Source organism: Vigna umbellata, chromosome 10, assembly GCF_029865625.1.
Source record: "Vigna umbellata cultivar VRB3 chromosome 10, Vumbellata_1.0, whole genome shotgun sequence".
Lineage (NCBI taxonomy): Eukaryota > Viridiplantae > Streptophyta > Magnoliopsida > Fabales > Fabaceae > Vigna > Vigna umbellata.
In genome coordinates this window covers 15,963,587-16,075,083 of record NC_142174.1, presented here as the reverse complement: position 1 = coordinate 16,075,083, position 111,497 = coordinate 15,963,587, and the positions used below count along the sequence as shown (strand labels likewise).

At 35.2% G+C, this 111,497-nt stretch overlaps 14 protein-coding genes and 1 pseudogene across 17 annotated transcripts; 8 read left to right on the top strand and 7 right to left on the bottom strand.

The window, feature by feature from the left end:
• Positions 1 to 4,658: 4,658 nt before the first annotated feature.
• Positions 4,659 to 5,576, top strand: LOC148192031 (isoflavone reductase-like; annotated as a pseudogene). Its single transcript, XR_015782503.1, has 4 exons — positions 4,659 to 4,923; positions 5,006 to 5,140; positions 5,216 to 5,450; positions 5,555 to 5,576. The product of XR_015782503.1 is annotated as an isoflavone reductase-like (transcript).
• Positions 5,577 to 13,331: 7,755 nt separating this feature from the next.
• On the bottom strand, positions 13,332 to 14,731 carry LOC148192030 (eugenol synthase 1-like). Its single transcript, XM_088100368.1, has 5 exons — positions 14,534 to 14,731; positions 14,316 to 14,450; positions 14,007 to 14,244; positions 13,706 to 13,909; positions 13,332 to 13,610 (listed from the first exon to the last, which is right to left on the bottom strand). The coding sequence occupies exons 1-5, from the start codon at positions 14,714 to 14,716 to the stop codon at positions 13,444 to 13,446; spliced, it is 927 nt and encodes a 308-aa protein (XP_087956494.1). The 5' UTR covers positions 14,717 to 14,731; the 3' UTR covers positions 13,332 to 13,443.
• A 6,121-nt stretch (positions 14,732 to 20,852) lies between these two features.
• On the top strand, positions 20,853 to 23,609 carry LOC124830900 (uncharacterized). The gene is made up of 4 exons (XM_047304765.2): positions 20,853 to 21,662; positions 21,766 to 21,868; positions 22,521 to 22,726; positions 22,860 to 23,609. The coding sequence occupies exons 1-4, from the start codon at positions 21,046 to 21,048 to the stop codon at positions 23,131 to 23,133; spliced, it is 1,200 nt and encodes a 399-aa protein (XP_047160721.1). The 5' UTR covers positions 20,853 to 21,045; the 3' UTR covers positions 23,134 to 23,609.
• LOC148192029 (uncharacterized) lies at positions 23,212 to 25,734 on the top strand. The gene is made up of 6 exons (XM_088099991.1): positions 23,212 to 23,271; positions 23,655 to 23,762; positions 23,865 to 24,353; positions 24,444 to 24,543; positions 24,636 to 24,880; positions 25,255 to 25,734. The coding sequence occupies exons 1-6, from the start codon at positions 23,212 to 23,214 to the stop codon at positions 25,732 to 25,734; spliced, it is 1,482 nt and encodes a 493-aa protein (XP_087956117.1).
• Positions 25,735 to 35,423: 9,689 nt separating this feature from the next.
• Positions 35,424 to 42,328, bottom strand: LOC148192028 (uncharacterized). The gene is made up of 2 exons (XM_088099990.1): positions 42,161 to 42,328; positions 35,424 to 40,826 (listed from the first exon to the last, which is right to left on the bottom strand). The coding sequence occupies exons 1-2, from the start codon at positions 42,326 to 42,328 to the stop codon at positions 35,424 to 35,426; spliced, it is 5,571 nt and encodes a 1,856-aa protein (XP_087956116.1).
• Positions 42,235 to 46,447, top strand: LOC124830898 (phosphopantetheine adenylyltransferase). The gene is made up of 7 exons (XM_047304763.2): positions 42,235 to 42,392; positions 44,045 to 44,198; positions 44,291 to 44,362; positions 44,950 to 45,009; positions 45,453 to 45,547; positions 45,866 to 45,935; positions 46,046 to 46,447. Exons 2-7 carry the CDS (start codon positions 44,070 to 44,072, stop codon positions 46,160 to 46,162), a joined length of 543 nt encoding a protein of 180 aa, XP_047160719.2. The 5' UTR covers positions 42,235 to 42,392; positions 44,045 to 44,069; the 3' UTR covers positions 46,163 to 46,447.
• A 2,251-nt stretch (positions 46,448 to 48,698) lies between these two features.
• On the top strand, positions 48,699 to 50,129 carry LOC148192027 (syntaxin-112-like). The gene is made up of 2 exons (XM_047304762.2): positions 48,699 to 48,873; positions 48,979 to 50,129. The coding sequence occupies exon 2, from the start codon at positions 49,005 to 49,007 to the stop codon at positions 49,899 to 49,901; it is 897 nt and encodes a 298-aa protein (XP_047160718.1). The 5' UTR covers positions 48,699 to 48,873; positions 48,979 to 49,004; the 3' UTR covers positions 49,902 to 50,129.
• Positions 50,130 to 50,197: 68 nt separating this feature from the next.
• Positions 50,198 to 52,166, top strand: LOC148192026 (pentatricopeptide repeat-containing protein At5g66520-like). Its single transcript, XM_088100379.1, has one exon. The coding sequence runs from the start codon at positions 50,436 to 50,438 to the stop codon at positions 51,993 to 51,995; it is 1,560 nt and encodes a 519-aa protein (XP_087956505.1). The 5' UTR covers positions 50,198 to 50,435; the 3' UTR covers positions 51,996 to 52,166.
• On the bottom strand, positions 52,088 to 55,296 carry LOC148192025 (putative glucose-6-phosphate 1-epimerase). Of its 2 annotated transcripts, none has more exons than XM_088100381.1 (10): positions 55,143 to 55,296; positions 54,945 to 55,061; positions 54,739 to 54,861; positions 54,524 to 54,575; positions 54,065 to 54,202; positions 53,654 to 53,752; positions 53,297 to 53,394; positions 52,741 to 52,848; positions 52,579 to 52,660; positions 52,088 to 52,352 (listed from the first exon to the last, which is right to left on the bottom strand). In XM_088100381.1, exons 1-10 carry the CDS (start codon positions 55,208 to 55,210, stop codon positions 52,287 to 52,289), a joined length of 951 nt encoding a protein of 316 aa, XP_087956507.1. In that variant the 5' UTR covers positions 55,211 to 55,296; the 3' UTR covers positions 52,088 to 52,286. The 2 variants fall into 2 exon arrangements, with proteins under 2 accessions (XP_087956507.1, XP_087956508.1); XM_088100382.1 differs by having other exon boundaries at positions 54,739 to 54,852; positions 55,143 to 55,295.
• A 64-nt stretch (positions 55,297 to 55,360) lies between these two features.
• LOC148192024 (ultraviolet-B receptor UVR8-like) lies at positions 55,361 to 57,258 on the top strand. Its single transcript, XM_088100380.1, has 4 exons — positions 55,361 to 55,693; positions 55,779 to 55,995; positions 56,083 to 56,392; positions 56,492 to 57,258. Exons 1-4 carry the CDS (start codon positions 55,401 to 55,403, stop codon positions 56,974 to 56,976), a joined length of 1,305 nt encoding a protein of 434 aa, XP_087956506.1. The 5' UTR covers positions 55,361 to 55,400; the 3' UTR covers positions 56,977 to 57,258.
• Positions 57,259 to 57,435: 177 nt separating this feature from the next.
• LOC148192023 (laccase-11-like) lies at positions 57,436 to 60,073 on the bottom strand. Its single transcript, XM_088100378.1, has 6 exons — positions 59,731 to 60,073; positions 59,502 to 59,653; positions 59,137 to 59,381; positions 58,922 to 59,050; positions 57,915 to 58,838; positions 57,436 to 57,781 (listed from the first exon to the last, which is right to left on the bottom strand). The coding sequence occupies exons 1-6, from the start codon at positions 59,836 to 59,838 to the stop codon at positions 57,651 to 57,653; spliced, it is 1,689 nt and encodes a 562-aa protein (XP_087956504.1). The 5' UTR covers positions 59,839 to 60,073; the 3' UTR covers positions 57,436 to 57,650.
• A 1,864-nt stretch (positions 60,074 to 61,937) lies between these two features.
• LOC148192022 (laccase-11-like) lies at positions 61,938 to 64,594 on the bottom strand. Its single transcript, XM_088100576.1, has 6 exons — positions 64,455 to 64,594; positions 64,210 to 64,361; positions 63,855 to 64,099; positions 63,591 to 63,719; positions 62,562 to 63,485; positions 61,938 to 62,292 (listed from the first exon to the last, which is right to left on the bottom strand). The coding sequence occupies exons 1-6, from the start codon at positions 64,566 to 64,568 to the stop codon at positions 62,162 to 62,164; spliced, it is 1,695 nt and encodes a 564-aa protein (XP_087956702.1). The 5' UTR covers positions 64,569 to 64,594; the 3' UTR covers positions 61,938 to 62,161.
• Positions 64,595 to 74,018: 9,424 nt separating this feature from the next.
• LOC124830892 (tubby-like F-box protein 2) lies at positions 74,019 to 76,912 on the top strand. Of its 2 annotated transcripts, none has more exons than XM_047304754.2 (5): positions 74,019 to 74,349; positions 74,815 to 75,187; positions 75,272 to 75,359; positions 75,744 to 75,873; positions 75,961 to 76,912. In XM_047304754.2, the coding sequence occupies exons 2-5, from the start codon at positions 74,834 to 74,836 to the stop codon at positions 76,631 to 76,633; spliced, it is 1,245 nt and encodes a 414-aa protein (XP_047160710.1). In that variant the 5' UTR covers positions 74,019 to 74,349; positions 74,815 to 74,833; the 3' UTR covers positions 76,634 to 76,912. The 2 variants fall into 2 exon arrangements, with proteins under 2 accessions (XP_047160710.1, XP_087957012.1); XM_088100886.1 differs by having other exon boundaries at positions 74,758 to 75,187.
• Positions 76,913 to 84,213: 7,301 nt separating this feature from the next.
• On the bottom strand, positions 84,214 to 89,353 carry LOC148192021 (U-box domain-containing protein 5-like). The gene is made up of 6 exons (XM_088100806.1): positions 88,732 to 89,353; positions 88,074 to 88,145; positions 87,587 to 87,772; positions 87,057 to 87,164; positions 85,691 to 86,844; positions 84,214 to 85,354 (listed from the first exon to the last, which is right to left on the bottom strand). The coding sequence occupies exons 2-6, from the start codon at positions 88,125 to 88,127 to the stop codon at positions 84,583 to 84,585; spliced, it is 2,274 nt and encodes a 757-aa protein (XP_087956932.1). The 5' UTR covers positions 88,128 to 88,145; positions 88,732 to 89,353; the 3' UTR covers positions 84,214 to 84,582.
• Positions 89,354 to 102,264: 12,911 nt separating this feature from the next.
• On the bottom strand, positions 102,265 to 104,328 carry LOC148192020 (uncharacterized). The gene is made up of 5 exons (XM_088100967.1): positions 103,814 to 104,328; positions 103,615 to 103,741; positions 103,258 to 103,536; positions 103,062 to 103,166; positions 102,265 to 102,982 (listed from the first exon to the last, which is right to left on the bottom strand). The coding sequence occupies exons 1-5, from the start codon at positions 104,311 to 104,313 to the stop codon at positions 102,449 to 102,451; spliced, it is 1,545 nt and encodes a 514-aa protein (XP_087957093.1). The 5' UTR covers positions 104,314 to 104,328; the 3' UTR covers positions 102,265 to 102,448.
• Between the last annotated feature and the right edge of the window lie 7,169 nt (positions 104,329 to 111,497).

Below are 111,497 nucleotides of genomic sequence, written 5' to 3'. Positions count from 1 at the left end.
ATGAAAGAACAATTATCCCATTTTGGGAGATTAAAGGTAAAATTGTTTGAGGGTAAAATTGTTGATTAATTGGATCTTCTCGCGAATATTCTGACGACGCTTGTGATAGGAAAAAGTATGAATATTTACTTCTTCTTTTTTGTAATGATTATTTTAACCTGTAATAAGTATTGTGTCAAATTAATATAAATATTTGTTTAGATGTGTTTCTCACACACTTGTATTAAGACACAGAAACTCCATTTTTAAGAATACTTTTTAAATTTTTAAAAAGTTAATTTTTATATTTATAAAAAAGAAATTAAAGAGTAAAATAATAAAATTAAAGTAAATATAAAAATTTGCTGAGTAAAATAATAGTACCCTTCATCAAATTGAAATGGTCAGGTAATAAATAATTTTGTTACAATAATTATAGTTAATAACAACCTCTAGATTTAATAACTTAATAATGGATCACGATAGCTTTTGTATATGTCCTGTTGTTCTATATCCAAGAGGACACACACTAGATGCTAATCTATTGAAGAATAACTACTCAATAATATAACTTCACTTTCAATTCAAACTCACTCACGAAATATTACTGAAAACTTATTTATTTTTACATGTATGACTTTATAACTTATTCTTAAACATAAAACACCTCTCATTAAATGTGTTCATATAAGTATGTGAAAAGATTCATCATCCAATTAAACATATTTGTCTAAATCAACTATCATAGGGTGAACATTGATTTTGATATCACTTCTCAGGCAATCCAAGAAAAACAAACATTATGATATACACCAATAAACCATATAAAATAACATAACTGTTTTGGTTATGATGTCGAGTTACTACCTACACCATTTCTCTTGGAATGTCATCTGGTAACCGTTCTTCTTGCTCCTGTTTTCACTCCTCCATCCGGATATGTACCTGCCAAAGGTTATACGATGTTTAAGTCAGTGAACTGTTCATACGAGGTTCAGTATAAGTATTAAATACACAGTAAATGCGATCACTTACCTCTTACCTTTGACCTATATTTATATTTTTCAACGTGAGTTTGAGATTAGTGAAACCTTAATCACGACCCAATCTCAGCCCAATACCTCTAAATATTGTTTACCTTAACCATTGTAGGAAAATCCTACCTTTTTCCTTATAATGGACCTTCTGCTCCTGCCAGTCTGGTTTCGTTCGCTAATTATGCCACGTTCGATAACTATTTAGTCGTGTCCTGTTCTTCAGGACTGTCCGGATGGCTTGATTATGGGGTGATTGTATTTCGTTCATGAAAAAAAATTATATAAAATATTACATAATTCCACATCAAAAAATTCATGACAACCAAAATATTTATTAATTTTATAAACATTAATGAAATAAAGTTGATAAAATTAAAAAATATTTTTTAAATTATTAAAATAAATAAATATATTTAAGTTTAAAAATATTTTAAATGTGTTTTTTAATTCCTTTATCCAAATTTTAATGATTCTTTAGATATTAATAAAAATTATAATTTGGGATGACAAAAATACTTACCTATATATATTTATTATCCGTAGGTAGTGAATAACAGATATCATACTATCCATATTCGCAGGTATATATTACTCGAAAAAATTAAAATTAAAATTTAATTTATATTTTATTAAGTTAAATTTAAATTAAAATCAATTTATATTTTATTAGGTTAAGTTTAATTAAAATTAAAATTTAATTTATATTATATTTTATATTTTTTTTTGTAATTTTATTTATATTTTATTTTAAAAATTTATAGAATATATCCATGGGTATTTTTTAAACTAATAACAAATGAAATTTTTTGTTACAGGTTGAGTAATAGATAAACACTCACTCTATTCAACCTGACTCGTTGTAATCTTATTTATAATACACCTTTGAATCAAATTATTAAGAAAAATAAGATTAAACTATAGATCATTCCTCTTTTAAACTTCAATTTATATTTAATAATGACATATGATTCATGTTAATGGTTGTTGAATTATTATATTATAATAAATAAAACATCCTTATACATTTGCAATGATAAAATTACTTAAAAAATAAGTTAAAAAATAAAAATAATTATATAAAAGTTCATCAAAAAAATATATAATGGCAATAAACAACAAAACAAATAAACATATTAAAAACATGTAAAATTATCAAAGAAGAAAACAAATGTATAAATAAAGATAATATTAATAAAATGGGAAGTGTAACTTAGAGATCGAAGAAAATTTTCCAAATATCAAACTAATAAAATCGTTGAGAGATAATAAAAATTGTTGTAACAAAACAAAATTTATTCAAATAAAAAAGATTAAAAATTAAAAAGAATAAAGAAGATATAAGTTTTTATATTTAAATGAAAGTTTACACAATTGCCCACATGAACTTAAAAAATATTAATTCCTCTTTTTCATGTGATAAAAATATTAAAAAATATATTGCCACCTTTCAACCAATTTATTAAAAAAATAAAAAAGTCAAGTAAAGAAATTCAACGATGAAATATGTTTGATCGCCATTTTAGAACTTTAGATAATAATATTTTCCGATTGCCGCCGGGTTTAGTATAGTGACATGTAGCTTGGATTATTTCGGCTGAACCTTTTCAGCCATATTTCTAGGATATAACTTTTTTGACATGTCTCTTGTGTATGTGATTATAAAGCTTTTGTTTCATAAATTTATCGTATCATTCAAAGTTGATTTTGTACTAATTCTTCATTGAGTAAATGTATTATTTCAGGTGAAAAGTATTTAAAAACCAGATATTAATTAAAAACTAAAATATATAACGTTAAATTGTTTTTATCATTTTAATAAATTCCTGCAGTCAAGACTCATTTGTTTAAATTATGTAAGGCGGTTGCATAAAAAAAAAATTGAGCCAATAATAATATAATTAAAGTTCAAATACTTTGTGACACAAGCCAGAGTTTATTAATGAACCCTATTGTTAGACATAAATATTTGGTCGCTCCTATTTTCATTGGCTGACTTTGTCTATATAGTAGTATTTTGGACAAAATTGACCGTTTTTCTTCTTTCTACATAGACAATCAAAATTAATATTTCCATTGACTGACTTCTTTAATTGAATATTAGGGAATTTTTTGTAGTTAAAATTGATAATTTTTGCCAATATACCAAATCGTTCCAAGTCATACTCTAACACATGAGAATTCTTTTTTTATAACTCAATTAGACATCAAAATGCACAAAACAATTTTTTTTGGTATTTTATTAAACAGTTGGTGTGCAAGGAATTATATTTAAAAGAAACTTGGTTGAAATTGGTTCATATGAAGATAAAACTTTGTACAATATATCATTATGTCATTCAAACATTCACATCAACGCATACTAGTCTAATCCCTTAGCAAACTAGTTCTAAATTAATATATCAAACTGTTAATCCTTTAGTCAATTTAACCTACAATTTGCATTAAGTCTAATGCTAAGAATGACCAAGTTATTGAGTTTATCCCTAGATCCCAAATCACTTAGATGTTCTTTCTATGTCTATGTTCAAAGTTACTTTCCGGTAATCAGAAACATTCAAATAACATTATATTTTCATACAATGATAGTAAATTCAAGAAAGATCATATGAATGAACAACTATATAACAGGAAAATTACGTCAAAATGAGTTCATTATATCCAATTCAACGAAAGAAAAATTTAACTACTCCTAGACATCTATAACGTACACATTTGAAGCAATCCCTTGCAACAACAATGGTGTCTTGATGCCTTGAAGTAGTCTCTAGAAGTTGCTGAGATATTTTCGTTTTTTTTTGTCGGAAATTCTATCTGGAGTTCTTTCCGTCTATTCCCCAGTTTAAAAGTCAATTGAAAAAAATAACTATTTCGCTAAGCGCACAACTCTTTATGTGCTAAGCAAATATTCAACTGTAGCCTATCTTTAATTGTCCTATATTCGCTCAACGAGTTATTTAGCTGAGCAATTTAATGCTGACTTATCCAAAAACATATGATAGCACTCTACTTTGATGTATAAATTCTTGTACATTTATACACACTTTCCTACTTTTAGTTATAACTTTTCAATACGTAATTTTCGTACTTATCAAAAATATAACTATTTTAAATTTGTTTTATTTTTTCGCTTGCATAATGTTCCAGACTATTAAGTGAAAATATGCTCTAATGAGTTTTAAACATTGTTTGTTTGGTACGTTGGGAGAGGTTTTTACGGTGGATAGTTTCTCTCTTGTTTGTTAGCAATCATGTTTCTGTGCTCGATAAAAATAACCAAACGAAAGTCAAATTACTGGTTGTTTATGGACTTGAGAATTGATGGAGTCATGTGATGCCGACGGCCGCTGGTGAGGAAATACAAATTTCTTTTTTTTGGGCGTCAAACATGGAGATCAACATTATAGATATATGTTTACAAGACATTTTACGAACATGAAATACCAAACTAAAATATTCGTTGGTTTTCAACGTCTGAATTCATGGCGCAGCCTCCCCTTCTGTGAGAAAATACATATTTCTTTATTAAGAGAGTCAATCTTTCAGAGATATTAAGCCAACTGGGTTGCCCTATAAATACCACCCAAGTGTTCCTGTCTATGCACCACAAAGTCATTCCTGCTTCAATCAGTTGCCTACCAAAACAAGAAAACCTCACACTACTAAGTGTTTGTTTTCAGTGTCATCTCTTCTCATGGCCGGAAAAGACAGAATCCTCGTATTGGGACCGACAGGGGCCATTGGAAGACACATAGTGTGGGCAAGTGTGAAGGCGGGGAATCCAACGTATGTGTTGGTCAGGGACACTCCAGCCAATGTTAACAAACCAAGGCTCGTCACAGCTGCAAATCCTGAAACCAGGGATGAACTCCTTCAGAACTTCCAAAATTCTGGAGTTTTTCTAATCCAAGTACCTTCCTTCCTCTCTTCATTTCTTTCTTACCATTTTCTCTTTTCACACCATTAATCATACCACTCCTTTCTCTCTCCAGGGAGACATGAACGATCATCAGAGTCTCGTCAACGCCATCAAACAGGTTGACGTCGTCATCTGCTCCTTCGGGAGACTACTCATAGAAGATCAGGTCAAGATCATTGCAGCAATCAAAGAAGCTGGAAACGTCAAGGTATGCCTCTCTTGCTCATCAAAATAAAATCTTCTAAATAACCACATTTTCCATACTAATTTCATTCCTCGACAGAGATTCTTCCCATCTGAATTTGGACTGGATGTGGATCGTCACGATGCAGTTGAACCAGTGAGAGAAGTTTTTGAGGAAAAAGCAAAAATCCGGAGAGTAATCGAAGCCGAGGGAGTCCCTTACACTACCTATGCTGTCATGCTTTTACCGGTTACTTCTTACGTAACCTGGCACAGATTGATATCACTGTTCCTCCTCGGGACAAGATATTCATTCAAGGAGATGGAAACGAAAGGTAGTCATAGTGTAAACTTCAATTTTAGTTATAAACAAAACAGTTATAGACAAAGTGAATTGTTCAAGGAGTACATATATACATAATATTGTTAATGGTTTCAGGTGCATATGTGACCGAGGCTGATGTGGGAACTTACACAGTGGAAGCAGTGAATGACCCTAACACATTGAACAAAGCCGTGCATATAAGACTTCCTGCAATTATTTGACCTTAAATGAGATTGTGTCTTTGTGGGAGAAAAAGATTGGAAAGAGTCTTGAGAAAATCTATGTTCCAGAGGAAAAGGTTCTGAAGGATATTCAAGGTAAGTAATTTAACAAATTCATTTTCTGTAGGGTAGGATATGAGTATATCCTTTGATATGCTGGTTTGTGAGATAAAGCATGTAATTGTTTTATTTTTCTTTTGGTTGAGTGCAGAGTTGTCTTTCCCAAATAATTACCTGTTAGCATTATATCACTCACAGCAGATAAGGGGAGATGCAGTGTATGAGATTGATCCCACCAGAGACGTCGAGGCTTCTGAGCCTATCCTCATGTCAAGTACACCACCGTAGATGAATATTTGAACCAGTTTCTCTGATTTCTCAAATTTGAGGAACAAATGCAATCTTATGATGCCTATGCAAAATGCCCAATAAGACTAATGATGTCGTTTTCCCTTTTTTATTATTCTCTCCAAATTCCTTCGTTTATCTAATTATTCAGCCATTTATATTAATGCATCTTCTTTTGGCCAAAAGAATAGCAAAACTGTAATCAGGAGTCAAAAGTTACTGTTTTCAAATACTTTACATCATTCTTGGATGATTGCGTGTTATTTTATGCTTCGTTTGGTGAGTGGCTCTCAAAAGGATTTCAAGCCCATAAAACAACACTTTGGTTCTACGAGATTGATAAGGAAAAATAAAAAATAGTACAAAAATATACACTTCATTAGAAAGAAATATGTCAAAATATAACTGACTGAAAAGCATCATATGTGATTTAAGTTGAATTAAGTTTCTGTAATTGGACGAATCTTACCCCTAATAAGTATTCTATTAGCTTATCTCTTCCCTACAATTTTTTATGTGGACTATTACTCACCATCATTGGCAATAATATTTCTAGCAACTGAACTTTTAACCTTTATTATAAACGTACAAATATAGGGAAATTAAATTTGATAACTTAATTTCTTTTATAATTTTTGGAAACGTAATAAATATATTCAAATAATATTAATTTAAATTATTCCTGTTAGAGTGTAAATTAATGATAAAAATGTACAAACATGCCAGACATTATCCAAAGTACGTAGGGGAAAATATCAAATATGGTTTAAGGCGAAATTTGACTTATAGTTACTGTAGGAATCTTACTCTAATAAGTTATTTTGATAGCTTAGATTGTCTTAATATTCTTGGGAATTTCTTGCAACTTAATTTTCTTATCCTTTATTATTGAGATGGCATACAAACATCATGTGCGATTCTTTCTTACTCTACTTTTTGTGTGCAAATGTTGCAGGGATAAATTTATTTTGTTGTTTATTAAGAAAAACAATGTCGTAAAATAAAACTCATCAAGCCAAATGCAACATATTAAATAACTTTGATTCAGAGTAGAATTGACAAATGAAACTGACACTAGTGCACAGTTAAACGAATTGGCACCGGTTATTTTTGGCCATAGACGTCGGTTTGGAAACCGAGGCATATGTAGACAAGATAAAAAGTCATTGCGTTTCGCCTCGGTTTTCTTTAACAGAAGCAATACCTAGGATTCGACTCGGTTCTCTTTGAATCGAGTCATATCAGTTCTTCCTGGTTTCAGATTGGGTTCTCTTTGAACGCCGTCACCGACCCCACCAAACTCAGTCAAACAGAAAACCACCAGCCGCAGCTTCGACGGCGGTTGCACCGGAACACCACCCAGCACCAGAAAGTCGTTGATCGTGTTCCTCTGTCAGAAGAAAAGTGAGGCCAGCGCCGCCACCCACAGGAACGCCAAGAGGGTCTTGTGAGAAGCGAAAGGTGGCGTTTTGGGGTTGAGGAGGAACCACCCGAGTACCCGAGGAGGAGCCCTTGCGCCCTTGCGCCTCCGCCTCCGCCTCCGCCGCAAGAACAAGAACGGCCACCGCGCCCTTTGCCCCCGTTGCGTCTCCAACGCACCTCCCTCTCTACGACGCAAAAGAGAAATCCCTCTTTGTGCTGATACAAACGCCCCCCTTAATTTGGGTTATCTAATACAAAAATCAGAAAATAAAAAAAGAAATTAAAAGCTTTTTGTGCTGTGGAGGATGAAGAAAGGTCGTGGAGAAGGAAGAAGAAAGCTATCGATGCTCGAGAAGGAAGAAAAAACCTTATTCGTGTGGCGTGAGAAGATGAAGATGGTGGTCGCGACGTCCATGGAGTTTGGACGAGAACGAAGGCGCTGTGGTGGCGGCTTGCGGGTTTGCGCGTGGTGGCCGGCGGCGTGGTTGAACGGCGGTGCTTGCGACGACCGTAATGGCTGGTGATGGTGGCGGCCTGATGATGCGGTTTGGTGGAGAGGAGAAATCGTGACGGAGGGAGGCAAAGATGAGAGCGAGAGTGCGAGAGATGAGAGCGAGAGTGCGAGAGTGTGAGAGAGGTTTTTTTATTTTAACCTAAGGGTACTGCCTCGGTTATATTTAAAACCGGTGCCTAAACCCTTTAAGTGCATCAGTTACACAGCGAACCGGTGCCTAAACCATTTAAAATTTATATTATATGCCTCGGTTGGCCTTCTACTCGAGACAGTAACATCTATAGGCATCGGTTCAAATATAACTGAGGCATATAACTGCTCAATATTTACCGAAATGCCACCGCACTTTTATACGCTTCGGTTTCAGTAGAACGGAGACGTATATAGCGCGTTAAAAAAGCTTTTTTTTACTAGTGTGAATTAAAATTCACTCAAACACCCATACACTTTTTATGCTTTTTGTGAAGCATGGTTTGTTTAAAAAAATAAGTTTTTATATTTCTTAGTTGTAGCCATCATTTACAAGTATGTGTATTATTTCGAAGCTTATGTCCTATAGTTAAATCTTAACATCTCGCCACACAATCTTTCTACAATCGAGTAATTATTGGTATTATCACCTGCACAACTTATTTATGCTTATAAACAGAATGAATAACTTTGATATTATACTACAATACCAGTTACTATAGTTTTAGAACTCAAAAATCTCATAAATTGCATACTAATATATTATACCTCTAATGTAAAACTAATCATATCCTGCAATTGAATCTTAACCCGATCTACTAAAAGAAACAGTGACAGAACATTAATGTTACTTTATTGAAAAATAATTTTTTGACATACCTACATATTTACATTTATTTGACACTATCTTTATTTATTTTTTTAAATTATAAAATTTTATATTTTTATGATTATTTTATCTTTAATTCTGTGTCAAATGTAAAAGTGTGTCATTTGCTCTATTTTAGTCGAAGAACTTTTACCAAGTTGAAATATACAGTAAAAGTGCTCCTTTTGTAGAAAACACAAAGCACAAGTAACTAACCAACAGAAAGACAACACAAATGCTGCTTTTATTGAATCGGGTGCAGTAGTTTATTGGCAGCTACGCATTTCCATAGATTTCAGACGAACGCATTCAAATAGTTGTCGGCGGTATTGTATTTGACCTTCGGGATAAATTTCCGAAGCTTCCACGCTGAAAGAAGGGTCAAGCTCATAGTTGGAAGTAACTTCCCTAACCAGCATTGCATGGCATATTGCTAAAATGAAATTGGAAGGGAAAAGAGACTCTGCACAGAAAAATAAGATCACAACAAAAGTGTAAAAGCATTGCATTGAATTCACTGGACAATTTAAATATTGATCAAGTAACTTGATTCATTATGGTCACAGAGAGTATATACACTGACCCTGGATGTTCTTAAGAAGTTGGTCTTCTGTCTTGACAAGAAAAATCTTTCTGAGAAATAAATTCTGTAATATGACTTGTAGTTTATATATATTAAGCAATACAAGAATTATTTATCATTTGACATGACCTTCAACTATGTTCATTAATTATATTATTACATATGTTTTAATCATTATTATTAGAAACATTGACAACTTCTACAATTAATTTTCTAAGACAATTAATTTAACAACTTGACACTACTCATATTTAAGTTTACACAACAAAATCCTTTTTTTCCTTAAACTTAAACGTTTCTGAGTTCTTTTTTGTCGTTGTGGCCAACTTGTTTCACACACGAATTTTTTTGTTGGACTTTTCTTTCTCTTTTTCCTTTCCACGACTTCTACCACCAAGATCGCTTATACTTCTTTGGTATCAACTTATGCTTTGAGTGTTCTGAGTTTCTCCCTTTATTTGGAGTAGTTTATCAAGTAACTTTTGCTTCTTTTTTTAGCTGCTCATGAGCCTCAAGTGACCCAACAAGCTCTTTAATTAAGAGCATTGACAAACCATTGGATTGTTCAATGACATATACTATATTCTCACAGTTGTTAGTTAACGACCTTAAAATTTTCTCCACCACTCAGCAATTGGGAAGTGTTTCACCATTCCTTCCAAGTTGATTCATCATGGTCTCAAAATGAGAGACGGACTTGGTAACTCCTTCAACTTCTTTCATCCTCATGCTTTCAATCTTGTTTTTTAGAGTTCGAAGTCTGATCTACTTTACATGATTGTCTCCTTTTATAGGTTTTCTCCAATATATCTCATGCTTCTTTTGAAAATTTAACATTTGTTATCTTCTCCAAATTGGACTCATCGATAACTTGATACAACGAGTGTATATATGGTTGGTTTGTCCTTCACTTTTGTGATGCTCTCAACACAACAAGTTAAGCAATTGTCTAATCTTCAATGTTTGATGGTTTTTGGTGTCATTTTCAACTACTTCCCATACTTTTTGGAAACCGATGAGAGTTTTATAAACAAACTCCAATCAACAAAATTAGTTTTCTTCGTCAATTGTGACAAGAACGTGTGAAATGTAATAGAAAATGTGTTAGATATGGATAATGTACTATATATATTCTATTCAAAAAAAATATATTCATTCTATTATCGGTTCGATATCTATAAAAAAATATTTATGAATTTTTTTATACTATTCATGTAAACTATATATATATATATATTCAAATATTTGTCCGTCTATTATCAAATAAATATTTTTATTTATCATTCGTAAATATTCATGGATTTTATGTGCATGTACATATTTTTTTTCCACTCCAGACCTGAACTATGAGCTCTGTTTTAGACTAAGCTTTCACGGATTTACTTTTGGTACTACTCCAAAAGACCTCTTACTAATTGAGGTATCTTATGTGTATATAAACTCGTATTAATCTCTTATTTTATCTCGTGAAACTTTGTACTCAAAAGAATCCGTATATTAGATGAGAAAGAAAATATTATAATAAAATATATGTGATGTATTGGATCGACGATGCGGTTTTTTTTATTGTCCTCTTCATTTATTCATTATATTATTATTGTTGACATTATTTTAGTAATGATAATTGAGTTGCTTACATAAGGAGAGGTTTTATTTTTTCTCGTTCAAACTTGACTTTGATTTGGTCGAGGTAAAAAATAACCTCAATTATTCCCTTTCAAAAAAGTAAGAATAAATTGCTAATAAAGTTAGAGCTTTCTCTTTTCAATTAGAATAAATTTTAAAACAACTCTGATAAATTTTATTTGGAAAATTTGTTAAAAATTTCATTTATAATTTACTTAGTCAAAATGAACTCCTTTTATATACTTAATAGTTTTGTTTGGAACATCTGCTGACTATGTTTTTAATGGTTACAAGGAAACTGCCAAAAATTGTTAGGACTAATGCAAAACTTTTAACCTGTCGTTCTTTGATGGTTTAATCTATGTGTATTAGTATAAGTTTTTTTACTCTGTTAATTAATCAGAAATAATCTTTAAAATGAATTACAACTTAACAAATATTCATCATGATATTCTTCTATTAGATAATGGGGTATATTTGTTTAAAATAGTCAACAAATAAATTATTTTCTTTACTTATATCATCTTCAAATCGCAAAGTTGGTAATTCATAACAGCCAACAATTCAGTTGTATATATTCTTTTCTTTATTTCTAATAATAAAATAACTAATTATTTGAATATAAAAATAATAATTAAATAATTAATTAAGTATTTGAGATACAGGTAGTTTGTGAGTTACGGGACAACTATGAGTTGCTTAATTAATGATTTTTTTTTTATGTTAGAATAAATTATAAATATTAGAATGTATGTAAAGGAATTTAATGACTGCATGATTATAAAAAGAAAAGTGACTTTATATGTAGTTATTCCATTGGTATGTGGAGAAGGGAACTGTTTAACTGGGGAAGGTGGGGAAGGTAGAAAGTAGAAGATGAAGATGAATGAATAGATGGGTTAATTAATTCTGCATATTAAATTTTAATGAATACTTAGATGCATGGCTGGTGATTATTTAATAGAAAGTGGCGCATGAAGAAATTACCAGCAAAAGTATTATTTTTGGGTGGTCAACTGCTCATATTATATAATATATCATTTGGAATAGCAGCATTTATACTCTGTTACTATTATAAACCCGCTAAATTTGACATAATGGGAGGTTACAATAGCTTGCACAAACTTCTAACCTCTAAATTTATTTTTATTATTATTTACGTTCAGGCCAGGCCTTGTTTTATTGAAAAAAAAAGTTACAGCCTTAAAGAAAACGAAATAAAACTAATTTATGTAATTGTTAGGATTGAAGATGTAAGTTCTTCATCAAAGAAGTTGGTGATTTGATGATAGGGAGCTCATAACCGAAGTTTTCAAATTTTAAATTTAGTACAGTATTGTCTTTCAAGGTGTCTTCTTTGGGAAAATTTGAGTAATGGAAATTTGGTCTTTTTTTTAAAAAATGAAAACGAAATTATGACCAAATAACATAGGATTTATGAGAAATGAAATACGTAATGTTTATCCTTAAAAAGTTATTGAAAGAGAAGGGTGCACACCATTCGCACCAAAGTAAATGTACATAGTTCAACCAACCACGTCGTAACATAAAAAGTAAAGTAGTATACGTAAATCAGTTTATTGTTGTCCTTTTAATAATTTATGTATGATTTTATTTTCTAAATTTTCATATAGAATTGGAATTTATTTATATTCTAAATTTTGATATTTTGATTTTTAAATATTAAAAATAATAAATATAATTATTTTAATTTAAAAATGTTAATTTTATTTTTTTTATTTGTTAAAGTCTATTTTAGATTGACTTTTAAATTAGAATGTGTGTAAAGAATTCGAAGACTATACTAAAATATATTTAATATGTTAAAAAAAATAATTTAACTAATTTAAAAAATTATATTTATTAATTTTTAAGATTTGAAGACTAAACAATATGTTTAAAATATGTTTAGAATATAGATGAATTTTAATTTTACATTAAAGTTTAAGAATTTTTAAGTAATTTAATTATATTTTTGAACGAATGAAATTATTTTTAAAACTACACCTCATATGCTCCGTATATATTTGATGATTAGATATATCATATTTTGAGTTTAGGTTTTTAATACATCTTTCTAGATGGTTTTTAATAAAAAAAATTTACTTTTTTACAAATGAAAAGGTAAATAATTTAATGTTTTAGAATTATAAAATGCATTCAATTGCAGTAGAGTTATTTAAAATAAAATTAGTAGAAATATAATAGAGGACACAATAAGAGGATTTAAAATTATTGCAAGCAATATCACAGTAAAAAACGAATGGTAATGATAGATAGAACATTATATTATGAGAAGTTTAAAACAGAGCCAAGCCAAGCGAACAATAACAGAGTCATAATAGAGGGACTCTTGTGACAACAACATAAGATTAAGTAACTAATTACTTGAAAGACAAAGTACAAATTCTTGAATAATTCACAGAATGTTCTGATTTTATTCCCTGGATTTCAGACAAACGCGTTCAAATAATCATCCACCGTGGTGTAGTTAACCTCAGGATAAAGTTTAGAACCTTCCACTCCAAAAGAAGGCTCTATCTCAAAGTTTGAACAATCTCCCTTTACCCACAATGAGTGGCCTAATGCTAACGTAAAGTTAGAAGGAAAAGGAGACTCTGCATATATAAACAAAATCATTAAGGTTAATTAAATGTAAATGTATTTAATTGCCTTCACATAACATTGATTAAGTTAATTATAACACACTGACCCTGGATGAGCTTAAGAAGTTGTTCTTCCAGGATGTAGTCTTTTTCAAGGGTACTCTTAATCTTGTTCTCCCACAAGGACACCAACTGGTTGAAGGTCAGAAAATTTGCAGGGGGTCTGAGGTAAAGATTTTTGTTCAAGGTTCTTGGATCCTCCACTGCTTTAATGGTGTAAGTTCCAACGTCTTCCTCAGTCACAAAAACACCTTAAACAAACATTTCAAACGCACAACTCAGACAATTCTATTGCATATCTGTTATCTTTTACTTGTACGAAAAACTGTAATGGATAATTTAGCTCACCTTCGACGTTTCCATTTCCTAGAATGACAACCTTGTCCCGAGGAGGGGCTGTGATATTTTCTTGTCCCAGTGTAGACACCCAGTAACCAGCAAAGGCATTTGAACAGACATACGTGTAAGGGATTTCTTCAGCTTCAATTGCCCTTCTGATTTTCGCTTTTCCCTCAAGATAGCTAATCACTGGCTCAACTGCATTGTGACGGTCCGGATCAAGCCCGAATTCCGATGGGAGGAACCTCTGATGACAGAACAAACAGAGATCAATATGTCTGATTCAATGTTTTGTGACAAACGATATTATGCATGTACCTTGATGTTTCCAGCTTGTTTAATTGCTGCAATGAGCTTCACTTGATCATCTATCTGCTCTCCACCCACTGCAGATATTACAACATCAACTTCCTTCAATGCCTTAACAAGGCTTTCGTGATCACTTAGATCACCCTGCAAAATCACCCACAGGGACTTTTATCAAAATTTGAAACACTATCCGAATTTTTCACCTAGATGAAAAGAAAAGAACATACATAAAGCAGAGTGGCTCCAGAGGTCTTGAAGGTCTCAATAAGTTTAGACTTTTCAGGATTTGAAACAGTGTTCTCTCTGACCAACACAAACGTGGGATGCCCTGCTTCTGTGCTCGCCTTAACTATGAATTTTCCTAGGTATCCTGTTCCTCCAAGAACCAGGATTTTGCTCTTCGCTGCCATTCAACAATAATAACTTTAGCGTATAGTTCAGATCAAAATAGAAGCACTGAGTTTGAGGATATGATGAATTTAGGGATGAATTCGCCTCCTATTAGGACAGTTTCGGTCTCAATATAAGCCAAGTGAAGTGTGAATAATAATGAAAGATACGAATCTGATGTTTATTTTATTTTATTTTATTTTATTTTATTTTATTTTATTATTTGACTGTGATGTTATGTCTTAAAGTAGCTCGCATTTATTAAAATAAATTAAAATCTTGAACCACTTATACTTTTATTGGCCAAATTTTCCACTGAGTAGTAACGTGTTTAGAATCAAAATTAACTATCTAGTTTTTGGTAGTGGGCTCCAAATTAACTATCTCAATTCATTCGATGAATATAACATAATGTATCTTTTATGTGTACGAAAATTATACAAGTGTTGGAGTGGCTGATGGAGGTTTGATTTTGTTGCCTTCGATTTTTTTTAACATAATTTGTCGTCCTTATAAATTTTTTAAAATAATAACATGTCTCCCAGAAAAAGAAAATTCATAATGTTTTTAGTTTTTAAATTTAAATACAAAACTTTATTTTCTTCAAAATTTTAAATATCTTTTAAGCCTTCCTCAATAATAGTTATAAACTTAAAACTTACGTAATAGATATGAACATAGTATTAGTTATAAATCTAATTAAATTTACTCGATTCACCCGTTAAAACGTATATATATCTACGTCAAAAAATGTTAGTAACTAAAAATATATTTAAATTTTGAAAGGATTTTTTTTAAAAAGTATTTAATATATTTAAAACTTAATAAAAGTGAAATCACATTTTACTCCATTTTATATTATTGTTTAATAATTGTAGTTAGGTGGCCTGGAACAATATTTTATTCTACTTGTTTAAGTTTGTTTAATTTATTCTTCCCATATGACAACAAGTAGGATAAAACACATTCATTTCTAAACCGTTAAAAAAATTAATTTATTACTCAATTCATTGTTTGTCTATTCATTTAAAAAATATCCATACATGTTTAAAAAAGATGTTTTGTAAATTTTTAATGTAAAATCTAAATAAAATTATATAGAAATATGAACTATAATATAAATTAAATTTTAATTTTAATTAAATTTAATGTAATAAAATATAAATTCAATATTAGTTTTAATTAAATTAAATTTAATAAAATATAAATTTTATTTTTATTTTTTTCCATGTATCAAATACTTAGGAATACGAATAGTATCATACTCGAATTTGACTCGTTTATAAAAGAGTATTAAAATATTTGCTACTTATAAGTAATAAATATTACAAATATTAAGTATACGTCATGAATATTATTCGTAAATACCTACAACACGAATATTTTTGTATTCTAAAAAATAAGTATTTCCCTTTACATAAAAAAATCTTATATTCCATAACTTAAAATAACAAATAAGGATATTTCCTACAAAAAAAAAGTAATTAATTTTGTAGTGTATACGATTGAAAAGACTTATCAATCCTGCTAATCACAATCTACAACTTAGGTATATTGGAGGTCGGTTATCGAGAACTTGATATTGGATGTCGAATACCAATGTCTATTAACACATGCTAAGGACACTCCACTATCACGTGATTTAGAAGAAGAAAAAAACAAGACTTGCTTCATATGTAAGTTGGTCATTGGATCTTAGGACCTATGGACCCATCAGACCTGGTCATTCAAGTGGGGTCCATGGTCAACAAAGTAATCTTATAAATAGTATATATCAATGATTATTTGATTTTTACTTTTCGCATTTAATCCACATTTGACCTAAACTCTTCTATCAAGTGTTGACTTAAGTTTTGAATAATCTTTTGCAAGCATAAATGTTAGAAGAAAGTTCCTCTCTGTACCTCACTTATTTCAACTTGCACCTCTCAATTGACAATTATACCTTTCATTTAATAAAATCTAAAAAAATGTAATGATGGTTTAGATTCACATGTTAAAACATATATATATCTACGTCAAAAAATGTTAGTAACAACTAAAATTATATTTAAATTTTGAAAGGATGTTTTTAAAAAGTATTTAATATATTTAAAAATTAATAAAAATGAAATCACATTTTACTCCATTTTATTATTGCTTAATAATTGTAGTTAGGTGGCTTGGAGCAATATTTTATTCTAATAGTTGAAGTTTGACTTTAATTTATTCTTCTTAGACAACAAGTATGGTAAAACACAATCTATCCGTTATCTAAACCGTAAGAAAATTAATTTGTTATTGTTGTTTATCTATTTATTTAAAAAATATTTAAAACTATATATAAATATTTTAAAAAATGTTTTATACATTTTTAAAATAAAATATAAATAAAATTACAAGAAAAATATAAACTATAATACAAAATAAATATGAATTTTAATTAAATTTAACATAATAAAATATAAATTAAATATTAATTTTAATTAAATTTAATTTAATAAAACATAAATTAAAATTTAATTTTAATTTTAATTTTTTTCAGGTAACAAATATCCGTTACGAATAGTACGATACTTGAATTTGACTCGTTTATGAAAAAGGTATTAAAATATCCACTACTTATAAGTAATAAATACTACAAATACCAAGTATATGTCATGAATTTTATTTATAGATACCTACAAACAACGATGTTTTTTTCATTCCAAGTTTAAAAAAATAATAAGTATTTCGCTTTACATAAAATAGCTTATATTCCATCATTACTCAAAATAAAAAATAAGGATATTTCCTAAAGAAAAAGTAATTAATTTTGTACTGTATATGGCTACTAAAGACCTATCGATCCTGCTAATCACGATCTACAACTTAGATATATTGGAGGTCAGTTATCGAAAACATGGTATTGGGTAGTCTGCAATCAACGTAAGAACCTTAAGATGCTTTAAGAAAGACCAAGGCGAATGTGGAATACCGATATCTATTAACACATGCTAGGATACTCCATTATCACATGACTTAGAAAAAAACAAAACTTGTTCCACAAATATATTGGTCATTGGGTCATAGGACCTATAAACCCATAAACTCTAACCCATTCCAGTGAGGTCCATGGTCAATAAGGTAATCCTATAAATAGTACATTAATGATAATTTGACTTTTACCTTTTGTATTTAATCAAAATTTGACCTAAACTCTCCGATCAAGTGATGACTTGAGCTTTGAATAATCGTTTGCAAACATTCCCTTTCAATCAGGAACACAAAATGTTAGGTAAACGAATATCGTGTGAAAAAGTCGTGAAGAAAAAACATCTTTACCGCATACATTCAGTAAGAACAATTATAAAAAATGTTATAAAAAATGTGATGCTACTTTTTATGAAAAGATAAGGGTAAAATTGAAATTATTTTTGAAAAAAGAAATTTTGAATGTTAGACTAAATTACTATTATTTTTATATATATACAGTACTTTTGTGATAAGTTTTGTTTCATTCTCTTATTTTATTTTTCTAAAGTGTAAGCATGAATTATGAATTTGGAATAACATAAATTTGATTTTTGTGATCCTTTTCTTTCATTCTCTTTTTTATTTTTCTTACCCTTCCTTTTCTAAGCTTAATATTCTCTTGGACTAAAAGAAAACATAAGAAATTAAGGGTTTAAACATTTCAGTATGGAAACTCTAATTATGATTAAAATAAACGTAATGGTGGTAATGGAATTCAACTGAAAATTTCTAGGCCTTAACGTCAGCCTTTTTTTTTTAATAATAGCGACAATGAAATTCAAACAAAAGGTTTTATGTAAACTAAAGTTAGTCGTTGTAATGGTTTGTTATGCTTCGCCGCCTGATAATAATGTATAATTAAAAATTGAATAATAATATTATTAATTTTATGTTTGTTAACGTGGACATTTGGTAAAGGAAAATGATACTTGAACAACTATTTTTGACAACATTTAGACACGCGCACACGTGTCAAAATCTGAGTGGTCCAGTTGGAAAAATTAAATGAAAATGGACCACTCAGATTTTGACACGTGTGCGCGTGTCTAAATGTTGTCAAAAATGGTTGTTCAAGTGTCATTTTCCTTTGGTAAAATAAGAAAGAAAAAGCACACTATTCCCTCTCAAAACTAGTACCAAAAACGATAACAGTATATTCAACATATTCTTCAATTAAAAATTATCTATGCGATAACAGCACCTACCAATTTTTAAATCATTACAAAAAAATTTAAGATGAATTGAATGTTTTTTAATTTTATGGAAGTATTTTTGTAAAAGAAAAGAAAATATTCTCAAACATATCGCAACATGGTATTTTAAAACTTATAAACCATATTGATTTCAAAAGGAATGAGTTTATTGAAAAACTTGTATTGGTAGAACAAATATTAACAATAAATTATTTGGCACATTTTTTTACCATTGAGTAAATTTATATATAATTCATTAAATATAAAGCGAAATTTGTCTCTCTCTTTTTAGTTAAAGATTGTATAAAAAATTGTGTGTTTACCTTTTATGCTAATGATGCCTAAGCCTAGGTAAGAGAAGAGTTATGCATGTATTATTTTGAACTATTTCCTTTTAATATTTAGAAATCATAGTTTTTTCTTAAATTTTACGTCTTATAATATTTTCTTTAACTTTTAGTAACAAATTAAAATCTCCAAATTAGTCAAATATTTATTAAACTATATTGGGTTAAATATGTTTTTAGTCCCTAAACTATTGGTCGTTTCTGGTTTTCGTCCCTCTTTCAAAGTAAGGAACAATTTGGTCTCATTCTTTTTGAAACGTTCGTTTTAGTCCTCAGAATTTTGGTTTTAGTCCTCATTTGCTGTTGAGGACCAAATTTTTAACCAGTGTTTAGTTTTCGAGGACTAAAACGAACGTTTCGAAAAGAATGAGGACCAAATTGTACCTTACTTTGAAACAGGGACGAAAACCAGAAACGACCAATAGTTTAGGGACTAAAAACATATTTAACCCAACTATATTGGAGATTATCTTGGTAGTGCTCTTCCTTTAATTTAATCAATATCGTCATTAACTTTTTCTAAATTGTAACTATAATACACCCGTTTCCTCCACTATTTTGTAATATTAAACTATCAGTTGGACAATTGGTATTTAAACTCTAAAATTTATTAAGATATCTCTTTTTTTTACACGAATTTTTAAAATATTTTTCGTAAAGCATTTTTTGAAATAGATTTCAATAGAAGAGAGATATACACCAAATGAATCTTAAACCGCCTCAATAATATATTATAATTCTACTTTCAACTCAAAAATTATAAAAAATATATTCGTGAGTTTTTTTATTTATATATTATTCATTTTATTTAAAAATATTATTTTTATATAATGTTTGAAAGTGACAGAAGAAAATGGAGAAACCGTGGTTTATTAAGCTAAAGTAAATAGAAGCATTTTGTATAATAATTAGCTGGGTTACTATTAAAAAATGTAATTTGTACGACAAGTAATTCAATTGCATTATTAATTACAAATTCTAGCGTAATTACTTCATTTTCAATGAAAAGGTTACTTTTATCATACTTAATTAAGCTGCTTTTAAAAAGATAAAGCGTGTCATAACTAATTTAATTTCATTTAAAAAAGATTATCGATACAATCATTAATCTGATTGCTTTTAAAAAATAAATTATACACATAATGAATTATACAATATGAATAAATTTATATTTTATAATATTTTCATAAAAGAAAAAACTAAAATAACGAAAATGCCTTCCCATTTGATATTGTGATTAAACACAAAATAAAAACACATTGACAGTGAATATTGTTTTGATACACGCCCTTGAAACTAAATGAAAAAAATGATTTTTTTCATACATGATGAAAACATGTTTCTACCGTTTATTGAATAATGGAAATGTATTTGTCAAGAGATCTTTTTTGCAAAAAAACTTACATGTAATGATGTAGGTGAACTTAGGAAAAACACAGGGTGGAAATAGCTTAGGAGTGGCCAGCCTTATCCATTTAACTGGGTCTACACATGATTCAGCGTGGGGGCTTCTTCCTACACCACATTGTTTTCTTCTTGCACCTCCAAATTTTTCCTTCATTTCATTTGCCCCCTCCAAACTAGAAGAGGAGTGTTCTTGCAGATTTTTTGAAACTCGGTTGTAACTATGTCTATTGGATTATATAAATTGTATTCTGTAATTCAATTTTTTCCTAATATTGTCTCATTTATATGATACTCTTAACAAGAGTTCACTGTCCACGTTAGCGCACGTTGGAGAAGAAAACAAAGCCTCAGGAATTGGCATTGGATCTGAATTCTGATAATCCTGTTGTGTTTGTGTTGTTTTGTACGATGATGATGGTCACCCAAGCTGAGCTCATGTTAAGACCCTCCACTCTGGGTCGACACTTTTTCTGCAAATCGAACTCATTCTCACGCTCTAGCGCTTGTCTTTCCTTACAACGCGCCGTTTCCACCACGGCAATCTCCTCCTCTCTCACGCGCCGCCCCATTCCTCCAGATTCCAATCCCCGTAACTTCTTCTTCTCCTCTCTCACCTCTTTCCAATCCCTAAACTCTTCCTCCCACCTCCCTAATGCTCCCAACAACCCCTTCCTCTCTCAACCACAAGGTGGTGGTGCCTTCGTCTGGAATCCCGCTTCCCACACTCCAAGCGCCACACTTTACGGAGCCAAAGACCGCGTGGCCACGGTGGTCCTGCTGGGGTGGCTCGGAGCGAGGACCAAGCACCTCAAGAGGTACGTGGAGTGGTACAATTCGCGTGGCTTCAACGCGGTTACCTTCGTCGTCGATGTCGAGGAGCTATTTCGAATTGACCTCGGCCACGTCCTCGAGACCCGAATCTCTCATCTTGCCGACCACCTCGTTTCTTGGTTGTCTCTTGAGGAACAAGATGGAAGGGAACGAAGCTTGGTTTTTCACACTTTCAGCAACACGGGTTGGTTTGTGTATGTGCACTTGTTGTTAATCGTTCTGCTATTTCCAAACGACCCCTCCTAGTGACCAGTCCTTGTTTCACATTTGTGTATGTAACTTTCTTTTTCTTTGCAGTTATGGCTACATTCTGGCTCGAATTCTGGGTAGTGATGATCTCATGGAGAAGATTAAGGGTTGCATTGTTGATTCGGGAGGAGGAGAACCTTTCAATCCACAGGTTTTTAAACACGAACATTCTAATTTATTATTGTTTACTAGGAGTATCCCGTTGCTTAAGCCTTGAAATAGGGGATCCACCATTTGTTTAAAAAAATTGGCATTTCTAAACTCTGCTGTTACTGCAGTGCTATGGTTTGGAGTATATTTGTGAACTTTGGCTGGCGAAACTGTGTTTTACTTTGCTTTGTTTTCTCTTGATTTTGTTACCTCCCCTTACTCTCTGGTCTACCCTGCACCTTTTTGATTGAAAAGAAAACTGTGACATCGTGTGCCGTGTTTAAAATAATGCAGGGATTAGCAGTTTAGAATCTGTTATTCAAGGCTTACATTTCTTATGTTACTTTTGAATTGATAGAATAGAATGGAGTGGATTGGAATCAAATGATATTTTGATGGTAATAATCATTAAATTTTACAGTTTACAGGAAATAATCATTAATGCTCAATTACATGTCATGTAAAGATTAATGGGTAACATGTAATCCTGCAATCCTTTTGTTAAATATTCCTCTAAATATCCAAACATAGCCTCTTTAATCCTTTCGTAAACTACCATGATTTGCTGTTCATTCTTCTTGGCTGGTAATTCCTCGGATTATGAATTCTCAAATTGTTTTACCTCCATGTTTTCTCTGTAAACATGACTGTAGGTCTGGGCTGCTGGCTTTTCTGCTGCTATACTCAAGAAGCGCAGCTCTTTAGGACCTGTAGTCGATGTAGAAGGCAAACAGAAATCAGAGACTGAAGCTAGCTTGTCAAATATTCAGCAAAACCAACCTTCCAAGATGGAAACAGTGGTCTTGACACTATTAGAGAAGTTATTCTCATTTGTTTTGCAGTTGCCAGATGTGAATCAGTAATTTTCTTCCCTGCAATCCTATACGGATCATACCCTTATCTAAGTTTGTTAATATGCCCTCACATATTTAATATACTTGAAAATGCTTGGTGGTAACTGATAAGGGCATTTTTTTATCTCTTGAAAACAGGAGATTAACAAGGATTGTGAATGTGCTCAAGAAACACCAGCCTTGCCCTCAGCTTTACCTGTATAGTACAGCTGACAAAGTAGTTCCATTTGAATCAGTAGAAGCGTTAATTGAAGAGCAGAGAAAAATGGCAAAGAGGGTTAGCTCCTTTAACTTTGGATTATCTCCCCACGTAGATCATTATAGGACATTTCCAGACCTGTACTTATCACAGGTTACTGAATTTTTGAAACAATGTTTTACTACGACCACACACACAACTTACAAGACTTAAGTTGCCATTCAAAGTGTAAATTTTTTGCGTAGCATTAGTCTGTACTGGAATTTGGTTCCTTTAGTTTTTTCAAACGGAATGTTGCTCATTACCACAAGGACAATGAGAGAAATTAGAAGTGGCCACACATTACATAAGGCTATTCACATAATTCATTGACCTGCAAACAGTGCCAGCCAATTACACATTAGAGTAATTCTTTTGAGGATTGTTGACAAAGCTCGAGTGACTAACAAAAATTGAACATGGTCAACTGATGAGATGAGTGTCACGTGAAGATTTATTAGGATTTATTAGTTTTGAATAAATCTGGTTTACAGAGAACCTTTTTTCTGTTTCCACTATTTTTGGACTGTTAGTATACAACGTGGACTTACTTACCACGAAATGTGCTAACTGCACTTACATTCTGTTATTGTATTTGGGCTTATATAAGCCTTGATCAATTCATTAATAATATCACAGTGAGTTGCTTCCCTCCAGTGTGTGAGCATTTTTATTGCACTTTACAATTGGTACAGAGCTCCAAAAGGGGCCTGATACAGGGTGTCAGTGTGAGGAGTGGAAATATTGGTGACAGTGTGAGGAGTGGAAATACTGAGTATAAGAGAGGGCTGGCTGAAAACACTGTGAGTGTGAGAGTGCAGACAGTGAACCAAAACATTGTGAGTGTGAGAGTGTAGACAGTGAACCAAAGCTTGTTCGCAATGTAGTCTGAAAAATTTGTTCAGCCAGCCATTCCAAAGTTTGATGGCAATTATGATTTTTGGTCCATGACAATGGAGAATTTTCTAAGAAGTAAGGAAATGTGGCGTCTTATAGAAGAAGGTATTCCAACCTCTGCACTTGGAACTATACTGACAGAGGCTCAGCGGGAGGCTATTGAAGAGGCCAAGCTCAAGGACTTGAAAGTTAAGAATTTCTTGTTCCAAGCCATAGACAGGGAAATTCTTGAAACTATTCTGAACAAAGCAAGTTCGAAGGAAATATGGAGCTCTATGCAGAGAAAATATCAAGGGTCCACAAGGGTAAAAAGAGCACAACTTCAAGTACTAAGAAGAGAGTTTGAATTGCACACTATGAAAGGAGAATCGGTTGATGGCTACATAGGCAGACTTCTCCATGTAGTCACCAAAATGAAATCAAATGGTGAGGCAATGGAAGAAAGCACTGTTGTCAGCAAAATACTTAGATCCTTGACATTGAAATTCAACTATGTTGTATGTTCGATAGAATAGTCAAATGATTTGGATGTTTTAACTATAGATGAACTACACGGCAGTCTTTTGGTGCATGAACAACATATGCAGGACTTCCAAATAGAAGAACAAGTTCTGAAGGTAACAAATGGTAGTAGACCTTCTAGGGGCAGGGGTGGTAGAGGTGTATTTAGAGGAGGACGTGGAAGAGGTAGACAATCATCGAATAAATCACTCATTGAGTGCTTTAAATGTCACAAAATGGGTCACTTCCAATATGAGTGTCCATATTGGGAAAAACAGGTTCAGTATGCAAAACTTATGAAGAAGATGAACTTTTATTAGTTGCATATGAAGAACTTCATCACACCACACATGAGGACCTATGGTTTCTAGATTCCGGCTGCAGCAACCATATGACGAGAAGCAAGGAATGCTTTTCTGATTTTGAGGAAGGATTATGCAAAACTGTGAAGCTTGGAAATAATACAACAATGACAGTGGTTGGAAAAGGAAGCATCCGGGTACAAATAAATGGTTTTACTCAGGTAATATCAGATGTTTATTTTGTCCCTGAGTTAAAGAATAATTTACTTAGTTTGGGCCAACTTCAAGAGAAAGGCCTATCCATCTTAATCCAGCAAGGTAGCTACAAGATATTCCATCCAGAGAAGGGCTGATTATGCACTCTAAAATGAAAGGTAATAGAATGTTTTACGTGACAACATTTGCAGCACCTAAAGAATCGATGTGTATGCAAACAAATACTAGTTTCAATCAAGAAACACACTTGTGGCACTGTCTTTTTGGTCATCTTAGCTACAAAGGACTAAACACACTTGCAAGCAAAGAAATGGTCACAGGACTTCCACCACTGAAATTTCAAAACAGAATTTGTGAAACATGTCTCATTGGCAAACAGCAAAGGGAGCCAATACCAAAGAAATGCTTATGGAGGGCCTCAAGAGAACTTCAACTCATTCATGCTAACATTTGTGGTCTCATCACACCATCTTCAAATAGCAACAAGAGGTATATATTAACCTTCATTGATGATTTTTCTCGTAAAACTTGGATTTATTTTTTGCAAGAAAAATCCAAGGCTTTGACTATGATCAAAAGATTCAAAGTTGGTGTTGAAAAAGAAGTTGGTATGTGCATTACGTGTCTGAGGACTGATCGAGGAGGTGAATTTACATCAACGGAGTTTGAAGAATTTTGTAGAACTCAAGGAATTTCCAGACAATTAACTACTGCTTACACGCCTCAGCAAAATGGAGTTGCTGAACGGAAGAACAAAATGATCATGAATGCAGTACGGGCAATACTGAATGAGAAACAAGTTCCTAAAGTGTTTTGGCCTGCGTGCATGTACAAAACAGAAGTTCAACTTCAGCTGTAGAACAGAAAACCCCCGAAGAAGCCTGGTGTGGTGAAAAGCCAAGAGTAGATTATTTTTGAGTCTTTGGTTGTGTAGCTCATGCTCACATACCCGATCAAAAGAGAAGCAAACTTGATGACGAAAGCAAGCGTTGTGTATTCCTGGGTGTCAGTGATGAATTCAAAGCCTTCAAATTGTTTGATCCTTTAGCAAAGAAAGTCATTATAAGTCGAGATGTCGTCTTTGAGGAAGACAAGAGTTGAAACTGGGAAGGATCAAGAGAAGAATCTAACACTGATGTTCTGGACTGGGACGAACAGGCGTTTGAAGCTGGAAGATAAGATTCAAGATCATCACAACAGGAAGGCAATGAAAGTATCACTATCGGGGTGTCCTCAAGCTATCCCAATGACAACTCAAATTAAACAAATTCACCACTAGCCGAGAATGTTGATGAACATGCAACACAAGTCCAAGGGAGGACAATGCGACAAAAAAGAAAACCAATTTGGATGGCAGATTATACCTAGTTTTCTGCAAAAGCTGACCTCATGGCATTAATGTTAGCCGAACATGGAGGTGATCCTCATTCCTACAAGGAAGCTTCTCAAAGTGTAAAATGGAGAGAAGCAATGAATGTAGAGATCCAAGAAATTGAGAGAAACAAAACATGGGAACTCACCGATGCTCCAAAGGAATCATACCTATTGGAGTCAAATGGGTTTTTAAAATAAAACTCAATGAACATGGGGATATTGAGAAACACAAGGCTCGGTTGGTGGCAAAAGGGTACTCACAACAATATGGTGTGGATTACACTGAAGTCTTTGCCCCGTAGCAAGGCTCGATACCGTGCGAGTGCTATTAGCCTTAGCAGCTCAACATAGATGGGAGGTATTTCAACTAGACGTCAAGAGTGCATTTCTTCATGGTGAGCTCAAAGAAGAAGTGTATATACAACAACCTAAAGGTTTTGTTAAGGAAGGCAAAGAAGACAAAGTATATAGATTGAGAAAGGCATTATACGGTCTTAAACAAGCTCCAAGAGCTTAGTACAGCAGAATTGAGGCATACGTTGCCAAAGAGAAATTTGAAAAATGTCCCAGTGAGCACACCCTGTTTACCAAGAAACATGGAGGCAACATCTTAATAGTTAGTCTTTATGTAGATGATTTGATTTACACCGGAAATAATAGAAGAATGAGTGAACAATTTAAAGGCTCAATGATGCTGGAGTTTGAACTACTGGAAAGAATGAGACACTTTCTCGGCATAGAAGTAATTCAGAGTGAAACTGGTTTTTTCATTTGTCAACGTGGATATGCTCAAGCAATATTGGCACGATTCAACATGGCATATTGCAATTCAGTAAGAAATCCGATTGTGCCAGGGACAAATCTATCAAAAGATGAGGAAGGCACTAGAGTAGATGTCATGCAGTATAGACAAGCAGTAGGTTGCCTCATGTACTTAACTGTAACACGCCTAGACTTAATGTTTGGAGTAAGTTTGATCAGCAGGTTTATGACAGATCCAAAAGAGTCACATTGGTTAGCAACAAAAAGGCTTCTACGATATGTGAAAGGGAACCACAGAACATGGGATTTTTTATAGGACGGGAGAAAGAAACACGAGCCTTATAGCCTATATTGTTAGCAATTATGCAGGGACCGTAGAAGCACCTCAGGTCTAGTATTGAAGATAGGTTCTGGAGCTGTATCATGGGCCTCCAAGAAGCAGCCTATTGTCAGCTTGTCCACCACTGAGGCTGAATATATTGCTGCAGCTTCTTGTGCTTGCTAATGTATTTGGATTAGAAGAATTCTAGATCAGCTTGGAACAGAAGAACAAGAAGCAACTAACACAGTGATACTTTGTGATAATAGCTCTGCCATTCAATTGTTTAAAAATCTCGTCTTTCATGGGAAAAGCAAACACATTGCAGTAAGATTCCATTTTCTTAGAGATTTAGTAAGAGATGAAGTTGTGAAATTAAGTTATTGCAAATTAGAAGATCAAGTTGCAGACATTATGACAAAGCCACTAAAGCACAAAGCCACTAAAGCTTGACAGGTTTGAGAAGCTCCGAGGCATGCTTGGAGTAATGAGAGTCAATGAAATAAGCTAGCTGCATATGCATCTAGCTTAAGGGAGGGATTGTCACGTGAAGATTTATTAGGACTTATTAGTTTTGAATAAATCTGGTTTATAGAGAACCAGTCTTTTTCTGTTTCCACTATTTTCGGACTGTTAGTATACAACGTGGACTTACTTACCACGAAATGCGCTAGCTGCACTTACATTCTGTTATTGTATTTGGGCTTATATAAGCCTTGATCAATTCATTAATAATATCACAGTGAGTTGCTTCCCTCCAGTGTGTGAGCATTTTTATTGCACTTTACAATGAGACCATTTATGACCTTGTTGGATTGATCAAGCAGTTTACTTGAAGCTGAAATGGCGTGCTCTTACTTCAAATGAATTGATTTAAATACTTCAGTTCTAGTTCTGTTCTGCATTAATCAGTATCAATTATTATCTGGAGCCATTAACTCCACTGAAGAGAGCAAGATATAAGGTTGTCACAAGTTGAAATGCTGTAGAAAAGTGTTCAATATCTGTTGGATTAATTGATTTAAGAATCAATTTAGTGTTCTTGATCCGCAGCTCTGACATGTAGTGACACTTAGCGGGCATTTGATAAAGAGAAATATTTTATGGAAATCTATAGTTGATAAAATATGTTCTATGATTGATTTACACTTAAAGTTAACATTTCTAAAAAATCAATATTCTTGGGATAATTTTGAAGAAGCATTTCACCAAAACATTCCTACAAAGAGGTTAAAATCCTTTTTTTTAAATGAAAAAATGAAAATGAAAATGTTCTCATTATAAATTGGAATTAGTTTATACATAAATTAAAAACAAAGCACAAGAAAAATAATGTAAGAAAAGGTAGTTAATTTTTTTTTTTTAAAGTTAATTATAATGAATTTAGAACTTGAAGTTAGGTAGAATTAACTAGAAACAAAATGTTATAAAGTTGTTGGATGATTCTGATTTTGAAAGATATCTGTTAGATATTGAATTATATTTGCATATAGAGGTGCAATTTTGAATTGTGAGTAAGTTTTGGAGAAGTGAGAAAGTTTGAAGTGTTATTTTGGTATATTTTTTAGTTGTTTTTTCAAAGTGAGAAATTTTTTGCCTAAAGGATATTTGAGATCTTATATTTTTCTACAAGCTTTGATTTGAGGGGTATTCTAACTCAAATAAGAAGAACAACACAGGTTGAGAAACATAATATATCTTAATTAAGATAATCACCATACACAGTTTTTTGTTTTTTTCTTAATTATTTTTATAAAAGAGCATTACTTAAAGCAAAAAACATCTCATTCAAGTGATATTCCTCCTATTATTAGGATTACTTAGGATATTTTTTAAATGTGTTATTAATTTTTTCTTAACATAAAATTGTATTAATTGTTATACGTTTTTAGTTATATTTGATGAAATTGACTAAATTTCTTGATATGTTTATAAATTGTTTTGGTAAGAGATAATAAATATCTTTTGGTAGGAGATAATAAATGTCCATATATAAGAGTAATTTGGACATATATGGTATAAGTATCAATTAAAGAAGATACTTTTCTGTAAGTTAGTTACTTATAAATCAAATTGGGGCTGATTAATTAGTTGACTATCATTATATCACATCAATAATTTTATAATTAAATATTTTGTGTAAAACTAGTTAATACATGAATAAAAAATTATGGTAAGATAATTAGTTGATTATAACATGAACACTTTGATGTTCAAACATTTAAATTATTAGTCTAATTATTATTTTTTATTCTTAAATTACATTGAAATTAAGGTCATTGTTTAAATAATATGTTGAAAGTACAATTATACCAAAACTATTTTGTTTAACGTGTATTTTTCTATTGATGTTTTTTTTCGTAACTCACTGTTTACCTAATTATATTTTTTAACAACCAAACATGCCATTAATCTATCACATTCCCTGCCTAACACTTCGTCATTGCCCTCTCAATCACTATCTAATATCTAATAAGTTATATTTTTTTGCCAAACAACTTACTCGGTTTATTATGGTAGTTAATACTCTGCTACTACTAACTTTAATTATTTGATAAAAACAGTAGAGGAAAAAAACAACGTATTTTAAATAAATATTATTCAAATTTATTTATATAAAAATAAAAGTATTTGAAAATAAAAGTTTATTAACAAATTTGAAGGATTAAATTAAGTTAAAATAACTAGGTACAATTCATAATTCAATCCCCCAAAATATGTGTAATTTATTTTCCAAATGAGGGACCATAGATTAGCCGTACATTTTATGTTAATAAATTAAAATAGTAATGTAACTAGACTATTATACGACCAAATTCGAAAGACAAAATCAGATCTTCCTACTTTGGTGATGTGATTGGGTCCATGTTTTAAAGTAAGAAAACAAATGCCATTTATCTATTTCTCTATATATCTTATTTATTTACTTATTTTCTGTTTCGGATGTGTAGGGCTGTGGGGTTCCAAGTCTTCCAAGTCCTCCTGTAATCTTGTCTCCTTGGCCGATCCTCTCCTGGCGCTCTGGCTCTCCTCTTGATCCGGAGGGGTGGAGACCTACAAAAGATTCTCCGATGCCAAAGTCAGTTCAGAGCAGTGGCTATTTTTAGTAGTAGCAATAAATGTGCATTCAATGTAACCTATCTACCACTCACCGTGGACCTGTATTTATAGTTTTCGCTATGGGCTTGGGATTAGTGAAAAGTTAATCACGGCCCAAAGCGGCCCGATAGCTTCTAATTTCTACTTACCTTTAAACCAGGCTACTTTTCCTTAAGTCATGTTGATTAGTGTTTTGGCGGGCGTGGACGTCCGCCCATGTGAAATGGGCGTCTGCCTTGCGCGTACGGAGATCCGCCCACGTGGGTCCGCCCATGCGGGCTCTTTGATACGGCGTCCGGTTTCGCTTGGCCGTGTCCGCGAAGACCCGCCCATGCGGGGTCCGCCCATGCGGGGTCCGCCCATGTGGGATCCGCCCATGTGGGCTCTTCCGTACGGCGTCCGGTTTCGCTCGTCGTGTCCGCCCGTATGATATGGGCGTCCGCCTCGTCCGCATGGAGATCCGCCCAATTAGCTTGGGCGTCCGCCCTCATGGATCCTTCCGTACGGCGTTCGGCCTTTGCAGATACACAAGCCCCCCAAGTCCTAGTGCACGTAGTGAACGTAGGACTTTAGGTCACCTAACGGACAAGATTTGATGCAGTGGCTGTTGTGCCGGGCTGCTCTGTGATGGTAGGATTCCTTGTGAGTTCTTCAAAGTTTTTCTTATAAAGAGGTTCGGCCCGGCTGGTAGGTGTTCCTCCCTGCTACATGAGGGTTAGCAGAGTTTATACCGGGTCTAGGTTCAATCTTGGGCCGGCTCTTCAACGCATGAGCCTCCGGTGTGCCTTTTACGATTGCGTACAGGCATTGTCGTAAGTACGGCGCCTGGCGCTTCGGCGCCCCTCGTACGGCGCCCGGCATTTCGGGCGTCTCGATATTTCGGGCGTCCTTCGTACGGCGCCTGGCACTTCGGCGCTCCTCGTACGGCGCCTGACACTCTCTGGTACACAAGCCCCCCAAGTCCTAGTACACGTAGTGAACGTAGGATTTCGAATATGGCGCGTGGGGGTCGGGAACCCGTAATTGGGCTTTATCCAGTAGGCTTTTTGAATTCAAATTTTAGGCGGGAAAACACGTGGCGCGTCCCTATTGAATGGAGCTGAAGCGTCGCCAAATCTGGAGCGTTGGTTGTACCTAGTCTGAACGGCCGAGATGCATCTGACGGTTACTAATTTTTCCCTATAAATAGTGTGTTTAAACGGGGTCATTTTCACTTATCTTCTTTACTCAGGAGTTCGAGATTCTTTTTTCCTCAGGTAATAAATGGCATCTATGTCCATTGAGTCAGGTTCTGGGTCGTCGGGCGGAGTCCGGGAGGGGTCGGCGCAGGGCGACAGTGGCGATTCTCTAAGTTCGGCTTCTTCTCGTTTTTTGGAGGAGGCGGTTGGGTCTTCCGGAGGGGACCCTGGGTCACCGGTCTCGATGAACGACCGGATATTTAATGGTGTGCCTCTGTTCTTGCTCAAAGGCGGTATTCGTATAGTCGGGTCACCCTTCGAGCCGGATGGTGAAGGGACGGTGATATCGGAGTTGGCTCCCGTCGTTCCCAGCCGATATGCTTCCTGCTATGCTTACAGCAAGGATTTGGAATGGCGGATCCGCCATACCCATATCGTACGGGATATGGAGGATTCGAGGTTAATTCGTGCCGGGGTGACTTTGTTGAACGAAAGGGTCTTTCATGATGGGCGGTCTAGTCCTTATGATTTCTTCTTCATGTACGTGACCTTCTTCACCCATCTTTTCGTCCGGGTGCCCTTTACTAATTTTCAAACGGCCGTTCTTCGGGAAGCTAATGTGGCTCCGACGCAGCTGCATCCCAATTCGTGGGCGGCTGTACAGGCGTTTGTGGCGATGTGTTCAGCAGTGGGTGTCACTCCCACCATCCCAGTTTTCTTTCACTATTTCGAAGTCCGCCCTTCTTCTTCTGGCGGTTGGGTATCCTTTAACTCGGTGCGGGACAGGACCCTATTCCGCCCCTTCTCCGATTCCTTTAAAAATTTCAAGCAACATTATTTTAAAATAATCGTTGACAAGGACGGCCTCCGTGAATTTTCCGATGGTGAAGGGAGGCCGCTGTTCCCATTCTATTGGACGAGGGACCCTCGACGAATACGGGCGACTTCAGTCGGGGATTTGACAGCACCCGACCGAGAGGCCGTGCGCACCATTAACACCCTCCCTCGCCGGATCTCCGCCCGCCTCCTGGTTGAATGCCTTAGTCTTGAGGATTGTGGACCAAAGGCGTTCGGTATGGTCTTGTCACATTAGGTGTGCTCGTTTTTCGCACTGACGTTAATTTTTCTGAATTTCTTTGTTTTTTGCAGAACTAATGACGACTCCGGGCCCCCGCAAATCCAATTTCCTGACCGTCAGGAAGAAGTCCGGCGCCAGCTCGTCCACGGCCCGGCCAACCGGTGCTCCCGCTGTGCCGCGCCCTCCTCCTGCCGGCGCTCCGATTGGACTGGTCCCCCCTACTGGTAAGGCCGGGGGTCCAGGCGTGAAGATTAGAATCCGGGAGCATCACCCGGAGATGGTGGCCGTCCAGGTAGGTCCAACGTCTGGGGCGGCCATGACTTCCGCGGATCCTACTCGAAAGAGAAAAGATCCTACTGCTGAGGGACGTCAAGACAAGGAGGGCTCTTCGTCTCGGTCAGCTTCGAAGAAAGCCCGTAAGGACAAGGGCAAAGAGAAAGAGCTGGAGAGGGTATTGGCCGTCCCCATTCCTGGCGGTGTTTTCAGCCCGGAGTTCAGCATGAGCGACCGGGCAAAATTCCATATGAGCTCCTCTCAGCGGGCGCTTATTGAACCCTTGTCCGAGCTGGAGCTAACCAACGCCATGCTAGAGATGTCTACCCGGACATCCGCTCTGGCCTGGTACTTAAGAAAGTTTGCTGACCGCCCCGGTGTGGCGGAGGTCCGGGCCGAGCTCGACAAGGAGAAGAAGAATGCAGCCTCCCTTCAGTTGACCTTGGAGCAGATGGTCCTTAACCAGGATGAATACGATAAGAAGATCGAACAGTTAGAAGCCGATCTTGAGGAGGCCAAGACGGAGGCCGCCAAAAGTTTGGCAACCGCCCAGGCCGAGCAGGAGCGCTTGGCGGAGGAAGGTCGTCAGCTGAAGGCGGAGGTAGCCCGCCTAAAAGAGGTCGAAACGGATCATGCTAAGACCAACGAGGAGCTTACTCTTGAAGTTACCAAGGCCAAGGAGCAGGTTGCCGAGTTGGAGTCGACCATTATGTTTGAGCATGAGGAAGGGTTCAACAAAGCCCTTCGTCAGGTAACTCTGCTGGCGGGCATCCAGGATCCGTTTTCTTTGGGCGTGGATATAGAGAAGGACGTTTTCGACGGCGTCCTTATGGATTTGAATGTGGTTGAAGACGACGGGCCAACTGTAGAGGCGGCATCCGGGAAAAACATTTAGAATTCTTTTTGTTTAAATTTTTTGGTGTATGTCGTGACCATCCGCCCAACATCTCGGATTGTCCAGAAGTTGGCCGGGCGGTCCTTTTGTAAATTGGCGCGTTTTAGCGTCATTGATTAATACACAGTTGCTTTTTCCTGTTTCGTATATTTTGTGCGCCTTTTATTCCTTAAAGAACTTGCTTTAGTACCGTCCCGGCCGGGTGGGATGACGCCCCCTTTTCCCGGGCGGATGTCGACGTTTAGCTTTTAGATGTTTAACTCTCGCTTCGTGGCCCGCCCCCAGCCAAACTTGGAGTTTGGTAGGGCGGACGTCTCTTCACTTCGTCGCCCAACCAAGCTGAGAGTCGTTCTCTTTGGAACGCTCGTTCGCCAGCTTGGAGTTTGGTAGGGCGGACGTTTCTTCGCTTCGTCGCCCAACCAAGCTGAGAGTCGTTCTCTTTGGAACGCTCGTTCGGCAGCTTGGAGTTTGGTAGGGCGGACGTCTCTTCGCTTCGTCGCCCAACCAAGCTGAGAGTCGTTCTCTTTGGAACGCTCGTTCGCCAGCTTGGAGTTTGGTAGGGCGGACGTTTCTTCGCTTCGTCGCCCAACCAAGCTGAGAGTCGTTCTCTTTGGAGCGCTCGTTCGGCAGCTTGGAGTTTGGTAGGGCGGACGTTTCTTCCTTTCGTCGCCCAACCAAGCTGAGAGTCGTTCTCTTTGGAACGCTCGTTCGGCAGCTTGGAGTTTGGTAGGGCGGACGTCTCTTCGCTTCGTCGCCCAACCAAGCTGCGAGTCGTTCTCTTTGGAACGCTCGTTCGGCAGCTTGGAGTTTGGTAGGGCGGACGTCTCTTCGCTTCGTCGCCCAACCAAGCTGAGAGTCGTTCTCTTTGGAACGCTCGTTCGCCAGCTTGGAGTTTGGTAGGGCGGACGTTTCTTCGCTTCGTCGCCCAACCAAGCTGAGAGTCGTTCTCTTTGGAACGCTCGTTCGGCAGCTTGGAGTTTGGTAGGGCGGACGTCTCTTCGCTTCGTCGCCCAACCAAGCTGAGAGTCGTTCTCTTTGGAACGCTCGTTCGCCAGCTTGGAGTTTGGTAGGGCGGACGTTTTCTTCGCTTCGTCGCCCAACCAAGCTGAGAGTCGTTCTCTTTGGAGCGCTCGTTCGGCAGCTTGGAGTTTGGTAGGGCGGACGTTTCTTCCTTTCGTCGCCCAACCAAGCTGAGAGTCGTTCTCTTTGGAACGCTCGTTCGGCAGCTTGGAGTTTGGTAGGGCGGACGTCTCTTCGCTTCGTCGCCCAACCAAGCTGCGAGTCGTTCTCTTTGGAACGCTCGTTCGGCAGCTTGGAGTTTGGTAGGGCGGACGTCTCTTCGCTTCGTCGCCCAACCAAGCTGCGAGTCGTTCTCTTTGGAACGCTCGTTCGGCAGCTTGGAGTTTGGTAGGGCGGACGTCTCTTCGCTTCGTCGCCCAACCAAGCTGCGAGTCGTTCTCTTTGGAACGCTCGTTCTGAATTAGATGTCTACAAAACAAAGTGAGTTTCACAGGAGAAAATAGAACTTGATTCATTAACCATGGGGGTACATTACATCAAGCCGTGGAAGTTAACTGAAATAAAACTTTAGATGCGTGGCGTTCCAAGTGTTAGGGATGGGGCGTCCGTCCATGCACTCCAGCCTATACGCTCCGTTCCCCAGGGCCTCCATTACTCGGAACGGCCCTTCCCACTTGGCGGCCAGCTTTCCATGAGTTGGGTTTCGGCGGGCGTCTCCCGCCTTTCTCCATACTAGGTCCCCCTCCTGGAAGCTTCTTGGCCGGACCTTGGAGTTATATTTTCTTTCGACCATGCGCTTGCATGCTTCGGCCCTCAGCGCCGCTCGATCGCGCCGTTCGTCCAGGGAGTCCAACTCGATTCTCAACTCTTGGTCGTTGAGGTTCAGGTCCTCGACTTCTCGCCTCAAGGATGGTTCGCCCAGCTCAACCGGCAACATAGCATCAGTACCATAAGTTAAGTTGAAAGGGGTTTCGCCTGTGGTTCCGTGAGGTGTGCATCTATAGGCCCATAGGACCTCGGGCAGTTCGTCCACCCACGCTCCCTTCCTTTCCCCCAAACGCCGCTTGAGTTCCGAAACTATGGTCTTGTTCATTGCTTCGGCTTGACCGTTCGTCTGGGGATGCTCCACGGAGCTGGTAATGTGCTTGATTCCCAATCCTTTGAAGAATTCGGCGAGTTTTTTATCTATAAACTGCCGGCCGTTGTCTGTGATGATGGATCGGGGGAGGCCGAAGCGGCATATCAACTTCCAACAGAATTTCTGGACCTGGGCGGCCGTGATGGTTGCCAAGGGCTCGGCCTCTACCCACTTGGTGAAGTAATCCACCGCCACCAAGAGGAACTTCCTCTGCGCTTGCCCTACTGGGAATGGTCCTACGATGTCCATTCCCCATTGGGCGAATGGCCATGGGGAGGATATTGAACGTAAGGCATGTGGCGGAAGATGGGTGTTGTTGGAATGTTCCTGACAGCGAACGCAGCGTTGGACGAACGTTTTTGTGTCCGCCTCCATGGTAGGCCAATAATATCCGGCTCTCAGTAACCGGGCTTTTAACGTTCTCCAGCCTGTGTGGAAACCACAAACGCCGTTGTGTAGCTCGTCCATGACATAGCGTGCCTCTTCGTTCCCCAAGCACTTAAGGAGGGGGGAGGAGAATCCTCTTCGGTATAAGTCATCCCCCACAATAAGGTAACGGGCGATTTTCTTGGCTTCGCCCGGACCTACCGTCCGCCCCTCGTCCTGGCGGGTCATGATCTCCCTGATTTCTGCACGCCAGTCCTGCCCTCCATCGGATACCGCCGAGCATTCCACCGAAGGCTGAAGTAGAACCTGCCGCACGACAGTAGTCAACTGCCCCTTTTCCTTTCCCGAACTGAGTTTAGACAGTACGTCCGCCCTCGTGTTTTGTTCTCTGGGAATGTGCTGTATGTCCACTTTATCGAACGCCCTTGCGAGTTCCGCCGCTCGTTGGTAGTATCGTAAAAGGCGCTCCTCTCTGACTTGGAAGTTGCCGTTCATTTGGCCTACCACCAACTCAGAGTCTGTCCGGCAGGTTATTCTCCGCGCCCCCATGTCTTTCGCCAACTCGAGGCCGGCTATCAGGGCCTCATACTCGGCCTGGTTGTTGGATACTTTGAATTTGAATATCAAGGAATGCTCCAGTAAGAATCCGTTGGGGCCTTCGAGAACGATGCCGGCCCCGCTTATCGAACGCCCGGACGCTCCGTCCACGTACAGATTCCAGTCTTCTAGGCCGGATGGGGGTAATTCGGCCGCGAAATCTGCCAAATGTTGGCCTTTAACCGATCCCCTGGGTTCATATCGCAAGCCGAACTCTGAGAGCTCTACTGCCCATGCCACCATCCGTCCGGCTAGGTCCGGCTTTCTGAGGATTTTGGAGATTGGGAAGTCCGTCCGGACTATCACTTGATAACTTTGAAAGTAAGGGCGAAGCCTTCGGGATGCGTGCAATAAAGCCAAGGCCACCTTCTCTACCCGCTGATACCGGGTTTCTGCATCTAGGAGCGTCCGACTCACGAAGTAAATTAATCTCGCTTGAGGCCGCTCTTGCATCAATACGGCGCTGACGGCCGTTTCAGATACTCCCAAGAAGATATGCAAATCTCCGCCCGGAACCGGGCGGTTCATGACCGGTGGGTTACTTAGGATGGCTCTGACGTCTTGGAATGCTCGCTCGCATTCGTCGTCCCATGACGGGCCGGCCCCTTTCTTCAGCTTACGCAGGACCGGCCTCATCCGCTCTGCTAGCTTGGGGATAAATCGGGACAATGCAGTGAGGCGTCCGACCAGTCTCTGGACTTCCTTAAGGGTGACCGGACTCTGCATTTTCAGTACCGCATCACACTTGTCTGGGTTAGCCTCAATCCCCCTTGATGTCAGCATAAAACCCAAGAACTTTCCGGCGGCTACCCCGAACGTACACTTTGCGGGATTCAAGCGCATGCCGAATTTCCTTACTTGGCGAAAAACCTCCTCAAGGTCTTGGATGTGTCCCTCTCCATCTGCCGATCGGACCACCATGTCGTCCACATATACGTCCATGCACCGGCCTATCTGGTCCCGGAAGATTCGATCCATTAGGCGCTGGTATGTCGCCCCCGCATTCTTCAGGCCGAACGGCATAACCTCATAGCAGAAGTTAGCCTTCTCTGTGATGAATGCTGTCTTCTCGATGTCTGGTCCGTACATGGGTATCTGATTATACCCGGAATATGCATCCAGGAAACTCAGCACTCGGTGTCCGGAGGCGCCGTCCACCAGGGCGTCTATGCTGGGTAGGGGGTGCGAATCCTTTGGGCAGGCCTTGTTCAGATCCGTGTAGTCGGTACACATGCGCCACTTCCCGCTAGCCTTCTTCACCATGACCACGTTAGCTAGCCATGTGGTGTAGGTGACAGCCCGGACGAATCCGGCTTTCTTCAACTTCTCTACCTCCTCCTCGACCGCCTTGCGCTTCTCCTCGCCCATTCTTCGCTTTTTCTGGGCTATAGGTCGTGCATTCTGGAAAAGTGAGAGCTTGTGGCACATCACCGCAGGATGAATGCCTGGCATATCCGCTGCCGTCCATGCAAAGAGATCACGGTTCCTCCACAAGAGCGCTCTCAACTCCTTTTCCATCTCGAGGTTCAGCTCCCTGGCGATGCGAGTGGTTTGGGCAGGTTCCTTTCCTATCAGGATAGGTTGGGTTTCTCCCATAGGTTCCAGCCGGTCCTCGGTATTCGTCCTAGGATCAAGGTCGGCCATGGCCACCTCCGAGCCGGCCGCCCGCCTTTTTGCGGGACGGACGTGCAACTTCAACCCTGCTGCGTAACATTCTCGCGCCGTCTTCTGGTCCGCCCGGACTGTACAAATAATTCCCTTCTCGGAGGGGTATTTCATTGTGAGGTGGGGGGTAGAGACGCTTGCTCCAAAAGCGTTTAAGCACGGCCTTCCGAGCAGCACGTTATATGAGGTGCTCGCCTCTACCAGCAGATACCGGACCTTCTTCTCCTCGCTAGATCGTCCGGTCCCCAACCTCGTCCTCAACTCCACATATCCCCTTGTGTCGACTCTTTCTCCTGCAAACCCTACTATCTGCCCATCGTAGGGGACAATCAGATCTTCTGAGATATCCATTTGCAGGAAGGTCTTCCAGTAAAGGATGTTGACCGAACTTCCTTGGTCCACCAGGACTTTGCTTATCCCATACCGTGCTATCTCTGCCGTTATGACCATTGGGTCGTCCTGGTCGGGATCAGGGGCATGAAAGTCCTCGTCTGAGAAGGTAATGGGTGGCATGGAGCGGCGCGGCTTGTCAACCAGATGGACGGATTGGAGGGCCCGAACGTGGCGTTTACGGGCGGAAGAAGATGATCCTCCTCCCGCGAATCCTCCGGAAATGGTATTAATGTGTCCTCTCAAGGGGCGTTCCCGGCTGCGGCTTCGACTTCGGCTCGGGCGCCTTTCGGAGCGGGGTCGTTCCGCTCGGGAATTCCGCGGCTTATCCTTTCGGTAGGCCGGTCTCGGGGCGGACCGTTCGGTTGACTGCGCCGGGCGCTCGTCTCGGACGTACTTCTTAAGTTTTCCCGCCCGGACGAGTTCTTCTATTTTGTCCTTGAGGGTCCGGCATTCTTCGGTGCTGTGACCCATGTTTTTGTGGTAGGAGCAATGTTTGCTCCTGTCAGCGTCCTTCAAAGTTGGGAGTCCCTCATGCTCCACTATCAGATCTGCACTTAGGGCCTCTCGGAGAATTTTCTCCCTTGAGGCGTTCAAGGGCGTATATTGTTGGAAGCGAGGTCCTTTCTTCTGCTCCCGGGGCCTAAGGCCGAACGTTTTTCCCGTAGAATTAGCGGGCTTATTACCGTCCGTCCTCTCTCCCCTGGCTTCTTGATTTTCTTTTTTGTAGGAGAGCTTCATCTCCTCCACCCTTATTTCATCAGCTGCTCTTTCCCTCAACTCCTCCATTGTTTTGGGTGCTCGCCTGCAGACGCTATCTTTGAACGGCCCCGGCTTAAGAGCCGGCAGGATGTAGTGAAGGGCGAGCTCCGGCGTCAGGCTTTTCACTCGCCGGACGGTCTTCTGATACCTGTCCATGAATGTCCGTAAGGTCTCGTCCTTCTCTTGCTTGAGGGTCATTAACTCGAATACGGTCAGGTCTTGAGTGCTGCAGGCCGCAAATTGTTTGACGAACAGCTGTTTCAACCCGGCGAAATTTTCTATAGAATTAGGGGGGAGGGTGTTGAACCACTCCAATGCCTCGTCCTCCAACGAGAGCGAGAACGCTCTGCACCAGATGGCGTCATTGCCCGTTCGGAACGCCATCGCGTTCGAGAACGTCTGGATATGGGAGGCGGGGTCCGTTGTTCCGTTATACATCTTGAATTGCGGAGCCATGAATTGCTCCGAAATTTGGACATCCATGATGTTCTGAGTGAACGGGAGTAACAAGGTGGACGACGGTTCCGACTTCACTATCATTCGTCCGTCCTCGGCAGCGCTCTCCGCATGCACCGATTTAGCCTTGCTTCCTTCCGCCTCGGACCCGGTAGGCCTCCAGGTTTTATCATACTCGGTATCGGCGGGTGTACTGTCTCCCGCTACCGTCTTTTCCTTATCCTTCCTTTGCTTTCCTTCATCAATCCGCCCGACCTCCTCGGCTATCCGGGCTTCGTAGTCGGCTTTTACGGCGGCCAATTCGTCCTCGTGACGCTGCTGCATCTCTTCCATCTTCTGCTGCAATGCGCGGATCATCTCCACGGGATCGTCTGTGCCCTGGTTTCTTGTGGTCACCATTGAGTTTTTGAAATCACACGGCCCCACGGTGGGCGCCAAATGTTTCGGATGTGTAGGGCTGTGGGGTTCCAAGTCTTCCAAGTCCTCCTGTAATCTTGTCTCCTTGGCCGATCCTCTCCTGGCGCTCTGGCTCTCCTCTTGATCCGGAGGGGTGGAGACCTACAAAAGATTCTCCGATGCCAAAGTCAGTTCAGAGCAGTGGCTATTTTTAGTAGTAGCAATAAATGTGCATTCAATGTAACCTATCTACCACTCACCGTGGACCTGTATTTATAGTTTTCGCTATGGGCTTGGGATTAGTGAAAAGTTAATCACGGCCCAAAGCGGCCCGATAGCTTCTAATTTCTACTTACCTTTAAACCAGGCTACTTTTCCTTAAGTCATGTTGATTAGTGTTTTGGCGGGCGTGGACGTCCGCCCATGTGAAATGGGCGTCTGCCTTGCGCGTACGGAGATCCGCCCACGTGGGTCCGCCCATGCGGGCTCTTTGATACGGCGTCCGGTTTCGCTTGGCCGTGTCCGCGAAGACCCGCCCATGCGGGGTCCGCCCATGCGGGGTCCGCCCATGTGGGATCCGCCCATGTGGGCTCTTCCGTACGGCGTCCGGTTTCGCTCGTCGTGTCCGCCCGTATGATATGGGCGTCCGCCTCGTCCGCATGGAGATCCGCCCAATTAGCTTGGGCGTCCGCCCTCATGGATCCTTCCGTACGGCGTTCGGCCTTTGCAGATACACAAGCCCCCCAAGTCCTAGTGCACGTAGTGAACGTAGGACTTTAGGTCACCTAACGGACAAGATTTGATGCAGTGGCTGTTGTGCCGGGCTGCTCTGTGATGGTAGGATTCCTTGTGAGTTCTTCAAAGTTTTTCTTATAAAGAGGTTCGGCCCGGCTGGTAGGTGTTCCTCCCTGCTACATGAGGGTTAGCAGAGTTTATACCGGGTCTAGGTTCAATCTTGGGCCGGCTCTTCAACGCATGAGCCTCCGGTGTGCCTTTTACGATTGCGTACAGGCATTGTCGTAAGTACGGCGCCTGGCGCTTCGGCGCCCCTCGTACGGCGCCCGGCATTTCGGGCGTCTCGATATTTCGGGCGTCCTTCGTACGGCGCCTGGCACTTCGGCGCTCCTCGTACGGCGCCTGACACTCTCTGGTACATATCTTATTTATTTACTTATTTTCTTTAGTTATTATTTTACTTTTCAAAGTTTTCAAGTCCATCGTTCCAATTTTTTATGTGAATTTTATTTATGTAAATAGTATATTTCTATTGTGGTAGTAATCGATTTTTGAACTTTTTTTGGTATATCTAGTATGTTAAAAATTAAAAATATATTTAACAAATTATATATATATATATATATATGAAATCAAAATATTATATAAATTAACTAAAATTTAATAAGAACAGTTTAAAAAGACAAGAGGCATTGTAAATTGATTACAGTTTAAAAGCCTAAATCCTTTAAAATGAAGTAGTATTTTATTCCCTGACTTACGGAGACTTTAAAATGCGTGAAGTGGGTTGGGACATAATCGGAGATTGTTCGAAACTTCTTCCCACCCAACTTCAACACACTAAGGAAAGCCAGAGCAACGGGTTGCCCATCCACAAACCTCGTCAAATCTGCACGCTCCTCCGCTAAGACCTCCAAGTCTAGGTTCATCGTGGAATATCACCAGTTCTGGTTCCGCCTCCACTTTTGGTTTAAGCCTAAGATCTCCGTCAAGGTCTATTTCCGTTTTCTTTGCTTATGTGTTTTTGGTTTTGATCCTTGGCTCGAGCTTTTCAGTGTGGATGGTGAGGTGGGTCTTGAGCGAGTTTGAGTTTTCAGCATGGAGTCTCAGATGGCTCGTGGTCAAGTTTTTGTTTTTAGTGTGGAATATGAACAGGGTCTTAATGGTTTTGCAATTTCAGTACGAAATATGAAGAGGGTCCTGGTCAATTTCTCGTTTTTAGGATGAAATATGAACTGGGTCTTCCCAGTTTTTGAATTTTGGAACGAAATCTTAACTGGGTCTGGATAAATTTTAAATTTTAGAATGAAACATGAAGTGGGTCTTGATCGATTTCGTGTTCTTAGATTGAAATATGGTAGTAATTTTACAATGAAACATGAACTGTATCTCGGTAGTAATTTTTCTTTTTAAGAATGATTTATATGAGCTTGGTCATGATCAGTTTTGAAGTTTTGGGACGAAATCTGAAGTAGGCATTGGTCAATCTTTCAATCTTAGAATGAAATATGAATTGTGGGACAATCAATTTCGCGTGATTAAAGGGAAATCGAATGTGGGCCAAGTTGTAGTTCGATATGTCATTTTTGGAGTGAAAAGTGAGGTAGCTCCTGATTAATTTGATGTTACTAAGATGAAATCTGAAGTGGGTCTACTCTGATTATTTCGAGCATAAAGTTTGATGATGTTAGGGAAAAATTGTGAGTGTCACATATAAGATACTTGGATTTTAATCATTTGTGCTATGACATCTGCAATTCTTTTTTATTATTTATTGTTCCAAAATGTAGTTCATTATCTATTGTTCAAAATGCTATAATGTGTTAAAACGTATTTCAAAATGTTATAAGTGTTCAATATTATTTATTGTAAATAATAAACAAAAACCTATTATTTAGGTTGAGTATGGGACAGATTCAATACTTGAAGCCTTAACAGAAAATTGACATGATTTTTGCATGTAAAATGAATATTTTTTTTGTTAAAATATTTTTTATGGGCTGATCCTGATCCACATAACTAGTATTTTGGTCTTATGGGCCTTTCCAATTAGGATCTTCTTGGTCCTCTGGGTATTTTTTATCCCAATCTATATGAGTGAGATCAAACCATGTGAGGTGGTAGGTAAGATATTTGTCTTTCTTACTGCATCCAATTTGTTTATCTGATTCCCCTGTGTCGTCATAGGCACAACAGACCGTTAGATACACCAAAAAAAGGCACAACTACCGAAAAGTATAAATATACTTTTTATAATAACCAATCACAAAACATCTTAATTCTTTAATTTTTTACAATAACCATTTATATCTATACATAAACACAAAATTTATTTGGTGTAATTGTTATATTCTTCCACAAATATTACCCATCAAATTAATTTCAACCAAGCGTATAATATCGACTGTGTTATAAACATTTTCTCACGAATTAAAATTTGCTAAAAAAAAAAGAAAATTTGAAGTTCTGCTATTTTTATTCAACAATTTTTTCTAATAATTATATGTTTTTAATAAACTTTAATTAAAACATATGTTAAAAAATGAATTGTTGGCGTTAATCTATAGAGTAATTATTATAACGATGTAACAAATCTTATACCCCATCTTGACACCTACCCAATACCACTCTTTTCTTGTGCTTAGAGCGAAAGCAATTTGAGCACATTGAATGGCGGTTCAGGATGAGCATGACCCTATGCTCATGGTGCCTTCTCTCTCTCCACCCAACACTTACCAAGCCGTCGTTATCGGTGGCACCTTTGACCGATTGCATGACGGCCACCGTCTCTTCCTCACTGTCTGTCTCCTTCTTTCCTCTATTATTTCAATTTTTATTACCATTTCTTATATTTAACGCAAAAATTGTGAAAGTTTGAAACTTGTATGCAGGCTGCGGCCGAGGTGGCAAAGGGTCGGATTGTAATTGGAGTTTGCGACGGTCCTATGCTGGCAAAGAAACAGGTTACTTTTACATTTTCCATGTTTAATCGGTTCTTATTTTTTTGTTTATTTCTGCTAATTTATTTTTAGACACAACCTCTGTAATTATACATCCACAGTTTTAGGTTTTCAACTGAAACTGAAAAATGCAGTTCCTTTTACAGTCTAACCAATTCGGTAGTCCGTTGCTTTGATTATATTCCACTTAGAGTTGGTTGGTTTTTCTCTGCTTTTTTCTTGAATTGTTGAGTTCTTCGAATTCTATGTAAATTAATTCCAATTCAATTTTGACTGCTCTAATTATTTATAGGAGTAGATAGCAGTAAGTTTACAGAATTTTAGAAATTTCAGCAGATGAACTGAATTTAGCGCTTAAACAGAGAAACCATTGAGTGATTTCAAATGTTCTGCTCTTGAAATTCAGTGATCAAAGTTTCATCTTTATAAAAATTATGGTACGAGCTTGCTAAATTAAGGTGTTGTGCTATTTGATTTTGACCATTGAAAATTTTAAGCATACGGTGAAAATCGTTTTATTTATGTACAACAAGCGCCGGGGCTTGTGGATTTTACATACAAAGGAGTCTGTTCATGTTCTGCTTTTGCAGTTTGCTGAACTGATACAGCCAGTTGAAGAAAGGATAAATAATGTCAAAAATTTCATTAAGGTACGAGTATGTGTTCAAGCAACTACAGTTTTCCTTATTATTTATTCAAGAATTGACTTACATTATTGTTGGTCAGAATACATTAAGCTTTTCATTATGTAGAACAACATGAGGGACGGATTGTAGGCATCTTTACATCTGTGTCGCAGTACCATCCTTTTCAAGTTGCATATAAGAGTTTGCATATTTTTGTACTGTTGGTTGCATGTCTTAGATATATAATATAGAAGTTTTCACGTTTCTTCATCTAACAGTTTGTCTTTTGGATTAGTTAGTTCGTGGGCTGTGTGTGTGAATGTGACAAATGTTATAGGAATCTACATCTCTACATCTGTAAAACTAATGTTCCATCGAATGCTTAGTGTTTTTTCTAGCATAATTTATATGAAAAGTGCATTTTTCTTAATAAATCTTAATTAATATTCGTTTGAACTAACATGCAGTCTATCAAGCCAGATTTAGAAGTGCAAGCTGTACCAATCACAGATCCCTTCGGCCCTTCCATTGTAGATGAAAATTTAGAGGTTGTGATTGTGAGGTTAGTGTTAAGACTGGTTCCTGAGTGGCCATATTAAATTTTTGGTAGAGGTAGTGTGTATTCGTTTATGTATCTTCCATGTTATAATCAAGTATCTCATTCCTAGTGTCTGGTTTCTGATCTCAATGGTCATGGTAATTAAAACCTTGTTTTGGTAGAAAACGTATCCCATGATCCATTGTTGTCATGATTTTGTGATTTCTCTCTTCAATTCTGATTGCGTTGCTGTAGAAACAATTGATCACAACTTTATGCACGTTCACTTTTAAAAGTGTCATGGAGTTATTTGATTGCTAACTGGATTTGGCTTTGTTACAGCAAAGAAACATTACCGGGAGGATTGGCAATAAACAGAAAAAGAGCTGAAAGAGGCCTTTCACTGTTGAAGGTCTTAAATTATTGTTTGTGGTTTGGTTATTCTTTCTGATTAAGAAAAATTCTTCAGTTTTCTAAATATGTTATGACATATTAGGAATTATTTTCTGGGATCATATGCAGATTGAAGTTGTGGATTTGCTTTCTGGAGAATCAGGTGAAATTAAGCTGAGTTCGACGATGCTACGGAAGATTGAGGCTGAAAAGGCGAAACAACAAAACACGATATCGCAGACGTAGTTAAAAAAAAAAAAAAAGCTTTAATTTGTTTTTTCTTTTTAAATATTTCTTGAAAGGTCGAGTTTAAGATGTCCATTACAGCAACTGACATGTAGTTGCATGTCATGGCAGTGTTTCTAAGTTTGAAAGGCGGAAGGTCACATTCTTTCAGAAAAAAATATTGTCTTGATGTGTCTTTTTTCTTTAGCTGACAGCAACAAAAACACTACTGTTTTGTTTAGAGAAATGTGTTGTATTTATATTTATATTTTCTCTAATAAAAATAAATGTTTTATTTTACTGCAACCAGTGTTGTTCAATTGATAACGTCACATGAACATATTATATAATAAATTTAAATAAAATTAGATAAATTTAACTAAAAATAGAGAGATTTAAATAAACACTTTCTTGAAGTTTAGAGAGAAGATGGCCAAAAAATATGCTTGTTTGAGTCTCGATTGTCGAAGAAAAACAAATTGTTGGTTGGTTGGTGAAATTCTTTTGCTTTTTAAAATTTGTTCTGTGAGGATTCTTTTTAAGATTTAAGGTGAACAGAAATATAATTATTTTTATTGAAAAGCGATTTGTATTTATCTTACAAACAATATTCATGTGCGCAAAGTGTTAGTAAATAAATTCTTTGAAAAAAAATTAAAGAATATGAAACTTGGTATCTTTTGAAATACTTAGAAATACAACATATTAAAATTGTCTTTTTAAATACTCAAAAATATAACATATTAAAAGCTATATATTAAGAAAGATTTATAGAATATTTCTATTAGTTATTTTGATTCTGTAAACATTAGTTATTTTGAATATAATTATATTAAAATGTAAAACCGCGTGTAGCTTAAGATATAAAAACAATTAAATCCTTGGATTCGGAAACAATATAAAAATTATTATTGCATAAACCAATAAAAGCAACAAGAACAATTGAGATATTTTTTTACTATATTACGATGGATCTATATAGTAAATATAAACTTTTATAAAATTGACCGAATATGACAAACATTATAAATATATTATCAAAGAGCTCTAGAATGTAGTTTTTCATTTTATTTATTTTTTTATGTTAAACCATATAAATTACGCATGAGAGTAAGCTCTATTTATCAATATATTCTCTTATCCTATTTTATTTTAATCTCACATTTATACGCTCAATACGTTATTGTTTTGACTAAAATGATGCTCTTTTAAGCAATTAATTTGAACTCTTCCATTTTAAAAATATAAAAAACTTAACCATAAAAATTAAACCAAACCAAAACGTTAATAATTTGAGATTATAAAGGATACTAACTATTTAAATTGATTTAGATTTTTTTTTTCTTTCCTAAAATAAACTAAACTAACCCAGAAATATTCTTAATTATCCTTCGCCTTTAGTCAAAATCACCGTTTTTTCAGAAAATTTTTCTAAGGTCATGTTTTTTCATTCAAGTTTTAAGCATTAAGAGAATTATTTTTCTAGTTGTATAACTTTTTTTTTAATTTATAACTGTTTTTTTAACTAAAATAATTATGTAATCAGTTTTATTTTTGACTGATCATATATTTAAAGTGAAATATTTTTTAAAATAAAAATGTTATTTTACCATATTATCACAAGTGATTGGTTACTTAAATTTAGTTATTTTTTAAAATTAAATTAATTATTATTAATAAAAAAATAAATATACATAAACGTAACATATGTGTTTTTATTAATAAATTCAGAAACCAACGTAATAACGAAGTACCATTATAAAGATCAAATCCACAATTTTCCGTTTAATAAATTAATCATATGGAAGAGATCCGCTTATTGATGCTAATCCAAGTTCAAAGTTCAAGTTTTTTTTAAGGTCTCGTTATTGAAATTTTTTTAGAAAAACAAAAACTAACAAATGATATATGTGAAAATAATTAACATTTTGAACTAAAATAATTATTTTAGTGTGTTTTTTTAAAAAAAGATATCAACGTTGCTTTCCTTTCACTTGCATTCCTAATTTTCTTTTCATGTGTTTCTTAAATATTTTAGCAATAGTATACTTTCGCGCCCACCGTATTTCCTAGAGTTTAATTTTATTTTATAAGCAATTATTCTCTAATGAAGGATTAATGCAGTGTTTGTTTCACTTTGGTGTTGGAGGGTTGAAGTTCAACAGGTACCGTTTTTCTTCCTTCCTCATTTCCAACGGATGTTTTTCGAACAAAAGAAAATTCAAATTTTTTATCGGCATTCAAATTTTAGTTGAGAGAAAATATCTCACATTGTTCACTAAACTGATTCAAAATCTCCAATTTTGGTCTTCTTCTCAGTAATTTGTTTAACGAGGGATCATCAGCACTCAAGAAAAAGGTAACAACATTAGTTTCCTCAGGGTCCCTATTCTTCTATTCCTTCAAAGTTTTAATCACTCTGAAACTGCAAGGGTAGTTCTTTTGCCACTCTGAAATTGCATGGGAGGATTTCCTGATCATACTTTTCCTTTTGAAGTAAAGTAAAACGTCTCCGAACCACGTTTCTCTATGCGTGGCACAATAAAGAATCAATTTTGATGTTCCATTCTTTCCTTTTCTTTTGTGCTTTGGTTCTCATCTATTGCTTCGATTGTCATTTTACCGTCGTTAACTGTGTTTTCTTTCATGTAGGTCATTTGGAGCGTTTGTTTCATTGCAAAATCTTTCGTCCATTGAGAAATTTCACTCATTTCTTGAATTTGTGCAAAAGGGTATGCTTCACTTTCTTCTCATGAAAACCCATAAACGTTTCGTTTTCTTGCTTTGTACCTGATCAGTTCTCTCTCTGTTTTGGATCATGTTTTGTGGGTTCGCAGGTGGGATTTTGCAAAACTTTGCAAAGATGAATGATTTGATGACAAAATCGTTCCTAAGTTATGTGGAACTTAAGAAACAGGCACAGAAGGACCGTGAAGGCGATCTTGACATTGAGGCAGGGAAACTCTACCCCACGGAAGACCGCAACCTCTCTCAGTTCTTTCAAGAAGTTGAAGCAATCAAGGTTGAAATGGAAGAGATCACCAATCTCTTATTTGATCTTCAGCAACTCAATGAAGAGGCAAAGTGCACCCACAGTGCCAAAGTGCTTCGAGGCCTAAGGGACCGGATGGAGTCTGACATGGTTGCCGTGCTTCGCAAGGCACGGATTATCAAGGAAAAGCTTGAGGTTCTTGACAAATCCAACATGGTCAACCATAGTTTGTCAGATTCCTACAAAGAGGGGAGCTCAATTTACAGGACCAGAATGTCTGTCACAAATGGTTTGAGGGTCAAGCTTAGGGCCATGATGAATGATTTTCAGTCATTGAGAGACCAAATTTTATCTGATCACAAGGAAGATTTGAAGAGAAGGTACTATACAGCAACGGGTGAGGTTCCCACTGAAGAGGTCATGGAGAAGATGGTTTCTGGGAGTCTCAAAGTGGAGTTTTTGGCTGGGAAAACGGATGCAGAATTGGACACTCAGGTTAGGCATGAGGCTGTAATGGATATCCAGAGGAGTTTGAATAAGCTTCACCAGGTTTTTCTTGATATGGCTGTTCTGGTTGAGACACAGGGAGAAAGCGTGGATAACATTGAGGATAATGTGGCCAATGCGGGTAACTTCATCCATGGTGGAACCAATAGTCTCTACTATGCCAACCAAATGAAGAAGAAGAACAGAAAGTGGGTCTGTTGGGTTTTCGCTGTGGGGCTGATTATACTACTCGTATGCATCGTTGCAATGTTGTCTTCTTGACTAGTGCAATTGACAAGGAGATTGGTTTGGAGTTTTGAGACTGTAAAGCTACTTTCATTTTACAGTTCAGTGGTTCTTGTGTTGTTGAAAACAGTTATGTTGATTGATTCAAACTTGTTCATGAGAACAAAAATTTACCTAATAGAATTGATTGGTAATATTCGAGTTACTTTTTCTTTTTGGTCTTTGGTTTTGAACATTAGCGAAGTTAGTTTGTTCTTCATTTGGGTTTCAGTGATTTTCCCCTCGGTAATAACCTTAAAGAAAGAGGCCTAAAAATAAAAATGGCATCGCCAAATAGCCAGTTCCATTCGTAATTTTCAAAAGCTGTCTAGTAATAACTGGTCAATGTTGAAACGACAACGTAGGTGGAAAAAGCCAAAGGAAGGCGATTTTATTCTTTCTATCTTATCCCAAACTAGTGAGAATAAATTATAGCCACTCATTTTGCGCAATGTCCACTATTTTTTTCTCCAAATTACTTCAACTTCTCTTCGGAGGATAACTCGATTTCTTTGCACTTCGACGGTGGCTATGCTGCTCGTTTCTCCAAATGCGGAGCAGACCCAGGCCTTATTGGAGAGATGTTCAAATATAAAAGAACTAATGCAGATTCATGGCCAATTGTTGAAAAAAGGCACTATCAGGAATCATTTAACAGTACACAGGCTCTTGGCTTCGTATGCAAGAATAGAGTTGGGTGACTTAGCCTACACTCGTATGATTTTTGACAGAATAAGTTTACCTAATACTGTCATATGGAACGCCATGATCAGAGCATACTCAAATAGTAATGACCCAGAAGCAGCGCTTCTTTTGTACCATCAGATGCTTCACCATTCGGTACCTCACAATTCTTACACTTTCCCTTTCCTTCTGAAAGCATGTTCTGCCCTTTCAGCCTTTGAAGAAATCATGCAAATCCACGCTCACATTATCAAAAGGGGTTTCGCTTCGGAGGTTTATGCCGCAAACTCTCTCCTTCGTGTGTATGCAATTTCGGGCAACATCCATTTTGCACACGTTCTATTCAATCAGCTTCCCTCACCGGATATTGTTTCTTGGAACACAATGATTGATGGGTACATAAAATTTGGAAACGTAGATATGGCCTACAAGATTTTTAACGCGATGCCTGCGAAGAATGTCATCTCTTGGACAACCATGATTGTTGGGTTTGTTAGGGCGGGCAGGCACAAAGAAGCTTTGTCACTTCTTCCGCAAATGCTGGCTGCTGGCATCAAACCTGATAGTATAACTCTCAGTTGCTCTCTTTCAGCATGTGCAGGCCTAGGTGCATTGGAGCAAGGCGAGTGGATTCACACCTATATTGAAAAAAACGAAATAAAAATAGATCAAATTTTGGGTTGTGTTCTTATAGATATGTATGTTAAATGTGGTGAAATGGAAAAAGCCCTACTAGTGTTCAGTAAGTTGGATAAGAAATGTGTCTGTGCTTGGACAGCAATAATTGGTGGCTTTGCAATCCATGGAAAGGGTAGAGAAGCTCTAGATTGGTTTACCCAAATGCAGTTAGAAGGAACTAAGCCAAATTCGATCACTTTTACCGCAATTCTGACTGCATGTAGCCATGCAGGACTCACTAAAGAAGGAAAGTCCCTGTTTGAGAGCATGAGTTCTGTTTACAATATTAAACCCACTGCCGAGCATTATGGATGCATGGTGGATCTTTTGGGTCGTGCAGGGTTGTTGAAAGAGGCAAGGAAGTTCATAGAGTTCATGCCCATAAAGCCAACTGCTGCAATATGGGGAGCACTGCTCAATGCTTGCCAACAGCACAAACATTTTGAGCTTGGTAAAGAGATTGGCGAAATTCTGATCAAGTTGGACCCTGATCATAGTGGTCGGTATATTCATTTGGCAAGCATATATGCTGCAGCCGGAGAATGGAACCAAGCAGTCAGAGTGAGAAGCCAGATCAAACATAGGGGACTGCTAAATCATCCAGGATGCAGTAGCATCACCCTGAATGGGGTTGTGCACGAGTTCTTTGCTGGGGGTGGATCCCACCCACGAGACCAAGAGATATATGACATGCCTAATCATCTTGCAAATAGATATGTTAACTATTGATGAAAAGATTGAGAGGAGAGTGAAATGAAAAATGGTTCTCAATGCCTGTTGAGATTAATGAAAATGAAAAAAATATAGTTCTCCCGTGTCTATAGAAGGAAGAGAAAATTATTATTTCCTTTTTGTTGTTACAATAATAATAATGTTATGAATGTAATGAGATTTAGACAAGGTTTATCTCATACATTATGCTTACTAGTAGTGGCATAGAAAATTATTTATACAGCAGATACATACTTTTGGCCTATCAAATTAAAAAAATAACCGATGATGTAGAAGCACATTTACAATTCAAGCTGTGCTAAGGTGCTGCACAGCTGTCCAAGTCTGTTCTGGCTCTAGCTGGACACTTCCAATCTGAAGCAATTAGTAGTAGTAAATATAATATTCAGAAGAATCAATAGAGAAGGTTTTAGCAATTAGAATACTGTGTTACTGCAGGATGTCCAAGAGGATGTCAAAAAGCCACTAGTGTCTACTTAAATTCAATAGCCATCATGTCAAAATTGTGGTCATGAAAACATGCTCCGCCAAGCGGAGAATATCTTTAATGCTTTTGTAAAATGTTTTGTAAAGTCATTACCTTAGCATTTTCGACACAAACAAAATCTTTATAACATGCCTCCATTTGAAGATAAGGATTCCACAACACAGCATCTGACCAACTGCATGTGTAAGAGGCAAAATAAGTAGAGCAAGTGAATTGGGCAAACCAAATAATTAATAGAAGTTTAAAATTACATACTTTGTGTTCTTGATAGATATTAGATCACCCAAACCATTGTCAAGTTGCAACTCACTGGAAGCATCAAGGTAAACACAATCTACAAATCCAGGGAAAGTAACCACATCCCTGCATTATGAAGATTCCACATTATTCAATGAAATTTTGGTTTTACGTGAATTAGATTGAGTCAAATATATACCTTTACAATAGATAAAGATGAAGAATGACAAAAAAATAAAAACTCAAATGCACGGGAGATATGTTGGCCACCAAATGAATGCAATGTTTCGGACTTCTAGTTTAAATTTAGGCAAAATGAATAAAGGTGGATTTTGAGTAATAGTTGACATATATAAAGAACAAAGCGTATGCACAACAAGAAAATGCATGTCAACATATGTATAGCTTGGTAAAGTTCATTGGAAATGCTTTAAAAGTTACTTAGCATAGTTTGTTATCTAACCCTTGGACTAAACGAAAGCAAACTTCAGTAACTGCCATTTTCTTTATCCATCCCAATTAATTATTGTTTTATATCTATTTAAGAATCCCCTGACAAAAGTATCATACATACCTCTCTTCCCTACCCTCCACCGGATTTTTAGGATCTGGATCTTTGTTCAAAGTTTTGCTACCTTTCAACCCCTTTACTGATGCATCACTAGCAGAAGCCTGCAAGACAACACAAAATTATTACTTCTACAAGTTCAAGAAGCAAGTGTAAGCAATAGAGTCGAGTTAAAAAATTGTGCATTAGATTAGATCAAAATGATTTAAATAACACTGAAAGGTAAATGTTTGTAAACGGATTGGATGTTTAGTTTCAGTTAAGATCTTCAGTAAACCCAATACCAAATGTCAAAGAACAGAAAAACACTGTTTAGGTTATTCCATGGTGTGATTATCCAAATTTCCGACCCCAATCACTTACTCGAAAATAAGTATGCAAGGCGGTACTAAATGAGAATGCTTTACTGTCTGTATTTTTAACTGTTAGTTCGGTTGAAAGACTTTTAGCATTTAGTGTGACCTGCACAAAAGGAAGCAAACAATTGCGTCATCATTAGGTAGAAGAACATGACAGATGTTAGCGCAAGTAGCCTAATACTATTACAATGGCTCTTCTATAGTGACAGTACTTCAGAGGATAAAGTGCAATTATACTTGTTCACTGAAAAAACAACAGTTGGAATTCAGTAAAATACATGTATGTGCATAATAAACTATGAAGTTTCAATCTCAACTGTACAGTTTATCCTCGAAAGTGAAAACCTCATTTTGGAGAACATAATATGTAGTATTACAAAGATGAATTGTGGTTGAAAAAAAATAAGCCATTAACCTTGAATAAAGCATGGAAGCTGAAATCCCACATAGCACGACTATAAGGAGAATCCTTCAGTTCCATAGTTACAACAGGACTTCCTTCTGCGTTCTCAGAATCAACAAGAGTCCAATCCACATTCCGTGCAAACCCATGCTGTTGAATACTCAACCAAGCAAATGTTTTAAATGAAAGCATTGGTATACAGTGGAAAAGAAGAACATTACAATCATAAACCACTCATGAATTGGAATTTTACTAAAGGGAAGCAAGTTCTATTAGCTAAAAGAAGAAAAAATTACCAGAGTAACCCAACAGTCAACTACTCACACTGTGACCTATAAGCCAGGACCGAGAGGTCCATTACCTCTATTTCCCAGCCTTTTTGTATTTTAATGTAGCAGATATAACATGAAAAAAGATATGAACTGCAGAAAATGGATGGCATTGAGTAATTGACTAAATAAGTACGCATACCTGCTGAATTGGACCGGGACCAAACTGTGGAAAACAATGCGGAACGCCTCCACTGCCCAAATATAAAATTCATCAGTGCTGGGTCCAAAATGAGCGTAAATTAGAACAGCAAAAAACTAAACTATATGATTGGCACAATCTACGGAGAGATTCTTAAGAGAGTAATTGAGCATTTGAAGTAAAGAGAAAAGGGGTTTGTAGGAGAAGAACCTAACCTTATCGGTTTCTTCCCGTTGAAAACAGCGTCAGGGCGAACAAAGAGGAGGTCCTTGCCACTGGGAACTTTCCAAGAGGTAATGCACCCTCCGTAGAGGTATATCTCAGCTTCACTGCACACACTCCACAGATTGATTCACCGTTGCATTAAAGCTCGTGTAAAGGCCAAGAGTGAAACGAAAATCGGTTGTAGAAAACTACGCACCTACCAGCCGGAGAAGAGAGCACAAGCTTGGGCAAATTCCCCTCTCCCTCTGTCAGTCGCACTCCCAAAGATGCACCTTTTTGATTGCTCAAGCTTGCAAACGCCATTCCACCACGCCTTTTACCAGATGCAAAGTTTATCAATTTGAAACTACCGAAGAATTTTTACGTTAGCATAGAAATTTAAATTTAGATTAACCTGTTAATTTGGCAACGATTGGGGAAGGTGGGATTGTTGACGCTCAATGCCATGGAAACCACCGCCATTTGTTTTCCTGCTTTCACTCTCGCTCACACTCACAAAAATTATAATTCTACTTTTCATTTTAGTTCACGAATATTGATTTACACCCCGAACCGGCCCAAAACCAATGGTGGGCCGAACATATTGAGCCCATGAAGGAATAGGAAAATCCAGTGGAAATGTGTTTGGGACAAGAAATGTGAAGAGAAAGAAATGTGGCGATCACTGGAGTTGTTGGGGAAGGTGAAAGCGAAAGCGGTTAGTGGGGTCCAGTTGAAATGGATGAGCACGGTGATGTGTTTGGGTGATGGTAGCCAAGGAGCCGTTGGATCTCCGGTGGGTCTGGGACTCCACGCATATGAACCCACCCCTGTTGCTACTCTTCCTTCCGACATCGTTAGCGTCCACGCCGGACACTACCATTCCCTGGCCCTCACTTCCCACGGCCATCTCTGGGCCTGGGGCCGAAACAACGAGGCCCAACTCGGCCGCGGCCCATCCTCCAGGTAAGTAAAGTAGAGTAGAGTAAAATAAAGTGAGTCCAGTTTTGTTGGTTATTTTGAGAAGCAGCTTTTTTATGGTATTTGCTAGAGAATCATGGCATGAGCCAGAGAGAGTGAAGGGGTTAGAGAGTGTGAAAGTGTGTGCTGCTTTTGCTTCGGGTGTTGTTTCCGCCGCCGTTGGGGATGACGGTTCGGTGTGGGTGTGGGGGAAGTCCAAACGCGGTCAACTTGGGCTTGGTGAAAATATCACCAATGCTCTTGTGCCTACCAAAGTTGAAGCACTTTCTGGAGAGAACGTCTCAAAGGTATTGTTTTTCCACTTCATTCCCTGCTCCCATTCGTAACCAGCTTAACTTGTCTCTTCAATTGTTTCTTTGGTTGAATTTGGACAGATCTCGTTTGGATGGGGGCATGCTCTCGCTCGTACTTCGGATGGCAAGTTGTTTGGATGGGGTTATTCTGCGGACGGTAGGATAGGCAAAATGGGTAATCGCTTTGAGACATCTCCGTTGGAATCCACGTTTCGGAATAACTCACAACTCTCTAGTTCAGACCTCAAAGATGCTGAAAACAGAGTCTTGCAAGGAATGGAACAGGAGAATGACATACCAATAGTGTGGGAGCCCCGCTTGGTTGAAGAATTACGCGGTGTTCATGTTGTCGACATTGCGTGTGGCCTTGATCATTCTCTAGTTCTTTGCCGTATGTAACACACAACAGTCAATGCACACCTCATTCATTCTCGTAACAATTTATAAGATGCATGTGCTTTGTCCTTGAGTTTTTACTGTCTTATATCAGGTGACGGTATGCTCTTGAGCTGTGGGAGCAACGTTTATGGCCAGTTGGGTCGAGCTGAAGCAGATTTGGGAATTTTTCCCGTTGACATGAGCTTCACTCCCATTTTTATTGCAGCAGGGCTTGGGCATTCATTGGCAATATGTCAGCTAGGTGAATCGGATGGTAGTGTGGGGACTACAAACATTGCTTCGTGGGGATGGAACCTTAGTTCTCAGCTTGGGAGGCTCGGGGATGGGAAAGTACCCTCTTTCATTGATGCATTGAATGGGGAAAACCCTGTCTCGGTTTCGGCTGGGCGTGCACATTCCCTTGCTCTCACGTCCAAAGGGGAATTGTGGTTATGGGGCTCTGGTAAAAGCGGCAGACTTGGATTGGCTACTTCTGCTGACCAAGTGGAGCCATTTTGCCTTGATTCTTTGGAGGGTTTTCAAATTTTACAGGCCGTGGCGGGGTTTGATCATAATCTGATTCTAGTTGCTGGCTGATTTGGCTTCAGCATATACCTTGACGTTAGCCCCAGACCCAGAAAATTAAATTTGGGGAAAAAGGAAAAACAGCGAATAGTCTTCTATGCTGGAACTTGTAGATGGACTGGTGAGTGTAGTCTATAAATAAAAATCTAAGCACTCTGTTGGTCCAATGTCAAATGTAGTTTTTCTTTCTTTCTTTTGGACTTGTTTTATGTCCTGTAATCTAAACACTCTGTTGTGCAATTTCATGGAAACAACCGAGACTGGTATAATTTTCTTGACGGTAGTTTATCTGTATGAAGTGCATTAAATCATGTATAAAGGTGACAGGAAGATTATGACGAGATTAATTTAATAGGGGTCTTTGTTTTTCGGTGGTCTAGATCGTGAAGTCAATTGTTGCAGACAGTTTTGGTACAAATAGCTTAGGGAAATTTTAACTTTTTAGAGATGCGAGAAATGAAGAAGCAATACTGAAAACAAAATAGGACACATTTATTCTTTTTTTGAAATTTAATTGAAAGAATTCCTAAAAATCACTCCTCACTATTGCTCCTGCTCTTTCTATAGCACACAATTTAAAACCTTCTGCAACTTTCACAGCAAGGTTGAGCAGAAAGACACAATAAAAGTAAAAATATTGAAAAGTGTTTTATTGAATTTAACTTTGGGTATATTTCCGTGGATGGTTAGCATGTTGGTAGGTCCTTCGGTGGAAGCCGAACAGATTGATCTTGTCCTGGTCCATTTTCCACAACAAAAGCCGTTTTCAACCCCCAACCAGTGTGCAGCTCCAAATGACAATGCATGAACCAAACACCTACAGTACAGAAGAACATAACATCAATCATACATAATATACCTGTTAAATATCAGACAGCACCAGAAATGCTTAGATTGTTCAACACTTGAATGTTATAGAAGTTTAGGACAACTTCACGAGACAGACGTACCTGGATTATCTGCCCGAAAACGAATTGCAGTCCAACCGCCCGTAGGAACCCCAACTGTGTTCCTCTCAATAGGATCTACCAAGTTGTACATGGCAGGGTCTTTAGCAGGATCGAAGTTACCAACCCCGGTTCCAACAACAAAGAAGTTATAACCGTGAAGATGGAATGGATGTGACTCAACACTGAGAAGATTGGTGTCCTGCAAAACTAGCTCCACCGTGGAATTGAAAGCAATCTTACTAACTCTTGTGCCAGTTAACGTGGCGAGATTGGCGGTTAGTGGCGCACCAGTATAGTTGAAAGGGGTAGGAGGGTGGTCAGGGAAATCAGTTCTGAAAACCCCCTTGATATTGAAGTAGTGAGCTTGGAGAAGGGCAGTTTGGGGCATCACAAAAGATACATTGTTTAGTGAAGCAAGTATCCGAGTCCCATTGAGGCATGAGGGGCAAGAATTCTGGCCTAAACCGATAGTGTAGAAAAGATTTCTATCAACTTTAAGGGGAACATTAGCAGGATACTGGGCAGAGTTCAGGCTCCTTAGTTTCTTGTTGTAACTCAAAGCAAAACTTGTGTCATTGCTAGCCGGCAACTGTGGAAGGATGGGGAGGACCGTGTTTGGGATGCCTTTGTATTGGAGTATTGCTGTGGCAGTTTTGTTGTCAACTGGAATTGGAGCATCCATAAAGGCCTTGGTGGCCATGAAGTATCTACCTGCAACTTGGTTAGCTTGGACCAGAACGTTTGTGGTTTGGCCAGGTGCAATTAGTATAGCTTGAGTGGTGAAGGGTTTGGTATAAACGGCGTCAACTTCCACTACCGTCAAAGTGTGACCGGCAATGGCAAAGAAAAGCTCGTCATTTAGGGCAGCATTGATGATTCTCAAAAGGTAAGTCTTCCCTTGTTCTACTTCCATTGCAAATGTGTCTGAAAAATCGAAACAAACTGTAGTCAGTACAAAGTTTTCACTCTTTCCAAACCTCAACCAAGTAGCTAAATATTTTCCTTACGCTTCTCAGAACACGGGAATAGTGGTCCTGGCTTCCCATTGATCGTATGTGCATCTGACATATTTGGTGGCAACCCCATTTGGTTCCCTTGATTTTCAATCTCTTCCACATCATTGTTCCACCATTCACCTATTGCATGCACACACAGTTAGTTATAGGAAATTTCTTACCCTGCTATTCTTCCAATATTAAGATACAATGACATTCAAACTGACCCAGGAGAATTTCAAATTCTCTGTCTGGCTGTGGGAAAGGAAATGGTGTTCCAGGTGTAGGCATAATCACTATTGCACCATACACAGTGGCCCTCAGCCATAGAATGTGTGCATGCCACCATAGTGTTCCTCTTTGACCAGTAACATTGAAATCGTAAGTATAGCTTCTTCCTGACTGTATTGGGCACTGTGTGATATAAGCTGGTCCATCCGCCCAACCATTACGATATTGTTTAAGTCCATGCCTATAATAAGCAATAAAGTTGTAAATTGTGAGAGAAATAAGAAATTAACGTATACACATATACATGCTTGTATCAAAACCTTCACCTATGTTTCTTATATATATAGCACAATTGGCTTACCAGTGAATCGACATGTTGTATTGTGCATGATTAGTAACATTGATCAGCACTCTATCTCCTTCATTGACATATATAGTTGGCCCTGGGAACCTCCCATTTACCGTTACAATGGGCTTTGAATGACACAGTCGACTCACATTCGCCACTTGAATCTGTAGAAAACAGAAAATGCTATCAAGCGAACCATGCATAAGCATGTTGATTATGATATCAATATAACTTAACTCACATCAAACTGGTATTTCTTTACGGAAGCTTCAGAGGAAGAAGACATTAAGCCAACAAATACAAAGAAGAAAAAGGTTAAGACAGACATGGAACACCCCAAGCTCGCCATTCTGTCTTTTGTGTCCAAGTTCTATACCGATATCTTGGCGCTTGTTGAGATGCAGGAAGTGTTGCATGTGCTGGGGTATTTATGAATGGGAAGAAGGTAAGATATGGGCTATCAGTTTGTTGCATTAAGAATTATCAACACCATAGGCTGATTAGGTAGCACTTTTAAGTTTGTATGAGCTGTGAGTAAAAACTTGTAAACGAAATATGACAAATTGTAAAGGCCTTGACTTCCGTATAGGCTGAGTTTCTATGGATCAGTATATAGAGATGATATTACTTTATACTACACGTTTTCAAAATTTGAACTGAAAATGATAGGTAGATGAAATCCAACCCAGTAATCTACCTCAATATACTCTTCTGCCTACAGGCTTTGTCGTTAAGGAGAAGTAATGGCTTAAAGCCAAAGGGTGAATGCTAATGCTAGAAATTAATTCCTTGTGTCACTCAAGTGGAAGAAAGTTCCTTTGCCACTTATTTTAGTTATTGCTGCGATTCCATTATAGTTAAATCTCACTATTTTAAGATGTAGCAACTTTTAAGAAAAGAAATGTAACGACCATGGACTATATCAGTTTATCTCAATTTCTTCTGTAAGAACCTATTGAACCCACGAGGCTATTTGAGAAGCTTTAAAAGCGGTGGATGAGTTTTGAAGGTCACGACACAACAATACCACTATGTTTTCAATAATCAAAATAGCTTATTTGATTTCAACTAATTTAGAAATACAAATTCCAGATTTTGACCATGGGAGTAACAACAATAGAATTCTTTTGTCACGTCAATTTTAGACCTTTATTTATCTTTTTCCATCTTATCATTTTTTCCCTCGTCTGGTCTCTTTCTTTCTGAAGTATATTGATCCCTGGCTGTTCGAGAAAACATCTTTTTGGAGACAAGTCATATGTAGCTTTATGCTTCAGCTACCAAACCTGAAAACAATTTATTTGTTTAGGCTTATAATTAAGAGAGAAATTATTACATGTTTCAAGGTAGTTCTGATAATATAATATCAAGTTCTCAAATTATAGTTTTATGTAATGTTTTTTTTATTCATAGGTGAATTAAATATTTCATATTAGTCATAAATTGTCATATAATTAACCTGCCATCAACCTAATTTGTTTTTATTGCTTGGAAAATGCGGTTGAATGGTCGAGCATGTTCCACCAACTTAGTTCGTTTGCTAGCTGTTTATGTTTTTCCACCAACTTATATTCTTTTTTATGAATATCGTTTTTCTAACTCTGGTATATTTTTTAGTAAACAAATGCATGGAGTTCAAGCATTTCATGGGCTAGAGCTTTTCCTACACATCCCTTGTTTTGTCACCGTATCATTCAATCAAAGAAAATGTCCATTACTTTCCTTCTTACAAAAGGGTCTCAGGAATCGTTAAGAATAATAGTTCTTTTGTAAAGTTATAAAACAAACGAAGCACCACATATGCTACTGCTTTCATGTTTTACTGAATATTATAAATACTTTTAAATACATGTAAATTTAGAATAAAACCAAATGTGTAAAAATCTATATAAAATTTTATCAACTAATATTCCAACATTTATATAAAATAATTCAACACGTGACCAAACATTCAATATAAAATGTATATTGGAGTCGAAAACTATTTTGTGTGACTTCGATATCACAACTATTTTTGGCAAAAACTATTGGCAGAGCATCAGCATCAGCCATGATATGACTAAACTTTTCTGGGTACATGTAGCAGCTGGGAAGTCTCAAACATGTATGAAATAGCTGAATATTTGATTGCGCATGCATGAATGAACCTATAGAACCATAAAACACTGTCCATCATTTTATTTTATCTTTCCTTTTCGAGAGCATTTTATATATTTAATTTTAATAAGCATTCTAATTTTGAAGTCTGAAGATTCAATCAAACTTCATGAACATAGCAAGTTTGGTTTCAAAGAAACTAGCAAGCAACAAGGAAGTAGATATCTTGCTTTCAAAGTTCTACTAATTGGATGCATCGTTCAGTTCCGTCTTTTGGTGAAATAAATGACAACTATATAAATGAGAAGATAAGTTTTGTTTATCAGGTAAACAATTTATTAATGCATCATCTTGAATAATGTATTCTTATAATTGTTTAACATAACCTTAAATCGCAATACATATCAATAACACTGGGATAAAAAGCACAAGTAAATATTATGCATGCTCCAAATTGGGCTTACACTTGTTAGCTCTTGATTAAAACTCTGCATCTTTTTGCAGGAAGTATTAACAGATAATAAATGTCGAATATAACACAATCCAAGGTTGTTGACAATTTATTTTACACATGTCTAGCATGTTGGAAGGTCCTTTGGTGGAGGAACAACAGATTGATCTTGTCCTGGTCCATCTTCCACCAGGAACGCCGTTTTCAATCCCCAACCTGTGTGCAGCTCCAAATGACAATGCATGAACCAAACACCTACACAACCATAAAATTAGACTATGTCAACATATCACAACTAAGACAATCCTTATATTACCGAATGTGTAACATTTTCTGAGTTTTCTAAGGTCGCAGATGCACTTCATCGTAAAGAAATTATTAAATAGTCTCAGATCATCGATTGTTCATGGTCCTCACCAATCTTTATATGATATGTGGTTAAATTTTGCTAATTTATGACAAAGAATGAGCAGCACACTGCACGAAATAATTTCTTCTAGAAAGACATGCATACACATACATACCTGGATTATCAGCTCTGAAACGAATTGCGGTCCAACCACCGGTGGGAACCCCGACAGTGTTCCTCTCAATAGGATCTACTAAGTTATATTTAGCTGGGTCTTTTGCAGGATCAAAATTACCGATCCCAGTTCCAACAACAAAGAAGTTATAGCCATGAAGATGGAAAGGGTGCGACTCAACAGTGAGGAGGTTGGTGTCTTGCAAAACTAGCTCCACTGTAGAGTTAAAGGGAACCTTGCTAATTCTTGTGCCCGTTAAAGTACCAAGATTAGCCGTTAACGGTGCACCCGTGTAGTTAAAAGTGGTTGAAGGCTTATCGGGAAAATCAGTTCTGTAAACCCCCTTGATATTGAAGTAGTGAGCTTGGAGAAGCGCGGTTTGGGGCATCACAAAAGAGACATTGTTTAGGGAAGCAAGAAGCCGCGTTCCATTGACGCACGTGGGGCAAGAATTCTTGGCCAAACCGATGGTGTAAAAGAGGTTTCGATCAACTTGGAGTGGAACATTAGCAGGGTACAGAGGAGAGTTTAGGCTTCTTAGTTTCTTGTTGTAACTCAGAGCAAAACGCGTGTCATTGGCAGCAGGAAGAAAAGGAAGAAAAGGGACGACAGTGTTTGGAATGCCTTTGTATTGGAATATAGCTGTGGCGGATTTGCTGTCAACTGGGATCGGTGCATCCATAAAGGTTCTTGTAGCCACGAAATATCTTCCAGCCACTTGGTTGGCCTTGACAAGAACATTTGTGGTTTGACCAGGTGCAATGAGAATGGCTTGAGTGGTGAACGGTTTTGTGTAAACAGCGTCAACCTCCACCACTGTCATGTTGTGACCCGCAATGGCAAAGAAAAGCTCATCATCCAGGGCAGCGTTGATGATTCTTAGTAGGTAAGTCTTCCCTTGTTCAACCTCCATTGCATATGTGTCTGAAACATGAATGTAAATTTTGTATTGGAGGATTAGGAATGAAACGGTTTTTAAGTTAAGTTCCCCTTGGAGAAAAGATACTTTTTATCCGTATTTTTTCTTACGTTTCTCTGAGCAAGGAAAGAGTGGTCCTGGCTTTCCATTGATTGTATGTGCATCTGACATATTTGGTGGCAACCCCATTTGGTTCCCTTGCGTTTCAACAGCTTCCACGTCATTGTGCCACCATTCTCCTGTTAAGAAATTCGAAAAAATCCATTGAAAAGCCAAAAATCGCCATTATGATTACCTTTTAAGTTCAAAGTAGTATATCTATAGCGTAAAACCAAACACTATATGTGTAATGTATTTCAGAAACTGAAACTAACCTAGCAGAATTTCAAATTCTCTAGCTGGCTGTGGGAAAGGAAATGGAGTCCCTGGTTTTGGCATGATAACAATAGCACCATACACTGTGGCCCTCAACCAAAGAATATGAGCATGCCACCACAAGGTTCCTCTTTGCCCTGTAACGTTGAAATCATAAGTGTAGCTGCTACCGGTTTGAATCGGACATTGTGTAATGTAAGCTGGCCCATCAGCCCAACCATTGCGATATTGTTTAATTCCATGCCTGTAGTATAGCCAATAATCCATATAATGCTATAAGAATCCCACATTTGCACGTGCAAACATAATATAATTCTTGTCACTTTTGTTTCTGGAAAATACAAATTGGATTACCAGTGAATTGACATGTTATATTTTGCATGGTTGGTTACGTTGACTTGTACTCTATCTCCTTCTCTCACATAAATCGTTGGCCCTGGGAACCTCCCATTTACTGTTACAATGGGTTTTGCATGACAAAGTCTACTCACATTCTTTACTTGAATCTGTAGGTAGAATATAATCAACGTGATCAAAATCAAAAATCAATGTTAAGCATGCTGATTATGACCATAATAAATGCATACAACATAACTCACGTCAAACTGGTATTTCTTTGTGGCTGCTTCAACTGTGAAGGAGAATAAGCCAAGAAATCCGAAAAGAATCACTAAAAAAGATTTGTGACTGCTGAAGTCCATGCCAGCAGCCATTTTTCTGCTCTTCTTACACAACTTCAGTTTAGTACGTATATGTATATATGATGCAGTGTTTGATGAGATTGTGGCGAAGAAATGCAGACATAGTATTTATACAAATTGCTGCAAAGGTATAGGTTGGACTAATTAAGCAGTTTATTAAAAAGAACTTGATTAGGTAACGAAATTGTTGTACATCAAGGCTTGCAAGCGATATGTTGAGAAGGACTTCAACGTCTTTGGAATGCCTTAGAGGCTGAGATTCCTTAGCCAATAAAAATATTCACAAGCACAATTCATTTCTTATATAGTTTTTAATGTCAGTGTGGACTGAAAGTGAGGATATGGGGACCAAACAAGCCTTACACATTGCGCTAATCCATTTCTTTAACGAGAAGCAATATGTTAAATGGTAGAATGTAACTGTAGGGAGAGATTGAGCAGATAATTATGTGTGTGCTTTCAACCAAATATATATATTATATCAGTAAGTATTTGAGTTAATTATAATTTAGTTGGCTATTGTAGGATATTCAGCAAACAGAAATGGTTGCTTGCTTTAGAACTTACATTCTTTCTGTAAATCCTTCGCTGGTAGACTTTCTATTACCTGGGACCAGACTAGATTGGCGTTGCAGATAAATAGCAGAACTTTTAAGATACTGCTACGTCATATCCAAGTTAAGAAATGTGAGCCTGTGTCACTGTGTAATTAACTAGTCACTGGTCATTCTTTAGTAAGATAACAGCACTGATAAACTAAAAATGTTTTTGTGTGTATAATAAATCATGTGATATATCCAATTAAACTTAAATTATCGCTTGTTAACCCTAATTTAACAATATATCAAAGTAAATTAATGTGTTTTAAAACTTTTGATTATCACCCTGTGATTTCAAAAGCTTTTGTTTAGGTGCCTCAACTTATTTTAAGATTATGATATGTTTCAATGCAATGCTGAATTAAAATATAATTTTGTAATTAATTATAATGTTCTTACGGAATAGTTTAAAGCTTGTCAATGTTGTTGTGGAAAGATATAAACAAAAAGTTTTGGGACCTTCAAAATTTATATATTTAATTATTGTTATTAATAAAAAATTAATTCATAATTTAGTATAATTATAATCAGAAAAGAAATCACACTTATCTAAAAGATTATTCTTTCTTTTTTCAAATTCTTGAATTAATTGTAAATGATTATATTATCGACAAGAAATTCATTTCTCATCTTATTCTGTAATTTTATTTTGATAATCTTTATTGTAAAAATATTCATAAGATGAAAAATCATGCTACTTATTAAACTAAAATTCATAATACATTACTTTTTCTTTTATATTCATAAAATATAAATATATAAACACTCATGAGATGAAAAATAATATTAACCATCAAATTAATATTTCACTGTTAAGAGAGACAAAGTTATCATTTTTTTTTCTTTAATATTAATAAAGAGAATATAAAAGATTATAGAAAAAATTAATGAGTTTGTATTTAACTTTCTCTTTCTTCCTTAAAACAAAACAAAAAATTTTAGAGTTGGAATTAATATAATAAGTGAGAAACTTAAAAAATAAAAAAATAAAAAACAGTATCTTAATAAATATTTTTATTTATATTTAATTTTGTGATTTATTATTCATTAACATTAAACATTAAACGTTGTGTTTTATGAAAGAAATAAAAATATATTTAATTTAATTTCTATCAATTCCTATATATACTATATATAATTTAAAAATCTCAAAAAACTTTAAAAGTTCCCAGTGTATAAATTTAAAAAGAATTGGGGGGCCCATGCCACCCCTGCCACGTAGAAGATCCACCGTTAGGGACAAAGTGTTGGGTTACTGGGACACAGTCGATGGGCTGTGAGCAGTTGTGATGTGTTTCTTCCTTCACCCACCAAATTTCTTTCTTGCATCCTATCACATGCTTTCAGAATAAGTGTGTCTGGAAAAACATTTTCGAAAAATATTTTTTTAGCAACCTTTTTCCAATAATTTATATTATAGTGATGCGTTTCAAATATACAAATCAATAAAATAATGATACATAATTTATTGTCAAAAAGTTATTAAAAAATTATTAACATATTATAGTCAGAATTAATTTAGTATGTTAAAAAAAAAATAAAATCCAAGTAGATAGGATGCAGATAGAAATTTGATAGGATAGACAAAGAAACATAAATAAAATGAGTTGTATCCCAAACCAGGGCATCAAAATAAAAACAGAAGGAAATTATAGTATTCATTCGTTCCTTTAAACTTTTTTTCATTAATATCTCATTATCATGGATCTTAAAATTTCCCCTCCATTGACATACTTCTTTTCAGAAAAATGAACAAGTTCACTTTTGTGAAAAAATAATGGTTTGAATGGAATAATTTGATACGAACATATAAAGAAATGCCTAAATTAAAAAAAATAATAAAAAAAATAAAAGAAGAAGAAGAAAAGCTATTGAGTAATTGAACATTTTCAACCTTACTCTTACATTTTTGTATATGTTGTCATTATTTAAAACATAGACATAATACATTTTCATTGTTCTATTTTAACATTCTATGGGTGTTGAATTTCTTATTTGAGAAGTTCGAAGTTTATTACTTGAGTTTAAAGAAAATGTCCTACATGTTTACAGTGTGTTACAAAGATGTATCTATTTGTATTTTTTGGATCACACTAATGTGCTCCCATATTAAATTATTTTTATTGTCATAATAATAATAATATTTTCGTCTTTTGTTTAAATTGACAAATTACCAAATATATTTTATTTTTTAAAATTAAGGTAACATCCCAAAAATATAGTATAAAAACATACCATAGAATATTTACATATTAACAATATTATAGTTCAGTTCTGAAAGAGAAGAGGTACGACTATGGTCGAACGACATTACAATAATACTTTAGAATTTAAATTTTTACTAAGCCAAAGCCTAGACCGAACTATTTTCAAAACTAAGCCTTAAACAAAACGGGTATACAAAATACAGTATCTATAACTACCGAACGGTTTATGGTTCGGCCTTAACCTCTACTTCTTCCAGAGCCTTTTCCAGCAACTCCTCTCCTTCTGCTCACATCCAAAGGATGATCATTGCAACAGAAAACAACAACAGGAAGTACAAAATAGACAAGACAAGAAATAAGGTAAGCTTATATACTTTAATTAATTCAACACAACATATAATTCATATCAATCCACCAATCATACATTAATGCATGCAATGAACGACCAATTGACTCTGACTGTCCGGACTGTATGAATTTTGTGTAGCTACGACATTTTTGCACCCGGGTGATGTAGTGGCTGGGATATCTCAGTAGCTGCCACCTGAGGTTAGTCCGTTCTTACATCGCCCATCTTAACCTTATGGACTAGGACTTCTTGTCCATTCTCACACATGATTTACTCCTCTCTACTTGAGAATGAGTAATCATAGAATATCAGGATAAACGACACCTTAGCATTACCACGTTCATACTTTACCATTCCATAACAATTCCTGAGATATTCCTCCTTGGAATACTCTTTCATATCCATACCATTCAAATTACATCATACTTTAAAGTCATCATACTTCACATTACATTCCTCATTCATCATGATTAATCATCAACATAGTCATACCAATTCCAGAAAACAATATCCCATCTTAGAAGCAAAACCGAACGAGAGAATATTGTTTAGATTATTATAACCGAACGTTTAGTGTAAGACCAAGCGGTCTTTCACTTATCCACAGAATAGACCAAACGGTCCATACGAGACAAGACTATTTATAATCCTAATACTTATAATAATAGTAAGAAAAGACTACGGGATATGTAACAACTTTGACCGAAAGGTTTTTACTAGACAGAATTCAAGGAAAGTGTATAATAATATATAACACATATAATTGAACATAACAGAAGATGATGAAAGTTTGTTATTTGAAACATAAGAGTTTAAATCAAACACTACCAACTAGACCGAACACTTTGTTTAATGCCGAACACTAATGAGACCGAGCACCTGGTCTATGACCGAGCACTACATAACTTATTCAATGAAAGAATATATTCTAATCATAATTACACATGTCTTATTTTCAACAAGGATAAATATTATATTTAAGAATTTAGGTATTATTGAATATCTTAACGAAACTAGTTTTAAGAAGTGCAAAGGAGAGACTATACGTAGACCGAACGCTCATTTACACACACACACACACACACACACACACACACACACACACACACACACATATATATATATATATATATATATATATATATATATATATATAATCGATCGGTCATTAACTAAATTCTCTACAGAAGAAGAATTTAGTTTAGACCGAACACTCAAAGGAAAACCGAACGGTCAATACTGACTCTTGGTGTCAAACACAAGATTATACAGAAAGCTGCAGATTGACGATCAAACTTTATCTCAACCCAATCTACCTCAGTTATAAATCATCCACTCCTATAAACAACATACAGTAGCACCAATACTTCATATTCATCAAATAATCAAACCAATATACAACCATTAAGAACAAGAATCATAATCAAATTATATAAGTTTCCCTTACCTCTTAAGCTTAGTCGAACTCACGATTGCAGAATCAAGCTCACCACTACCCAATCTTATGCACCTAGAGTTTCTTGATTTACAAAACTATACCAAACAAAAGACTAGAATTACTATCAGGAATTCATAGAAGAAGTTGGTAAACTCATGAAACTAGAAACTTGGTTTGCATGTGACAGAAAACAACAGTGTCGAGAGAGGAATGAACTTACCAGCTCAAACCAGCAACTTGATCGGTGCAAAAGAAAGCTCTTGACACCAGGAAGTCTCAGACGTGGTCTGATTGCAGATTGGAAGAAGAAAAATATGAGAATTCTTAGAGAGAGAAGAATGAGATTTGTAGAGAGAAGGAGGAGGAAATGAAGAACTCAGAAGGTTGAAGAAGATGAGTCACGAAAAATTGAAAGCTTAAGTTTTTCATAACCGTCAAAACCGATCGGCCACTCCGCTGCTCACACCTGTCTTCCACTTTCTGATTTTCACTAACACCTGATTTCCACTCACATTTGGTTTTTAAGGGTTTAGACACCTTACACCTACACATGCCTTCCACTAACATGAGATTTTAAGAGTTCTGACAATTAATTACAATCATTTGCAAATATCTTTACTTTTATTCCATTTTTCTTTCCTTTTTCATTTATTTGATTTCCATCACTTAATCCAAGCAAAATATAAAAGAGGTATTAATTCTTTTTTAAAAATACATAGGCGATGAATATTAAATAACATATAGAATATCCACTATATATTTTCATATCATCTCACCATCAATAAAACAACACTTCAAATTGCAATAATATGGACTTGTTAAGTAATACACCTTATCATACACATATAAGTAATAAAACCAAAACTAAAAATTTGTTTTAATTCTATAGTTGTTATAAAAAATTCAATTAGATTTTTAATTTTTATTTGATTTGATTTAATTTTTTAATTTTTTAAATGATTTTCTTTTTCTTATATTAATGTTAGATTTCCATTAGAATTTATATGTCAAATTATTTTACATAAATACAATTTATACGTTAAATAATTTTATCTAAATTTTGTGATTTGATGTATAAATTTTAATAAAAATTTAACACTAATCTAATGGAAAGAACTTAATTAGATTATTGTTAAAAATTAAATTGAATACGAAATAAAAATTAAAAATATAATTGATTTTTTTATAAGAATTAGGGGATAAAAAAGATTTTATTCTGAAATCAGTATACAAACACATAACTTCGAATGAATTATGAAAATTGTCATCTCACTTATTCATTTATTATAGTGCCTTGTTTGTATACAATATGGAAAAAAAAAAGACATAAAATTCTAAATATACGAAAAACAAAAAATAATAATAGGTAAAAAAAAAATATGATGCTATTAAGAATTCAAGAAAATATAATTTTTTTAAATATCAAATATAAAAACAATCGTATTTACATGAATTTCAAATCAAATCATAAATAATAATTAAATAATTATAGAAAAAGTAAAAATAAGGATTTCAAATAACGAAATTAACAGCCACAATAAAAGTTAATATACTTTTTTTTAAGACTGTCTAACAAAGTAAATTATTAAATATGAGGACATACATGAGAACATAAACATCTCACCATATGTTACTCAAATCCGTACTTATTCAACTATTTTCACACATCACCAATTCCCGTCACACAGTGATGAGTTAATGAAAAATTACAAAAATTTAATATCCTTTATAATATCTAAACTATTCATCTTTATGTTTATGTCGAATGAGTCAGGCATAATATTTAATTCAATTATAAAAACTAGAAGGATTGCCAAGACATTACATAAGAACATTTTAGTAAAATACAAGAACTTTATTAGATATACATGATATTAAAAAATAAATATTTTAAAATATTATCAATATATAGTTTTTCGATATTATGTTGACAAAATACGTTTAATATTTTCTTTTCATGAAAAGGCCACTGAACAGAATCAAACTAGTCTCTTCACTACATACAATTATCGAACAAAAAGTTTAAATCACTCAAATGTCTTGGCAAAGACCGGAAAACATTCGCTTCACAATAGAAAGACAAGTATTAAATTGTAGCTATTAAAACACAACGCATAAACCTCATCTACAAAAATATATTATAGTAACACATAACAACATTATATATCTTATATACAATTTAACTAAGTTGTGTATATCTTGATATAAATTTTATTTTTTATTAAATATATTATTTTATTTGTTATTGAACTAAATATTAATGTCTAATTTATATATGAACGTAAGAAAGTGTTAAAAATTCTAAATCAACTAAAAATAAAATTAATTTAAAATATATAATGTAATTTCATTTTACAAACCACTTTCAAAAAATCACTTTCTTTAAAGTCAAATTAAATTTAAAATCTATTGTTTCTTTTTGATAGCTAATTTTTCTTAATGAGTATTCTGAAGAGAGAAAAAAAAAAGGATTCAGCTATTTCATTCCAAGTACAATTTGAAACACGAGCACTGAATTTGAGCAAGCCCCACCACTAGAAGGAAGCTTCCATATGATTCATATTCAAGTGATGATAATTCATGAACACAGAAAAAGGCATCGTTTCGAAAAAAAAAAAAAGTTGCAGAGGTCGACATAACAAAAAACGTTAGAAATAAAGAGGCCCACGGCCATGTTTGTTCTCTGGAGCAGTGGATAGAAGATAAATGTTGAAGAAAGGACATGGAAGACGCAGCACGTGCAAGTGTCACATGTTTTCTTCTGTTCTCTTTTCTCCTTCCAACGTTTCCCAATAGCCCCACCCTCCTTCGACCTCTTCACGTCACATCAAAACCATATTTTTTAAATTAAATTTATTATTTAAATCACAAGGTCTTATTCGTATTTCTTTTACAATAATACAAAAATATTTTATATTTTACTGATAAAAATAGAAAAATGTTATACATCTCCCCTTTCCATGAAATTGATTCAATTGAAGACAAGTAATTAATGTATCAAATTATTTAGATAAACTCTGCACAAAATTATTTTAGAAAATGAAAGATGATCTCTGACTAAATTTCAGTTATTTTCTTTTCTGATCCAACAGGATTAGTTTCAGTTTTTTTTTTTGTTTTTTATAGGAAAGTATATTAGTTTAAGGTAAACGTTTAAATTAAAACCCTTCCAAGTTGGGCTAATTAAAACGTTACTCAATTGTGACGTGTCAATGTAGTTGTCATTATGGAACGTGCTTTCCTTCAATGTCCTATTTAATACTCCCGCTCCTTTATTTGTCCCATTCTTCTTTAAATAACATGTAATTTTTTTCTTTTCATTTTTAAATTACAGTTAAATATGTTTTTGATTTTTGATTTTTTTAATTAAAATTAAATTTTCTTTAAAATTTTGGATTAAACATTAACTTTTTAAATAATTATTAGATTTATTTAAAGTTTTAAATGTAATTTTTAATTAATATTAAAAAAATGTTAAATAGAATCAACAACTCCAGCGCTTACGTAATACAATATAATCAAGTTTTTATTTATAGAACTAAATGAATTTGAATTTTATCAAATTTTACAAATTTAACGTTTTTTTTTCATTAAAACCTATGAATATTTATGATATATTCAAGGTGTAAAATAACCTTAAAGTTTACAAGTAAAATATTTAGTGGAAATTTTATATAATTTAGAGGATTTCAGGACGGAAATGCTGGAGTTTTAACATTAAGCACAATTTTATATTTTGATAGCTTTCAAGAGAAGTTCAAAACAGTGGTGATAAACCCCGTTTTAAACAATTCAAACTGTACACACCGATATAATAAAACCTCACAAATTTCATTTTATTTCGTGTTTAATCGTGTTCAACACTATCCCCTTTCAATCGGCTCAACTCTTTCATTATTATTTATTTTTTGAAATATTTTATATCCGAAAAACATCATTAAAGCTTACTTTGCATATTCTTATCTGTGAATGCAAGCCACTAATATCCAGCTGTATTTCGTACAGATAATAATTTAACGTTGCTGGGGTGCTACCACTGAATTCTCTTTTTTTCTTTTCATATTATTCTTTTGTTTTTCCATAAACAAAAGAGTTATTAGAAAATTTCACTTTTTCAGTTTTAATTATTTTGAAGGATTTTAGATTAAATTTGACAGCACGTTGAATTGTCTTAATTTTGAATTACTTGATTTTTTGACACTGTAATGAAATGACCCTTTTATATTTTAAACAATCGAACCTTTGTATATCGTTAATCGCCAGAATTAAAAATTTTCTTGACGCTAAATTGGATCATATAGCATCACATTTCTTGCATTTTATCGTAACGTATACATACAATCAAGATAAGGAATTTTGATTGAATATTGAATTTTGAAAACTAATTTCCTTTGTATCGTGTTTGAAACACTGATACATAAAAACGACTTTTCAGTTGATATTTATTTGATAATTGAGACAGCTTTTATGGGATATACATTTCAAAACTAAATGTCAGCGCTTTTATCCCCATAATGTTAAAAGTATTTAACAGAAATACCATGATTTAATAAATTTGAAATCTAATAATTTAATTTTCTGTTAATTAATTTAGTTTTATATTCTTAATAACGGGTGCGCACACAAAATTAGCTTGAAGGGAAGTTTTTGTGAGTGGGTATGATTTATTTCCAATGAGGTAACGCAGAAACGTTGATTGGATGACCTACAATCCAAGTTGTGATGAACGATTTGATCACCATTTTTTGTGTTACGAGTACGATGTTGAACAAAAAGAAACAGATTGCCACGTGTCGCGGTGTAAGAAATAGGGAGTAGCGTGGGTGGAGCGCACTGGATTGCCCAAATAAACTACGCTTCGCTTTCTGCAACAACATTGCTAAAATAAGATTTAAGATAAAAGACTGGATCCGATTCATGTCACAGCATTCCGGTTCGGACTACCTTTTTCGCGGCGGTGCTAGTGGCGGAGACTTGGCGCCGGAATATTCCCTCTTTACGCCTCCTCCTTCTTCCTAACCTAACCTAACCTTCTTCGCTTCAAAACCACTTCATCTCCTCACTCGTATCTCTCATTTCCCTTCTCCGATTCGCTTCTTCTCCTCGCTTATCGATCTGCTTTCTACAACCTTTCTATAGACAAACCTCAATTTCTCAGCTGATTTGGTGTGATTCGACTTTCACTCGCGTCAATTTTCAGGTTTTTTTCTTCCTTCTTTTGCCCCTTATTTAGTGTTTAAAGAACAAAAAAGAAGAAAAAAAAATTGTGCTTAGGCATTCTTCATTCTGGTTTGTCATCAGAATTTATAGATCGATGAGGACACGGTGTCTGCTATAAAGTCTTTGATTTTTTTTTTTGTGATACTTTTAGGGAGGGAGATGAAAAATAGTTTATTCCTTAGTTTTGTTACTTTATATATTACACTTGTCAGGAGTTAGGGGAATACTTGTTATTCGCAAGGTATGATTTGTGAATGTGTTTTGAGCTTGAATTGAATTAGTAATGGTTTCAATGCATTATGCTGTGCTAAGAGCCGTTGTTGTTGGTATCTGAGAAATCGAAAGAGGTGACTTTGTGATACATGGGAGTATTTTTTTCACTGTGTAGAGTGGAGATTTGTTTGGGTTTTAATTGGGTGGTTGCAATTTTTTTGGTGGAAGGAAGATTGATATGCTCTGTGACTATGTCGTTGAAAAGCATAGTAAGAGAACTGAAGGAGATGAGAGACGGGATTGGCAACATGTCAAAGCGAGGTGTGGAGAGCAGGCGTTGGAATGGTCGAACAAAGTCACATGTTGCTCCAGATATCACTCTAACTTCACTTGAACCGATTCAGCAAGGGCAGTGGGCGCATTTACCCCCTGAGTTGCTGCTGGACATAATAAGTAGGGTGGAAGAGAGCGAGACTACCTGGCCTGCACGTGCCGTTGTTGTTCATTGTGGTTCAGTTTGTAAATCTTGGAGGGATGTTACCAAAGAAATTGCCAAGACTCCTGAACAATGTGGAAGGATCACATTTCCTATTTCGTTGAAGCAGGTGATAAATTCTTCTCCCTTGCGTAGCTCAATCTTAATTTTCCTTTTTCTCTGTTTCTTATCTTTCTCTTATGTTTATAAACAGCCCGGGCCACGGGATTCTCCAATACAGTGCTTTATCAGGAGGAACAGAGAAACTTCTACATATCTATTATACATTGGCCTGGTGCCATGTAAGTTTGTTACTTTGTTCATTGCTGATGTGTACCATTTCTTTTTCGATAGAAACAGGGATGCTATGTTTCTCATTTTAAGTTACTTATTAAAATTCTGAGCGAACAACTTTGAATATTGAACTGCAAGTTTCTTACACTAAAATTCATGATTCATGTATTATTAAACTCATTTATTTATGCACAATGGTCAACATCATTATCTTTGGAACTCTTCTCAAATGGATTACTTGGTATTCACCCACATATATTGTGAACCAGAATATATTTGAGCTATTTGAAGAAGAGGAAAATCGGATAAATTGGATTTACCAAAAGCCAAGCCAACTTTTGTTCTTGAAGCGATAACTGATAAGTTGTGTTATTTTGATGTTAATTCTGCAGCGGAGAACGAGACTGATAAGTTGCTACTAGCTGCCAAAAAGGTAAGAAGGGCAACAGGGACAGACTTTATTGTGTCTTTGGTTGCAGATGACTTTTCTCGCTCCAGCAACACATATGTTGGAAAACTCAGGTAAGTTTTGGTTTGATAGAAACATGCCTTTATTATTTTTCATCTGGCTCCATACCATATCTTTGACTTGACAATAAAATTTGACAGGTCTAATTTTTTGGGTACCAAGTTCACTATTTATGACAGCCAACCACCACACGGAGCTGCAATTCAACAAGATAGTGGGTCTAGTAGGAGATTCCATTCTAAGCAGGCATCTCCTAGAGTTTCAGCATTTAACTATGTTGTTGGCACCATTGCCTATGAGTTGAATGTTCTCCGTGCAAGAGGGCCAAGGAGAATGCATTGTACCATGAACTCCATACCTGTCTCAGCTATTCAGGAAGGGGGCACTGCTCCAACACCTACGTCTTTCCCTCAAATCATTGACAAGCCTTTTTCTCCCTCACCAGCTCTAAAAGGAAAAGGTCCAAGTACAGATTTAAATAATGTAAACCTCCCTAAGCTAGCAGTACCTAGTCAAGGGTCAGCTGAGCCCATGGTACTAAAAAATAAGGCTCCTAGATGGCACGAGCAACTGCAATGCTGGTGCCTAAACTTCAAGGGTCGTGTTACAGTGGCTTCTGTTAAAAACTTTCAACTTGTGGCCGCTGTTGATCCATCTCATAATGTTTTAGCTGCAGAACAAGAAAAAGTAATCTTGCAGTTTGGAAAGATTGGAAAAGACATATTTACTATGGATTACCGTTATCCGCTCTCTGCCTTCCAAGCCTTTGCCATATGTCTGAGCAGCTTTGACACCAAACCAGCTTGTGAATGAAACCAATGGCACTGGATCATCTGCTGATTTGTATCATACATGTAATGTGCCAGGCACAGTTCCCTCAGGCTTGGTGGGGCATGCAACTGAGGGGCTGTGCAGTCTTTAGTATTTCCCATTGTGTTAGTTCATTCTGGAATTTAACTTTATGCTGTTTCATAGCGCTGCAACTAAAAGTAAGCTTAGTGAATCTTCACTTTTATAATATAAAGTCTCATTTTATTTCTCACAAACAAATCTGGTTTTTGTTTTCCAATAATGAGTTTTTAGTTGTATGTAGTTCCGAGTTATTTTCCTTCAATGTTATACAGCTGACTTTATATATATATATATATATATATATATATATATATATATATATATATATATATATATATATATATATATATATATATATATATATATAACAAAAATATCCTTATATATCATGGATTCTAAGTTTTAAGGTTAAGGGTATTTTAATAATTTTCATTCTCAAAACTAAAAAAAAAAAGGAAACCCCCAAACCCTTACTCACCTCTTTCATTCCTCTCAACCCTTTCTCTTTCCTCTTTCTCACTCTAATATTTTCTCTGTCATCTCTACTGTAGTCTCAATTGAAAAAATCAAATCAGAAACACTTGCTCTTATTACAAAAAAATGATTTTATAATGAGTTTTCATCTTATAATTTTTGTCTTATCTAATTTTATCCAATTTTCACAAGCATAAAGGAATTGGTAATTAACCTGGAAAAAATTCAGAAATACTCGTTGTTAAACAATTTCTTACAAAAAATGATTTTATAAAGAGTTTTTGTCTTATCTAATTTTATCTAATTTCACAAGCATAATGACATCAAAGGAATTGGTAATTGGCCTGGAAAAAAATCAGAAACACTCAGTTGTTAAACAATTTCTTACAAAAAAAATGACTTTATAATGAGTTTTCATTTTATAATTTTTGTCATATATAATTTTATCTAATTTTCACAAGCATAATGACATCAGAAAGAATTGGTAATTGGCCTGGAGGGTTTTTTTAGAGATGATGATTCAACAAATACAGATGATGAAATTAGAGAGGTTAGTGAAGATGGTGAAATTGAAGAGATCTTGAATGAACCTTTGCCTTGAAGGTGAATATGTCAATGACTCAACTCTTTACTGTTAGCAAAATGATGAAGATGAAGTTTTGATGATGTCCAAATCAAGTCAAGAGAAATCAAGATTCAAGATGTTATGAAGACTTGTATTGCTATGGAAAGCTTTTGTAATAATTGTAGTTTAGTGTCTAGGACTTAGTTTTTTAGTAGTTTTGATTCCATGTAATTTTATATTATATAATTAATGTCCTGAGTCAAAATCGCACTGTTTTAATCGATTAAAACAAGTATTAATCGATTAAAACGAGTAAAAGCTGAAAACTCAACCTTTTCTGTTTTAATAGATTAAAACTTGTTTTAATCTATTAGCTAATCGATTAAAATACATTTTAATCGATTAAAGCTGACCGTTGGGGATTTCAGATTTGAAAAACTAGCCGTTGTACTCATTTTAATCGATTAATACTTGTGTTAATCGATTAAATGCGTTAGATGGCCCGTTTTCGAAGAATGGAAGAGTATTTGGCTGAGTCTATAAATTGGCTCTCTGTTTATCTCAAAAATAACTCTTCCCTTGTGCTCTAGTACTCAGAAATCTTTGAGACTTGTGTGTTCTTGTTCGGCTTGTGAAACTCGTGTCTGTGGAGCTGGTGAAGTGCTGCTACGGTGACAGAGGAAATAGCCGGTTCATCCTTGGTGTGTCTGAGGAGGTGTTCGGAAGAGGAAGTTCATCCTTCGTGAAGTATTCGGAGGAGGTGTTCATCCTTGGTGTGTCCGAGGAAGTGCGTGGAAGAGAATCATCCTTCGTGAAGCATTCGAAGGAGGTGGTCATCCTTTGTGAAGATTCAAAGGAGGTGTAGGTTCATCTCTTGTGGTTTCAAGAGAGGTGGTATTTCTAAACTCTTACAAATTGTGTTTCTTTGTGACTGTAATTTGTAAGTGTTTTGTGTTAGTGAAAAAGGTTTATCTTGTTTGAGATAAGCGACTGGACGTAGGATCCTAGTGATCTGAACCAGGATAAAATCACCTGTGCAAATTTCTCTCAACCTTACTCTGTCATTTACGTTTAATTATTTGCTTGGTAAGTTTAATTGAGTAGAAATTAAAAGGCACACGTTCGTATTAAAAACCCCTCTTGGTTTGTTATTCCACGCTAACAATTCCGCTGCAGCGATTCTAACAATTGGTATCAGAGCCAGGTTTGATAGTCATTCAAATGGCAGGATCACATCAAACCTTTGCAGAGGGTGCATCAATCATTAGACCCCCACTATTCACAGGTGAGAACTATGTATTCTGGAAGGTAAGGATGCAAATATTTATTGAATCTATTGATTGTGAAATTTGGGATGTTATTGCGTCTGGTTCTTCTGTTCCTACTAACAATATACAGGAAACAAAGCCCCGTGATCAATGGACCATTGAAGAAAAGAAAAGAATTCAGAATGATGTAAAAGCTCGGAATATTATTGCATCAGCATTGACTGTTGATGAGTTCTACAGGGTTTCTGTCTGCAAAACTGCTCAAGAAATGTGGGACGTGCTTAGAGTGACACATGAAGGAACGGATGACGTAAAGAGGGCAAGAAAGAACTCCCTGATTCAAGAGTATGAAATGTTCCGGATGAAGCAAGGAGAAACAATTTCCGACGTTCAAAAACGCTTCACCAACATTGTCAATCATCTCATTGGATTGGGTAAGTCATTTGATACTGATGAATTAAACATTAAAATCTTGAAGTCTTTAGACAGGTCGTGGCAACCTAAGGTGACTGCAATCTCGGAGTCACAAAACCTCAACACCATGACTATGGCGGCATTATTTGGAAAGTTGAGAGAGCATGAACTTGACCTCGGAAGACTAGACGAAGAAGAAGCAAAAGCAAAAACTAAGAAAAAGAGTCTAGCCTTGAAATCTGAGGTGGAAAGGAGCAAGAGCAAAATGGAAGATGAAGATTCAGAAGATGAAGAAAATTTGAGACTCATGATAAAAAGGCTCAACAGGTTCATGAAATCAAAAGACAAAGGAAGATTAAAATTCGAAAAGAAAGAAAATCAAGGATCTTCCTCACAGTATAAATGTTATGGTTGCGGAGAAAGGGGGCACTTAAAAGCGGACTGCCCAAATCAAAAGAAGAATGAAGAAATAAAGAAAAAGAAAGCCTACATCGCATGGGACGATGACAACAAAACAATTTCCGATTTGAGTGAATCTGATGAAGAAGCAAACATCTGTTTAGTGGTGAACGACGACGCTGGAAGCCAAGTAAGTACATCTAGCGATTCTGATAATTATAGTCAAATTAGTGAAGATGAATTGCATGAAACTTATGCTGCTTTAATAGAAGAATCTGAAAAATTAGATAAAGCTCATAAGAAATTGAAAAAGGATTTCAAAAATTTAAAATTAAATTTTGAAAATATTTCTGAAGAAAATAAAAATTTGAAATCAGACTTTGAAAATATTCTTGAAGAAAATAAAAATTTAAAATTAAATTTTGAAAATATTTCTGAAGAAAATAAAAATTTGAAATCAGACTTTGAAAATATTCTTGAAGAAAATAAAAATTTAAAATTAAATTTTGAAAATATTTGTGAAGAAAATAAAGATTTGAAAAATAAAGTTTTATTTTTTTAAAAAGGGTAAATTTACTAGTAGTGATGAATGTGCTTCTTGTGAAAATTTTAAGAAACTACTAGAACACACAACCTTAGGAGAATGTAGTAAAAATAACGAAAATAAGGTTGTTAAAAATAAGTATGTTCCTAAAATTAAAAATAAACGTAATAATAGAACCCGTAGAACATGGGTAGAAAAAGGAACAACTTATAGGAACACAAACTTTGTATCATGCTTTTATTGTATGAAAAAGGGTCATACTTCAAATAAATGTAAAATTAAGCATTATGGTGTTCCAAGTGGTAGATATGTTTGGGTTGTAAAATGATTTTTTTTTTCTAAATCTAACCCAAAGGACCCATACAAGTAGTTGGGTACCTATTGTTTAATAGTTAGAATTTCTTTAAAACAAAATTTAAGAAAATTTTATTCCAAGGCCGATGAAACTATTTTTTTTACCTTCTAATATACAAAGCATATATAGTTTTTAATCGGAAAAATTTTTATGTGTGCATGTTGTCTTTGATGAAATTGTAGACCTTGAGGCGAAACCTCTTGAGTCAGTTGAATTACATGCAGGCAATGATGAAGATTTGTAGAAGACAACAAATGAAGCGAAGAATGATGACAATCCTCAAGATGAAGATCTAAACAAAATGTGGAAACAACCTAGAGGATTATCATTACGAAGTTGGAGGCATATCTAAAGGGGTAAACATTAGAAGAGATCTAGGAATTTTTTAGAAATATCTTAGGATTGCATTTTTTTTAAAATTCCTATCTTATATAGTTCAATATATGATTAAACAATGTTTTATAAGATCTTTATCCTAAAAATATTTGCTTTATATATCCTTTTGTGCATGTTTGAATGAATCTTTAAATTTAAAATATTTTTAGCTCATATGCATACTTGCTTTTATTAAGGGGGAGTATTATCTTAGGAGGAGAACATCAAACACAACTTTTTAATTATGATCAAAAAGGGGGAGAAAATGTTTAAAGCTTATTTGCCTATTTGTGCTATTTGTGCTTATTCACTAATGCACTTTTTCTTCCGTAAGTTGTGTTTTATCCAGATTATTACTAAAAGCTTTAAATCAAAGGAGTTTTTGATCATCATCAAAAAGGGGGAGAATGTTAGCAAAATGATGAAGATGAAGTTTTGATGATGTCCAAATCAAGTCAAGAGAAATCAAGATTCAAGATGTTATGAAGACTTGTATTGCTATGGAAAGCTTTTGTAATAATTGTAGTTTAGTGTCTAGGACTTAGTTTTTTAGTAGTTTTGATTCCATGTAATTTTATATTATATAATTAATGTCCTGAGTCAAAATCGCACTGTTTTAATCGATTAAAACAAGTATTAATCGATTAAAACGAGTAAAAGCTGAAAACTCAACCTTTTCTGTTTTAATAGATTAAAACTTGTTTTAATCTATTAGCTAATCGATTAAAATACATTTTAATCGATTAAAGCTGACCGTTGGGGATTTCAGATTTGAAAAACTAGCCGTTGTACTCATTTTAATCGATTAATACTTGTGTTAATCGATTAAATGCGTTAGATGGCCCGTTTTCGAAGAATGGAAGAGTATTTGGCTGAGTCTATAAATTGGCTCTCTGTTTATCTCAAAAATAACTCTTCCCTTGTGCTCTAGTACTCAGAAATCTTTGAGACTTGTGTGTTCTTGTTCGGCTTGTGAAACTCGTGTCTGTGGAGCTGGTGAAGTGCTGCTACGGTGACAGAGGAAATAGCCGGTTCATCCTTGGTGTGTCTGAGGAGGTGTTCGGAAGAGGAAGTTCATCCTTCGTGAAGTATTCGGAGGAGGTGTTCATCCTTGGTGTGTCCGAGGAAGTGCGTGGAAGAGAATCATCCTTCGTGAAGCATTCGAAGGAGGTGGTCATCCTTTGTGAAGATTCAAAGGAGGTGTAGGTTCATCTCTTGTGGTTTCAAGAGAGGTGGTATTTCTAAACTCTTACAAATTGTGTTTCTTTGTGACTGTAATTTGTAAGTGTTTTGTGTTAGTGAAAAAGGTTTATCTTGTTTGAGATAAGCGACTGGACGTAGGATCCTAGTGATCTGAACCAGGATAAAATCACCTGTGCAAATTTCTCTCAACCTTACTCTGTCATTTACGTTTAATTATTTGCTTGGTAAGTTTAATTGAGTAGAAATTAAAAGGCACACGTTCGTATTAAAAACCCCTCTTGGTTTGTTATTCCACGCTAACAATTCCGCTGCAGCGATTCTAACATTTACAAAGGAAAATTTTTTAAAGGCATGTGTTTTGATTTTTTTTCAATTGGGGCTACAGTAGGGATGACAGAGAAAAGGTTGGAGTGAGAGAGATGAAAGAGAAAGGATTGAGAAGAATGAGAGAGGTGAGTAAGGGTTTGGGGGGTTTTTGTTTTTTTTTTTTAAGTTTTGAAAATGAAAATTATTAAAATACCCTTAACCTTAAAACTTCGAATCCATAATGTATAAGGATATTTTTGTCTACTAAAACCCGGTACATATTGCTAAAATGTACCAACTGAAAAACAGGCGTACGCGCGTTAGCAAACCCCATATATATATATATATATATATATATATATATATATATATATATATATATATATATATATAATTTGATCAACCGGTATGTTCCTGGTAGTTATAGGTAATAAATTGAATCCGAAGTTTGATACAAAAATAATCTTAGGACGCCATTTTTGAATGAGTTTATGAACAATAATACTTGGCAAGAATAACCCCACCTAAACCAGAAAAACATAATTCTACAATTTGGTTGGTTATTTCTTATTACAAAATTATAGGAGGATGGAAAGACTTTTTAATTTTTTGAACATGTCAAAATTCGAAACGAGTCCCGGAAAATAAGATTAATAGACTATTTTTGAATTTTGATATATAGAAACTAATCAGGAAGAACTATATATTTTTAAAGACCAAAAGATATTTCGTCTAATATTAAAAATGAATTTATTTGTCTGCATGATATATATATATATATAAAGTAGTGTGTAATTGACGGGACAGGACTATTCATTCAGATTTCTTAAAACCTTGGAGGATTATAATTGAATTAATCTCACGGAATGTATGTGTTTTTAGCGGTTAAATATTAAAATCCAAGGAGTGTGCTATATGTGGAGGTCAGTTTTGGATCTGCAAGTATATGGAATAATGGAATAATTGAGTAATGGTAGTAACACATTTTAACATTTATTTAATACACAATATAAAATAGTCAAAAAAATATGTTTTTATATTTTTTTTAAGAAAAAAAAATAAAAAGAAAATATAATATTAAATAAATATAAAAAAATTATGTCAAAATATATTTTTTTTGGAATAACACTAAAAAATAATATTTTAACATACATAAAGTTTTTACATTCATTATATATGGTCTTTTCTCATTTTTTTTACTTTTTAAAAAAATATTATAAAAATTTATTTTTTTATAATATTTTACTTTTATAATGTGTCAAATAAATTTTTGTGACTTTATCATTACTCTAATACTAATAGACGAAAACTACTATACCATGATGAGTTATATCTTAACAAGGATCCCTTGCAACCAAAGGTAACCTTTCATCATCAGATCACCAATTTATCAATGATCATAACTCAATAAGAATTAGAGGAATTAACTAAGCATGATTTAGGAATAGTGGACAGATGTAGTCAAGAGTCTGCTTTCAAGATTTGAACAGCCCAAACCAACAACCTTACCATTGTGCCAAGATAGCCCTAAATGAAATAATGAAATAAAATAGTAACATAAAATTGGTCACATAAAGAAGGTAAAGAATTGGAAGGTACCCTCCTTTATTATCAAGGCCATACAATTAAACAGCAAAGTGTTAAATATAGGCAAACACCTTCATTGCAATAATATCTATTTTACAGCAGTATCCACAGTACTGAAGTGTTTAATATATATACAATAAGAATAAACAAGAAATGTATAATTGGTCTACCTAGTATATTGACATGAAGGGAAAGAGAAATCAGAAAACTTTCTACTGTCTTTAACAATTCACAAGTCCTGAATTGGAATGTCAATACTGAAAGGAATATATCATCATCATAAACACAACTGTACATCATCTTACTACCTGTTGTTACAGTGCAAAATTAAGTAGCAGATGCTTTGCGAATGAATCTTTAAAGCTAAAAATTCCGCAAGTGCTAGGAAAGGCAAAACCACATATGGAACTCATCTGAACGTCATCTTTTGGATTTTGATCCATGTGAACTGGACTTTGAGAATGGTGATAGTTTCTTCAGAAAGGTGGATTTCTTCGGTGGTCTATTTTCTTCAGCTGGGTGAGTGTTAGAATCTCGACAAGAGTTGCTGATATTTGGCTCAGGGCAATCTTTATTGTCACCAATGTTGACATCATCCAAAAGATGGATCAATTCCAACGCACTTTTCTTTCCTTTATCGTTTCCATTCTGGGAGATCAAGAAAAGAGAAGGTATGATATTGTCATGCTCACTCATTACTAACTTCAAGTAATCCACATGAGAGCATAGAGAGACTAGAACTGCCAGTGCATGTTCTTGTTCTTCATTATTGCCGGTATTAAGTATTTCAGTAACCGAACTTACGCACCCCTTTGTTTCAGCAACAGAATTCCTACCCTCTTCAGTATCACAAAGATTTTTCAGTATACGTATGCAGTACCTCAAAAGGTTTCTGTCTTCGAAAAATGGCAGCAATTTTGGGATGCACTTGAGTGATAGCATGCGGGGACAGACTTCGCCAATGAAAGACAAATTGTACATTATTCTAATAGCTTGTTGTTGGAAACCTTTTTTTTCGAAATCAAGTATGTTTAAAATAGAATTGAGAGCACTGGATGCTGCAATTTTAGGTGCATTATACCAACGTCCTGACAGTTCTTCCAGTATGGCAAGAATTTCTTCTGTCGCTTCTGAATCAAGAAAACTTGCCAACATAATGAACGTCTCTTCATTCAAATTAGTATTACCATTTCTGCAACAAATAATATGCAAATAACAAAAAGATCATTCTATTATCAAAAGGCAAGTGCAATGATAAAACGATCAAAGTATGGAAGAAAATTACAAAAAATAAAAAAGAGAATAGAATGTGATTTATATCCCTCGAAAATTCTATAACTTTCTCGTGATTTTCGTTTTTGAAGGATGTTAAACAATGTTTCAACACATGAACACTGTTTTTGAGGATAGATGTGAATTAATTTAGAAAAATCTTAGCCGAAAAATGACATGAGAAAATATAATAAGCAAAGCAAATAGTTAGCAATATAGAAATAATAAGATTAAGAAAGCGGAAAAGAAATCATGCCTGCAGTTGTTCACAAAATCCAACAGAAGTTGAGTTCCAGCTCTCAACGCTTGAACATCACGCAGATCATATGCATTGTTCAGAAATCTGAGGAGTGGTTCAACCAAACTGTCTGCAGATACAGAACCAAAAGCTTGGCTATTGCTTTTCAAGTGATCTTTCAGGTCTTGAATGACCTTGCATTGAGAATCCCATTGAAGATCACCGAGTTTAGGCAAGAGCATCAAATCAGTATCATGTATCTCTGTATGAACTTGATGTCTTTCAGAATTGTCACTAGTCCTGATCAGCATAGAGCCACGAGTGGTCCTACCATGCGAGGCATCTGAACTAAAACTAACATCAAGTGACCCAATTGACATGTTACTAAGATCCACTGGCGGGTTGAAATCATTGAAATAACTTCCTATACTATTAATGGAAGTGCTTGAAACATCCCATGAGGAAATATCTTCTGCTTGCCTACTAGGATCTGGAATGGAGACTCCATTTTTTCTGCACCACTTTGATATTAAGTCCTTCATGGCCACATTTGGAGTTAAAGCCGTATGGATTAGTTTCTTTCTGGTTTTGGGGCATATATCCTTACCCTCATCAAACCACTTTTTTATCCACATCCTTTCATATGTTACTCCTGATTCAATGATAACAGGATCATTCATCAACCTTGAGGATATTGGGCATTTATATTGCTCAGGGAGGTCAACTCCACCTAACTCACCGGTGTGAGTTATATACTGATCATAGTTTAAGCTTTGGTCTGACTCCACATGATGGTTTCGTAGAGAATCGTGATAAGAGTTCTCCGTTGCAACATGTTCTTCGGAAGAATAGACCCTCTCCTCATGTTCTTCCACCAGGAGCTTTGCATGCTTTTTCAGTAGAAGCAGAAGATAACTCAGTATCTTTTTCTTTGTCAGCTCATTTGGTCCAAGTTTATCCAACAACTTCCTAATAGATCGTTGCTCTGTTACGATGGCCCTCGCTGATGTTATTTTCAGTCGCGATGCCACAGACTGAAGAGCTTTAACTTCAGAATCGTCGACTGAATCTGAAGTTGAAGTGAGCAACTCTTTCACAACCCTCCCAGCCTCTTCTTCATTGGGGTCCAGAACAAATCTCGTACACTCAAGATCATGAATTATTCTAGAAACCTGCAAGTTATATTTCAATCTCAACTAGATTATTGGAATGAAGTTCCGTTTGGGTAGGCTTAAAAAGAAAAGTCAGACGAGTCTAGTTAATATGCCTGATTGTAATAAACAAATTATCATTTTATTTTAGAGTTTAAAGATCCAGTTAAAAGAATCGTAATAATCCAATAGCATCAAAAAGAAAATTTAATAGAGAATATAAGCTGACTGACCTTCACTGCCAACATAACAGGAACCATGTTCTGAATTTGGATTAAGCTTTTCTCTAATAATCGTGTTGTCTTTAGGCATTTTGAGAGTACTGTATCCCCTGTCATAACCTGAAAGTAGTATCCAAACCAACAAAACTATCATCAGTACCATCACTATCATGCAGCCTGCAAGTATAATCCACTGATAAGTGCTAAGATCATGTGTATTTTTAGGTGCTCATGTTTTTCATATAAGCTTGACAAAGAAGATATTAAATAAATCATCAATTTCACCCTCTGTGCATTACTGCTAAGTATCTTCTAAATTAATAGAACTATACAAGTAATCTTTCAAGTATTGAGTATCCATCAATTAACAATATATTTTACTTTTAAATATGATGTCTAATACTTGAAAAATTATTTATTTAATTGTTTTGCTCGAAGAGACCATTTAGGATAGTAGTATGAAATTGAGCATGCGTTCAAGAAGAAATGGCGTGTCGTATTTGTGTGTGTTGCTTTGCTATTATTAATGAAGGACTACACACCAGGTAGAGTTTGCTGCATTCAGAGCAATGCTGCACGAGTACTTTGGCTTTTTCAATTGTGTTGTTCAGCAAACACAGAGACTCTATTCCTGATGAGAACCCTGGCCGTGCCGCCTCTATGTCTGGAACTATTCTTGAGATTCTATCAACTAATTTTGCAAGTTCTGTGCACATTTTACCATGCACCTGTCGACATAAATTCCCATTAATAGATTGGTTAGTTCTAATATCACAGTGCAGTTGAAGAAGGTAACGTCATATCCTGAAGAACAAAAAATTGAAGCCCGGTTCCGTTTTCTTCTAGCTTCAATAAATACCAGTTTTAGAGTAGAAAATTGATATAACTGGATAGTAAAAAGTACCACTAACTTCATAGCTGACTTTTCTATTTTTCAAGAAAAATCAATATAATTGGTATATTAAAAGGAGAATCTCTGGAAAACATTCACAATAAACATAATACCGAAATTCAATTATAGTTATGTACCTTAAAGGAGCGGGGATTTAGCAAGGCCTCCCCTTCACCAATGTCCATTCTCATTAGGAGAGTGTCCTAGACCTGCACATTAAACAAAATTATTCATATTGTTTGAAAGAATAACTAATACAGTAAAAACTAAATGAAACCATATTTACTAGAAATGAAAACATATTTGCATCTAAACTAAAATGTTACTAATATTCATATTTTTCTGTATTTATCTTTTTCTCTTTTGCTATTTTACTAACCTATAGTGTAAATACATGATTTTTATTGTAATTCTTTAAACAGTGTAAAGATTTTATATTTTGTATTTTTGATTGAGATCAAAAGAGTCTATTTCACTACCAGAAGGAGATAAACATAAATTTCAACGTGAAAATTGGTTCTATTCCCCCTATCAGAGACACATGTGCATTTCCAAAAATACTGAATACAGAGGTGACAAAATGGCTTCTTGGACTCATATGGATTGTCCCGATGCAAACTGAGATATAGTGAGCCGGGAAAAAATTATATTGAATTCGATTTTTTAAACCTAGATTGGTATACTGTTGAAAAATCAATATTTTAATTCAGACTAAAGTTAAAAAGGAATTCCTAAAACACTGTAACGAACAATAAATCACCTAGAGTTAAAGATGGTGAATAAGAAGCAACTTACAAGAACTGTAATAGAAGCAATTCTTTGTAATCTCCCTTGAACCGCGCCAAAATTCAGATTAATTACTACAGAGTTCAAATACTGATTTCGTCTCACCGCAGAAAACTCAGCAGGGGTATGAATTTAACATGAAGCTTTGTGTTCGGGGGCAGCTCTAAGGTGAACAAAGCAACAGTTGAATGGAATCATAATCTATTCTCGGAACCACGGTTGACCCTCTCTAGAGAGAGACACACAAGATGAACTGAATTGAGTAAACAACAAAATCTGATGCTTAACCAGAAAGATTAGTCTGAAACAGAAAGCAATAAATAGAAGAAGATGATATTGTTCAGTGAAAGCAAAGCAAAGCAAAGGAAGGCGTGGATTCGAAAAGGTTGATGAATCATATAACTACTACCCATGAAAGCAAAAACAACAAAAGTCTTCTCTTTAAGATGAGTACCATCTCGTAATATGAGATTATTGTGCAGAGTAACGAGGAAGGAGAGAGAGAGAAAGAAAATGGCAAGAGAAAAGAGAGACCCGTCAACGTGATTATAGTTCTCGAATAAAAGCATGACCAAGTCAACCAAACCCTACAATTTCTCTCCCTTTCTCTGTTACCAAACAGTGGGAATGGAATTTTGGATTCTTTCACTTCTACTCTCAAATTATGATCTCACTTCACCCAATATATTAAAAAAAATGCAAGAAATTAAGTCATCTCATTCATTACAAATATCTAACAATTATTATATATATATATGACGTATTATATGTGCATATTTAATGCACATAAGTCAAATAGTAATGTGTGTTTGATTTTCAGTCATATGTTTCATTCATAAAAGATCACACTTTAGAAATTAGGAATTTTTTTTTTATTGTGCTACATAAAAATATATAATGTAATTATAATAATTTTTATAATTTGTTGATGAGAAAATAAATGATGATGATGATGGTATGTGAGGGACATGATGATCATTGTGGATATGTGTGTGTGTGGAAGAAAGAGATGATGGTGGCTGTGAATGACTATGTATGTTGTTGACTGAGAAAAAAAGCTGACGTTTCAACGGCAGACTCCGTTGAATTGAATGCTGCAAATGCAATACCAATTATTAAATTAATTAATTGCATACAATGCAAATAATACAAGTCAGTAATATTTTGTAAGTCAAAAGCCCAATTCTTAGTGCTGCTACCAATTTCTTCCCAAGTTTGTTTCATCCCTTTTACTTAGACCTGGTATTTATTTAAAAAAATAATAATATTACTTTATACATCTTCATTCATTTTACAAAATGTAAAAATACCCTTTTAATAAGCCAAAGTTGATTATGAGAACAGGTCAAATATTACCTATTAAAGATAGGGGCAAACAATTCACCCTTGAATCCAAATTATTGCCTAATATGAAAAAATCATGGGAAGTTTTCAACTACATAGTCCCGTGACAGTTTTTAACGTTACTCTAACTGTCAACAGTTTTTAACTTTACTGTAACTGTCAATTAATTGATCTAATTTACCAACATCTTTTAATATTTAGTATCTAACGAGACAATGTCAGGCCAAGGGAAACATAGTAGTTGATAAAGAATTTGTCATCATGCAAAAAAATTAGGTTTTTTAATTTAGGCTTAATACCCTATTTTGTTCGCAGTCGAAAATGTCAAATTAGTCAATCCTTTAAAAAATGAGTCAATTACATCCTCACTTAATAAAATTTGCATCAATGAAGTCCCTTCCGTTAAATCCGTACAAACAGCGTTACTTAATAAGAGAGAAAAATAATTAACGCTGTTTGTACGGACTTAACAAAAGGGATTTCATTGATGCAAATTTTATTAAGTGAGGACGTAATTGACGCATTTTTTAAAGGATGGACTAATTTGACATTTTCGACCGAAACTGGGGACAAAATAGGGTATTAAGCCTTTAATTTATTTTAGTGGTGATATGTTAAGTATATGATTCACAACTAAATTTTTTGACATGAATATTGTCCGCTACAAAAACGAAATTATTAATTGGATATAGATATCGTAGAAGTAATATTTAATTTTTTGAATTGAATATGAAAACATATTAAATAAAGACATGTAGTATATGAGGTAATTTAAAAGATTTATATATTAATTTTTTTAGTCATTTATTTCTTAATTTATTTACAAAAACACATTTGATCAATTTTACACTTTTTTTATCATTATTTGTTATTTATCTAATCGTTGTTTAATATTTCTATTTGATATTTATTGATGTTTGATATTGAATATATATATATATATATATATATATATATATATATATATATATATATATATATATATATAAACCTTGAATACTTTATTATATCATCTTTTATTTATTATGATTTTTATGTTTATAGATTAAATAATATTTAAGTTAAAGCCATGTATGACCACAAGTACGGGATATACTTTTCCGATACGATTTAGGATGGAAACAAGTTATATACCTTCTTGATATAAAGATAAAGAATGAAAATGAAATTTTACTTCAAAGGCCACTATCAAAATCAGACATTTTCATGGTAGTATATCATCTTGTTAAAAGTGGTTTCTAATATTTCTTTATTTATTTTATTTTAAAAATAGAAGTAATTCAAAAGTAGGTAATTGTGAAAGTTTTAAAATGAATTAAGTGCTGCCTCGTTTTGCAGTGTCGTGAAGGATTATTTATGTTAAATATTTTTCTTATTGGGTTGATGGTATTTGTTTGCTAACTGACGAGTATTCTGACATTAATCTTTGTTATAGTTCCATTGTTCGATTAAATTAGAAGATTATTTGTAAAAGATAATTGATGTCAAAATGGGTATAGATGCCATAAATTCAGCTTTATGTAATAAATTTAATCATTTATTTTAATATTTCAAACTTGTATTTATAGATTTTATAATGAGTTTCAAATTATTAACGAATTAATCATAATTTAATTGATATTAATCATACTTTAGTGTAAACTAATCACCATTAAACTTAATTGTTTTTAAGGATGATAGTTTGATTTGTAACTGTTAGTACTGTCAAATTGGATTATAACCCACGAGCGAACACTAGTCATCATGGGTTTCAGCCGGATTAAGTTTGAAAAAAAAATGCAATTTTTTTTATGCGGGCTAGTTTTCAATCCGGCTCACTTAGAACCCGGCTCACCCGAGTTGAAAGCCGGGTTGACTCACCAATCCACCTAATTTAATTAAATTATTTATTATTTTGTGTTTCAATATTATTAGTTGACATTTTTTATTATATTGTAGATGGTGATAAAAAAAGAAGATGTTTCAAGAGAGAAATATTATAAATTTATTTATTCAAGACTCTAATATTATAAATGGACAAGTGATACAAAAACTATCAATATTAAAAACTTATTTGTTCATCTTTTGTACATGTTTTTTGATTAGCTTGGATTTTATGATACTTTTTTTTATATTTTGAATTGTCTTTGGAGTTTAACATAATTTTAGTGTGAAATTTATTTAAATTTGAATCAATAAATTATAAATCTTTTATTTTACGAAAAACTTATAATTAAATGAGTTAATGAGTCAACCCATTTAACCTATTAACCTCCGTGGTCGAGTCAGGTTTGAATTTTTCCAGTTCACTAATAAGTGGATCAAATTGAGTTAGTTTACCAACCTGTGATAGGTTAGATCGGATCAAACCGGATGACCTATTTTGATCGTCCTAATAATTGTGAGTAGTTTAATGAACAATTATGCGAATATTACTAATAAGATAGTCCTACGATACATTTAATCATTTTGATTAATTTGTTGAAAAGATATTTGAATATTAGATGTCTTTGTTGTGTTATTGTGTTATTTGTTTCATATGAGAACCCACTTGTTAACTTTAGTAATGATAATAATTGGACTAGAAGGAAGGAAAATGATAGGAAAGTGTGTGGATTTGTGAGATTATTTAAGTTACCCTGTTTTGTTGGCATTATTACTCTCCATTGATTTGTTGGTTGGTGGTACCAAATATGAAAGACTACTGATAAAGAATATATATATTTTTTTAAAGTGACTCGTGAGGCCCACCCTAGCTATCACGTTATTTAATTATGTGCTAAATTTCATTTTTATTGAAAACAATATATTAATTTAATTCCTCATTTTTGTCTTGTTATTGAAAACGTGTATAAAGAAAAATACTATAATAAAATCATGATCTATCTGTCTATTGCTTTTTTCTAATGAGACGTTTAGAAAATTATGAAAAATCATTGATGGAAAGAAACCTAGAAGGTTATGATATTAGCTTCGCGTGGTTGATCCTGGAAGAGGAGAAGGGAATAAGAAGATGAGAGAGAAAACAGACGTTTGTTGAAAAAATGTATTGAAAATGGATAATTGATTATGTTGTATGTATATAATTAAGTATGTTGTTAAAAAAATATTTTGTAAGTGTGTTTTTTTTTATATTTATTAATTATTGAACACTTATAGTTAATAGTGAGTTTATTATATTATAAAAGTGAATAATGATAAAAATATTAATAAAAGTAAATTATTTTATTTTTTTTTGTTGCTTTTAAACGTAATAAAAAGTACCATTATCTTTTTTTTTTCAGTTTTATTTTCTTTTATTTTTACCATCACTTCCAAAGGCAGTGGTATTAAAAGAGTTGTCCTGTCAGTAGTCTGGTTTTGTTTAGTAGCATGATGTCTGATTTTTCTTTGTGGCCTATAAATAAATACTATTTACACATAAGACTTTGCATACAGGTGATTTGTATCGTTTAATAATTAGAAATAGCATTCACCACTATTAGCCACTAAATATAAGGAGCTTCAATTCTCAATTAATAAAAAAAATATAAGGTTAGCTAAGTTTTAATTTTATCATACATTTAACTATTTTCAACTGTATTTTTATTAAAAAAAATATATTATATTAAATATTTAAAAAATATTTTTTTTTATTGAGTATATGTTATCTAGTTTTTTATTAATTACGGGATGCTCTCTTGTTATTTATTTTTCACCTGTTAAGATATATGAAGTTTAGTAGTTAATATAATGTTATATTGTTATTAATGCAAAACAACAAATTAATTATTTGTAATGTTTTATTGAAATTGCAATTAATAATAAGTTAAATTTTATTTTTTGTTTCTATTTTTGTAAGAATATTTTAAAAAGGTTTTTCTATTTTTACGCATCTCTATTTAGTTTTTATTTTAAAAAAATTGATGCAATAAAATCTTTTTTTTTTAAATTAGTTAAATGTCGTTTGAAGATGATAAGATGAAAATATGTAATAGATATAATGCAATGCAACAAAGGTGTCTTTAGTTGTTTGTTATTGCTCCTTTTTTTGTTGAAGCCCTAAATCAATGGTGTTGAGTTTTCATCTTATTCTTCTTTTATGTTCTGGTTGGAGTAGTTAAGGTATGTATTTGAGCCACTCTTGTTCGTCTTTCACATATAATGGTTAGAAAATGAAAAACTCTTATGTTTATTCTCATGGTGATGGTGGTCTAGGAGTTTTGGTCTAACACCCATTTGTCATTATGAAGAGAAATCAGTTTTTTAAATAAGTTGTTCTTGGTATATTAAAGGTGGTGTTTGCTGTCTTTTGAACAAAGTAGAAGTGAAGAATTTATTGAGTGCAATTCCTTTAAATTATGTAGTAAAAATGAGATTGAAGAAAATGATGATTTCACTGTGAAAACTGAAGAAAGGGATTTGAGTTTCATCATGACTGAATAAAGGGATGGTGATAAGAGGAAGAATATATAATTTGAATAAATATGTTAAGAATTTTGAGAAATGAATTAAGATGTTGATATCGGGATGGTTTGTAATGTTTGAAAGTAACATAATCTTACTTTCAATGATGATGAGAAATTTATGATGTGTTTTAAAAGTTATATTGGTTGTCATATGATGTAGTATTATATTATGTAACATGAATGTTGTAGTCTTGTTTTATGTAACGTTTTTTAATGAGTGAAAAAGTTTGAGTACTTTATAATTCTTCATTCCAAAAAGTTGGTTCACTTCTAACAAAATGAATGAAAAAGTTTGATTATATTCACTACATAAACCGAAATACCAAACCAATAATTCAACTTCAAAGTTGTTATATATACCAAACCAATAATGTCCAATAGAATTGATCCAACATTGCAATATAAAACCTCTTATATGAAAGAACACTTGCTTCATATTGATATTCATAAATAAAATATTATCTTGATCACAAAAGAGTTGGTCCATTATTTCATAATTACATCACAAAAGACGTGGTCCTCCACTTCATTATAATATCACAAGTCTTGATCCAAAAACAATAAAACAACTTCTATAAAGTCTGTATGGTTCAAATAACTTCTACAAAAATACATGATATAATAACTTTTATGGTTTTTGTATTCAGGCCCCCCTCACATTCAATTTGTGCCTCATGTTTTGTCTATCTCGTGATGGATTATATGGTGGAAGAATCGTGACAAAGGGTTGTGATACTTGGTTTGGTTGTTGAGAAGATTAAGAAGAAGGCTCTAATACTTGATTTGGTTGTTGGAATGATTAAGTATAATTAAGGTTGTGTTGTTTTTATTGGTGGCACATATAGAACATTAAACTCCATAACTTCAGTATTAGGAGTTGATGAAGGGATGTCAATTCATGTGGTTGAGTTTAAGCATGTCTGATATGCTTGGAGTAGTTTCTTCTGATGTGTCAAATTTTCCTACAGATGAAACATTTTTTGTGTAACTTTGTTTTTCTTAGTTGTGTTTCATCCTTCTTTATCTCCCAATGTTCTAATCTTTTTTTCTTTTTCTAGTCTTTATGACAATATTCTTTTACCTGGGGGCAAAACATAAGGAAATGTAGTAATCTTTCACACTTTCTAATTGTTGATGATATGTAAGTTTCTTCATATGTGTACTTTCTAAATCAGTTAGAGATGAAATATTCTCCATTTATATATCAAAACTTAATTGCAGCAAGTGAATGACAATATGAAATTTCACTTATACTCCATTTTCTGCAAGTGCATGATGCTTGGTTTATGTCTATCACAAACTTCTCTCCAATGTGTGAGTTGTGGTTGTCTTCAAATAATTTCCCTTCTAACCATTTATGAGGTAGAAAATAGTAACAATCATTAGTAAACTAATTCTTTAAATTAGACAAATAAATATACAATTACCTAATAATCCAATATTTTATTAAGTCTTATTCCTTTTGAAATGTCGTGAGAATTTTTGAAACAGACCATCATCACAATGACAAAAAAGAACTATGATCATGATAATTATTATCAATATGATTTCAATGAAAAGAATAAAAATTATCTATTATTTATTTTAATATATCAACAATAAACTTTATATATTTTTTTATCACATGAACAAGTAAAAAGATACAAGACAATATAATAACTATTTTACCCAACTAACTAATAAAAAAATTAAATGATAAAAACTCAATAAAAAATAATAAAATTTAAGTACTCTATATATAAAAAGAATTAATAAAAATTCAATTAAAAATTATTTTTAGAAAATTGATACTTAATTAAGTATCATCCTATGAAAAAAATTAAATAACTTTTGATTTTAATTATGTTTTTTACAAATTTTTATTTTCGATAAAATAATTCAAACTATCAAAATTTATTTATTTTTTACTTACACAGAGCCAGCTATCGTTAAATATAAAAAGTGAATTTTAACATTAAGAAAACTAATAATTTAAAATTAGTACTTAATGAAAAAAAGTTTATTAAGATTTTGTTAACTCGCATGAAAATCATATGAATAAGCTTAATTTTCACTGATATAAATTACTATGATTTTAATTGACATATCTCTAGGCCAAAAGTTTTGTCAATCGATATAAAAAACTAACTTTTAACAAACTTCAAGAAAACATTACGTGAGTACCAAAACAAGTCATGTAGTTATTAATTAAAAAAAATAACAAATACACGTAAATGTAAAAGAAAGTCTAACTAATATATTGACTGAAAACAATTTCCTTATATCAGTAAAAAATATTATCCTTCGAACATTTTGACTAATATCAATTATGTTAACATTCAACAATAAAATTTCGTTAACATTCAACAATAAAATTTTGATTAATATTGATAAAAATAATTATGTTAACATTCAACAATAAAATTTTGGATTAAATATGTTTTTAGTCCTTAAACTATTGGCCGTTTCTGGTTTTTGTCCCTGTTTCAAAGTAAGGTACAATTTGGTCCTCATTCTTTTCGAAACGTTGATTTTAGTCCTCGAAAATTAAACACTATTTAAAAATTTGGTCCTCATTTAGCAACAAATGAGGACTAAAACCAAAATTCCGAGGACTAAAACGAACGTTTCGAAAAGAATGAGGACCAAATTTTACCTTACTTTGAAAGAGGGGCGAAAACCAGAAACGGCCAATATAGTTTAGGGACTAAAAACATATTTAACCCTAAAATTTTGACTAATATCAATTAAAAAAGAAATTTTAACTTTATATTTCATAAACAAATCTGATTAATATGAATTAAAAATGACCGTAATTAATACCGGCAAAAAATTTACATTTGACATTAATTAACTTTTCTTTTACAGATATTGATTAAAAAATATTTAACTAAAGCTTTTTAAAAAATAACATTGGTTTATATTAAGAAAAAGGTAGTTACAGATGAAAAATAAGAACAAATTACTTGATCATGAAAAAAGGAATTCCGTTGACATTATTTAATACAAAATGTTAAATCTGCCAAAGCTTGAGAAAAAGAAAAAATATAATGACAATGGACATTAAATTGAAAGACAAAATTATATGGAGAAATTCAAATTTTTATTTTATTAATTAATTTTTTGAAAAAAAATTAAAGTTCTAAAACAATGCAACTTTTTAAGTTTATTACTAAATTTTTGGAAAATTAAAAAATTCTAAAACAAAACAATTTTTTGAGTTTGTGGTTTTTTGAAAAATACATTTTTTATCTCTTTTAGCAGGGTAAAATATAATTAAAATATTTTTTACAAAAAGAAAATTGTGTTTTAATTCTTTTATTCATACAATAAAATGAAAAAATAGGAAATATGAAAAAAGAATCAAAACCCTAGAAAAAAAAGAAAAAGAATAAAACGTAAATTTTGGAAGCAAAATGAAAGAGACATTCAAAGTACATTAACAGTTTTGATGTGAAATATAATTCGAACCATAGATTTAAACAGAATGAGTATTATTAAACTCTCTTATTATTGTTCTCATGTTAGTTTTGAAAAAAAAAATTATAATTTACAATTTTTTTATAAATTAGATATTTAACTACCTAATAGATGAATCAGTTAATTTTTCATGGAATTCTTAACTTTTATATTCCTTCTCAAATATAAAAAATAATAAATATATTGTGTTAAAATATCGTCGAAAAACATGTATCAAAATATTTGTATCCATATATATATACATAATATTGATATATATATTATATTGAGTACAAATTACACGGTTGTACTGTTTGGTTAAAATAGGTACAGAATTTTTGGAAGAAAGAGATGGTTTGGAAGCTTTGTAAGTGACAGAGCAGATTATTGAGTAATGGAGAGTTGTAACAATCTCTGGTTTTGACCATCACTTCATAACAAACAGTAACTTCCCACTATAAGTGGCTCAGAGAATGCAACATATCAATTTTTGTGTGAAAGCTACCATGCTAAAATCCGAAGGAAAAACCACATTTCTAAAAAATGGCCCTCTTACTTTTACCCACATTTTACATTCACATTTTATTCTTTAATCTTTATTTTCTTTTATAAATATAAAAATTCATTTTTTAATGACTACTAGATTGTCAAGTTGTGTTAAAAACATTTTTCTGTATCTTTTCCAACTTTGTTAGGAAGAATATGCTATTTTCTGTAGTTTTTAACTTATTGATACCATAAACAACGTAAATAGTAATAGAAGCAAAGGTTAAAAAATCGATAAGTTGTGAATAAATTGAATTAGTTTAAGCGATGGTAAGTAGATGTAGTTTGTATACATAATCCTTTTTATGGACTGAGTTAGATTTGATTTCCCTACAGGCAGACCTTCCCTGACCCACAGCCAACGTAGCAGTGAAGGTAGGCGAATTTGTATGCATTACTTTTATGGAAGTGGACTTCAAGTGATGAGAGTATTATTCCATGTTTGGACAATATTATACAAGAACAAGGGCCACTAAATGCAGATTCCCCACACTACATATCTTCTCAGTTCCTCATACTCCCATCAAACCATCACTCCATTTTCCAAATGCTTTCAAACTATCTCTACCTTCAACTTCAAACACTAATACTTTCTTTCGCCAAATTCATCTCTTATATCCCACTCTTTCGGTTATCAAATCCAAATTATAAATGTTTTTGTTTGTATGGTTGAGGTCTTATTTGTTCTTTCAACTCTAAGTTTAGGTTAATTTTTTTTATTTCATATTTATTATTGAATTGGAGAATTACGTGCATAAGATACTTCGATATTAAAGTCAATAAAAATTTGACGATACTAACAATAAATGCATATTAGATGTAACCAACCTATCATAATATCTTTGTTGAAAGTATCATGTCCACCAGAGATAGAAATCAATTTGCAACAACTTTTTTTGTGGAATTAACTTAGACTTAGGGTGTTACTTTGGAAGAATGATTTAGAGGAGAGGGAGTTGATGATTTTTAGAGAATTTGAGGGAATTTGAGGGTAAATTAATTTTTGTTTATTTGAGTGGATTTGGAAGTAGGTGAGAATTGATTTGGAAGTAAAATTTGTGAAAATTAGTGTAGAATTTAACCGATGTGATAGATAAATTAGTAAAAATTAAACATTACCAAAATGTTCATAGTTATTAAAGTAATATAAAATGATAATAATAATAATAATTATTATTATTATTAAAGAAGAATAAAAGTATGAAAATTATCTATCAAGGGTAAAAATGAGATTTACTCATCATTTCTTCTAAATCTTCGCACGGACGTGGTGATTGACAAAAAGCAAAATCCCGTAATTTCTTCTATTTCATTTTTCGTTGTTTTTTGAAAGTGAACAAATTTTTTTAATCCATCTCGTTATTCTGTATAAACAGTACTTTATGTTCAACTAAACCTTAAAATCCAATTTCTTAATAATCTTAAATATATTTATAAAAATCATTTGATCTTAAGTTGACATATTAATTATTTATGAATAAATAAACTCTAGAATATATATATATATATATATATATATATATATATATATATATATATATATATATATAATGTAAAACTCCAGAAAATTGTGTTTTAGAAGTGGTGGTAGTCTAAAAATAGTGAGACTCGATTATTTTAATATTAAATGGTTTTATTATAAATAGTTTTGTTATAAACGAGTTTCATTATTTTAAAACGTATCATCTCTCTAGAAACTACTTTTCTAGAGTTCTCTACCATCTCTCTAACCTTTCTTACTATTGGATCATCTGTTCGACGATCAGGAGGTGTCTAGATGATCATGGCGTCAAGATCTACCATTCTATTCGATCAATTTGTTGTTAAGAACAAGTAAGTTAGAAACTCCTTTCTTTGGTATTTTAGGGTTCTTGATTCAGTAAAGCATTTATGTTTTGCATGTATCAAGTGATCTTCTTCCTTGATTATTGGTCTGTTTGTGGTTCTAAGGTTGGTCTCCAATCATCAATCGGTGATTTGTAGGTATTCTAGAAGTTCCTTGTGCCACAAGAAAATCTGTGGATCGTTTAGAGGTTTTGGAGTTGTTGAGTCGAGGTAAGGGAAGCTAGAAACGTCTTTAAACTATAGTTAATTGCGTATCTTGTTGAGAATATGATCGTGGAACTGGTTGAGCTGAAATCATGTTTTAGGGTAAATAAATATGATGAAATTTGATTGATTTGAGTATGGAATGATGAAATGAGATTTTGAACTGTATGATGTGATGGTTGCTCTGTTATTGGATGTTTATAGTATTGGAAATATGTGATGTTATGAGTGGTCAGGAATGTATTCAATTCTTGTTTTGGTTCTAAGTTAGTTTTGATGAAGTGGAGTAGTGGAATTGAGAATTTGGGGTTAGATACATGATTGGTCTGTCGGGATAGTTTGAGTGAGTCAAATGTGACTTGTTTGAAGTCTTACCTTGCTGAAAAATGTGTCAAAAGTGATAAATCATGAATTGGGTCCTTAGGGGTTGGAATTGTAAGTTTTGGAGTAGATATTGGTTCATAAACACTTTAGATTGATGTTAGGAAGGTTTAGAATCACTTAGTCAAATCTAATTAGGTTTATAAAACAATCTAGGGGTGTTTGAAGTTGGGAAAAATAGATAGAATTGGTATTTGGTGGTTGAGTTGCATAATTCTGCAGAATTGCAGATTATGCAGACTCGCTGTGCGAATGAATTCCCACAGCGAGTCACCCTGGCGAGATGCTCTCCGCCAGGGCATTCGCACAACGAATAGACACGGTGTGCGAATGGTTTGAGAGGATTGCTCTCTGTTTGATGATCCGCATGGCAAATTGAGGCGCTATGCGACTGGTTGGAGTCTGATTCAATTAGGAGTTTATTCGCATAGCATGTTTAATCGTTGTGTGAATGGTTATGAGGGGTGGGTCTCTGTCTGAGGATTCGCTTGGGTCGCTGTGCGAGAAACCTCTGGATTCGCTCTGCAAATGTGTGCGCTGTGCGAATGGTCCAGGTTTAGTTCACTCTTTTCTTTTAGTCTTAAGTTGATTTAAATGAATTGTTGAGTGCAATATGAAGTATGTATGATCATGTATTATAGTAATTGGTTGTTCATTTCTTGAGTTAAGTTTTAAAGTGAAAGTATGTGATTTCAAAGTATGGTTGATGGACGTAATTCCATGATCCTCACGGAGAGGTTACATGTTGGTGCCCTATGTTGTGATCCAAAGTGAATTCTCTTGTTGAGATTCAAGTATATTTAGAATGAATGCAGGCACTACAAAAAAGTAGGGCATTACCGAAGGCCAGAAACCCTCGGAAAATGCCAAAAGCCGTCGATAATGGACGTTTACCGAAGGCCTATCGACGGCCAAAAATCCTTCGGTAAATCCCTTGTCGCTAACCATTACCGAGGGCTTCTGACCTTCGGTAATTACCGAGGGTCAGAAGCCTTCGGTAATTACCGAAGGGCGAAAGCCCTCGGTAATTACCGAAGGGCGAAAGCCTTCGGTAATTACCGAAGGGCGAAAGCCTTCGGTAATTTCCGAAGGGCAGAAGCCCTCGGTAATGAGCATTCGAGGGTATTTACCGAAGGGCGTGAGCCTTCGGTAATGGCCAGACGAGGGCATTTACCGAAGGGCAAAAGCCTTCGGTAAAATGCAGAGCAGGTTTTAGAGAAATGGTTTTCCCTCTGCAACCCAGACCTGTATAACAAATTTAATTTACAAACAGACCTGCATAACAATTTTCAAACACATACAAACATGCATAATGTGCATCTCAAAGATCCAATCAATGATCAATATCCAAGGCACATCAAATAATCCACAGGACATCCATTAATGTAAAAATAATGTATTTATAGTTCAAACATAAAACAATGTAACACAAGGATGTTGTAACATCCAAAGTCTGTAAGTACATCTAACATTGAAATGATATCAACTCAAAATGTTCTAATATCCAAAAGTTTGTCTAACAAGTAATGAGAAAATGAAACCTAATAATGTACATAACTATCATCAGAATGATTTTCATCATCCTGCTCCTCTATTGATGGCTGGACTGGTGTGGGTTGGACTGATGAGGGTTGGACTGATGAGGGTTGGACTGAAGTGGGCTGCTGAGTGGCAGCAGGTGATGAGGACGGTCGTGATTGGGTGGGAGGGATATTTTGTACGTCCTGTGAGGTTTGAGGCAAGACAGTCATGACCAGGGCCTTAAAATTTGAAAACTCTGCTCTGAGATCAGTGAGCTCCTGGTCACGTTGATGGAGTTCCTGCCTGAGTTGAAGAACCTCGTCAGGAGTACTGGTGGAAGAAGAAGGCTGGTGCTTCAGAGTACCTCCTCTGGATGCTGTATAGTTTGCAGCAAGCTGTCCCGCACCATACACTCGTCCCTTTTTCTTCCCACCAACGGTGTCGATCCAGCACTGCGTCCTACGGATGTCATCATCTGCATTACTGGCATCATCCGGTGTAGGAGCTGACTCATGTTCAGATCTAACCTGTGAAAGTCTCGTAGAAAAGTCTTCCTGTTGAAACATTAAAAGCAATGTCAGAGAACGATAGTATAACAGAAATAAAAAATTAGTAATAGTGTTATTTGCTTACATGAGTCTTCCGAGATCTTTCATCAACAAATTCATTAGTTCCCTTCCGAACATGAGTCTGTGCAAAGACCTCATCAACATGGACCGCCCGTCCTAGAGCCTGTGCCTGTAACATAATTAAGAATTACAAGCGTACATATGAAATACAATATACATAACTTGTGTATGAAAGAAAAAGTTATGTAATGAGATTATACCATACGAATGGCATGCTCATGAATGGTGATCGACCCACCAGTATGCAGGGTGCCACCCCTTTCAGACGCTCTGTTCCGCTGGGCTTTGGCACACTTATTGCGGAACTCTACTGTATTCCAATGGGCCAGTAAAGAGTTCCAAATGTGCTCACCCAGCCAGTTAGGGCGCTGTGCTGCATTCCGGGCATCCCTAAACATCTCTGACAGCCGATGAGATGCTTTCATGTGGAAATTTCTGTGTATCTGAGTTTCATGTTCAGGTTTCCACTGCACCTTCATCTGTAACATTAAAGAGAACAAACATTGATTACAGAACATACTAAAATATTCCCAACATTAGTGTAATAGATTGCTCACCTGAAAGCGCTGCCAGAATGGCTTCCTGTCGTCCTTAGGTATTGCTCCCCAAGTAGGCCATGGAGTTAAAAACTGTTGCTTTATTGAACGTGTGATGGCCTGGGAAGCAACCCTAGATGGAATAAACCTGCATAAGAAAGCTCATTTCAATTACAATATGGTTTAAACATCAAATGATATCAACAGATTATAAACTTACCCTTTACCATAGGGCTCAATCCATGGTCGATCATGGAGGGGCGGGTCAAGATCTTCACCATCACCACTTGAATCTGGATCACCAAGTGGTGTGACGGTCTCAGAAGGAGGTACAGAAGATGAGGAAGGTATAGAAGTAGGGTCAGAGAGAGGAGTGGGGGTAATAACAATAGGGGGAGGAGTGGGGGTGGCAATAATAGGAGGAGGAAGAGGGTCTGTGGCAGGGGTTGTAGAAGGGTGTGCTGCAGGAGGAGGAGAAGGGTCTACTGCAGTGGTAGTAGAAGGGTGTACTGCAGGAGGAGGAGGAGTGGGGTCTACTGCTGGTGTAGGAGTCTGTATAATAGGGGTAGGAGGAGGCCCCACAGATGATGAACTACCGGGAGCAGGGGTAGGTAGTCTAGCAGGCACCCTAAGTACATACTTTGGTGTCTGCCGTTGCCTCTTTGTAGGCCTTGCTACCCCTTTTCCTTTATCAGGACGCTCTGAACCTTGTCCTGTCATTACTGCATTGAAATGGTTACAAACAAAGCGAATAAATATAAATAAATAAAGAAGGATGAATTGTTTTCAAAGTCAATGTACAAGTAATTGCATACAACTTCAAGATGGTATTTTAGATAATGGTAATGAAATGATAGTCCAATTTGCTACAATAGATGTTCAACATTCAATCATCGTCATCATGATCATCATCTTCATCTTCATCTTCATCATCGTCTTCTTCTTCTTGTTCTTCTTCTTCATCGTCATCATCATCATCATCATCTTCTTCTTCTTCTTCTTCATTTGCTTCTTCTTCTTCTTCTTCTTCTTCTTCTTCTTCCTCTTGTTCTTCATCACCTTGTACTGTTGCTTCTAATTCATCTCCATCACCATCAGGGTCGACCAATGCGGTTATACGTTCAACTTCGATAATTTCTTGTGGTTGTGACATTTGGTCAAGTTGGTAGGCTACATCTTCCTCAACTTCATTTGAGTCTATGCGACCTCTAGGCTTCGTTTGTATTGCTACGGCCCAACCACGCTTGTCAATATTGCGAAATGGTGGATATGACACATAATAAACCTGTCTCACATTAGATGGTAGAATGAAAGGATCAAAAGGCCCATATCTTAATCTCTGGTTCAGTTCGACAATATTAAAGCGTGGATCGACTCTAGTACCAGCTCTAGAAGGATCAAACCATTCACAATAGAAGAGTACCACTCTGTTTGGAGAAGTAGTGCTGTTGTACTCTAACTCATATATTTTATGAATGATGCCGTAGAAATCATCATAAGACCCCTCTGTTAGGCCCTTGACATACACGCCACAATTTGATGTTTTCTTTCCTTTAGACCATTCATGTGTATGGAATTTGTAACCATTGATGAAGTAAGTGTGGCGTTTGGATTCTCCCATAAACCTTTCAAAGGGATACATCCACCTGTACTGCACGGGTCCCCCAAGCCAAGCTTCATATGCAAGATGTATTGCAATGTGCTCCATTGAATCAAAGAATGCAGGAGGGAATATTCTTTCCAATTTGCAGAGAATAATCGGGATATTTTCATCCATCTTTTTAAGGGAATCTTCCTTTAGTGTCGTGCAACACAAATCTTTAAAGAAGTTACTGATTTCTATCAGTGGATGTAACACGTGTGTTGGCAAACAACTGAACGCAAGAGGGATGAAAGTCTCCATGAATACATGACAATCATGACTCTTCAACCCTTGAATAGTACCGTTCTGAACATTGGCACATCTGGACAAGTTAGAAGCATATCCATCTGGCATTCTAAGCTCCTTGATCCATGCACACACTATTCTTGTCTCGTCTTTTGACATGGTGTAATTTGCTTTTGGTTTAAATAATCGGCCGTTACCTTGTGCCTTCAACTCTAAGTCTTTTCGTCCACAATACAAAGGTAAATCTTTTCTTGCTTTCTCATTATCTTTTGTCTTACCTTTAACATTCATAACTGTGTTGAAGACATTGTCAAAGAAATTTTTTTCTGTGTGCATCACATCGATGTTGTGTCTTAGCAAGTTGTCCTTCCAATAGGGAAGTTCCCAAAATATGCTTCTTTTAGTCCAATTATGCCATTCCCCAAACCCTTCTAGCCTATTCTGACCAGATTCAGTCACTTTTGGATAGTCTTTCACTCTTCTCCACACGTGTGATCCAGTCAACTTTGGCGGGGGCATATCCGTTTCAACTTGTCCTTTTCGAAATGCCTTTTTGTTTCTTCTAAAGGGGTGATCAATGGGCAAGAACCGTCGATGGCAGTCAAACCAACTACTTTTCCGACCATGACTCAATTGGAATGACTTTGTACGTTCCATGCAATGTGGACAAGCTAATCGACCATGTGTGCTCCAACCAGATAACATGCCGTACGCTGGGAAGTCATTAATAGTCCACATCAAGGCTGCCCTCATAAGGAAATTTTGCCTCCTTGAAACGTCATACGTCCAAACACCATTCCATAACTTCTTCAAATCATCAATCAAAGGCTCCAAGTAAAGGTGAACTTTGACGACTTCATCTTTCAGAATGCTTGTGCATTCGCACTTGATGCATGGACATCGAATCCCTCCATCAAGGGCATAATATTGATATCGTCGTGCCGTCTCCACGAACTCTTCAACTCCGATGACAAAAGATTCTTTCAAACCTCTCCTTCCACTATAACAACGGTCGTACATCCATCCACGATGGTTGGGATAATGGGCCATGTTCTGTGACAAGCCAAACAAATACAAACTTAGCCAAAACAGCAACACTCCATGTGACATAAGTAATAAAGCAATTACTACTGAAGTCGAACATGGAAGGCAATTTCAACACTATGGTCATAGGCATTCAATAAGGGCATGCAAAGACAAGTCCTCAGTATTGAAATGCATTAAACATCCTAAGGGGTTGTGTATTAAAGTTGGAGGAGACAACTTATTACACCTGAAGTTCTCTTGTCTAGAGTACTTCCACATATTTTGTACGTTCTAAGTGTTTATAGTATTTTTACCCTTCTCATTTCATTGAGAATGTGTGTAGTACCATAGGATTTGAAATGACTACTTAACTTAATGAAGTTAAGTAGCCCTTAAGAGGTTACTTTAGTGCAGTCATCATGATTTCACCATTCTAGTGCATTTATAGTAGCCCTTAAGAGGTTTCACTGCATATATATGAGTGGCAGTATATGTGAGGCTCAAATGATTTGTCAAACAAGTTTATATCATCAAATTGGATGTGTGGAAACACTTAAATAGTCAAGAAACACACTGCAACAGTACTTCACTAGTGCACTTCCAAATGTAGGCAAAATGGATGGTCTAGTAAGAAATTTTGCATATGAACTGACAAATGACCAAATGAACAGTGTGCACAAGTTTTAAATGGTAAAATAAACTTGCATACACTTTGAAAATGCACTTGCAGAGACAGATTCGCAAAATCACAGCAACTGAAGCCAAAAATACAGCAAAATTTGGTGGTATACAGAGGAAATCTGCATATAGGCTTCTTAATGACCATTTCAACAGTAGAAACAGATTTCAATTCACAAAATATACTTTCACAAACATTGAAACATCACAGAAACACACAGTAGCAACAAATGACAGTGGTAGTTGCTTAAGAATGCATAAAAATAAAGCAAAACTGCAGCAGAATTGGAAATTCATGTGAATCAATGCTGGATGGATCAAGAAACATGTAAGAAAAGTCCTAAGCAACCAGATCTAGCTTGAACATGTTAGCTAGGAGAATTAAAATGGCCTAAAACATGGCAAGGATTCAAGCACGGTGCAAAAACTTATGGAGAATTGTGACAGTTTTGGAAACCAGATTTTGATCAACTCAACTACTGTTTTTGAAATTTAGTGGTCAATACAGATTTCTAGCACTTGAAACATGTATAAATTCATCAAATAAACTTGTCTCAAGCATTAGAATCAATAAATCTGAACAAAAACAGTGTGCACATGATCAAACCAGACATGAATTTTGATGCAGAATTTGAAATCAGAGTGTGAGGAATTCAAGCACGTGGTATGCCACATGTGTTTAGAATAAGTTTTACAGCAGTTGGCTTATTGCACGTGGAGATTATAGGCATCAATTTTTGTCAACATGAAACACCAATTGGCATAGCTACATCCAAGCACAGGGAATTGATTGAAGAAAAATGAGGAAGCTAGATGCTAGGGGAGGAGACAAGCCTAAAGCCTATGGTCAGAAGGAGACAACAGAAGGATTTGGAGATCTCTCTTAAATTCTTCCTCTCGACAATTGGAAAGAGGCATCTTCTTTTCCTTTTTTTCCATGGAGTATAGCAAGTGTATTACAGAGATCATGGCTGGATGAAGGAAGAATTGGTGGTGGTGTGAGATGATACGTTCAGAGAGGGAGAGAAGAACAAGTTGCTTTCACGGCTGAAGTGAAGTATACGTTTCTTTCTTTTCTTGAAATACAAGAACTGAGTTGGAGATGAAGAGAGGAAGTTGCTGTAATGACTGGAAGATACGCATATGTGAGGAGCTTTTGAGAGAGTGAGCATGGTGAACTGCTTGGAGAAAACTCTTGAAGAAGTAGATGAATATGGAGGTGTGATTCTCGGTCAAAAGAGGTAGAATTGTGTGATTCCTACTGCAATTTGGAGAAGTGCAACCATGATCCATCAACACATGAATTCTCGCAAAAAGTGGTCCATATAGTAGTATAGTTTATGAAATTTTTAATGCTTTCAATGACTTTGGTTTGTTTGCACGGTAGTATGCTTTAAATTTCAGAACTTGTAGTTTAATTTTGCTTAAAGAAAGTTGGACAGCCCTACTGGAAGAATTGCATGTTTTCACCTTCCAATCAATATGTTTTTGCTTGTCTTTCTTTTATATAATGTTCATGGGTCCAGCAACATCATTATTTTACACATTTCTACTTTGTTTACTTTTGAAAGATGAATAGAGAGGTGAAGTGAATGTGCAGCTACGTTTTTTATTCTTTGGCAACAACAAAAGCTTTCAAAAGTTGTATTCTTATGTGAAAACCTCTTAGGTGTACGTGAATGAAGAAAGTGGTAGGGTCCTCCTTGTTTTTCTTGCCAAAATGCTTTGTTATCTTTACCTTTCTTTTATAAAATACCGTGTTGTTGTTGTGTCCAGTGGCAGCCCCTCCCTTTAATGTCTTTGCACCTTGTTTTGTCTTTTCATTGAAGGAATTAAGTGAATGGATGGATAGGAGAGCAAAGTTTTCAGATTTCTAAACCCCTTTTCACGTGAAGAAGACTTGGTCCTTTATTGCATTTTACTTTTATTGCTTGAGACTTATTGACTAAGATGGAGTAGTAGATAGCTTTTATTTTTATTTGTTTTCAATTCCCTTTGCAATTCAGTGGATCTTGTGTATAGAAGATAAAGTTCACGTCTGGAAGGTAGAGAACCAAATTGCTTGACATTTTCTTCTTTGCTTGCCAAATAGCTCACGGCCATCAGGATCTAAGTGTAACATTTCTTTTGTTTAATAAAACAAAAAAAAGTATTAAGTAAGGTCACGGGCCAAGAAGTGGTTTAAGTAAATTGTAATTTTAATTTTCTTTTGGTAGATGAATTGGTCACATTTAATAGTAGAGAAGTTTTACAGTTTTTCAGGCTTAGAATTATTGAACGTGTGATGGTCCACTTTTTGATCTAGTTTGGTACTAATTATTGTGTGAAATAGTGGTCTTCTAAAGACTTTCATATTCTCTCCTAGCTCATATTCTCAAGCTAGATCTACTCAATTAGGACTTTCATAATCTTTGTTGGTGCTTTCCAGCTTTGATTCCACTTAGTTTTCAAATCTTATGCAGTTTTGGTCTAATTTTCTTGAATCTTGGCAACTGCTACTGTCATACGAGTGTACTGGCTATTTCTATGCATTCTGAACAATTGAGCAAGTGTATTTTACCATTTCAAATTAGTGTGCACTGTTCATTTGGTGCATTTTGAACCTATATGCAAAATCACCTTTTAAACCATCATTTTTGCCTATATTTGGAAGTGCAGTAGTGAAATTCTGTTGTAGTGTATTCCTTGGCTGTTTAAGTGTTTGCACACATCCAATTTGATGATATAAACTTGATTGACAAATCATTTGAACCTCACAATCACTGTTGCTCATTTTAGCCACTACTGTTAATTTTTCCAGCGACTTTGTAAGGTGCACAGTTCATTTTTATTGCTGTTTGCCATTGTTTTTCTTTCGTGTTTTAGCCCAATTTAATTCTCCTAGCTCAGATGTTCAAGCTAGATCTTGTTGTTTAGGAATTTTCCTACATGTTTATTGATCTAGCTATCTTTGATTCTGCTGTTTTGGTCAGTTATAGTGCTGTTTTAGCACTTTTTGCTGCATAAATAGCAACTACGATAGTCATTTTGAGAAGTTGTGTACCTTTCTGTTTTTTAACCAATTATGCAAGTGTATTTGGTCATTACAAACTACTGTGCACTGTTCAAATGGTCCTTCACACTAATGTAAGAAACAACCAAAGACTAACTGGCTAGGAAGGACAAGGTTCTTAACCTTGTCCATATTATGACTTTTATCCTATTCTGCTAACTACTTTTAGGTTCTAGGTAGTCATGTTTTCAGTTTTAGGTACTTTTGGTAGTCTCATTTCTGTACTAGGTAGGTTTAACTGTTCTAAACTTTTTAGAACAGTGTATGTGTAGTTTGGTAGCCTACTTTAGTATTTTGTGTTTCTTGGTCAAACATTAAGACTTACTTTAAATGTGGTTGGATGTTGGACATAAAGGGAGAGAGTGAGATCAAGTTTGGACCATAAACATGAACCAAAGGCACGGATTATAGGTCTGTTATGTAGTTTTTTACCATACAAATCAGAATTTAAATCAAATACAAGTCCACAATTCAAAATATTCCAATAAGGTTATTTACAATGTTAAAATCAGCACATACCCAACAAAATGCACATTCAGGCACCAAAAACAGGACTTTGAAAACTTCAATAAAATATGATTGAGTACATACTTGTTTCAGATGCTTAACTCCTCCTAATTTGCAAGACCTCGAAATTTGACACCAACTTTATTGCATTCAACAGTGGGTCTTCCTCCAAAAAAACCTATATTTGCACCATTTAATAATCTTATACAACAGCTTAAGATTGTTTGCTAAATTTTTTAACAAGTACTCAGCAAAAGCAGAAACATTAAATAAAATATGCTTCCTAATAAATTATACACTCACTTGATAATAATGGATTGAACTCGATAATTAAATAAAATATGCTTCCTAGCCATATATTATTAAGGCAGACACTAATACAAAGCATCACAAGCATCTTCCAAAAGTTGTCTGCATTAAAGATGCAAATTTACTATGAAGTTTGTATATCAGCAGCCATAATAATCAAGAATGACCACTAAAATTTTTCTATCCTGTGTCTGAAGCTGACTCAAAAGTAGTAGTTGTGGACTATACTTTTTTTGGTGCTACAAAATTCAATTATATGCTATGTCCTTATTCAACGTTTGAATCAATGTCCCTTGTCCATGCTAGATGCACTCCCATAGCTTTCTCTCTGTCATGCAGAATACTCACAATTCTGTACTCCTCCAAGTATTGGCAATTGTATCACGAATCAGTATATTACCATAAGCCCAGTATAGAGATAAGGCCAGAACCATCACAAAATGG

What these genes read in the sequence shown, in the direction of transcription:
- LOC124830900 (XM_047304765.2), top strand. Translation starts at nt 21,046, where the DNA reads ATGATGATGGTCACCCAAGCTGAGCTCATGTTAAGACCCTCCACTCTG. An exon ending in AGCAACACGGGTTGGTTTGT is followed by an intron (nt 21,663 to 21,765) that starts GTATGTGCACTT and finishes TTTTCTTTGCAG; the next exon opens with TTATGGCTACATTCTGGCTC. An exon ending in GAGAACCTTTCAATCCACAG is followed by an intron (nt 21,869 to 22,520) that starts GTTTTTAAACAC and finishes ACATGACTGTAG; the next exon opens with GTCTGGGCTGCTGGCTTTTC.
- LOC148192023 (XM_088100378.1), bottom strand. Translation starts at nt 59,838, where the DNA reads ATGGCGAGCTTGGGGTGTTCCATGTCTGTCTTAACCTTTTTCTTCTTT. An exon ending in TAAAGAAATACCAGTTTGAT is followed by an intron (nt 59,654 to 59,730) that starts GTGAGTTAAGTT and finishes TGTTTTCTACAG; the next exon opens with ATTCAAGTGGCGAATGTGAG. An exon ending in TTTTCGGGCAGATAATCCAG is followed by an intron (nt 57,782 to 57,914) that starts GTACGTCTGTCT and finishes TCTGTACTGTAG; the next exon opens with GTGTTTGGTTCATGCATTGT.
- LOC124830892 (XM_047304754.2), top strand. Translation starts at nt 74,834, where the DNA reads ATGTCGTTGAAAAGCATAGTAAGAGAACTGAAGGAGATGAGAGACGGG. An exon ending in TTCCTATTTCGTTGAAGCAG is followed by an intron (nt 75,188 to 75,271) that starts GTGATAAATTCT and finishes GTTTATAAACAG; the next exon opens with CCCGGGCCACGGGATTCTCC. An exon ending in ACATATGTTGGAAAACTCAG is followed by an intron (nt 75,874 to 75,960) that starts GTAAGTTTTGGT and finishes AAAATTTGACAG; the next exon opens with GTCTAATTTTTTGGGTACCA.
- LOC148192025 (XM_088100381.1), bottom strand. Translation starts at nt 55,210, where the DNA reads ATGGCGGTGGTTTCCATGGCATTGAGCGTCAACAATCCCACCTTCCCC. An exon ending in AATCGTTGCCAAATTAACAG is followed by an intron (nt 55,062 to 55,142) that starts GTTAATCTAAAT and finishes ATCTGGTAAAAG; the next exon opens with GCGTGGTGGAATGGCGTTTG. An exon ending in ATATCTATCAAGAACACAAA is followed by an intron (nt 52,661 to 52,740) that starts GTATGTAATTTT and finishes TTACACATGCAG; the next exon opens with TTGGTCAGATGCTGTGTTGT.
- LOC148192028 (XM_088099990.1), bottom strand. Translation starts at nt 42,328, where the DNA reads ATGAACCTAGACTTGGAGGTCTTAGCGGAGGAGCGTGCAGATTTGACG. An exon ending in TCACGCATTTTAAAGTCTCC is followed by an intron (nt 40,827 to 42,160) that starts GTAAGTCAGGGA and finishes AATCTTTTGTAG; the next exon opens with GTCTCCACCCCTCCGGATCA.
- LOC124830898 (XM_047304763.2), top strand. Translation starts at nt 44,070, where the DNA reads ATGGCGGTTCAGGATGAGCATGACCCTATGCTCATGGTGCCTTCTCTC. An exon ending in CTATGCTGGCAAAGAAACAG is followed by an intron (nt 44,363 to 44,949) that starts GTTACTTTTACA and finishes CTGCTTTTGCAG; the next exon opens with TTTGCTGAACTGATACAGCC. An exon ending in TTAGAGGTTGTGATTGTGAG is followed by an intron (nt 45,548 to 45,865) that starts GTTAGTGTTAAG and finishes GCTTTGTTACAG; the next exon opens with CAAAGAAACATTACCGGGAG.
- LOC148192020 (XM_088100967.1), bottom strand. Translation starts at nt 104,313, where the DNA reads ATGACAGGACAAGGTTCAGAGCGTCCTGATAAAGGAAAAGGGGTAGCA. An exon ending in ATTGAGCCCTATGGTAAAGG is followed by an intron (nt 103,742 to 103,813) that starts GTAAGTTTATAA and finishes TTTCTTATGCAG; the next exon opens with GTTTATTCCATCTAGGGTTG. An exon ending in CATTCTGGCAGCGCTTTCAG is followed by an intron (nt 103,537 to 103,614) that starts GTGAGCAATCTA and finishes TTAATGTTACAG; the next exon opens with ATGAAGGTGCAGTGGAAACC.
- LOC148192029 (XM_088099991.1), top strand. Translation starts at nt 23,212, where the DNA reads ATGTTGCTCATTACCACAAGGACAATGAGAGAAATTAGAAGTGGCCAC. An exon ending in CATTGAAATTCAACTATGTT is followed by an intron (nt 24,354 to 24,443) that starts GTATGTTCGATA and finishes CAACATATGCAG; the next exon opens with GACTTCCAAATAGAAGAACA. An exon ending in AAATAAATGGTTTTACTCAG is followed by an intron (nt 24,881 to 25,254) that starts GTAATATCAGAT and finishes ATTGGCAAACAG; the next exon opens with CAAAGGGAGCCAATACCAAA.
- LOC148192026 (XM_088100379.1), top strand. Translation starts at nt 50,436, where the DNA reads ATGCTGCTCGTTTCTCCAAATGCGGAGCAGACCCAGGCCTTATTGGAG.
- LOC148192030 (XM_088100368.1), bottom strand. Translation starts at nt 14,716, where the DNA reads ATGGCAGCGAAGAGCAAAATCCTGGTTCTTGGAGGAACAGGATACCTA. An exon ending in AGGAAATGGAAACGTCGAAG is followed by an intron (nt 13,910 to 14,006) that starts GTGAGCTAAATT and finishes TGTTTGTTTAAG; the next exon opens with GTGTTTTTGTGACTGAGGAA. An exon ending in ACTTCTTAAGCTCATCCAGG is followed by an intron (nt 13,611 to 13,705) that starts GTCAGTGTGTTA and finishes TTATATATGCAG; the next exon opens with AGTCTCCTTTTCCTTCTAAC.
- LOC148192024 (XM_088100380.1), top strand. Translation starts at nt 55,401, where the DNA reads ATGTGGCGATCACTGGAGTTGTTGGGGAAGGTGAAAGCGAAAGCGGTT. An exon ending in CTGGAGAGAACGTCTCAAAG is followed by an intron (nt 55,996 to 56,082) that starts GTATTGTTTTTC and finishes GAATTTGGACAG; the next exon opens with ATCTCGTTTGGATGGGGGCA. An exon ending in TCATTCTCTAGTTCTTTGCC is followed by an intron (nt 56,393 to 56,491) that starts GTATGTAACACA and finishes GTCTTATATCAG; the next exon opens with GTGACGGTATGCTCTTGAGC.
- LOC148192022 (XM_088100576.1), bottom strand. Translation starts at nt 64,568, where the DNA reads ATGGCTGCTGGCATGGACTTCAGCAGTCACAAATCTTTTTTAGTGATT. An exon ending in CAAAGAAATACCAGTTTGAC is followed by an intron (nt 64,362 to 64,454) that starts GTGAGTTATGTT and finishes TTCTACCTACAG; the next exon opens with ATTCAAGTAAAGAATGTGAG. An exon ending in CTTTCCTTGCTCAGAGAAAC is followed by an intron (nt 63,486 to 63,590) that starts GTAAGAAAAAAT and finishes TTCATGTTTCAG; the next exon opens with ACACATATGCAATGGAGGTT.
- LOC148192027 (XM_047304762.2), top strand. Translation starts at nt 49,005, where the DNA reads ATGAATGATTTGATGACAAAATCGTTCCTAAGTTATGTGGAACTTAAG.
- LOC148192021 (XM_088100806.1), bottom strand. Translation starts at nt 88,127, where the DNA reads ATGAGAATGGACATTGGTGAAGGGGAGGCCTTGCTAAATCCCCGCTCC. An exon ending in TAAATCCCCGCTCCTTTAAG is followed by an intron (nt 87,773 to 88,073) that starts GTACATAACTAT and finishes TTATGTCGACAG; the next exon opens with GTGCATGGTAAAATGTGCAC. An exon ending in CTGTTATGTTGGCAGTGAAG is followed by an intron (nt 86,845 to 87,056) that starts GTCAGTCAGCTT and finishes TATAACTTGCAG; the next exon opens with GTTTCTAGAATAATTCATGA.